The sequence below is a fragment of the Tasmannia lanceolata genome, unplaced genomic scaffold, assembly GCF_043159265.1.
Source record: "Tasmannia lanceolata isolate RefF3 unplaced genomic scaffold, GAP_Taslan_0.1 ptg000006l, whole genome shotgun sequence".
NCBI lineage: Eukaryota > Viridiplantae > Streptophyta > Magnoliopsida > Canellales > Winteraceae > Tasmannia > Tasmannia lanceolata.
The window spans coordinates 41,596,531-41,740,709 of record NW_027518683.1 but is presented as its reverse complement, the minus strand read 5'-3'; the positions used below and the strand labels follow the sequence as shown (position 1 = coordinate 41,740,709).

General features: G+C 39.1%; 3 protein-coding genes across 9 annotated transcripts; 1 reads left to right on the top strand and 2 right to left on the bottom strand.

The window, feature by feature from the left end:
- Positions 1 to 26,810: 26,810 nt before the first annotated feature.
- Positions 26,811 to 63,572, bottom strand: LOC143878609 (uncharacterized protein At2g29880-like). Of its 4 annotated transcripts, XM_077380881.1 has the most exons (9): positions 63,233 to 63,572; positions 63,060 to 63,100; positions 35,373 to 35,708; positions 34,750 to 35,279; positions 33,728 to 33,853; positions 30,263 to 30,511; positions 30,140 to 30,168; positions 29,697 to 29,922; positions 26,811 to 27,161 (listed from the first exon to the last, which is right to left on the bottom strand). In XM_077380881.1, exons 1-5 carry the CDS (start codon positions 63,291 to 63,293, stop codon positions 33,751 to 33,753), a joined length of 1,071 nt encoding a protein of 356 aa, XP_077236996.1. In that variant the 5' UTR covers positions 63,294 to 63,572; the 3' UTR covers positions 26,811 to 27,161; positions 29,697 to 29,922; positions 30,140 to 30,168; positions 30,263 to 30,511; positions 33,728 to 33,750. The 4 variants fall into 4 exon arrangements, with proteins under 4 accessions (XP_077236996.1, XP_077236995.1, XP_077236997.1 ...); XM_077380880.1 differs by having other exon boundaries at positions 29,697 to 30,168; XM_077380882.1 differs by having other exon boundaries at positions 26,811 to 27,072; positions 29,697 to 30,168.
- An 8,804-nt stretch (positions 63,573 to 72,376) lies between these two features.
- LOC143880313 (uncharacterized) lies at positions 72,377 to 113,393 on the top strand. 4 transcript variants are annotated; one of them, XM_077383191.1, is made up of 9 exons: positions 72,377 to 72,528; positions 73,376 to 73,597; positions 77,440 to 77,589; positions 77,749 to 77,883; positions 78,375 to 78,440; positions 78,530 to 78,583; positions 78,723 to 78,830; positions 84,258 to 84,324; positions 113,066 to 113,393. In XM_077383191.1, the coding sequence occupies exons 2-9, from the start codon at positions 73,400 to 73,402 to the stop codon at positions 113,257 to 113,259; spliced, it is 972 nt and encodes a 323-aa protein (XP_077239306.1). In that variant the 5' UTR covers positions 72,377 to 72,528; positions 73,376 to 73,399; the 3' UTR covers positions 113,260 to 113,393. The 4 variants fall into 4 exon arrangements, with proteins under 4 accessions (XP_077239306.1, XP_077239305.1, XP_077239304.1 ...); XM_077383190.1 differs by having other exon boundaries at positions 72,379 to 72,528; positions 73,373 to 73,597; XM_077383189.1 differs by having other exon boundaries at positions 72,407 to 72,785.
- Positions 113,394 to 115,493: 2,100 nt separating this feature from the next.
- On the bottom strand, positions 115,494 to 117,843 carry LOC143878608 (low affinity inorganic phosphate transporter 8-like). Its single transcript, XM_077380879.1, has 2 exons — positions 117,483 to 117,843; positions 115,494 to 116,949 (listed from the first exon to the last, which is right to left on the bottom strand). Exons 1-2 carry the CDS (start codon positions 117,777 to 117,779, stop codon positions 115,627 to 115,629), a joined length of 1,620 nt encoding a protein of 539 aa, XP_077236994.1. The 5' UTR covers positions 117,780 to 117,843; the 3' UTR covers positions 115,494 to 115,626.
- Between the last annotated feature and the right edge of the window lie 26,336 nt (positions 117,844 to 144,179).

Genomic DNA, 144,179 nt, shown 5'->3' with positions numbered 1-144,179 from the left:
AAGAGTCCCAAATGCTTAAGGATTTTGAGTTGCACTCAAACTCCTTGTTGGATAAGAATTGCTAAATTGTAGGATCTACAAAGCAAGCAATTTGTTTCCAACACCAATTCTTATGAGATAAGGCAACAAGGGCTGGAGAGAGAATTCATACATGTTCTTCCATATATCTTAGGTGTCCCCACATAGCCATGGATGTTTGGGAGAGTTCCAATGGCTCTAGGAGTCTCAATTCAAGTTGGTTTCTCAATTCGATAGGAATTGGGAGAGAGAAACACGGATTTATCAAACCAAAACTCTACTTTCTATAAATGAGAGAGGGATGAACAAATTTTGACGTGAGGAATACTCCAAAATTCGTTCTTCCTTGCTTTCCCCTTTGGAAAAATCGTTTTCCATCTCTCTCTCTCTCTCTCTCTCTCTCTCTCTCTCTATATATATATATATATATATATATATATATCGTCCAATTGAAAAAGTTCAAAGAGAAAGGCTTCCAATCAATTTCTCTATTCTCTACAACAAAGGTACTGATTAGATTAGCCTCAAACAGGTGAATAAGAGTTATTCACATCCACAATAGTCCGAGCAAAGAAAAAGAATCCATGGGTTCAACTTGCGGGGCTCGCGGCGTTCAGAACGATCACAACCGTTCGAGGACTAGGTCAAACAGCGCGGTTTCTTGATTTCTTCTTCAAATAGGTATTTCTTTATGGAGCTTTTATATGGTGTCCGACCATCAAGTACCGTCAATACAGTACCATCCTTGATATTTGATCCAAGAGCAGTACACTTTTTAAGATGCTGCTGTTGGATTAAATATCAAGGTTAGTATGTTTGACGTGCCACCTTGACGGGACTTCACGGTCGGCCACTATATAATTTCTCTTATTTATGTTTGATAAACATAATTAACTAATCTAGACTCTAGGATCTTGGGCAATTGTAAGATCGAAAAGAAAAATTTAAAGTTATGTGCGAATTTTTATTCCGCTGTGCATAGCGATCTTCCTGGAAGGGGACAACCTTCCTTCATCATTGATGTTCTCCGTAGGTGTATGTTGTGTTCTTAGGTTAAGAGGGTATGTATCGGTAGGAATTTCCAGCAAGGTAGACTGTCCAGACATGGTGATGGAGCTAACGCTTTTATAATTAGGTGTAAATTGCAAAGGGTTGCGCTTGGCAGACAAAGATTCAAGGAATATTATGTTAATTAATTGAATAGGTTGGGTTCGTAGTGTATTGAGTTGAAAATTTAGGCGAAGGGGAGAATTCGGGCGTGTCAAATGAAAACAAGAAAGTTTAAAATTTTAAAGTCCGAATTTAATAATCAATCACAAACAAGAGTATAGTAGAATGGTGTACTGTAATGTAAAATAAGCGTTTCAAAACCAAAGATGGAGACAAGAGGAGTAGAAGCAAACTATCTGCAATTGTGAAAAATAATCAGGAAAATACAATATGAATATGGTGATAAATTAGACTGAATGAGATAAGATGATGAAATTAGTGTAAAAGAATTAGTGTAAACAACTCTGAGAAAATCCTAGAATCAATATAAATGACCTGAACAAGATTGTGCAAGTGAATCACAAGAGTGGTGATATATCAATGCAAATAGTTCCAAAAGGGGATGATAAAATCAAAGCAAGCAAGTCTAAATAAAATCAGCATAGTGAACCATAAGCAAACAATAAATCAGTGTGAACAAATCACATATAAGATCATAAAACCAAAATGAAATCAAGGGTTAAGGACTTCCCCGTTTACAGAGACAAACGCCGAATTGTGTACTTTACAATTGGGGTCGAGAAGGGTGGGGATTTAGATTATGTTGGGATGTTTGAAGACGCTGTAAACGTCATTCAAGTTGCTGCCCCGGTGTTTAAATAACAAAATGTAGAGAATAAACGAGAGAAAATAGATGAAATTTCTTGGAGAATGAAAGAGATTGTTGCTTGTTGATTTCTCGTGTGAGAATGTTCCTTTTTTAGAGGACCCCTGTATGGGTTTTTATAGTGGAAATGGGCGAAAATAGCCATTGGGGGAGGATCCATTGAGAAGATTTTAGGGTTTTTCAAAGGAAAACAAATTTGGGTGGGTTTAGGGAAGCAAGCAAGATTGACTGAGATTTTGGGAGGAGATGGAATATGTTTGGTCAAGGATCTTCGATTTGTATTGATTCTTGCCTTTTGAAGAAGGTTTTTTAGGAGGAAAATTGGGATTAGGGGCTTCTTTGGGAAAAAATGAAAATGGAAAGAGGAAATATTCGCTTTAGGGCTCCATGGCATGCAAACGTAAATTTGAAGAGATAAAAGGGTATTTTCATACTTAAATTGGGAATGACAGGGTTTGTAAATAGGGAGAAGAATGAGGGCATTTTTGTGGCTGTATTAAAAAGAGAAAAAAAATACGAGAACTTTGTTTTGTCTTTTAAAAAAAAAGACATGCATACAATAGGAACTAATAGTGGCACTAATACTATGACCATGTTAAGGGGTTTAAAAAAATGATATTGGCATTACCATGTTTTGATGTTGGCATTACCTGTTAGCCTAATCCAGCGGAGTGGAGAGAAGATCTCGACTCATGACTGGTTTTGTGTACCTAAAATCGATCGCAGCCATTGGAAGATGGACTACGGCCTAATCTAGATACATATGAGTAGGATATCCTAATCTAGGCTCACACACGTGATGCACGCGTGTTGGTACTATATGCAAATGTGGAGTAATCTAGTGGTATGGTCAAGAGTTCCCTTAGCACGAATTCGTGTTCGATATACTCTACCGGTGTCCAGAGTAGCACTACGTGAATCAACTGATCCGTTTACGCACCATAAAGGTACTAGGCTAAGGGTGGAATGCTTCTCTAACACAGAGGCACTGGGTCATGACCTCCCAGTCAACCATACTAGATAACACTCTGGGTTCCTAAATAAGACGTGTGTGTTTGTAAGACGAAAGGGTTTGGATGCAAGTAATGTAGGTGTGTGCAATAAGTTCTCACAATCTATGATGCCTTCAGGTTTTTGTTAGATTTAGTCTGCAGTATAGTGTGATAAGAAAATAAAGCATAACATACAAACAAATCTAGCAAAGAGCAACACAAGCATATAAGATAGAGTTTTTATGAGCCAATTAAACTAAATTCAAATGAGTTATCCTTTGAAATTTTAATGAAGTTAGGTGATCCCCAGCAGAGTCGCTAATCTGTGGGACCCGATCCCGCGAGAGGGGCGTGACCCGCCTCTCTCATGGTCTCTCGTACCCACGCAAATGGCTTGTGCTTTTGATTATTTATATGAATAATCTTTTTTGTGAACTTGGGATCACTAAAGCAATCTGAATTTCACGCAAAAGTGAATGACCAGAGTCACCACCTAGGAATGGGACCTAGGACCCATAAGTGGCACTGCAATGATCTGCGATCCCAGAAGTCTAGATCCGTTACCTGATTACGAGAATATAAGGTATGATGAATACACCAATGCACCTTTCTCGCCCGGTAATCCGGTTTTCCATTTCAAAGATTAACTCACTTAAATTTCTTTTAAAATGCTCATTTAAACTCTCTTGATGTGCGAACTACGGGACATACATCCTAAATAATCTAATTCCAATGTGGTTCCTAGATATATCTTTTGATTCTCTTGATTCAGTTTGGTTCAATCTATGTAAGAGTTCTCCTAAAATCTAATTTTGAGAAAATCCTAAGTGTTTTAATCAATTTAATTAAAGGTTCAAAAAATGATAAAGAAATAAACAAAATAAAATCCTAAAACCCTACTGGAGTGTGTGTAGAGTCGACTTGAGCTTCAAATGCCATCCAAGTTGCCTATGTACCCAAGCCTAACCCTACTGGAGTGTGTGTAGAGTCGACTTAAGCTTCAAATGCAATCCAAGTTGCCTATGTACCCAAGCCTCATTGGGATCAAAGTCGACGTAGTTCGGTGGCCTAAACTAAGCTACATGCCTAACTCATCTAGGACACCGATCTAGATTGGAGAGACTTTTTCAACAGTTTTAAGAGAAATTAATTAATTCAAGTTTCATTACATTTTATTATCCTAGGACTCCATCTAAGATCCTAATGTAAGACACTCCCTAGACTAATGCAGGTGGGCCATACATCCTACGTTAACTAAGCAAGTCCTATAGGGAAAAAGGGTTAACTAGTGAATTCTAATCTATGGTTCAATTGCTAATAATAGCAACCGGCCGTGATGAGGCTAACTGGACTCTTAAATTTAAGACTCCCTAAGACCTAGAACTTGACGTGACGTAAGTGTTCCTAAAGGGGGCTCTAAAGGCTCCTACGATATGGGACCGTGATCCAACGGTTCCAGATTTGATTTTGCACATGGGTTTGACCAACCCGATTTATTAAGTTGGTAATTTTCATCTTTTAGGGGTTCCTATCACCTAGAAATCAGGGTATTCTAAGGCTCTAAGGGTAAATTCACCTAGGCTAATGTTTTGACCAATTTAGCAGGTTGTGAAAACTCTTAGTGATTTTTAACAATTTTTACTTCAGAAACTTAAGGATTATGATGTTTCTGCAATATTTTAATGTTCTGAAATTTTACATAATTTTGCGAATTTTAAGTAATTTTTAACGATATTTATAAATTTAGGCAATTTATTGGAGTTATGAAGCAACTTATATAAAAAAATACCCAATTCGATCCAAATTAATACAGAAACATGATCATAACAATAGTAAATTACAGTAGAAATTTCACATAGCTTTTATGGAATTTACTATTTTTAATGGATTTATTTATATTCTGGCCGATTCGAATAAAAATCACTAAAAATATTAAATCGTGCACAAAAATTCTGAAAAAATCATAACATGATACTAATAGACCAATCCATCTTATTCCATAATTTCAACTACCAAAGAGTTTGTTTGATAACAACGCTTTTACAAATGTAGAAAATAATTGTTTTTCATTAAGAAATCCAAGAAACATAATAAATAACCATGAAATTATTTTAAAATTTTTCTATGATCTTTAAATGTCAAAAAGCTATTGGAAATAAAATTCGTCAAATTCTGAAATGTTTTGACATGTAAACGAATTTTTATTCGCCAAATGACCCTTTTCGGAGTATTTCTTTAATGAAGTATTAAATCATCAAGATGAAAAGAATTCTATTGGAATTTTGGATTTCTAATGTTCTTTTGACTCAATTAAAACTCAGAAAATATAACCTTGGAAAGAATCTTTGGTTTTAAACTAGTTGCTTTGAAAATCGACTCAAAAACCAATTGAAACCCTAATTCATTGAACATCATTTTTTCTTCTTGTAAAGCGGCTTTTCTTCCACCAAAATCAGTAACAATGTGAATCGGCCCGTCATATATCTTATTATGTTGATGCAAAACAATATCTCATGAATTTTCTACAAAAAAAAATATGAAAAAACAAGAAAAGAACACCCCTAAACATGTTACTAGTTCTATTCGAAAAAGGGTTTGAGTACTAACCTTTGATGGCTAATCCAAGTCTCTAAGGCTTGTAATCCGAGATATTCGCTTTGTCATGCCTTTTGCTACGCGAAGAGAAAACCCAAATTGCCGAAAAGATGAACCGTTTCGAATAATAGCCATGAGAAGATGATGAAGATGGGTTTCTTTCAAAGAAATATGGCCACTTCTTCCACAAAAAAAAAGAGGGAACGAATTTTTTGGGGAGAGAATGGGCTGGACGAATTTCAAAGAGTCACAAAGGCTGTCTTGATCCATATTTGTAGAGAAAGCTAGGGCAAAAAGCAAGAGTAGCAATTTCCCATGTGAGTGTCGTCATTTTAACTTTCTTTCTAATTCTATCTATTGGCTTGCTTTTCCTTTTGTTTCCCAATTTTAATTATTTTCAAATTCCATACAAAAGGCTACCTTAATGACCAAGGCATTCTATTTTGCATTTCTAAACATTGTAGTTTCCAAAAAAAAAAAACACAAGATATCATGGTAATTCCGGTCCAAAAAGTACTGTCATTTTGACATATTTAACGGAAGAATCATGAAACGTTGTAAACTACAAAGTTGTAGCCCTTTGAAAGATCTTTCCAACGCATATTTACACTTAAAATTGGCCAATCGGTTAAAAAGTTATGATAATTTTAGTGGCCTGGAATTCCCGTCCAAATGGCACTGCCTGATTTTAAACCTCATTTTTTACTTATTTCGTTGAAGAATCTCGGAAAGTTGTAAACTAGAAAGTTACAGCCCTTCTCGAGATGGTTCCAACAAGTACAAGTACAAATTTGTTGGACAGGTGGGTAAAATGTTATGGTCGTCATTTTAGTGAGCTGAGCCTGTTAAGTCTTTCTTTATAAGTGAGGTAATTCACTTTAAACATAAAAATAGTGGTCCCTCGACCATTGTAGTCGAATTAAAGAGATGAGAGAGGGCCCACACCATGTGACCCACATGGTGGGTCCCATATACATGGCCAAACTACTCTCCCCATTAAGAAAAATCATTTTTGACCAAAATGACCATGGTTGATCAACACACATCAAAAAGTGGCCAAAATGCCCTCAAACCGGAATGCCCCTCAAGGGTAAAGTTAAAAATGGCAAGTCAGTGATGGGAATTTTCAAAAATAGAAAGTATTGAAACTCACTTAAAATGATGGATGACATCAAACAGGATCATTTGGAACTCCCTGGAAATACCCAAAATACCCTTACGACACAAAATTTTCAAAAAAAATATAGAAACCCTAAAAAATTCTAAAAATAGCAAGTTTTCCAAAATACTTGAAATCATATGATTTCTCAGAAAAACTTTCGGGATAGTCTGGGACACATCGGAAATGACCAAGCTACCCCTAAGATGAGTAAATGATAAAACTAGGAAAAACCCTGAGAAATTTCAAAAATAACAGGTTTTCACACTAGATTGGAAACACAATATATCATATCTGGAGACTAGTAGAACCCCCTGGAGACCTTCGGGATTGCGAATCAACACTAAAACACTTAATGTGATGAAATTACCCCTAAAATGCTAGAATGCTTAACTTAATGCAGAAGACTGACTTGGGATTTAACAGACCAACCAAACCTTTCGCTTTTTAAAGCGTAGCAAAATGGGGGTGTCTACAACCCGTTACAGTTCCAGCATAAAATCTTCATGGTAAACGAGCGTTACCCTTGCTTTTACCCTTGGAGGTACTTTTACCCCCACCACTCAATTCAATTCTCCGCTTGATAGAAGATGCCATCCCCTCGTAGTTTACATCAGATTTCAACCTGGCCAATTCTCTCATCATTTTCTTAGATGTTTCTTTAGCTGCCGAATCTGATTCACAGCGCAATGACATTTCTCTCTGCTCAACCTCGCAATACATTTTCTTTAACTTGCTCACTAATCCCGCATATGATAGGCCTAATTCAATACTGGTTTCCATAAAATGACTGACAAAAGATTCTATTATATCACTCTCTGATTTAATTCTCTCTGCATGTAGATCACTTACAGGTTGATGCACAATCATTTCTAATTCAGCCTGTACTATTTCTGAATCTTCAACTTGTGGGATAACTGGGGGCACGACAGAAATGGGACAAGGGGGAGTGATTTCACCTAGTGTCAAGGGAGCAGCATCCTGCAAAATAGCAAGGGGTGGACACAACCCAAAAGAAAAAGAATCAGAGGAAGGGTTAAGGGACATTGAAGGAACATTGTTCCTTAAAACTTGTTGCATGGATGGTTTGTCTCTTTGAGCATCACAATGAAAAACATGGTCCTTCGCAAAATCTCCTCGCCCAACCATCATCTCCTCCGGAGCCTCCCAGCGGGGATATCAATTATTATTTTCCGGATTTATTGCTTCCTCAATTCTGCGAAATATGAGCTCGACGGTAATTTCCGGGGACGACCTATGACTGACCTCCACCAACTGAGAGAGGTTCAAAACATCCTTAGGCACAGGATTTCCAGGTGTAACCCACAGCGACTCCGACTCTCTTTCTCCAGGAGCAAAATTGTTAGTGAGAGTTAGGATACCAGAACAACGGTTCTCAGTGGTATTACTGTTTTCCACATATTGGCAAGCCATGTTACAAGGCTGGGGGAAAGAAATGGGTGGATCAGTGAGCGAGTGGGCCTGGGTGGGTACACTATCAATTTGCTTTTGAATAGCAGACCCATTTTGGGAATTCTGGGCTTCATCAATGAGGCCCGCAAACAAGTTCAAAAAATGGCTCATCCGGTAGCACAAACCTCTTAATCCACAATCCTCTAAAGACCAGGGCCCACCAGTAGGAAAGGATAGTCCACTAGCAAGGCCCTCAATAGGGAGTTGGCGACAACTGTGTCCAACTAAATACGATACACCGGGATTATCCGGTAAACCATTTTCTACATCAGTTTCTGATACACGTGTTCGAGTGCATGACACGTTTCCCACTTGTGCTAGAGGCGGATAAGCATTCCCAGAGATAGCCATTGCGGAAGTGATACGTTCATTACAATTTTGAAAATTAAATTGACTGCTATCTTGCACATCCCCCAGATTACTATCATACGCACGCGCGACATTGCTATCGTGCGCATGCGTCTTCTCCGGCACGCTCGCTGGGAACTCCTCTGCAAGCTCAGGATCCTCCGTACTCAGATAATCCTCCTCTGATGCAGAGTCTTCATTGCAAAGCTCCTTGAATGTAGCTCGATCTTGGTTTGAAAGCTCATCAAAGACCCCCTGACATTGCCGGAAAGCCTTATCTGGCCTCCATCAGATAACTCCAATGTTGCTAGATGGAACCTCTCCATTTTGACCCATATTGTTACTCCATCAACACAGACCAGAATCGAGACCACCACGGGACAGCTACAGCTCGTTGCTAAATGGATTTTAGCAGATTTGTACCCCCTTCCTGATTTACAAGAAGCATCTGTTGTAACCACTCTCCCAATCTTACTCCCAATTTTAACAAAGTTCTCCAGACACCATGCTTGGGCCGGAATGCCTGAGATAAGCCACCAATCCACCGATACCAAATCTGAGAATTTTTCAGTCCATGGGTAAAGTTCCAGAAACGGCGAATTTGCGGCGATAGTCCAAGAATGTTGAAGGTCATTTAAACTTGACTCCAGCGGAAGAATGATCATAACCTCAAGTAAATCAATTTTGTACACCTTCAGTCTCTCCTTCGATCCACTTCTTCTACTCAGCCATTCTTCTAAAGCAGGAACATTGCCAGACCAACCTGATTTGATTTTGCCCCAAAAACTTTGTTGAGCCCTGTTGATTGAGGCTAATGGCACAATATCACTGCAGTCTGGATTGGCAAAAACAATATTCTGGGGTCTATTTGCAGTCACTGATTGAGCCTTCTCTTGAGATATCAATCTCTCGTGGGGTAGGATCGATACAACCGCATCATTCAACATATTAGTATCCATAAAAGACAAGATTTTTCTACAACACCTCCAATCCCCATAATTTGCATTTCTTCGTTTCTCCATCATGCGATTAACCCTACGATTCCGACAATTCTGCTGCATTCTCCACGACTGGTTTCTTCAGTCTTCCTCCATTCTCAGACAAACGGGTATATACGATTGCATATACAAATGAGGAGCACTTATACCTTTCAATCAAACAATTTCAAAGCCGGGTTGAATACCTGGGAACCCATACCTAACGAGTCTCTTTCAATTGACCTAGACTTTGACCAAGATAGAGACTCAAATTTAATTGTTAGAAAGTCTGCAAAGACCGTTGTTTCTGAAAGGCGTGGAGGGTGATAGGTACCTGCAAGATAAAGCGAGGAAGAAGAAAATTCGATTCGTTTGGGAAACCAATCCCTCGTACAAGTGCACGAAATTAGGTTGAAATCTTCTCTATGTTTTCCACTAAGAGATAAGAAAATATAAACGTCTACAATGATCTCAAGTTTCAACACACTATGACTCTACAACCAATTAGAATTAAGAATAACAAAAAGAAACTTAAAAGATAAATACGAAAGATAGCTTAAACCTGACAAGCCAACGTCAACAGTTGGTTATTGAAATCCCTAAAAACTGGGGACTCAAGACTCGCTTCCCCTTGAAAATTGCCTTGTCCTCAAGGCGGATTCTCTTCTTCATCTTCTTCTTCCTTGTCACTGTCAAGAACTTCAATCAACTGAAATTGGGGAAGCTTGCACTTGTGACCAAGAACAAATCGCTCGTCACAGTTATAGCACAACCCCTTAGCACGTCTCTCCTTCATCTCGCCTATCGTAAGCTCTCGAAGAACCTTTGGATCTGATGTAGAGGTGCTCACATCGGGCACAATCGTGGCCTAGCCACATTGGAATTTTTCTTCCATCATGCGTGCTAAGCCAATAGCGTCATTCAATGTCTTTGGACGGAAGACTTGAACTTTGCCCACCAATTCATCATTTAGGCCTCCCACAAAAGTCCCAACCAAGGCCTTCTCAGTCCATCCTTCAACCATGTTAGACGACCTCTCGAATTGTTTTTGATATTCTCGTACCGAAGCTGTTTGTTGCTGAAGTTTGCTGAGTGCTGAATCAAAGTCTTCAAAGTCCGTAGGGCCAAATCTAACACACAAGGCTAATTTAAACTCATTCCACACCATATTCTTATGAGTCTTCTCATACCATTGGAACCACTGAGGGCTTCTCCTTCCATATGGAATGAAGATAGTGGGATCTTCATTTCTTCATTAGTTTGATGGAATCGGAAAAATTGCTCGGCGCGATATGTCCATCCTGTCGGTTCTTCTGATCCATCGTATTTAGGGAAATCCAACCGAGGGTACGTCGTTTGGACAGATCCTCCCTTTGTTCCGGACCCTAGTGCATCGTTTCCTCCCATTTCCACGTTGGAAGAGGTAACCTTGCCATGGGAAGCCTCATCCTCGACGGATTTTTACTTTCGACTTTCCATAAATTTGTAAAACATCTCTGCCAGATTGTTCTCTGCCAGATTGTTAACGGTCTCTTCCAATTTCTCCACTCTCTCTTCCATGGCTGTATTGTTCTTGAGTTGACTCCTTTTTGTCATGCCAAGATCAACCAGCTCTGATACCAGTTGAGAGGTACCTGCAAGATAAAGCGAGGAAGAAGAAAATTCGGTTCGTTTGGGAAACCAGTCCCTCATACAAGTGCACGAAATCAAGTTGAAATCTTCTCTACGTTTTCCATTAAGAGATAAGAAAATATAAATGTCTACAATGATCTCAAGTGTTAACACACTATGACTCTACAACCAATCAGAACTAAGAATAACAAAAAGAAAACTAAAAGATAAATACGAAAGATAGCTTAAACCTAACAAGCCAACGTCAACAGATGGTTATTGAAATCCCTAAAAACTGGGGACTCAACAGAGGGAGAGAGCGAGAGACTCTAACACACAGCTTGCAAGGGAGTGGTGTTGGGACCCGGGTGCTAGCCGTAACAGGAGGGTGCCCAAGTCTTTATATGCTCATCCACATCCTTCACTTTTCTGAAGTGGGATCTTTGCCTTTACTTGAACCCCCAACAAATGGCTACTATAAATAGGCATTTTTAATCCAGCACTTTGAGTAACATTAAGGGCTTTTTCTCTTTATCAGTTTGTGTCTAAAGACTAAGCATGTCAAGAGAAACAAATGCCTCATCACAATTTTTCTCTTGTCATGAGCCTCGTCCTCCTCCTCCTCTTCTCTCCTACGAAGATTGAATCCCTTTCTTAGCATTTCGTAACCGAAGGGAAACATCAACATCCTTTCCAGTTCCTTAAGGAGTTAGAGGCATACCACAAAGGAGATAGTGTCTCTTAAATTTTTAAGAACTAAAGAACAGGGAGAAAAGTAGATCAGACCTTTTTTTGGTAGGTAATTTGGGGTTAGGCAGACCCGACCAGATTTCATTAAAAAAAGAAAGAAAAGAATTACAAACGAAGGTAGGGCTTCTCAGAAGCATCTTCATATACAACGGAGAGGAGATGGGTGGGGATAGAAAATAAAGATATGCTATCTCATTTACACGGGCAATTGGATTTAGATTTCCAAGAATGCAATATCTTCCAGCTTGTGAAGGAGCGGAGGATCAGATTAATGTTGTGAATAAGCATCAGAGATTTCCAGGGGCAAGGGGTATCGCCATTTATGATTTTCACCACCAATTGGAATCTGACTCAATCCACAGAAAGTTCACACCTGAAGAAATAGCAAGAGTAGCACCATGGAGAATAGCTTTTAGCTCCAGCTCAAGGATAGTTGCAGGTTCTACACCAACAGAGAACATAGCAACGATTTTTCTATCAGAATTTAGAACTAAACCACCAATAGAGGCTTTATCACCAATGAGTGCGGCATTTGAGTTCATTTTGAATCAGTTTTGTGGAAGGGCGGATCCGGTAGCAAAAATTTTCACTCTTTGGTTGATGAAGGATGGGGCATTGCAAAAATTTTCCGCAATTTTTTTCGAACGTGGTGTATCACTATCAAAAGGGGAGAGGTGACGAAGGCAAGAATGGACAGTGAAGAGGATTTGGCTGAGAAGAGCAAATTTGTACCTGGGATTTTTGCCATGAAGACGGTTATTTCTCTCAATCCAAATATAATATATTGAAGCCCCAAACACGAGTCTAATAGCTGTCGAGGCTTGTCCAGGTCCCTTGAAATGTTCACGAAGCCATGCTTCCTCTTTTAGGAGAGATTTGTGTGGTTTTCTGTGATAGGTGAAATGCCAAACTCCTTGAGGAACCTCACTGCTTCAAAGTAAGAAAACCTCACTGCTCTTTTTTTCATTCCATATTCACGTCAAAAGCACATTCCAATGAAGGAAAGAAGTGCCCCTTCCTTAGACATTGTCCTAAGGATTGGGGTGGGCCTTGTTTCTTTTCTTTTCTTTTATATCATCTTTCTGTAATTAATATTCTCGTAGGGGTCCGCCTAACCCCAGCTTACCAATCAAAAAAAAAGAAAAAAGAAGAATTGTTATTTAACATCCAGCCCCAAAATCCGAAATTCCTTAAAAACAAGTAACCTTGAATGACTGACCAACTATTGGATAGTAACAACTAAAAGAAACTTCACACATTTTCTAATTAGATAGACTTCTCCTCTTATAAAAAGATATTAAACTTTATCAAGATAAAAAAATGAAAAGTCTTGAAAAACACAATAGTTCACTTTCACTTAAAGTTTAAACTTTGGTGGGCCCACTAGTTTGAATTAGGATTTCTAACGTGTCCCTTAATTCAAACTATGTGGCTGTTTCTATTCCTATCATATGACGAAATTTCTTGAACTAGTCTTCTGACAAAGCTTTGGTTAAAATATCCACCACTTGATCTTCTATGTTACAATGCCTCACATGTACTTCTTCTTTTGCCATGATTTCTTTATGAATTGGTGACAGGTCTCAGTATGGTAGCTCCTTCCTTGATGAATTGGATTTTTCGTCAAAGAAATAGTGGATTTGTTGTCATAAAATATCTGCGCCCATTTTGTTAAATCATGGAAAATCCTTAGTGGGCAAATTGCTTGACAAGCCGTTGTTAGTAATACACTCTGCTTTTGTGCTTGAGGTTGATAGATCCAAGGATCCTTGACAAGGTAGTGGTGTGGAGGGTGATTCCCTCAACGTTATTAGGTGGTAGAGAGGGAGCTGCCGGCCTCCTTGGCGGATTGCTCACTGGATGGATGAGATTTTGGATTGTGTGGAAGGTTCCTCCATTTCATTTCATCATGGAGGTTCGCAAATAGTACTGAAGCAAATACGCTTGCAACAGAGGGTGTTCCCCGAGCACCTTTGGAATCCTTCGACTTTCTCCCCCCTTGATGAACCTTGTTGTGTGTTAAAATATGGAGGATCTCACCGTCGGATTGGATGTAGATCTCACCATTGGATCTTCTTGTGGTAGATTAGGCAAGTTGGTTAATAAGGCAACCAACTAGAATAGGCAGCTAGATTTAATTAGGAAGTAGCTTAGATTAGAATATTCCATCACTCTCTTTCCATAGTTTGCTTGATTTCTTTATATGCTTGCGTTAGTAGCATTTTTTATTTGCCCTATGCAACTTTTTTATTTCTAATTTTGTTACGGATTCATGATTTGTTTGGAGAAATGTCATGAATTCCTCTGTTTTTGGGCTTAAATTTGTTATTTATTTCAATTATTCATTATTTTTTTCAAGATATATGTCCTCCTTTGGATGGATTTCTTATGGCCTTTCTGTTGAAATTTTCTCCATATCTTACTTCTGAATGTTTCCTTTTCTTTTCTTTTTTTTAATCAAAAAATTATAAATCGTTCTTTTTTGGTCCACCCCGTGCATCGCACGGGTCTGCAACTAGTATATATATATATATATATATATATATATATATATATATATATATACACTAGTAAAAAACCTCGTGCGATGCACGGGCCGACAAAGAACTGTACAAACCACATCATAGTTGATCCAAACCGTCCATAGGCTAATCCTAGCACTCCAATCTATAGAGGTTTCCATAATATGTTGTTCCTCTTAAGGTGTCCGGAATTCGTCAATATTTTGCAAGTGTCCTGAATCCGTAATATTATGTAATATGTGAACAAAAATCCGTAGTATTATGTAACATATACACCCAATAAGTTAAGAGCAAGCAGCTGTCGGCAAAAGGTTAAAAAATGGGAAATCCAATTTCAGAGAAGGCAAAAACATAAGTAAAGATAGGAATTTAAAGAAACAATGGGAATTTGTCAAACCCTCTAATCTGCCTCATCTTGCCAATGCATCTCAGCAATTTCACTGAAGTTTGTGTATGAGAGAGTGAGAGAGAGAAGGGTACGAATAGGATAGATAACAATTAATTTTAAGTTGATTTATTATGTAGTGAGGAAGTGCGAGCGTAAGTGGGAAACAGAAGGGTTAAATATGAGTAATATCCAATATTAATGAATTCTTGGTTTCGTTTTGAGGAAAACATAAAGCCATTAAAATAGTAACGGCTTAGTAGCTTATGTTAATTATTAATGGTTGTAATTTAAGAATGACCTGTGAATGGTAAATGAATCGGTCACATGGCTGTTGAAATCTTGGGAATGGAAATGAATGGGTTTAATTATGGAAACTGAGGTGTGTGTGTGTGTGTGCGCGCGCACTCTATATAAGCACACCTTGAGATCCATTGTAAATCATCTAAGAAATAGTAAAATTCCCTACTTTTACATGGTATCAGAGCGGTGGATCCGACCCTGATTATAATTTCCGCGACTTCGATTTCTGGCAGACGGCCGATGTAGCCGTCCGTCGGGCACTAGACCCATGAATCTCCATATGGATCTAGCCATCCACCCGCAACTCTGATTCGGTTTTTTTTCCACCATTGTCCCTCTCGTTGGTCCTTTTTTTTTTCAATCCAAAATCATCTATGATGGTTTCTACCTACATACAACAACATCAGAATCTTGTCGGAGGATTTTCTTTGCAGTTCCACTGGTGTGGGACCCTCGAGGCGACAGCGGGATGAGACCCTACTACCTCGATCTCCACATTATGGCTCTCAAATGATGCCCTCACCGTATGAGTAATGGCGTGCGATGCCACTTGATTTGGGGTAAAAACCCGAAACCAAATCGTACCTAAATGATTTCCCCACACAGGTCCAAAGATCGATGGAAAATCATGACTAGAGTCGCCATCCAGGATGAAGGCCTGGAACTCATAAATGATCTCTATGATAAGCATAAAGCAAGTCCCAAAAGGAAGGGTCCCTGCCTGGTGTAGACACCCCCATTTTGCTACACTTTAAAAAGCAAAAGATTCGGTAGTCGGTCAAGTCTCGAGTCCGTATGCCACCTCGGATTAGGCATCCGTGCATTTTAGGGTAGATTTCGCCTCGTTGAAGATATTCTGAAGTTGATTCGCGATCCTAAAGGTCTCAAGGGGGTTTTCCCGCATTTTGACCCATTTTTGCACTACAGGGGTATTTTGGTCATTTCCGATGTGTCCCGTCCGACCCCCGAGTTGTGTCTGAGAAATCTTAAGCGATTCCAGGAATTTTGGAAAAGCTGCTAAAAATAGAATCTCTCAGGGGTTTGACTTGGATTGGAAATTTTACAAAACGAGGGCGTTTCAGGCATTTCCAGGGGATCCCATCCGACCCTGTTTAATTTTCCTTATCCAATGAAGCCAATTAAAGAAGTTTCTATTTTTTAGGTTTGACCACGAAGACTTTTCATATTTGACACTCTCCTTTGATGGCTACTGGATTCGGGTGCGTTCTGGTCACTTTCCAGGTGTGAATCGGTCAAAAGACCATTTTGCCCTAAAAACCACATTTCCTAAAGCGTATGGCTCGACCAATCGTCAAAGGGTGCACCATAACGGCTACATGGGTTGGGTACATTTATAAAAATGTGAATTTAAAAGAATTTTTCAGAATTTTATCGAAAAAAAACCCGAAAACCGAATGAAAAGGACCCACTGGGGCAAAACCATGGAATGGGGAGCCCATGGGGGCCCACCCATGTGGGTCGACCACCATGTTGGGCGCCCCACATGGATGGCCCCACATGGGTTGGGCGCCCATCCCTTTGGATAAGGATGACATCATATTTTTTTTTAAAAAGAAAAAAGAAAGAAAGGATAAAGAGAAGAAAAAGGAAAGTAGAGTTGTGGTTGGAAAAGGTAACTTGCAAAGGAGGTTTGGAAAGCTTCTAGAATGGCTTAACATGCAAGTAACCTTAATTAAAAAGGTAATCCAAATTTAGAAGCTGAAGAAAGGATAAGGAAAGAAAGAAACCTACCAAAGAAGGACTCCTCATATGATAAGATTCCCCTTTCCATACAAACTTGTGCTTTTCTATTTAAAACACCACACAACCCAAGAGAGGGATCCAAAAAAAAAAGGTCCAAGAGAGGGAGCCGAGAAAATTTGTCCCACTCTCTCTCCTCTCCTCCAAGAAAAGAAAAAAACCTCTCTCTCTCTAAGTTTTGATTCATCTCTCTCAAGTGATCTACACAAAAGGGTTCTTGAATTCTCCTCTTCTTCTTCAACACATCATATAATCAAGGATTATTGGAGCACTCTTTGGGTCTTCTTGAGCGTATAAAAGGGTTGGACAAAGAATATATCTCGAATTACCAACCCTAGAGACAAGGATCGCGATCAACGGTAAGGATTTCTCTTCTTTGCGAATTAGAAAAAGCATGCTAGGGTTTTACTTTTGATAGATCAAATCAATTAGTTTTCTTTTGAAATTCCACTATGTTATAGTATAGATTTTAAGTTTTCAAAATATAAAATTTCACAAAAAAATTAATTTTCCTCCATATAAATATTAATTTTCTTTCTTTTTCTTTTGATATGGATTTAAATTGAGTTTTCAAAGCAAGTATTTGAAACCATTGTCTTTTTCAAAAACCAAAATTTTTTTAAGTTAATAAAAATTTTAAAACTACTGGAAAGTTAGATCTTGGGCCATGGTTTGACCGCCTCGATTTCCGTTTTATTTTTCGAAAGATAACCCAGCAAAGGGTTATTTCTTGAAGAATAAAATAGAAAACGGGTCAAATCAAGCCCAAATTTCATGAAAATTTGTTTCCAAACCGATTTGTCGATTTCCAGTTCACCCTAAAAGTTTCGGATTTTTTTATCTTTTTTATTCCGAATTTAAACTATTTTAAATTCGGCCTATTTTTAATAAATAACAAAAGATTTTGAAAATTGATGAAACTTTTCAGAATTAAAGTTCAAATAGTAAGTGAATTTTTCATGGAAACAAATTTCGAAAAAGATATTTTCTTTACTGTTTTCTGATCGATTCTCTGTTTTACGTGCCGTTATTCTTTTTCTTATTAAATTTGTGAATTTTCGAAATTTGTCTTTACTAACCAGTAACTTAGGTTACTGGAATGTAAGAGAAAAAGTTTCAATTGATTTTACAAAGTTTTAATATGGTTTTGTAATTTATTTTAATAAACAGGTTTCAATTCCTAGGAAACAAATTCACCTTTTCTATTTACAAATCGATTTTATGTAGGAGTTTTAATTTTTAGGTTTTGAAATTTTGATAGAAAATTTTATAATCTATTATATATCTATTGGAATTTGTCTTTGATTTTAGGATACCATTAGGTTTGCCTTTTAATTAATTCTTTGATTTCATCCGATTTTTGTGCAAATTTTAATTGATGTCAAGTAGTAATAAAGATCTATGACATTTTTACAGTAGTTTCCTCTCATGATTATGTTTATACTGTAAAAGTTTGACTGATTTGAGATTCATATGCTATGAGTTGCTTTGTTAATCTACAATCTGACCGGAATTTTGGAAAATAGGAAATTGGTAGTAAACCTAAATTAAAATTCATGAAACTTTTTCAGTAAACTACAATCTTCCATACCTTGTTATGGGAAAAGTTTCAACTGGTTTGGAGTTCGGTTGCTTAGGGTTCCTGTGTAATCCTAGCAATCTGGTCTTAATGTTAATAAATCACAACTTAATAGCAAATCAACACAAAAATCAGTAAAAATCTTCAAAAAACCTTAACTTTTCATCATGAATTCAATCCCTAACTTGTTTGAAACAGAAACCTTATGATTCATAGATCTCCCATGTAAATTCGCTATGTCGCAATAGTTCAACTGCCGAGATCGCAACCATAATCGTATAGTAATTGCGATCGATCCTGCATAATTGGAGTGCGTAAATTATAGTATGTTATTGGCTCCGAGGTCTACTGTCCACGAAAATCTTGAGAAACATACCAGGCAATAAGATACTATAATTGATGTGCTAAATAATACAAGGGTTGAGAGCACGATTCCCTTCCATGGTTGCGATTCGAGGACGAAACTGGCAAACCATAGAGCCTTTGGTATCCCTTAGATGCTTAGGAATTGAAAACCTTTGAAAAATCGCAAATCAATCGATCCTGCATAATTTGAACATTTAAATTATAGTATGTTGTTGGCTCCGAGGTTCACTGTCCACAGAAATCCTGATAAACATACCAAGCAATAATATACTATAACTTACGTGTTAAATTATACAAGGGTCGAAAGTACAAGTCTGTGAAAATCTAAAAAAAATCATCAACTTCAACAAATTGAACTAACTCACTTGATGTCATTGGAACCGTTGGATTACGGCTTCCTATCGTAGGAACCCTTAGGCCCCCTTAGGAACACTTACAACTCGTTGTGTCCTAGGTTTTAGGGAGTCCTAGAGTTAGGAGTCCAGCCTCATCACGGCCGTTTGCTATGGATAGCAACCATGCCATAGATCTAGTTACACTAGTCACCCCACTCTTCCCATAGGACGAGCCTAGTTACCTAGGATGTAGGTTAACATGCATTAGTCTAAGGGACATCTTGCACTTAGCTAGGACTATATAGCATCTTCGATGAAGTCCTAGGATAATAAAATCTTCAACTTGAACTAACTAATTTCTCTTAAAACTGTTGAAACAGTCAATCCAGTCTAGATCGGTGTCCTAGATGAGTTAGGCATAAGTAGCTTAGTTTAGCTGCACCGAACTACGATCGACTCTGATTCCAGTGAGGCTGGGATACGTACGCAACTTGGATGCTTGAGTGGCATACCAAGCCCGAGTCGGCCCACCACAAATGGTGGGGGTTTTGTATACTAGTTTTTTATGAATTCTTAACTAAATTAATTAAAATGCCTAGGATTTTCCATGAAACTAGATTTTAGGAGAGCATTCACTTATATTGAATTCAAACAAATTAAGAAAATCAAGATACACATTTAGGAATTACATTGAAATTAGATTGTAAGATGCATGTCACATAGTTCGCACATTAATATAGAGTTAAATGAGCCATTTAAAAGAAATTCAAAAGAGTTAACTTTTGGAATTGAAGACCGATTATCGGGATAAGCATGTGGTCTAAGCAAAGCTATGCTAAATAGGTCGACCAGCAAATCAAAGAATCAAATGATCAATAAAATGATGAGCGGAAGAAAAGGGGTGATGCACGATAGACTAGAGAGGGCAATCATCATTACCTAACGCCTGTGTCCAATGAAATCAACTCTCATGAGAGCGTTGATCTCATAGTGCAGTCGATAAAGGGAGAACAGCCTTTTTCTTCCTTGTTATTGGTTGAAAATTATTTTTTCCTTTGGTGTTCGAAAACCATTTTATTAATTTTGAAATGCTTTTGAAAAGACTTTTTGTTTTGAATGGTTTGACTGGACTTGGGTGGACCCAAGCTGGATACTGTGCTATGTAAACAATAAGAATAAAATGTATGTAACAACAGTATCCTAAGGCCAAAATATTTGAATCAAGCAAAAGGTAATGCACTGGCATTTATGAAATCTATTCTATTGTGTTGCATAAATCAAGTAAACACATAAACATGCATTTTTTTTCATAGCCCAAAACTGAACACCACTGAACTGAATAAAATCAAAACATTGAGATTCATAAAATCTTCAACCCCATACTGTATAGATGCACCAAGAACATGTATATGTGAGCTCTTCATTACTTAAAAGCTGAACACTCAATTTAAACAAATACAAAACAATGATTTATGCAACCTTTGACCTTATATTGTGATAATATGAAAGCGTGTACATAAGGGTTTTTCCATTTTCATAAAACCAAATATAGTTGAACCAAATAAGTGCAAGTTATCAGAATCCATGAAACTTTTAAACCTGTCTATGTATCTAAGAACAATATAGGTATATGCATAAGGCATGAAAAAAAACCTTCATCCTACCATATTCAACTCCAAACAATTAAATCATATCCAAGTATAATAATCAGATTCTATCCTTTTGAATGACCTTTGAAAACTAAGTACTAAATAATTCCAACATTTTCCTTCATGAATTTTCCAAATCCACTCTATGACAGTTAATTTATTCAATTCTGATGGGCTTTTAAGATCTCCTCAAGAATTAACCATAAGAAAATTCTTTCTATTTACACCAAGGGTTTCTCAATAATTTTATGAACATGATGTCTTGAGATAACTCTTCCTACATAATTTCTAATATCAAAATCAGGAAACTGATATCTTTGATCATTAACATAAACATGCAATCTGAACACAACAACATCCACAGCATGATCATACCACAAACCAAACCAATTGCATGACTGAGGAAATGGTAAAATAGAGTCATTATCACAAGTAAAAGAATAGGCATCAGTTCTATACAATATGCCACAGAAAAAAAAAATATCTTTACCATCATATTCTAGTAATCATATTATCTTAACCTGCCTCTTATGATTTTCTAAAAGAAAACTATGCAAAGAAAGACTAAAGCTCGATAATATCCAGGACAGAGAATCATAACTAATCATCAAAGAGGTATTTTCCAAAGATCAAACAACTGAAAATAGACTTTATACAATTCATCAACTGGTAAGAATTTAATAATAAAACTTTCATACTTCAATTAAGGTAAAAACTAACTTTACTAATCTGCCCATAGATACTCTGAACCCAAAATTAGTTGAACATATATTGGACTAGAAGACATTTACTCCTAAAGAATTATCATCCCTAGCAGCATATGACTAATAAATCTTATACTAAACCACTTAATCATCAAAGTTTTCAACACTAAAATCACATTACTTCAAAAATAAAAAATGAAGATTTTAGCCTTAATTTATGGGTTTTTGCTACTCATTAAGGTGCATTGGAAATATAATTTTATCATTTCCTTTAATTTATGATGATATCCCTTAAACTTATCATTTGCCTTTAAATTGCAGACATACCAATCCAAACATGGCCTTGGGAATTGAGGACGAGTCTTATCACAATAGGTAAATATTCATTGGAATGAAAGAAGCTCCAGAAATTACAAGTTCATCGCGATAATTCACCGAAGTAGTCAACTCAACAAGACCTTTGTCCCAAACTAGTTGGGGTCGGCTAAATGAATCCTTTAGAAAAAAATTCATGAAGAAGGTGAAAGGAATCTACCCGGCTCTACTCCTAGCTCTAGTTGGGTTCTTCAACGTGGATCATTTTCTTCCATTCTATCCTATCCAAGGTCATGTTCTCTATTATGTTCCCAGCTATCAAGTCTTTCCTCACTGTTTCTACCCAAGTTGTTTTCGGTCTGCCCCTACCTCTTTTTACTCCATCAACTTGGCACGAGTCGCCTCTTCTCACTGGAGCATCCAAAGGCCTATGATGGATATGTCCAAACCATCTTAAGCGGTACTCTCTCATCTTCTCCTTAATTGGTGCCACCCCAACCTTTTTACGAATGTCTTCATTTTTAATTCTATCTAACCTTGTGTGGCTGCACATCCATCTAAGCATTCGCATCTCCGCTACACTCACCTTATGTATATGTTGCTTCTTGGTGGCCTAACATTCTGAGCCATACAGCATGGCTGGCCTCACAACTATCTTATAAAATTTTCCCTTCAACCTGGTAGGGATTTTACAGTCGCACAGAACTCCTGAGGCAAGCTTCCACTTCAACCAACCTGCTCTTATTCTAAGGTTAACATCCTCTTTAATCTCTCCTTCCTTATGTAGAATTGAACCAAGATAGAGAAAGATATCCCTCTTAGGTACATCTTATCCCGTCATAAATAAGGAAAGCATCTAAATAAGAAAATATATTTCTAACATTCCCCCGCCCTTGATTTCAACCTTGTCTCCGAGGTTGGAGATTAATCTTGTGCAAGACTTTCCAAATTTCTTCTCTCTTCTCCTTTTCATTTTTTTCCCTCCTTGACTTTTCTTTATCTTGCAATTAGTCACCACTTTGCATGTCATCATCAAGAGTTGAGGCCACTCCAATTGCAAACCGACCCCATCATGCCGTTCATGGTGAGGATCTTTTTTATGGCATAGGAAAGGTTGAGAGGCATGACAAATTTTTTGGTGTCGACGTTGTGGGACTCGAGAACGCTGATAACCATTAACCCCTTTCTTTTGTGGCTTTTTAACTTTTTCTTCGATCTAATTTCTTTCTCTCTTCTTCTTTTTTTCTATTTTGTCTTTTCTTTTTTATTGTGTAAGCCTTCTCGACGGTGCTCTAGCTGAACTCTTCACTTAGAGGCTCTTCTAACTTCACGCCAGGTGACGGTGCCATCACCTGAGGAGGATTGGGATTTTGAGGAAGAAAATCTCTAAACATCTTCATTATATTCTCTTCTAGGGATTAGATTATCGATTCGATCTTTGCCTCAACGGCTTGGATTCGTGCTTCGATCCGTCTTCGATTCGCGCATCCCTCTCATCCAACTTTGCTTTCTAAGGCTAGTTCTTCTGGGGACAACCCATTCTTGTTTCCTGTAACCATGGAATAAGCCTTCAAATCCCTGATACCAAGCTCGTTCTTTTGAAGGCGAGTAAGAGGCATCCACCAGTAAACCGCTCTGATACCAACTTGATAGAACACCATTCTATCAGAAAAGAAAACATGGAAGAAGATGGTAGAGAAAAGGGAAAGATTGAGTTAATTCGAGGAAACTCGGCCTCCAATATGCTAACTACACTAAATCTGATTATTCGTTGCTCAAAAGCCATACGGCATCTACATTATATAGAAATTAGGTTAAGCAAAATATGGAAACAGAAACCAGCAGAATAGAAAAAAGAAAATAAGGAAACCTAATATAATATGGCAATAACATAAAGAAGGAAAGCCTCCAAATAAGAAAATTTATTTCTAACAATTTATTTATGGGTGAAATTAGAGGAAACTTACTCATTTGTATGTTATTAAGGGGGAGAGGGAGAGATTTGAGGAAGAGATCGGATGGAGGGAGAGAAGATAAGTGGGAAGCAATTTAGTATGGGGAAGTTTAAAAGGAAAAAACAAAATTAGTAATCCTAATTAGTATTTGAAACGGCAATTTTTAATTTGAAACGCTAAATAAGACCGATTTGGCAATTTAGTTGCCTAAAAAGGGGAAAACCTAGGATGGCATCTCAATACCACCCAAGTCTCAAATGTAAGGTCATACTTGCAATCATTTAGTTATACCTACATTCACAAGAATTGCCCAAATCTACAGAATTCTAGAGTCCAGTCCCATAGCAATAAATTGTAGCACCTGTTCATGTAAGATGGTGATCGACTTCTTACAAAACTTGTTCATCTGGAAAATCTGCCACCTGGTTACATCGTTCACATGGCCAATGTGAATTGGTGTTTCGCATATTAAGTGTCTGCCCTAAATAGCTGATGAAGTTGTGGATCACTAGGAATGAAAAAGAGCAAAGGTGCGACCGGAGCCCATTTCCGAATCAATGCCTGCTGCAGCCAGTGCCATATGACTAGATAAGAAGCTTAACATGCTATGCAGTTGGTAGGAATATAATGGTAATATTGCAGTTAAAAGAAGGAATGAGGGAAGAGGATTGGCAATGTCCTAATTGTCGCTATCATAACTTTGGATGGCGGTTTAGTTGCAGAAGATGCTTCCAGGCTAGAGTGACTTCCTCCCCTCTTCCTTTTTGGGGTGAGGAAGGAGTCACTCGAGGGGTACCCAAAAAGGTCCAAGATAAAAGATTTGGGGCATGGTTTTGCTCTTCTTGTCAATACCTAAACTATTAATGGCGAGTTGAGTGTCGATGGTGTCATTCGACCAGAGCATCATTAAAATGGGTTCATCGATCTCCTAAGGCGCAATCTAAGGATGATGAAGATAGTCTGTGGCCTGATTCGGGTAAAATTTATCGCAGTAGAAACTCCGTGATTCCAATTTTATCTATCTCAGGGCAGGAAATAGATGTGCGATTAAGTTCTCTCAGATCTTGCTTGGTCGGAAAAAAGAAAAACCATAAAGGTCCTTACAGGAGTTGTGGAAATGGGCACAAGTGTCCTGGGAACTCCCATCTTTACATTGCCCTTCTTTACTTGCAAAGGATGAAGTTCTATTCATGTTTGAATCAGAATCTCAGGCTTCACAGATCAATTTTAAGGGACCTGTGGCCTTGGATAACCATCTGCTCTCCCTCTCACCATGGACAAAGGAATTTATTCAAGGAGAAGAGGAGCTTTGGATTCGTTTTTATGGCATCCTTTTGCATGCCTGGGCTATTTCCATGGTGGAGGCTTTAAGGGGGCCTCTTTGACAAGGTTGGAGAAACCAAGATGGAGGGCGACCATCAGAATTGTATGAGCTTCGTCTCGGCTAAGATTCTAGCCCCTCGATGGCTCTTCCCTAACTCTGGTGTAAAGCTCAAAATCTTTGACCAGATCTATCCCATTGGGGTTGAGATCTTGAAGGAATCCTCTGAATCTACCGTCCAAGAATTATGTTCCTCCTTAGCGGCGGACCGGCTTCCGGCAACCTCAAGGCCACTACTTAGGGAACCGTTGGAACCCCACTAGGCATTCAAATTCAAATTCAAAGTTCTTTGATAGGAGGCCTGAGATGGAACCGTTAGCCATTCCAGAAAAATGCATGATGGGATTTGATCAGAGGCATGAAGATTTTCTGGGAGGGTTGGTAAACCCCAAGAAACCTACCCCTCACATCAGACGGAAGTTTGTTCCACACGTCAGGAAGAACTTCGTCAATCGCGTCCCTGGCGGTTTCCCAACTTTGCCAGTCAGGGGTTTAAGTTCCCAAGATCAATTAATTATGAATAAGATAAGCTCTATCTTGAACTTAAAACCGAGTGTAGAGAAAAAACTTAGCAGATTGTTTAGACTCTTAAAGTTCTATTCTAAATCTCCTACATTTCCTCCTAGATTTGGCCCTACCTATAGCTAAACCTATAGCTGGGGTTCCCGGGGTTACAAGAGACTTGACAATTAAAAGTAGCCGGATGTTCTATTTTTTGTACTTATTGGTTGCTAGGGAGGCGTATTGTCAGACTTATAGCCCTCCTCCCTAGGAGTGGAGGTTTTAAGGATCTATACTCGCTTTGCTATTAAAAGTCCCTCTTCACTAGTTTCGAATACAGGATCCTTAACAAAGTAGGAATGGCTTTCCTTGAGGAACCGGGAATGCCAACTTCCCAAAGTCGTCAGCTCTCCCTCTCTATTTTATTCAGGGACTTCACCGAGAACTTGGGGATCGGATTTTGTATTGGAATGAGACAAAAACGGCTCCATATCAAGGCAGTGGGCTGCCACATGGTGGAGGAAGTTTTGGCAATCAGCGACCCTTTGGAAATCCTGATCCCATTTTATTTGGGTTCTGCTAGAGACCCAGACTAAGCATAGAGTCTCTTTGGGCTTTGATGGCTTGCATAGATCACCAAACTCAATGACTATCTAAATGGTGATGACAAGTCTGTTTCGAGAAAAGCCTTGCATGAGAGGCCCCAATTTTGGCACCTTTCGGTGGATTCGGACGGATGGAGGCCTTGGGGTAGTGCTATGAAGTTTTTGGGGAGTGATGAAGACTCGGCAGGAGAACAGTGCACAGACGGCTGGTCCTCACTGTAGCGGATGAATTAGTAGATTTTCTTCTTTGGTTTTAACTGGTCTAGGAGTATGCTCCTGGCCACCCTTAATTGATTCTATGTATTGCAAGTTTGGACCGCTGGTCCCCAATGTAATTTCCATAGTATCTATAAAATTGTCTATTTTCAAAAAAAAAAAAAAAAAAAAAAAAAAAAAAAAAAGGGTAAAACCTAGTATTTGAAAAGCAATTTAGTAATCGTGCGAATTTGTTGGAAAACCTCAAATTATAGCTAAATTTAGTTGGTAGAGTCCAATTTTTTTTGGGGTACTTTTTATTTTAATGGCAAACCCGTTTTGAGAGCGTCAATTTTGTCTAGCAACACATATTCAATTTTGTAAGCGGCAAACCCAAATTAATACGGCGGAAAAACTTTTCCAAAACAAATTTCTTAGAAAAAGACGAATGACAATGGAAAAAAACATGCTTAGTATATATTATAGATAGATGTGCACATGTAAAGTAATGTTTAATGTGAGAGAGGGGAAGCATTCTTGCCTTTCAACTACCAGTTGCACCTCAACCAACTACCCCTTATGTCATCTAAGAGGCTCGAGAAATACAAAGTTGTATTCTCATCCTTCAACCAGCTACTGCTTGTCTTGCCTCTTCCAATGACAAATAGATGTGAAACCTTTTCTTATGAACTGTGAGAAGTGGTCAGTCTCCCTCTCCTAAAGAAACAAAAAAAGATGAGTATTACCATATCAATTTTGACCTCCTCGACAACAAGAACACTTCAGCACCTTTGGGCTATCAAAATCTGTATAGCAAATAAATAAGAAAAACTATATGAGGTACTAGATAGAAGTGATCTATTCAGAAGTAAATGAAAAACCACAGCAACATATTTACGGATATAATTAATATATCGAAAAAAAAAGATTGTTCCCAGAGTAGAAAATGTTTAATGGCTTCCAGATTCTTTGTGGTTGAATCTGATATGCACACACATGCTATTTTTCCTCATACAGTGGCTCTTTCAAATTTCGAAGTACACCGCCCGTTAAGCTATCCCTTTTTCATGAAACACAGAGACATCCTTCATTTCAGTTCACATACTTACATTACATAGTTTTAACTTTCCATCGAAACCAACACAAAACAAACAGAAATGTTTCTGTTTCCCTCCCCACTGAAACTGAAACCCCTACTGAAACTAAAATCATTAAGTGTATTCGTGATATAATATATCAGTATGGGTTACATATTTATATTTATATGAATTGCATGTGAAATGTAAAATATTACTACGTAAACATGTTTATATGAATTACAATTGAAATGTCGTAGCACATGTAAGTATGTAACTATATGTTTGATGTTGTTAAACTGTTATAAATGGTTGTCTTACTTATGTGATGATTTCTCGGTGCACAATTATACTTATTCTTGTATTTCTTGAGGTTTCATGTTGAAATTTTATCATTTGCATGTGTTTCCATGTATTTCTGTAATTTCATAGGATTTCTACTGAAATTTCCAACCGAAATCGAAATTTAAAAACTTACAGGTTTCATCTTGAGTATCTGTTTTTTTGGGTAGGTAAGCTGGGATAGAACCTCCGACCTCAGGGTTGAAGGCCAAATCCTTCATCTTGAGTATCTATTGTTGAAAATCCAAGGGCGGTCCCGAGTACGGCAACTTATGAGGAGGGAAGAATTAGGTTTCTAACAAGTTTTAATTCTTTTGAAAACTCAAACCCAATTTTGGAAATTAAGAGATCAGCAATAAAGTTCAAGCACGCAAGTTAAATCTAAAGTGCAAATGCAAATAAAGAGCTAGAGCAAGAGAGATTGCACCCGAGATTTAAAGTGGTTCGGTCCTCCTAAAGCGAGGCCTACTCCACTCCACCAACCAAACCCGTTGATGGCTTCACTATGTGATCCTCTTAACCTCGGCGAAGATCGGTGCCGATTACAAATTTCGATTACCTTTAACCTTGGTGGCAATCTTCACCACGGAGAGTGGGCTACGCTTCTCCGAACACTCGCCCGATACAAGGTTCTTGATAAGAAAGAAAGAACAAAAAATCCCTCACAAGGGTTTACAAGAATTGTAGAAGATGTACAAATTTAGCCTATGATCCAAATCCTAAGCTTTAGAGGATGAGAGGCATAATCAAGTTTGATTCACTCTTTGGATGTTCAAATGAAGTTTTAGAGTGTTAGGATTGATTATTTGAATGTTTGGAATGCCCATATATATATAGGAAAAACCAAATATGACCGTTCAATGGCATTGTTGTAATTCCAGGAAAAATCGCAGCGGCTAAAAATCCGACCGTTGTAGTGTTCTTGGAGTTCCGAGAATATTTCTCGGAGTTCCGAGAAAAAATCGGAGTTCCGGGAATACAAACAGAAGTTGGAAAAAAAGTCTACTGGACCATTTCTCGGAGTTCCGAGAATTTCTCTCGGAGTTCCGAGAAGCCTATTTCAGTAGATTTTCATTTCTTGTTTTTAGGCTTCCAACTTAACACCAAGTTGGGATTGCTATGAGGGTTCCAAGGTGTTGGAACACCACAAGGACAATCATTTATATATTTAGGGTGTGTGTTTATTTACTTAATTATGCCTTTCAAAATCCTAAACTAGGATTGGATCTTAATACAATCTAATATAACTTGATCTTCAATGGATTCTTCAAGTCTTCATTTGTCTTGGACTTCGATGTCTTTGGCCTTCATGATGTCGTCCAATGAGATCTTCTTGGCCTCAATCCAAGCAATGTTGTCTTAGCACCAATGTGATCTACAACTTAGACAATCAAACACATTAGTGATCATTAATCACTTGTGTATTGGAATCATCAAAATAAGATGGGAATGCCAAGGTGGAAACCATTGGGCTTACAGTTGTTTAGTCTAAAAAGAAAGTAAAGATAAACAGAATTTAATTCTTCATCTAGCGTGGCTGATTGACGATTGTAGTGGCTCATATTTTTAATGTAAGCTTTATGGTACTTGTTATGATGACCGCAAAGATCATATAATGTAGGTGTAGATCAAATTTTCATCAGGCATGCAGTATTCTTTGGAAGTAGGCCTTGGAGATCGCCGGCACCCTGCTAAGTTATATCATTGGAAATAATAAGTTTTTACAGGGCCATACTAAAGAGGTGCACCCTGTTAGGATCACACAAAAGAAATCTATAAGAAACCACCTCCTAAAACCAGTATGTTGAAATATAAATGTTTGTGATTAACATCTTGTATTTAAGATACAGGAGACCAAATTTTTTGGGTAGTTCAAGAATAAGCCAGAGACTCATCAGCAGTGGCTTGGTTAAGGGAACCTACCTGAGTTGTAGCGAAAGCAAGTCTTCATGGGGCAGTTGTCACTTCTTATGGACCCGAACTTGGGTGCTCCCATTTCAGTTGCCACCGCTACTACGGAAATCGCTTTTGCTTTCTTTTCCTCTGGCTACTAAGTTGTTTCAGTTCGCAAGGTTGTCTTTTGGCTGCCTATGGATTCAGCAGCAAGCTTATGCCTGCCCTAGTTGGGCAAATACCGGGAAGCAATTCCCTAGCTGTGGCAAATGCCTCAAAATGATTGATTAAGGATTCCAAATGCTAAGGAAAACCTAGATACTAGCATGGGAAGAACAAGGATTATCTAGAAAACATAATCTGACATGAATAAATAGTAAATGATGTAAAATGCAGAGTTGTTGCTTGGACTGGTAGGGAACAAAAGAAACAAACAAGTAGAATGTAGTGGATAGTTTCACTGGGGTGGATACCAAGCTTTAAAACTCTTGAACCTCTTCATCTGCAGACAATAAATACCTGAAGTTAGCAACAGATAAATGTTATTTACATTGATTCCTTCCAATAAAATGAACAAGTAAAAGAAAGAAATATACCTGCAGAGCAGTGGCAATTATCTTTCAGCATTATCATAAGGATAAAACACTCTTAGGAAAAAATAATTATACAAATGGGAAGCATTGGGAAGTGAGTAAAATTTAGCTTCCGAAGCGAGCTTCCCGACCAACTACGAAGCTCCCAATAACTAAGATATAAACCAATGTTCCTTGTAGGTCAGCAAGGGAAACCTCCAGGAACTAGACGAAATCAGGAATCATAATCCTTGACTCAGCCAACACATTCTCCTGTTCAAACAATTAAAATAAAAGTTGGTGAATATAGTAGTTAGCAACTATGGTAAATCTCAAAATCTCAGTATGATTAGCCACACTTATCCCCTCAATGTGACTAGCCACACTTTCAAGCAAATTCCTTTTTTCTCTTTATCAAGGTCTGAGAAGCTTTTAAAATTGTCTGGAAGCATGCATGATATCATCCATGCTGTTTAAGATACAAATAATCGCTCTATCACCTGAGAAAATTAGTTCCAGGATCATCAAATCTATTTAATTAACAAGGATCTTTTATCATTTTTTTTCAAAATTTTGTTCTCTTAGATGTAGGAGTCTTTTTCTTTTTTCCATTTATTATTTATAGGGAAATGATGTCTTACTCCCCATTTCCGATAATGACACTCTTCTATTTATTCAGCACTTTATGATTAATCATGAAAGGCCATTACAATTTCCAAAAAATTATCACCGACCTATCAGAAAACTGTTTAATTAAGTGCCACGTGCCATTACTAAAGAAGACAGTGAGAATACCATTTCCCTTTTATAACCTTATACTCTTAACGAATTTCTATTTATCTAGATATATTTTTCTAGATCTATGTTTTTCTGTTCGCAAGTGTGCATTGAAGTCAGGGATTCAATCTTTATATATTAAAAAACAAAAGTAAAAATAGTAGTGACATTTATCTTGGTGAAGATATCTTGAAACTTGAAACCAGCTCATACACTTAGAAAACAATCGGCTCATGTGCCCACACAATCAAAGCGACAGAAACCATCTTTATGTGTGTAAACCATAGAAGGTAAAGAGACTCCCACGTGAACTGGTATGTGTTTAATATCTAGATTACAAGTAAAAAAGGATTGCCATTTGACCACTCTACAACCGTGCATGAAGTTCTAGGTTTCGGTTTCAGTATGGGTTACAATCGTGATGAAAAATAGAAAGATATCGGTTTCGGATGGAAATTTTGATAGACATCCTATAAAATTACAGAAACGTATGAAACATATGCAAAGATAAGACATTTCATATAAAACTATGGCTCATGAGTGTAAACTGTAAAGACAACCTAGAAAACGTGATACGTGCAATGCTAAAAAAACAGTATGACAGAAAAGAGAAACAAGAATTTATAGTAAAAAATGAAGGAATGGCGTTTTTGCTAGAAAAATAGCGAATTCAAAAATAAGACTAAAATGGTGATGGCCTAATTTATTAATTGAAGAATATTTAAGTAGTCCTCACTGTAGTTTCCAAACTCCCCAGCAACAATGCCGACTCGCTCGAGTCAACTCCCTTTCACCTTGGCTGAGATCTGGTATGAGTCCACTTTTTTCCCTACAAAGTCAATCATAACTCCAACTCTCTCAAGTTATGACCGTGTCTTAACCAACCAAGTACCCGCCCGCATCAACCGAGCACTTGATCACGTCGCGCCGAGCCGACTAGGATTTGCTTTGGCTACATTGTGGCCCGCATCCACGTTTAGAAAGTATCCATTTTTAGAAGAATTGGGAAACAACGAAAAATGGTGGGAAATGATGGAAACAATATAGTCACACTACCACCTATCATGGTATTTTACATAATATTTAAGGATTGTAAGCCATTTCCCCCTAATAAAAGGGCGGCCCAGTGCACGAGGCTCCCGCCATTGCACGGTCTGGGGAGGGCTAGATGTACGCAGCCTTACCCCTGCTTTGCAGAGAGGCTGTTCCGTGACTCGAACCCGTGACCACCAGGTCACAATGGAGCAACCTTACCATTGCACCAAGGCTTGCCCTCTTAAGCCATTTCCCCCACTTTTAGAAAAATGTGTTTCCATAATGAGGAAACAAGAGAAAACATGCTTCCCACAACTGATAATCATTTTCCGTTGCCATTCAAAAAAAATGATAAGCATTTTCCTTGTCATTTTCCACTTGTTTCCACATCCTGTTTGTGCTATATAAAAGGTATATTGCCTGCAGTAATTTTTTATTTCTATTTGCCAAGCATGCAACTAAGGTACCCTCATGAGAATTCTACTATTACAAAGCGTGCAGGAGAAAGGGGACAGAAAATTCAGCAATGGTCGTCATCACAGGGAAAAAGTGATGGGGAATTTACTGCTAAAGGGAAATATGTACCATGTCAAAGCTAAAGAAAATAAAAGATTGTTTTTTTCCTGTCATTACCAAAAATATAAAAAAATATTGACAATAGTGGATCACTCTACGTCATGGGACCAAGGAGCGCACCTAAAACCACACCTTTAATACATGCTCTAAATAAAACAAATTCTAACAATGCAACAAATTTATAAACAATGTGGCATACCATATTCATATGGCCACACATAAACTTCACTCTAAGTACTGGGACCAAGGAGCACCAAGGTTTTAAATTTCGATTTCGGTTTCGGTTTCAGTTTTGATTGCCACAGAAACGGAAATGTTTCAATTTCAGTTGAAAATTTAAAAGGAAATCCTGTAAAATCACAAAAACCTATGGGAAAATGTCAACAAAAGGATTTTAACATAAAACTTCAGAGAATGCTAGAATAAGCACATTCATATAAATATATTTATGCAACATATATCGGTATCAGAGGCAGAGCCACATACAGCGCCCGCGCCCCCCCCCCCCCGGTGTAAATTCTTGGCTCCACCCCTGACTGGTATAATATACCACTAATGCACTTACAATTTTGGTTTCGGTATCGTTTCAGTGGGGATGGAAACAAAGTCATTTCAGTCGTTTCATGTTGGTTTCGTTGAAAATTTAACCTATGAGGAACACCCAAATCACACCTTTGAGGCTTTGATACATTCTCTTAATAAATATAATAATAACAAAACAATGCAATAATATTCTTAAGTCTGAACAGTGTAACATACCATATCCATCCATATGACTACACAAAAGATATTGAATTCTTTAGGGCACACTACTAGTCTAACCATGCTATTAATATTGAAATTCACATCCCTCTACAATCACTAATACACAAAGAGAAAATACCTTTAGAATATAGTTAGGGCATAATGGAGGGAAGACAATGGCATTGGTAGTTACAAATATTATGTTTTGGAAGATCTTAAATATAGAGTTCCATTTCAGACCATGACACAGAAGTGCATACCAAAAGAAATGAACATCTCGATCTTAAAAAGAACCATGTTTTGGAAGATCCTTAAATATAGAGTTTCATTCCAGACCATGACCAAAGAAGTGCATACCGAAGAAATGAACATCTTGATCACTAATTGATGCATTCATGCTTCTTAAAATCATAAAGATCAACTCCTTTCTCCTTCATGTCAGTAGTTTTCGCTTCTTGCTCATATCCGAAGTAGTGACGAGACCTACGACAACCAAAAAATATTCAAACAAATTGTTATAGTTTAATTGATCTACAAAGACAAAAACTGCATACCATCATCACATACAGTTATAGCCTTAGTAATCAAAAATGAACTCTACTCATTGGCTGACCAAGTTATGAACATCAACAGTTTAAAAAAAATTAACATTATTGCATTCATATTGTGGCAAAAGAGGAAATCAATAATGAAAGAAATAAGTGTCATTACACAATTGCCTAGTATCATGAAAGAGCCCAAATGTTAAGAAGTCTCATCGGTGTATCTGATTTATTTTTTTCTCTAAATGCAAGAGCACTTAATTCCATTTGTCCATAGGAGAAATAACTGTCATAAGATAATTGCCTAGTATAATGACAGCCCAAATGTTAAGAAGTCACATTGTTTTATCTGATTTATTTTTTCCCTAAATGCAAGAGCACATAATTCCATTTGTCTATAGGAGCAAAATGATGAAACACATACACAACACCACCCATTACCCCAGTATTCTCATCACCACAAACCACCCACACCATTATATCATATCTATACTATAGTGCCATACCATTTCATACATAGGCTCGTCACAACAATGCATCCTTATATTCCATCTCATCCATACATCCAAGAATAAGAGAAGAATAAGAATAAACAACAATGCTTCACTAGTCACATTAATAGGAAAAAAAAACTATCTACAAGAATCAAAGCCCGTGTAAAATGAAAAAATGAATAATCAATTGCGTATAATTCTCAAAACAGAAGCAAGATCAATCATAAGGCATCATAAAAAAGTCATACAACAAAACCCTTCTAAAAATGTACATATTGATTTAATTTTCTAACGCCAAGTTTCTGCTCATAACTACTCTCATATGCGAGCTCCAAAATCAGACCTCCATCTCAAAAACCTCCTACGAGTCTCCACATCCATTTCTATAAATTGTTCCTTGAACTCTGGCGTGTTCAAGAACTCGCCTGCCCTAAAACGCAGCTCCTCTTCGAGGTTTGGGATCTCGTTCACTGCCTTTAGCCAGTCATGATGGATGGCACTCCTCGAATTAAGGACCTTCAGTTCGACAGCTATGTCAGCAAGGGACTTAGCAATCAACTCAGTGCTCTCTGCAGCAGATCGTGGCCTTTGATGGGATGAAGTGGCCTCATCATATCTACGCTTCCGTTGCACCGGCGATGCAGTGGATTGATTGGGTGGGCCCTGTGAAGGTGCATGTGCAGCAAGCACATCCCCTCTCTCGAGTACATCCTCATCCAACATAATGTCATCTAACACGCCGGCTTTATCAACACACGCTTTTGAAATCCTCTTAGTAATATAATTGACAGCATACTTGTGCCCAACGACTACCTTCAAGTCATCAAAGTTCTCAATTGCCTTAACTTTGTAGTTCACCACCTCGGGATGGGCCTATATACAAGAAAGATTAATATTTATTACATATAAGAGTTAGCATATAATATTATATGCATAATATAATAAGCTTGAAAACTATTTTCTTACCACAAGATATGCATCCCAAACTTCCTCAGGGGCAGTAATTTTTTGGGTCAAAGGGTCCCACTCAAATCTAGAATTAGAGCTCATCAATTTGGCAATCGGCTTGTATGTCCTCTGCCACACCCTCAGCTTGCTCCTAACATGATCGTAAGTTTTATGGCATCGGAGTTTCGAATTCAAAGCTGGGAGAACTTTCTTGGTGATGAGATTCTTCGAGAAAGACCCATCAGCCTGCCTACCCCCATTTTTGGCCTCATCTACCAAGAGCTTTAACAACTCTCTGGATTCTTGTGCACTCCACTGCTCGTAGTTACCCTTGCTTTTTGCTGCCTCTGACATCTACAAACAGTTCATAACACATTCATAAACAAAATCAAAGAAATTCGCCAATGCAAAACATCAAAAGACTAAAACATACATCATTGAGAAATGAAAAGTCACGCATCCTTTTACTACGTAAGTAAAGCCTTTATCATGAACAAGAACCAAATTATAGTTACATATTACATCACTACTTCCCTTTAGGGGAGTGGTCATTGTCATAATCATATGTTCCAGCATTTATCTAACATAGTTCATCAACTTTGTTTTCCAAACCCTAGATCTATCAGAGCATTGGTTTCGTTTAACATTAACACCCCTTGAAGCTAGGGCTGCAACTCGAGCCGGGTTTTACCCGACCCGCATCGACCCGACCCGAAAATAGCCTGGGTCGGGTTCAGGTTTCATGGGTTTCGGGTCGAGCCGGGTTCAGCATTCAAAAACCCGCATGAATCTCGGGTCGAGCCGGGTTTGAAGGGGCCCGACCCGACCCGACCCGAGTTACATAAGTTATAGTATGTACATTTTTTTCTATTGTTAGTTAAAAGTTAAAGGGATAATTACATTTACACCCCCTCTAGTTTCTGACACATCCACTTCCACCCCTATAGTTTAAAACATGACAAATACACCCTTGTAGTTTCAATTTGTTTAAGGTAGGCCTCCTCAGCTGAAGGTTCGTCCATAGATTGAAGGGTTAGGATGATCTGATGGAGCTGATTTTTTGGGCACACCCTATCTATGTCAGGACCCATCAAATGAACGCTTTGGATCATCCAAACAATGTGGGCCCACATTATTTGGATGATTTTTTGGTAGTGTTTGGATTCGGGTAGGGGCCCACATTATTTGGATGATCCAAAGCGTTCATTTGATGGGTCCTGACATAGATATGGTGTGCCCAAAAAATCAGCTCCATCGGATCATCCTAACCCTTCAATCTATGGACGAACCTTCAGCTGAGGGGGCAAACCTTAAACAAATTGAAACTACATGGGTGTATTTGTCACGTTTTAAACTATAGGGGTGGAAGTGGATGTGTGAGAAACTAGAGGGGGTGTAAATGTAATTATCCCAAAGTTAAAAGTGAAAACCCACGCACCCACTGTTACTGTATGTGAGTGTAATTTCTGCTTCTATGAGTTGAGTTGATTCAAGTGTTTGATTCAGCATTGTTTGATTGTAATTACAACATTGTTTGATTACAGCATTGTTTGATTCAAGTGTGATGTGAGTGTAATTACATCATTGTTTGATTCAAGTGTAATGTGAGTGTAATTTCTGCTTCTATGAGTTGAGTTGCCTTGCCAAACAAGAATTTTCCTTAAAAATTTGCGTCAACGTGAAAAAACCTGACCCGACCCGAACCGACCCGAGATTTATCATGGGTAGGGCCGGGTTTGGGAATCGTGGGTTTTCCGAAAAAAAACCCGACCCGACCCGACCCGAGATATTTCTCGGGTAGGGTTGGGTTCTCCAAAACCCGACCCGCCCGACCCGAGTTGCAGCCCTACTTGAAGCCATACCTAAAAAGGAATATCAATTCCATTAGACAATCCAACCATCTACAATCACTTGCGAGTATGCATTCACATGTTTCCAAAATTGTGTTAAAACGATGCATGCAAAATTATCTTTGATCAGCAATCAATTTGAATTTCAAATGTCAACACTTCTCTTTGATGAAATGTTCGATTGGATGGCTTGTTTCTAATGGTCTTTCTCTCATATTTGTCGCTCTGCCAATCAAGTGGCTGATAGTCTTGCGAGAGTTGGTGTTTCTAAAGATGTGTTAGCTCTTTATGATTATCTCCCCCCTTAATCATGTATCTTTGCTTACATATCATTTTTCTTTTTTGGTTTCTATCTATGTATATAGACCATCTCGGTTGCCTATCAATAAATTGGCTATCATTTTCCAAGAAAAAAAAACATTTAAAAGGCACCCTCAGCAATTGAAACAAAAGGCGACCTCAACAACCTCTCAAGTTAGAAGCAGATACTATCAAAGAGCAGTCATCATAGCACCAATGTAATGCAGCTAAAATGTGCTCGTTCAGACAAATTACTACAAAGCCTATAGTCGCAAGGCCAAAAACAGCAACAAATGGACAAATTACTACAAAGCCTACAGTCGCAAAGGCCAAAAACAGCAACAATGGAATCTAGCTCTACCTAAGACATACTTCAAAGTTTTCCAAGACCTAAAGATGGTATTATATATTAGAAAAATGGAGAAGAAACATCAAACTAAACCAAAATTCGAAGTAGGACACTAAACCAAAATCCAAAGCCGTACACTACAGCCACAAAAGACCAAGTACCAGAATACCAAAACTTAACAGTGCAATATGGGCAGATGTGCAGAACATTCCGTGTCACATCTGGTCCCTCCAACCCCAAATCAGTGACACATCCCCTCTCCCTTACCCAAATCAATACCGCACCCTCTATCCTACGCCAACACATGTTCGAAAACCCTGTCCCCACCTTATGCTACTCCCTCGTTCTTAAAATCCTAAACCTAACCATCATTTAAATCGCCTATTTTCTATTCCTTCGCAGCTTTTTCTATTTTTCCTAGTGCCCTGTTGCACTAGATCGCCATTCTATCATCCCTTTTTCCTTTTCTCTCGTCTGCGGCTTCGTGTTTGTTCCCTATGGATGCCTTGTTGTGCTTTACTTCATGTGTCCGTTCTCTTCGGAGCTGCGTTTAGCGTGTTCTTCCTCATTTAGTCTGTCCCACTTTTCATTTATCATTGTTTTCTGAGCCACATAGTTAGGGTTGTCGTTTATCTCTTCTTGTTTGTCATTATGGACCCTGTTATTGAGAATCCATCTACCGTCGTGACCCATGGGGTCCGTGCGACACCCTCTCCTTCGGCTTCTTCTTCTTCTGTCTCTGTGGATGGTTCATTCCCACAGATGACCGCTGTCAAATTAGATGGGACAAACTACGTGACTTGGAAGGTTGCAGTCGAGACTTATCTTGTTGCTAGGGGAGAGGCCCACATCATTCATCTTGATCCTCCTCCTACTATTGATCCTACCTATGATAGGTGGGAACAGGAAGATGCCCTAGTCCATACACTACTTTGGCAGAGTATGGCCTCTCATATTGATGGTCCCTTGATTCTTCTTCCTACATCGAAGCAGGCCTGGGATCATACTACGCTTCTTTATTCTTCTTTATTCTGGTGTGGCCAACATCAGCCGTATCTGCTCCACGTACTCTAAGTGGATACGATTTCGACGTGGAGATATGTCTAATGCTGCCCACTACAGTCAGTTTGTAGCCCTCTGCCAGCAGCTTGATGATTTATGCCTCTCACCTCTGATCTTACTGTTGCTGCTCACCAGAGGGACCAGATGTGACGTTCAATACCTTGAGAGTTTGGGTCCCGAATATACACATCTTCGTCATCAGATTATTGGATCTAGATCTATTCCTTCATTTACGGGGGTCTATTCCCGTGTTCAGTAGTGCTCTCCTGGTGACTCCTCGGTAGTTGTTTCTGTTGATGGCTCAACTCTCGCAACATATTATAGCAGTAGTTGTTCGAGCCGTGGTGGTGCCTCCTTTGGTCGAGGGCGAGGCTGTGGAGACCGTGGTGGTGGTCGCCTTAGTGGCGGCTGTGGCCGCTCTTTTTGCACTCATTGTCAGCGAGAGGGCCACCATATTGATATTTGTTTTCAGCTGCATCCCAAACTTCGGCCATCTCGTTCGGCCCACATTACTGCCGCCAGTCTGCCTGATACTTATGTCCCACCTGACTAGACGCCTGCCCCTGCTACAGATTCTCTTACCATTTCACGGGCTGATTATGATGAGTTTCGGCATCTTCGGTTGAGCAACCACCCAGCCACTGCGAGTTTTGCCCAGCCAGGTAGTTCTCAGGCATCTCTACTTAGTACCTCCAGCTCCTGGATCATTGATTCCGAGGTTTCAAACCATCTCACTGGTAATTCCTCCTCTTAGTTCTTTTCGTCCATTTCCATCTGATTCCCACTCGGTAACTCTAGTCGATGGGACGTCCACCCCGATGTCGAGTATCGGTACTCTTTCACCCCAATATGGGCTTACTTTGTCCTATGTTTTATGTGTTCCTAAATCTCTTTTTAATCTTATTTCTATTAGTCAAATTACAAAACATTTAAGTTGCTCTGTCTCATTCTTTCCATCTTATTGTGTCTTTCATAGGGTTGCAACCCGGGTCGGGCGGGTCGGGTTTTGAAGAACCCTACCCTACGCGAGAAACTATCTCGGGTCGGGTCGGGTCGGGCCGGGTTTTTCCATTTTTTCGTGTTGTTTTAGCTTTATTGGAATAACGCGTGTGATAAAATGAACACAGAGAGTAAAGTACATGCTATAGTGGAAATTTGATCTTTCCATGATTTTGAAATCATGTTCTGAAATCCTTGATTTTGGCTCATGGTCCTTTGCAAGGATTACTTCCATAGTGGAATTTGGTTTTTTTCCATATGGTTTGAGTTTTTTTCCACCTTAAAACCCGAACCGACCCAAGATTCTTTCAGGTTTTTTATCTGAAACCCGACCCTACCCGAGACCCATCCTCTTAGAACCCGACCCGTGGGTTTTTCGGGTCGGGTTGATGCTTGCAACCCTAGTCTTTCAGGATCTCTCGAATGGGAGGACGATTGGCTCGGGCCGTGAGCAGGATGGACCCTACCGGTTAGACAGTAGCCCGCCTCGTCATATTTTGCATAGTTCTATTAATTACTACTTGCGGCATTGTCGCTTGGGCCTCGGGAAGCATCGATGTGTGTCTTTTCCCTCTAGAGTTGTTAGTCGTGTTCTGAGTCCTTGTGATTTAGTTCATTAAGATTTATGGGGTCCTTCACGGATTATGTCAAATTCTGGTTACAGATATTTTATGATATTTTAATGTGTTTGTGGATGACTATTCTCGTGTTACTTGGTTGTATTTGCTTAAAGATCGGTCTCAAGTTTTTCATGGTTTTAGCACCCTTTATGCTGAAATCGCTAATCAATACAAGTGTAGTATCAAATGTTTGCGGACTGGTAATGTTAGGGAATACTTCTCTACTGATTTCCAAGAATTCCTATCCAGCCATGGTATTGTGCACCAATCTTCCTGCGCTCATACCTCCCAGCAGAATGGTGTGGCTAAGCACAAACTACGATACCTTCTTGACATCACACGATCTATGCTATTCCAGATGCGAGTTCCCAAGCCTTATTGGAGTGATGTTGTACTCAATGCTTGCTTCTTGGCTAACCGCCTTCCATCCTCCGTTCTGGATTGGATCTACCCCTTTTTCCTTCCTTCATCCGACTGGTGAGCCGTTTTCTGTGAGTCTACGAGTGTTCGAATGTGTCTGCTTTGTGACTTTTGTCCATAATCTCTCTCCAGGTCCTGATAAATTAGATCTCAAGGTAGAAAAGTGTGTATTCCTGGGATACTCTCGTACCGAGAAAGGCTATCGTTGCTATAGTCCACGGTTGAGACGTATGTTTGTATCAGCCGATGTCACTTTCTTCGAGTCGAAGCCGTTGTTTCCTCCTTCTACAGGAGATACTTCTGTCATTTCTGCGCAGCCGATTCCTCTTCCTATACATGTCCTTCCAGATTATGTTGATCATCCTTGTAATCCTACAGATACACCACGTGTCCTCCACCACCTGTTACTAAGGTCTATCATCGTCAAGCGAAACAGACAACATCTGATGTTGTGCCCGAGCATATTTCTTCTCAGACAGAGATCCCAGTTGCTGCCCATCAGGTACCTATTGTTTCTAGCCCTGTTACTTCAGTTGATTCTCCTGTTGCATCTTGTACGAGATCTCGTCAAACTGCTCATCCTATTTCTTCTATTATTTCTTATGAGCACTCACCCCCTGCTTTCGCAGTTTTGTTTTTTCATCTTCTATCTCTTTGCCCAGGAATGTCCAAGAGGCACTTTGCTCACCCTGGCTGACGTACTGCTATGGATGCTGAAATGGCTGCACTTCAGATTAATCATACCTGGGATTTGGTTCCGCTTCCTTCTAGGGCTCAGGTTGTTGGTTGTCGCTGGGTATTTGCCATCAAACACTTGTCGGATGGAACCATTAAGCAACTTAAGGCACGCCTTGTCGGTAAGGGCTACACACAGACATATGGACTTGACTACACAGACATTCTCCCCAGTGGACAAAATTCCGTATGTCAGAGTTTTATCTTCCTCGCTGTCAATCGAGGTTGGCCCCTATATCAGCTAGATGTCAAGAATGGCTTCCTTCATGGACATTTGACTGAGGAGCTGTATATGGAGCAACCTCCAGGGTATGTTGCTCAGGGGGAGATGTCCTCCTCAGTTTGCAGGCTTCATAAGTCCTTGTATGGACTAAAACAATCTCCAAGAGCATGGTTTGGATGCTTTAGTGATGCGATTATGAGATTTGGTATGCGACAGTGTGTTGTAGATCACTCTGTATTCAGCTGTCGTTCAGATGCAGGCATGTCCTACTCATTGTTTATGTAGATGTTATCATCATTACAAGGAGTGATATACTACTGGCATACAGAGGTTGAAGGTGCTCCTACAAAAAGCATTTTCTATAAAGGATCTTGGACGCCTTCAATATTTCCTGGGGATTGAAGTTGCATACTCTGGTCCTAGTTTATCTCTCTCACAGAGAAAATATGTACTAGATTTGTTGGAGGAGACTGGTTCCACAGGGATGAAACCAGCTATTGTGCCTATGGACCCTAATACTAAACTATGGCAAAAGGAGTATTGATGGATGATCCTGGTAGATATCGCCGACTAGCTGAGAAGCTTATCTACCTCACTGTTACTCGCCTGGACATTTCGTATGCAGTTGGGGTCGTTAGTCAGTTAATGAGTGCACCATACACTTCTCATTGGGCAGCGGTAGTCCAGATCCTTCATTATCTAAAGGGGGCACTAGGGAAAGGTCTCATATTCAAGAAACAGCGACAATACCCGTGTGGAAGGCTTTTGTGAAGCAGATTGGGCAGGTTCTCCAGCAGACAGGAGATCCACCACAGGATATTGTACCTTTGTTTGGGGAACCTTATATCATGGCGAAGTAAAAGGCAAGAAATAGTTTCCAAGTCTAGTGCAGAAGCAGAGTATAGAGCTATGTCACACACGAGTGGAGAGCTTCTCTGGCTACGATCTCTCCTATCTGAGATTGGTTTTTCATCGTCATTTCCAGCACAGCTTTATTGTGATAATAAAGCTGTCATTTACATTACTGTTAATCCAGTATTTCATGAGAAGACTAAGCATATTGAGGTAGACTGTCATGTAATTCACCAGAGGATACAGAGGGGCGAAGTTCAGGTTGCCTTCACTCGATTTGTAGATCAACTAGCAGATGTGTTTACCAAGCCCTTAAGCAAAGCTAAACTCAATGACATTTGTAACAAGCTAGGAATGTATAATATCTACATTCCAGCTTGAGGGGGAGTGTTAGACATATGTAATAAGCCCGAGGGAAGTTTAGTCATTGTACATAATTCTAATATATAAATATGATAGAGAGGGGGAGCTAGTCTCTAACTCTTCTCATTCTCTCATTTCCACTCTAACAATGGTCAACGTACCATTTTAGGCCAAAGAGGAGAGCCTTAGCCTCAGCCTCATTCGCATCACAGATTCCGGCAGGTCCAGAATACATGATGAAGACTTTGCCATTATGATCCCGAATCACCCCTCCCAGACCCGCCCTCCCAAGATTTCCAATAGAACTGCGGTCAAAGTTGAGTTTAAACCACCCCTCTGGCGGCAGCGCCCATCTAGGATTAATGTGATGCCGGCTTTTCTTTTCAGTGATGACAATACTCTAATTTCTCAGAACAGTCCCTACGGGATAGGGAATACCCCCCTTCGCGAGTGACCAACCGATGATAGATAGTTTTATGTCTAGCGCAATGTAGTGATACACCCGCTCCTTCCCATTAAACACCCTATTATTTCTCTCTTTCCATAGATGCCATAGAATTGCATATGGGATAGATCCACATCGATTGACCGAGACACCCAAAGAACGCCCAATCCAAGATCACCTTGGTAATGCGATTTTGCAAGACCCATGACATTCCGAAAAACTTTAATATATTCATCCAGACTTGATGTGCAAATGGACAACACAGGAACAGATGATCCAAGGATTCTTCCGGTTTATAGCACAGTACACATCTACTGGCCAGGCGGAAACCACATTTTTGGACTCGATCACAGGTATCAATTCCCCAGTGTACCATGGTCCAAGAAAAGGCTATACGGCTCCATATTTTAGCGTGACTGGGTACCCGACAATTGCCATCGTTAATTCTTCTGAAGAAAGATTTGACGCAAAATTCGCCTTCCGAATCAGGCATCCATATCCACTTAACATCCACGAACTGCGATAAGTAAGTCCCAGATAAGACTTTGATAAGGGTTTGAAAGTGCTCTATCTCCGATTCCGATTCCTTCAGGTTCCTCCTCAAACGAAGATCCCAGAAGCTGCTTTTGAATTCTTCACCACGCAGGAGATAATCTGCAATCCTGCACTCCCGGTACACCGCCAATCTAAAAAGGTCCGGAAATCTGTATGCCAGATTTTTGTTTCCAATCCAAAGATCAGACCGGAAACTAACTTCGTTCCCTCGGCCCACCCTGAATCTGATGTTGGGCAGAAAGAGAACTTTAGTGGAACAGATTGACCTCCATGCACCAGATCCGGGTCTAGGCGACGGGTTTCTGCCAATCCATTCTCCCCACTCAACCCCATACTTCTCTGTGATGATGTTATGCCACAGGGATTGACCTCAAATGGTTGTGGAGATTTGCTCCCCTTCATTATATAACATTTCATCTTGATAGATTACAAGTATACCCTAGCAATATACATTGGCGGGGGTTTAGAAAAGTAACATCCTCTTACATTATATACACTTGAGTTGAGTTAAATATTCGTAAGTGTACATGTATCCTTTGCAACTTAGATACACCCTTTAATGGTGAATATCAGTTGCCTCATGTTCCACAGTTTCAGCTTGTAAAGGGTAATACGGCAAATCAAGAAAGTGATTTTTTTTTTTTTTTTTATAGGTAAGCTGGGATCGAACCTGAGACCTCAAGAAAGTGAAATTTGTTGTTGATCAAAACAAAGAAACAAAGGAGAATGATTTGAATAATGTACCACAAAGAATCATATTACATACCTCAAAATATGAGCTACAAAAATTCATAAATGCTCTAACCACTTGAATTAATATGAAATATGGGGATTTTGCATTACAAAAAGAGCATCTAAAATTATCATTAAACCCTAGAAGCACCTTGAAAACCCTATAAAATAATCAAATAATAACCTATTTAGTATTTACTCATAAACAAGAAAACACTTGTCATATAGGAACAAACTCATACTTGCAACAAAAATATCAAGCTTAAACATGAAAATGCCTCAAAACAATCCTATATGGCACTTTTATTTCATTTGATTATTACACATGGCACATTTTAACATTAAAATCTTGAACCTAGAAAGTGATTTGATTCAAAAACAATATAAGATGTTTCTAACATCATCAAATTTATTGTCAAAGGCTTTAACTTACCAAAGATATTGGAATCCTGAGTTACAATTTAAAAAAAAGCAATAAAAAAATCACAAAACCATAAAACCACCACTGAATCTGAGAAAATGATAGGAAAAAAAACAGCCTATTATTACGCACAGTCAAGAAACATATCATATAGGAATACAAAGTTAAGTGAAACTCAAACTTCTAAAAAAACATTGAACCGCAATAGGAAAATTGTCTAAAACTAACACTGCATGCCACTCTTCAAAATTTAACACTCCATCAATCAACAAAGTATTTTGATTCAAAAGCATCATAAGATATTTTTTCCAGCTCTAAATTCACCATCAAGGCTTAAATAATCAGAAATATCAAATCTAGGGTTACAACAAAAGCATCTTAAATTATCACAAAACATTAGGACCACATTAAAATTTAGATCTACAGGAGAGTTATGAAAACATTAGAAAGAAAGAGAAATAAAGTTCTGCTTCTAAAGCAAACAATTCAGCAATAGTGAGAATAAAAAAAGAGAATCCAAAAAGACATAAAATTACAACGAAAAAGGAAGTCAATGGTTACTTCAATGCAAAGGCATAAACTATAATTCGAAATTCGAAAGTCAAAAACACATATACTAAACAAGGGGAAAATAAAAAAATAAAAATAAATTTGGGACTTAAGGAAATTGATTTCAGAAATATCAGATAGAAAATGCATGAAAGAAGGAAACATAACCATGGGACAAAATTTTGGTCCAAAAATTATTGTTTCAGCCGAATTGTATCTGTTTCCATAAGAATCGAAACAAAATTGCATTGGATTCGAAAAATTATAAAAATCTCAATCAAAATTTTGACCATTTCGGTGCTGTTCAATTTTAAGTCAATCATGTCAAACAAATTGTTACATTGTAATTGTATATATTACATTATTTAGGTCGGACCATGAAAATATATTTGTTTCTATTGGAAAATTAGGTGGAAATCCTATACAATCACATAAACATACGGAAATGTATGCAAATGATGAAAATTTACAATGAAACTTCAAGAAATTCAAGAAAAATATCTGTTTTATTTAAAAATAAAATATTTAAATTAATAAATAAGATTGAAGAATTATAAAATAAGAATGAACAGGAAAATAATATAAATAAAAATGAAAAATCATTACACTTTGAAAAAAATAACAAAACCAAGTAATGTGCAGATTTAGCCATGTATAATTATAAATAAAAAATGTGATGTATTTTCTCATTATTTGCTATTGGCTGCTAATATTCCCACTACCAAGTTTCGATTATGAGACGAACTCGCCTTATCTTTTCTTTTTTTATTGGCTACTGAGAGATTTTTGTAAATTGCAATAGTTTTGACAGCTATTTAAATAAAAAAAGACAAGGTGAGTTCGTCTCATTATCAAAACTTGGTAGTGGGAAATTGGGAATATCAGTAGCCTTTTCAATTTTCTTTTAAATGTTTGAAAATAGGGAAAATTATTAAAATAATGCGAAGTTTTCGTTATATTGTGAATAAAGGGTAGTGATTTCAAATTTATAAAAAGGGGGCTGTCAGGTACGAAAATAGGCCCTTTAGGACAAATATACCCCCTTGCTTTTTTCCCACCAACTTTGTAGGCTCTAATCCCTAAGCTATTTCACCTACCACCTTTTCTTTTTCTTTCTTCTTCCCCAACCAAGTTCCAACGTGAAAAACAGCCATTGCCATACTTTGCTAGGTCATCCAACGTGAATAACAGCCATTGTATTTTGGAAAAAAAACACCATTACTTGTTTCTACTTGGGTGATAAACATAGCTCCAAGTATGTCCATTCTCCTCTACTTGAATAGGGTTTACATCTTCTTTTCATGTTTTCATGTTTTCATGTTATTTGTGATTTGTTTTCATGTTTTCATGGTCTACCAGCCTCGTTGTTTTCATGGTTTACCAGCCTCATGTTTATCTTGACCTCTCTCTCTAACTCTCTCTACCTCTATCCACTCTCTCTATCCCCTCTCTCTCTCTATCTCTCTCTCTGTGTGTATAGAGAGAAGCCTGATTGGACATCGTATGTATACTTGGACTCTTAGAACCATTACTTAGGCCTCGGAACCACAATTTAGTGGTTCCGAGGAGGTTAAATAGTAGTTCCAAGACTGTAAATTATGGTTCCCAAGTGGTTGGTACATTGTAATACTACTTTATTGGTTGTCAAAGGGATCATGACCGTATCATTGGTGTTTGGAACATATTGGAACCATTACGTAGGCCTAGGAACCACAATTTAGTGGTTCCAAGAGGTTACACAGTGGTTCCAAGACTCTAAATTGTGATTCCAAGAGTCCAACTAGTATTTGGTACATTATAACAGTATTTTAGTGGTTTTAAAAGTCATCATGGCGGTATCATTGGTGTTTTAAACCTATTGGAACCATTACATAGGCCTCGGAACCACAATTTAGTGGTTCGGAGAGGTTACATGGTGGTTCCAAGAGTCCAACTAGTGTTTGGTACATTATAACAGTATTTTAGTGGTTTTAAAAGTCATCATGGCTGTATCATTGGTGTTTAAAACCTATTGGAACCATTACTTAGGCCTCGGAACCACAATTTAGTGGTTCCGAGGAGGTTAAATAGTGGTTCCAAGACTGTAATTTATGGTTCCTAAGTGGTTGATACATTGTAATACTACTTTATTGGTTTTCAAAGGGATCATGACTGTATCATTGGTGCTTGGACAATATTGGAACCATTACGTAGGCCTCGGAACCACAATTTAGTGGTTCCAAGAGGTTACACAGTGGTTCCAAGACTCTAAATTGTGGTTCCAAGAGTCCAACTAGTGTTTGGTACATTATAACAGTATTTTAGTGGTTTTAAAAGTCATCATGGATGTATCATTGGTGTTTTAAACCTATTAGAACCATTACATAGGCCTCGTAACCACAATTTAGTGGTTCGGAGAGGTTACATGGTGGTTCCAAGACTCAAAATTGTGGTTCCAAGAGTCCAACTAGTGTTTGGTACATTATAACAGTATTTTAGTGGTTTTAAAAGTCATCATGGCTGTATCATTGGTGTTTAAAACCTATTGGAACCATTACTTAGGCCTCGGAACCACAATTTTGTGGTTCCGATGAGGTTAAATAGTGGTTCCAAGACTGTAAATTATGGTTTCCAAGTGGTTGGTACATTGTAATACTACTTTATTGGTTTTCAAAGGGATCATGACTGTATCATTGATGTTTGGAACATATTGGAACCATTACGTAGGCCTCGGAACCACAATTTAGTGGTTACAAGAGGTTACATAGTGGTTCCAAGACTCTAAATTGTGGTTCCAAGAGTTAAACTAGTGTTTGGTACATTATAACAATATTTTAGTAGTTTTAAAAGTCATCATGGATGTATCATTGGTGTTTTAAACAAGGAAGCAGGATTCGTTCCTCTAGGCGGGGAATCGCGATTACCCGGAACGCGAATCCGATTCGGGATTCGATTCGAATCCCCGAAAATTGGGAATCGGGGTTCGGATTCGTCGGAACCCCGATTCCCACTTTATAGGAACTCTGATTCCCAGGCGATTCCGTGCAAATCCCCAACGAATCCCAACTCCTCAGCGACTCTCGGCGATTCCCCGGTGAATCTCCGTCGACTCTCTGGCAAACCCACGATTCCCGCTTCCAACCATCCCCGGAACCTTTGATTCCCGCTTTCGAATCTCGAATCGAATCCCACTTTCGATTCCCGCCCTGGCAACCTTGGTTTTAAACCTATTGGAAACATTACGTAGGCCTCGGAACCACTAAATTGTGGTTCCGAGGAGGTTAAATAGTGGTTCCAAGACTGTAAATTATGGTTCCAAGTGGTTGGTTCATTGAAATACTACTTTATTAGTTGTCAAATGGATCATGACTGTATCATTAGTGTTTGGAACATATTGGAACCATTACGTAAGCCTCGGAACCACAATTTAGTGGTTCCGATGAGGTTAAATTGTGGTTCCAAGACTATAAATTATGGTACCCAGGTGGTTAGTACATTGTAATATTATTTTATTGGTTTTCGAAGTGGTCACTACAATATCATTGGTGTTCTAAACATCTTGGAACCATTATATAGGCCTCGGAACCACAATTTAGTGGTTCCGAGGAGGTTAAATAGTGGTTCCAAGAGTTTAAATTATGGTTCCAAAGTGGTTGGTACATTGTAATAGTATTTTATTGGCTATCAAAGTGGTCATGACTGTATAATTGGTGTTTTAAAAAACTTGGAACCATTACATAGGCCTTACATAGTGGTTCCAAGAGAGTAAAGTATGGTTCCAAGAGTGAATGTGGTAGTTGTATCATTGTAATAGTGATGAATAGTGTATCATCGTTGTCTTAAACATCTTGGAACCATTATGTATGCCTCGGAACCACTAAATTATGGTTCCAAGAGGGGTTAAATAGTGGTTCCGGGGTTAAGTAGTGGTTCCTACATTGTAATAGTATTGTATTGGTTGTAAAATTGATTATGATTGTATGATTGGTGTTTTAAATATCTTGGAAACATTACGTACGCCCCGGAACCATTAGGGAACCACAATGTAGTGGTTCCGAGGTATTAAGTGGTTCCAAGAGTGCAAGTTGTGGTTGGGACATTCTAATAGTATTAAATTGGTTGTACAACTGATTATTGGTGTTTTAAACATGTTGGAACCATTACGTAGGCCCCGGAACCACTAGGAAACCACAATGTAGTGGTTCGGAGTATTAAGTGGTTCTAAGAGTCTAAATTATGGTTCCAAGAGTGCAAGTTGTGGTTGGGACATTCTTATATAATAGTAGTAATTTGGTTGTACAACTGATTATTGGTGTTTTACACATGTTGGAACCATTATGTACGCCCCGGAACTACTACGAAACCACAATGTAGTGGTTTCGAGGTATTAAGTGGTTCCAAGAGTCTAAATTATGGTTCCATGAGTGCAAGTTGTGGTTGGGACATTCTAATAGTATTAAATTGGTTGTACAACTGATCATGAGTATACCATTGGTCTTTTAAACATGTTGGAGCCATTTTTTGGAACCCCTCGGAAGTCTGACACTGAGTTCGGAAGTCCGAGCCTATCTTCGGACGTCCGAATGAAAGCCAGTAGAATTGGCCATTCTACTGGTTTCCTTCGGAAGTCCAAAGATTGGTTCGGACTTCCGACTCGGAATTGCGAATGAAACTTCGGACTTCCAAAGCAAACCAGTGGAGTTGCCAATTCTACTGGCTTTCCTTCGGAAGTCCAAAGTTTGATTCGGATTTCCGACTCGGACTTCGAACCAATCTTTGAACAATGTAGGCCCCGCCCATACCACACCATAGGATAATCCAAACCGTCCATTTGATGGGCCATAAACGTAAATAGGTTGCATCCCAAAGTATCATTTCCATAGGCTGATCCTAGCCCTTCGATCTAAATAAAAACTACATCTTATGCAACCTCTATAGATTGTAGGGTTGTGATCATCCTATGGAAATGATTTTTGGGGCACAACCTATTTACATTGTGGCCCATCAAATGAATGGTTTGGATCATCCTATGGAGTTGGTCGTACAGTAACATTAAGGCCCGTCCACAACATAGGATGCTCCAAGCCGTCCATGGTTTGGATAATCCTATAGAGTTGGTCGTACAGTAACATTAAGGCCCAATCGTAGGCCCCACCGATATTTTTCAAATTGAAGCGTACTGTCCACAACATAGGATGATTCAAGCCGTCCATGGTTTGGATCATCCTATGGTGTGGTTCGTACAGTAACATTAAGGCCCAATTTAGGCCCCACTTATATTTTTGAAAATGAAGTGTACCGTCCAGACTATAGGATGATCCGAGTCGTCCATTTGATGGGCCATAACGTAAATGGCTTGTGCCCCAAAAATCATTTGCATAGGATGATCACAACCCTCCAATCTTTAGAGGTTTCCATAATAAGCAATTTCTCTTTATATCTGAGGGATAGGATCATCATATGGAAACGGTTTTTTGGGACACAACCTATTTACGGTGTGGCCTATCAAATGGACCGCTTGGATCATCCTATGGTCTGGATGGTACACTGTCATAGTGGGGGTTTGGATTTGGGCACCAAGGAGGAGAATTTTGGGGGCCCATCAATTGTTCCTGTTGTGGGGAGAGAGAGAGAGAGAGAGGGTCTAAAGGTGGGAAACGTGCACTAACATGATTCAAAGGGGTGGGGACACACTACGTCATCAACAGAGGGGGAAAGTAAAAGAAGGGTTTGAAGAGGGGTAAGAGGAAAGGGCAAAAGTGACGGCTTATTTTAATAATATAAAAGGGTAGTTTCGTCTATTCCACTCTCTGACCGTACCTGACAGCCCCTTTTTCATGAATTTGAAATGTCTACCCTTGATTCACAATTTCACTAAAACTTTGCATTTTTTTAACAATTTTCCCTTGAAAATATCAAAAATAAATAAAAATATTTTTCTCTATTTAGTATATTACTATATTATATGGTATACTATATTATACTAGTATGCGTTACATAATTATATTTATATGAATTATGTGTGAAATGCAGTGTGTATGTATTATCTATAAATATTTATATGAATTACTTGTGAAATGTGGTGAATGAATTATCAAACATGTGCGACAACTTATGACACTAGGTGTTTCATGTTGTTAAACTATTATGGATGGTTATGTTGTTTATACAATGGCTTCAGTTCGGATTGCAGGCTGCAACTCGCCTGCATGAAGCCGGAATCGCTAGTAATCGCCGGTCAGCCATACGGCGGTGAATTCGTTCCCGGGCCTAGAAATTATATGATGAATGCGCATGTAGATCAGTATTGGTGGTACGACTAAAAAACCAAGCTTGATATTTGATCCAGCAGCAGCACCTTAAAAAGTGCGCTGCTGTTGGATCAAATATCAAGGGCGGTACCCTCTGTATCAATCTACATGCGCATTCACATATAAAATCTCTCTACATCTATATGTGTGCTTATTCTAACATTTCCTAAAGTTTCATCTTAAATGTCCATAATTTGCATATATTTCTATATGTTTTCGTGATTTTACAACATTTTAATCAAAATTTTAAACCAAACTGACGGCGAGTTTTCATTTTCGTGGGGATGGAAATGCCAGAACCAAAACCTGGAATCTTAAACATAACAAGATCCAAATACTAATGACGAATCAACGTTGTACAAAGACTAAAAAGTAGCTAGCAAATTCAAACACAAAAGCAAAAGATTGATAAGAAAAAGGAAGTGTCATATCCACTAGCGACTCAAAATAAAGAGGAGCCCCATTTGCGCAGAGGGCAATTTCTTCAAGGGAGCAATATAAGTGAAAGCAAAATCAACATAAGTGGACACCAAGAAATTTTCACCATAAATCAAAGCTCAAAATCAATCAATTGCTAACAGGTTCCCAAATGGTACTCATTCGAACTATTGCAACACTGTTAGAAGGTGTATGTATTTGCCTAAGGACATTATGGTCTTTGTACTCTTTCTCTCCAACTCACTAATTTTCTCTAATTCTCTTCTCTTCTTCTCCTCTCTCAACACGGTATCAGAGCCCTAGGGTTTTGATCCCCTAGGGACCACCATTGTTCCCCTCCCTTCTCTTTCTTTTTCTTCTTTAATCTTCCACGTCTCCACTCACCACAATCCTTCTCTCCTCCACGCAAAACCCTAACGGAAAAACCCTCCAAGCCACTAACCCTCTATCCCCACCCGCCGTGACCCTCATCCCTAACCCTCATCCCTCGCACTGAATTCATCTCTCGCCTCCCTCACACACACCAACCCCCATCTTCCTCCCTCCACCCTTGTTGAAAACCCTACATTCTCTCTAATGTCTCTCTTATAATCCTCTTCATCAACCCATTGTGCCTTCAACCTATTTAAATCCCATCTCTAAAGATGTTTCTTCTTCTCATACTTTTTCCCCCTCTCCTTCATGGCCTAAATTCCGTTGATGTTCTTCTCATTCATCTCCTCGACTCCGATTTCGTCCCTTATCTATGTCTTTTTCGGAGCCGCGGTGCACGCCACGTGTTCGATGATAGTTCGCCTCATACTCTCGGATCGACCTATTCATCTTCGGCTACCATCTCTAGTTCTCCTCTTATGTAGACGCTACTTTCCCACAGATGATTTTCGTCTCGCTTGACGGGTCCTGCCCTCGTGCACCGCGCTTTATGTGGCTGCATGGGTCTAGGGCCCCTTCTATTGGCACTTCTATTCTTGACTTGTATCTTGGGGGTGATCATTATGGCTGTGGTGGGGTTGCTTTCCTAGAGGTACGGACCGTCGAGACCGTGTTCGTGGTCGTGGTTCTATAGGCGGTCATGTGACTGGTGGGCGTGGATGCCCTTACTTCCATCCCCCCTGCTCTACTCGCATCACATCTGTCAGCCTCCCTGGTGCCTCTACATTCTCCTCCGCTACCCAGTTGCATCTGATGATTGTGTTCTTGTCTCAAGGGCTGACTATGATGAGTTCTTGTGCCTACGTGCGCACCGCCGAGCCCCTACGACACCATTTGCTCAGCGCGGTAGTTCACCTACTTCTCTCCTCACTACATCCAGCTATTGGATCATTGATTCAGGGGCCTCCAACCATATGACGGGTAACTCTGCCTCCCTTCGTTCCTTTAAGCCCTTTCACTCTGCCTCTCATACGGTTACTTTAGCCGATGAGATCACTGCACCTATTTCTGGTATTGGTATTATTTATCTTCACTCTTGTCTTCCCTTGCCCTCAGTACTTTGTATTCCTCAGTCACCATTTATTTTACTTTCTATTAGCCAAATTAAAAAGAATCTTAATTGTTCCGTCTCTTTCTTCCCTTCCTATTATGTTTTTTAGGATCTATCGACTGGGAAGACAATTGGTTCAGGCCGTGTGGTGGATGGTCTTTATCGTCTTAATTGCATCCCTCCTCCTGCTGCTTTACATGCATCAGTGGATCATTATCAGTGGCACTGTCGTCTCGGTCATCCCTCACTCCAAAAGCTTGGCTTTTATCCTTTATTCTTAGTCATGTTCCTTCTATCCAGTGCAAGTCATGTGAGCTTGGAAAGCACCGTCATGTGTCCTTTCCATCTCAAGTTCTTAGTCGAGCCTCCACTCCCTTTGAGTTAGTGCATTCTGACATATGGGGTCCTTCTAGGACCACGTCCCTTTCTGGTTATCGACACTTTGTCATTTTAGTAGATGATTTCTCCTGTATGACACGGTTATTCCTACTTATAGACCGCTATGAGGTCTTTCATGCTTTCCGCGCATTTCATGCGGAGATCACAACCCAATATACTTCTACTCTTAAATGCTTGCGCACTAATAATGTTGAGGAGTACCTTCTCTTTTGTTTTTCGCAATTTTTTATCCACCCATGGCATTGTCCATCAGTCCTCTTGCGCCTACACCTCTCAGCAAAATGGTGTTGCTGAGAGGATATTACGATAACTACTTGATATACCTTGCACCCTTCTCTTTCAGATACTACTTCCTCAACTCTATTGGAGCGATGCCATCCATATGTCCTGTTTATTGGCCAATCGACTTCCTTCTTCTGTTTTAGATGGTTCCTCCCGTTTCTCGGTTTTACACCCTCAGGGTGATCCCTTTCCCCCAACTCCACGTGTCTTTGGTTGTGGTTGTTTTGTTCACAACCCTCACCAGGCCTGGATAAGTTGGCTCCTCGGGCAGAGCGGTGCATCTTTCACTCTCGCACCCAGAAAAGTTATCGTTGTTATAGTCCTCGACCACGGCGCTTATTTGTTTCCGCCGATGTCACATTCTTTGAGTATGTCTCCTACTTTACTGCTCCTGCAGAGATTAGTCTCATTGTATCCTATCCTCAGGCTCGTCTTCTCCTTCAGTCCTACCTGACCGGCTTGCGTCCTCTTCTCCACCGTCAGAGGTATCAGTGGCTCCTCTTGTGTCGAATTTTGCACCATTACCGGTCTCAGCTCCCCCTCCTCCAGCTCCTACAAGCTGGGGGGGAAGGGGAGCCGGAGTCAGCGGCGTTCGAGGCCAGATATCCATCACTCTGCACCCGAAGCACCCAAGGCATCGCCTTCTCAGCCGGAGATACCGGATTCTACCTCTCAGGTACCTTCTCTTGCCTCTCCTGATGTTGTTACAGATTCACCGATTGCATCACGTACTCGGTCACGTACGATCGCTCACCCTATTTCTTCTGTTGTTTCTTATGACCATCTCACCCTTATGTTTCGCAGCTTTGTCTCGTCCTTGTCTTCTGTTTCTTTGCCCAGGTCGGTACCCGAGTGTAAAGACCGACCCCACTAGGGTCTTTATTGTGATTAATTTTTTTTCTTTATAAATATTGTCCACAAATTTCTCTTGAACAACGGTCGAACAAGTCTAATTAAAATTCGAGCATTTAGGACCGTCGGATTTTGCACTTACAATAAATAGTAAGTCGGCGCTTACTATAAATAGTAAGTCCGCGCTTACTATAAATAGTAAGTGGGTCCCACTTTAAAAAAAAGTAAATTTGAAACTTTAAATCCTACAATTTAGGATCTTGAGAAATTGCAAAGCAATAGGATTGTGACACATAGGATAAGATAAGAGAGAAAATTGAATACAACTAGCAATCCTCACAAAAATAGGGAAGTGCTCACATTTTCCCATATTAGGGAGAAACGTGCGCACAACTCACCTTTAGGAAGAACAAAAAAAACGAGAGAAGAAGAAAAGGGAAGAAAAAGAGGGGGGAAAAAAGGAAAGAAGAGAAGAGAGAAAAAGAAGTAAAAGAGAAGAGGATTTGTGGTTTTCTACCTTCCAATTAAGTAAGAACTCTAGAATACTTTTGTTTTCTTTTATTTTATTTTATTTTTAAAAGAGAGGGGTTACGTGCATATTAGGGTTTATGTAAATAAACTTTGTAATTGCAAAACGATCTAAAGAATCCATACAATTTCGCATGAAACTATGTTCAAATCTTTAGGGTTTTTATGAAATCCATACACACACAACTAACAATAAATCTGAAATTTTCTAAAATATTTTGTTTTAATCGATTTCAGATATACTATAAATAGTAAATTTTCGTTTTTATTATAACTAGTAAATTTTCGGATTTACTATTTATAGTAATTTTCCAGTTTACTATACATAGTAAGCCTCGGATTTACTATAGATAGTAAGTTTCAAATTTACTAAAAATTGTAAATTTGGGTTTTTCAAAACCCTTTTGGGGAAATTGTGGATCCCAAATTTGGGTTCCCAAACAAATCTCTATCTTCCACTTTGATTCCTTTAGTTATGTTAAATTACTATTATTTTGATTCTATTTTCTTAGATTGACTCCCCCCAAAGTTTTGGGGATATCATCAAAAGAACCTGGGCGGGGGAGGGGGTCTCATTCTCCCTTTTAAGAAGATTGTATCAAGAAAATATGTAACAAATATATATATATATATATATATATATATATATTTGTTACATATATATGGTGAGCTAGCTTGCCCAATCACATGGGGGGCCACTTTGTTAGGATGATCCAAACCATTCATTTGAAAGTCCCTTACATAGATGGGGGGTGTACCAAAAATCAGCTCCATAGGATCATCCTAACCCCTCCATTTGTGGGGGACAAAAATGGACAGACACAAATCTGCCCCATTTTTGTCCTCCACAAATGGAGGGGTTAGGATGATCCTATGGAGCTGATTTTTGGTACACCCCCTATCTATGATAAGGCCTTGCAAATGAATGGTTTGGATCACTCCCCAAAATGTGGGACCCATGTGATTGGGCAAGCTAGCTCACCATAAGTTTGGTGAGCTTAAGCTCACCAACAGTTTCCTCATATATATATATATATATAAATGGATGATTTTCATACATTTCATATTCCCAAAAGTATATAACAATCGTATATACCTAATAAAAATAAGATTTTTCACATATGTAACCCAACAGCATACACATATGAGATAAATTATTAAATTTTATTCACACACACATATATGTGATAGTATCTGTGTGTGTTAACAGTAGTGAATACATATAAAAAAAAATTTGAATTTCATAGACATATTATCCTTAAGAACATGTAACAGTTGTATGTATAAGTAAAAATGAAATGCTCACATAGGCACCATTTCCCAAACACACGTAACAGTCGCATATATCAAATATGATACGAAAAATGATAGTTCACATAAGTATTATTCTCAAACATATGTGACAGTTGAATATGTAAATTTCACATATGTATAATTCCCAAACGTAAGTAAAAATTAAATGCATACACTAATTAATGGCTTGGTGTAAATCAAAATAAATTGGAACTTTAAGCCTTCAAAAGACAAACAATAGTCTAGGGTAAAAGGACATTAAGGTATCAACGACTTTCAAAATTTAACCTAAGAAGAAAATTAGGAACTTGGAGAAAACTTGACATATGTGATTCCTTATATTTTTTAGGTTGTTCTCATTCTTTTCTCACTTAGAGAAATTGCAAACATTCTTATAACTCAGGTTTGGATTCAAGGTAGGTGACGGTACCCTAATCTTATACCTTAAACAATGGTTGACTTGAATCTGTATGATGAAAATTCTTTAGCAAACATGAGATTTGTTTATGATAGTGATTAGGTAGAAATCATTGATTTACAGTAAGTTTATTATGCAAGTTTATTCTCATATTCCTGCTATGTCAGTAGCTTGTGATGTATGGATATTATGTTATTATGTTGGAATGAAATTTGGAAACAAGAAAATTGCTTAAACTGAAATGGGAAAAACAATGATTGGAAAAATTGGAATTTTATACCAATACACTAGTAAGACTAATAAATGCATGAGCATGAGGATTTTGGTGGTTTGGGCGGAGGAGGAGTCCAGGAATAATTAAATTCCAAGCCAGCCTTGGGTTTTAGCGCACCCCCTTGGCGGTAAATGCATTCTCTTAGACCATGATGTTAAGAGGCGGAGCGGCCAGAAGGTGCATCGTAAAAAGTCCCACATGCCCACTACTTGCAGACGAGGGAAGTGGAACGTATTGGAGGGCAAGATAACAAGCTATGAGGAGCTTGATTACCATGGGGAGTCGTCTCATATTGCATCATTCATATTATATTTATACTTCTTGATGTTATTTATTATATGCTCTATTAGAGTAGTTTTTATTCTTATTGTTGGAAATTGTTACATATCTCCTCTATTAATATTTCATGCATTTTAGAGAACTATAATCGATACATGTTCACTAATGAATTTAAGTTATACACTTTAATTCAAGAATTGTTTACTTGTATTAGTTTAGGATACCGAATGAATCTACATAGTTCTTTGAACTAACACCAAAAATCCCCCACAGGTTTTGCTACAATGGACGACATCGAGAATAAATGGAGAGCGTAGGAAGAGCGTGCCGAGTCATTGGAGTGTCTAGTCTTTTTCATTTATATTACTTATGTCAGTTTACTTTTACTAAACTCTAAGTTTGATTTAGATCAATATTACTTGAGTTCCATATTATAAATAAAAAAATTTATTCCGCATTTTTCATGACAATCACACTTGGGATTTGGTTCATCTTCCTCATGGGGCTCAGGCCGTTGGCTGTCATTGGGTCTTTGCCATCAAATATTTACTAGATGGAAACGTTGAGCGCCCTAAGGCGCACTTAGTTGCCAAGGGCTACAGTCTAACCTTCGGGGTTGACTACACAAAGACCTTCTCACCGATTGCTAAAATTCCTTCAGTCGGAGTATTTATCTCACTCGTTGTTAACTGAGGATGGCCCATCTATCAGCTTGATGTCAAGAATGCCTTTCTCCATGGCGACTTGACTGAGGAGGTTTATATGGAGCAACCTCCTAAGTATGTTGCTCAGGAGGAGATGTCCTCCTCAGCATGGTTTTAAATTTCGGATTTCGGTAGGGACCGAAACAAAATGGCACCGAAACTGAAATTCTCGAATTGTACCAAATTTCGGTCGAAATTTCAGAAATTTCAAAAATTTCGGCGAAATAATTGATAAAATAATATTATTTTAATCCTTCACCAAATTTCAACCGAAAGCCGAAATTTCAGTAATTTCGGCTTAAACAAAGGACATTTTGAGAGCTTTTACCAAATTTCAGCCGAAATTTCAGTTTCGATAAGGACCGAAATTCGCTCGAAACCGAAATTTAAAACCTTGCTCCTCGGTATGCAGACTTCACAAGTCTTTATATGGGCTCAAACAATCTCCTAGAGCATGGTTTGGGTGATTCAGTGATTCTATCATGCGATTTGGCATGAGACAATGTGCACTTGATCACTCTGTTTTTTGTCGCTGTTTCGATGCTGGGCATGTCTTTCTCATAGTCTATGTGGATGACATTATCATTACATGCAGTAACGCAGGTGGTATACAGAGATTGAAGGCCTTCTTGCAGAAAGAATTTTCCACAAAAGACCTTGGGCGTCTAAAATATTTTCTGGGGATTGAGGTAGCTTATTCTAGTAGTAGTCTCTCTCTCAGAGGAAGTATGTGCTAGATCTGTTGGATGAGACTGGTTTAATGGGGATGAAACCAGTTGTTGTTCCCATGGACCCAAATACAAAGTTACTTTTAGATGAGGGAGAATTGCTGGATGACCCTGGCAGGTACCGTCGGCTAGTTGGGAAGCTCATTTATCTCACTGTTACTCGCTAGATATCTCATACGCAGTTGGGGTAGTTAGCCAGTTTATGAGTACTCCACGTACCTCCCATTGGCAGCAGTGGTTCAGATTCTTCACTATCTGAAGGGGGCGCCGGGGAAAGGCCTCCTATTCAAGACGCATGGGCATGCAAGGTTGGAAGGATTTTGTGATGCAGATTTGGCAGGGTCTCCGGCAGATAGGAGATCCACCACGGCTATTGCACTTTTTTTGGGGGTAACTTAGTGTCATGGCGAAGTAAGAAACAGGACATAGTTTCCAAGTCAGGCGCTGAAGCTGAATATCGAGCCATGTCACATACGAGTGGAGAGCTTATCTGGTTGCGATCTCTCCTATCAGAGATTGGTTTCCCTTCACCTTCTCCAGCCCAGCTTAATTGTGACAATGAGGCTGCTATTCACATTCCTACCAATCCTGTCTTCCATGATAGAACCAAGCACATAGAAGTTGATTGTCATTTCACACGCCAAAGAATTCAAAAGGGCGAGGTACACGTCTCATAGAGGCTTATTGTCATTTCATACGCCAGATAATTCAAAAGGGCGAGGTACACGTCTCCTTCACTCGATCAGTGGATCAGCTAACTGATGTATTTACCAAGTCGTTGAGTAAAGCTAAGCTAAATGATATTTGTAACAAGCTAGGAATGTATGATATCTACATTCCAACTTGATGGGGAGTGTTAGAAGGTGTACGTATTTGCCTAAGGGCGTTATGGTCTTTGTACTCTTTCTCTTTAATATATAATACATAAGTGAGTAGCAGCATCTCTCCAACTCACTCTTTTTCTCTCATTCTCTTCTCTTCTTCTCCTCTATCAACAAACACTAATAGCCATTCCGAACACTATTGTAATCACATGTATTATATCCCCTGGCAAACAAATGGTAGCTAAACATATTTTAAGAGTCTAAAATCTAAATTTAAAGATAATAAATATTTTACTCAGAATGCTAATAAAATTAAATATTGATGGATCTTTTATTTTAGGCAGAATGCTAATAAAATTAAAGATTAATGGATCTTTTACTCATGATACTCTTTCACATCTAAATCTTGTGAACCTTGTCGAAGAATATTCAGAAAAAAATATGCACTTGAATTCTTCGTAGTTGGACTCAATCTTTTCTACATTAGGCATGTGGACAAAGTAAACACAACAAAAATTCCAGCAAGCCATCAACATCAGGTACCTTATAAGAATTTTCATAGGTGATATTAGAGAATTCTTAGTCTTCTTATCTCACTTAGATCTTTCCCAGAAAAATTGTTTATTAATTGTGTTTCACTTGGAATGGAAAACAATAAGGAAAAGAATTGGAACATATTTATCCCTCCCAATCTTTGTAGTCTTACATATTGATGGCATTCCTAGAGTTGAGAGAGAGCATTACCCTAAAATTCAGGGAGAGGTTTGGAAGGATAGAATTTTCTCAAAAATTTAATCTTAAACAGAACATAAGCACATTTTAACTTATGAATCCGTCTAAAGATCAAATAAGCTTGCTTATCTATTTAAGCCTTTTGATTGGCTGCCAAATTGCTATCATATGAATGGTTTGGCTCCTCAAAAAGAGGGAAAACATGGAAAACATATATTGGATGGGTTGAGGGGTCTAACCCCTTAACATTTTGGATTGTGCTTCTTTCTCACAGGATTTTTAAAGAGTTTGTAGAACAGGAGGGATTGTGTGATGAAGAGTGGTTCAATCTCCAAGTTTTAGTAGCTTATAAAGGCAGTTAAAATCATGAGAATGTTGTAGAAATGGCACTCAAACATAATTGATGCATGAAAAGACTAGAGATATGGATGTGTTGACCTTTCACCCTATTAATGTGATAGCAGGCATTATATATTATCATGTCATTTCCCAAAAAGGTACTTTTGGGGAAAAAGGATCTTATTCATATTTAGTGATTTGACTTTGATGAAAATTATTTTTCCTTCTCTTTTTGGGTAGGTAAGTTGGGATTGAACCTGCGACCTCAGGGTTGAGATACAAGGCCTCAACCAATTGAACTACAGGCCCAACCCCAAATCCTTCTTTCTTGTTACCATATTCTACTATTATATCATTTAGGTGGAACTATAGTGGGTGATTGGATGTGAAAGGGGGAACCGGGATGAAAGATAGATGGTTGAGCATTGTTTATAGATTTGTAGATGATGAGTGTTAGTGAGTTCCTTTCATTTATTTTTAAATGTAAGCTTTAATGAGTTATTTCGACTTCAAGATATCCTTTTACAAAGGTTAGTTGAACTGTTGAAGGATTGAAGAGCCATTTCAAACTGATTGAATTTAAAACAAAAAAAGAATCTCGTGGTTTAGAAGGTTTCCTCTTTCCAAAGTTCCAATGTCTTGGAGTCATGTGGACTGCTTTTCTGTAGATAGTATGCTTTGTGACTCAAGAGTTTCATGATTTATTAAACACCGGGTTCAAATAGTTATCATGGGTTGGTTGTTTTAAACATTATTGATCATTATAAAGGATTACCCTCAACCAGTCATCATATCCTTTGTCCAAGTTACTAAACAATCTTTACAGGATACTAGTGTCCATTCTATCCATGAACCCCATGTATGTTCATTTACTCATAGTCCTCTCTTGACATGCAGGAAAAAAAAACAGAAAGAAACTACAGATCTTGAGATGAAAAATAAATGGCCACGGCTCATATAGATGACTGATTGTAAACTGATACCAAAAACAAGCGATGGCCCGTTGTTCTGATGACAGTGATGGTTTTAGGGAAGTGGACATGGGGACGGGCTTAAAGGTTTCAGATGAGAAATGAAAGAAAACATGACTCTGAAACGCGAGCAGAAATAATAAACAAGAAACTAGGTGGGCTCTTTAGACACAATTCTGATTAAAAAAAAAAACCTACCCCAAGTAATTTAGTTTTAAAGCTAGGGGATAAGCATTCCAAAATCATTATCACTGGAAAAATGATAAAATAAAATAAAATAAAAACTAAAAAGGTTAGTATAACTGCATAAGTGCATAACCAACATATAAAGCAGAAAAACAAACACAACCAAAATACAAAAACAGGTCAAAATGAAAATAAAAAAATAAACCTTACATTGTACTTTGCAACCTCTTTGCTCACTTCCTTCAGATCACCTGTCCTGAAAATCAATCAATCAATCTCACATTTCAATTTTCTAAAAAAAAAATTAAAAATATAGAATAAATCCCATCTACTTTAATGAATTCAGAGGACATGAGTATAGAGAGAAGAGCCATTTAACATACTAAGAGTGGGGGAATGTGATTGAGATAGGTTTTGTTTAATGTTTTCAGGGGCATGGAGCATGATATATCACTTCATCATACTATTCAAAGGGATGGAATCTCCTCTTAGCTCCTTTCTCATATGACGTGAACGTGCACCTAATTCAAAGCCGACACCAGAGTTCCCTACTGTGCCAGCAGAAAACCCTAGGTTATATGGTGGAGGGGATCTTAGAGAGCGAGATGGAAAGAACAGAGAGGTAGAGAGCATAAAACCCTAGGGTTTCTTGCTGATTGGCCCAGAGAGAGAGAGAGAGAGAGCAGGCTCCAAAATGGGCGTAAATCCCCTTGGGACTTTCTGGAGTGCAAGTCACTCTAGGAAAGTATAGCGTATTGTGGGTCACTCTTGCTCTGTTCTCTTACGCTGGTTTCCGCATAAACCAGCCTTATTTTCCAGGGAAACTAAAAATTAACGTGTTCTATTGACTTTCTTCGGAAACTTTTTTCAAACGTGGAAAATAAAAATAATTACGTGGAAAATGGGTTCCCTCGACTTTTCTTCTCCTGAGTTTCCGATATAAACTATCGGAAACCCTAGCTTTCCCTACCCTTTCCGCGAGAAGAAGAAGAAACGGCCGGATCGTCGCCTCCATCGTCTCTCCACATCTTCCATTTTCAGCCATTCCCACTAGGTACTCTCTCTCTCTCTCTCTCTCTCTCTCTCTCTCTCTCTCTCTCTGCAAAATGGTAACCTTGAATGCCTTTATCCTCTCAATTTTACTAGATCTACTTTGATTTCTGTTATTTTTCTTCACTCAGAGCTTCGTCTTTTACTTTAATGGCCTTTTATCACTTTATCTTTTTCCCCTATTTTGGTGCAGGCGCCTAAGAAGGAAAAAGCTCCGCCTCCATCTTCCAAGCCTGCTAAATTTGGCGGAGGGAAACAGAAAAAGAAGGTATATATTACTGTTTGATCATTCATTATTCATGTAGGGTTTCATCATTCATGTAGATTTTACTGTTTGATTTTTCTGATTATTATTCGTCTCTCATCCTTTTATTTTCTTTATAATAATCGATTTTTTTCCCATTTTCAATTGTTGTTAAATCTGAGATGAGTTTGGGTATTTAAGAAGCTGAGCTCACCTGGTTTTGCTACACAAGAAAATCTAGTTTATGCTCGTATTTTGTAGATCTATACCCAAGGTAATGCTGATCCTAAATTCTCATCGTCTTCTTTTCTTTTTCTTGTTTTTTGTAATGTGAATTGTTCATGTTGGTTTTTGTTGATTTTGATTTTTTGTACTCTGTTCGTCATGGTTTTCTTATTTTGATTGACTTCAGAGGGTTAGACACACTTATTTTAGACTAGATTCTATGTTGGCATCATTCTGCATATCAGTTTGTCACAGTTTCTATTTAACAGGTTTCTATTGAGTTTCCCTGCAACGAAACGCATATTTCTGTAGTTTATGTGAGTTTCTGGCAGGTTTCTGTGCAACGAAACACTCATCTGACAGGTTTCTTTTCCTTCACTTTCCTTTCTGCCACATCAGTTTCCTTCCCTTCACTTCCCTTTCCTTTCCTTTCCCGACGAGAGAACAGAGCATCTGGGAATAAAAAGGGAGACTCTTGCCCTAGTTGGATTGCAAGAAAAAAATTCCTGCCAGAAAAAAAATTCTTGGGATAATTATTTCTCTCCACAATTTAGAAGGAAAAGGTATTATTATAGTTAATTTAGATGGATATTATCATAGGTATCTAGTTAGCACCATGGCTTTCAACCTAAATGGTTTCAATTTCAACCAATCTGTAGTTGATAGTCAAGGTCGTGTTATTAACACTTGAGGACGTGATTTTGCTCGTGAAGGTGATCAAATTCTCCTTGAAGCTTGCAAATGCAGACCTGAATTAGCTGCTGCTTGTGAGGTATGGAAAGAGATCAAATTCGAATTCAAAGCAGTGGATACCTTGGATAGCTTATAATCCAGTAATTGAAGGTCCCTCTACGTAAAAATTGAATAGATTTGGTTCAAGTTATCTTATTTCATGTGTAAAAAAGGTTGGAGTATTTTAGACTTTTTTCCCAGTTTTAAGAATTTTTCTGTTTTTATTTTCTTTTTTATTCGTCCATTAGATAAGGATATTTAGGGTATTTTTGTGAGAATAGGGCATTTTGGATCATTTTCCATAAAATATGGGTATTTTAGTAATTTTTTCTTTTCTATAATTGGTCTTCTTTTTCCATTTTTCTTATTTTCCATGGGATAAGGACATTGTGGCTACTTTGTATTAGATAATGGCATTTTGGTCATTTTCCATGATATATATATATATATAGGTATTTCATGATTTTTAGAAAAGTTCCCAATTTTTCCAATTTTGTCATTTTCAACGGGTTAAGGGTATTTTGGTCATTTTGCAAAAGAACCTTTTAGTATTGTTTCCATTTTTAGTAGTTTCTATTTTTTTTACAAATTTTTATCTTTTTCCATGGTTAAGGGTATTGTGATAATTTTCCATGAGTATTGAAAAGACTGTGGCCCGGACAAGAGGGGGTAAATTAGGTTTTAAAACTATTTTGCACTTTTTAAAAATTTATTATAAAATTAAACCAAAGAACAAATTCACAATTAAAAACTAGAAGATAAAAACCAAGTGCAAAAAATACACACACGCAGAGAGAGACGTGGCATCGAGGTTTTATAGTGGTTCGGTCCAAACCCCGACCTACAGTCATTCCACTGATATCCCTTCGGTGGCTACATTAACTAGACCCCTTACGGGCATAGTCCAAGCTGTTTACAAGCTTACACCAAACTTCTTCCCGAGGTGGCTCCTCGCCTCACACACTCGCCAAGCTCCTCCCGAGGTTGCCATGTACTAGTGCACTCGCTAAACTTCTCCTGAGGTGGCTACGCACCTCGTATACTCGCCAAACTTACTTCAAGGGTCTTTCGAGTGCCCTCCACCGTTTACGATGATTGAAGTAATAAAGAAAACCTTCAACAAGGCAAATACAACAACAATACTCTCAAGAATACAAAAAAAAAAAAAAAAAAAAGATATACAAATTGGTTTCCTATATCTAATCCCGCTAAAATGATCCAAGAGAGGTGCAAGGGTTTGAAAACACTTAATAATGTATTCAAATAGAGTGTGGGAGTGAGTGAAATAGGTATACGGGGGTGGAACCCTATTATACAGAGAAACTAGGCTAAAACGAGCTGTTTCTCATCTCTAACAGCCAGTAAAAACACTAGCCGATACAATTAATAACAAAGCTCTGATACTGGGTTTGGTCGACCGAGCTTCATGTTCTGGATTTTTTTTATTTTGCTGCTCAATGGCCTTCGGTCGACTGAGCTTCAGTCAATTTGCTTCTTTTTATTTTTCTTTCTCATTTGACTTGTGGGAGTTGGTCTACTTGATTTCCTTCGTATGTTTAACTTCATTTGGATTATTTTAAGTGCCTCTTAATGCGTCTAATGAGATCTAAGAGAGAGATTAAGATTTTACAATCTAACTCGGAACAAACTTTACTTTTGATCTTCCATTTGGACTTCAACTTCAAGTCTTCGCATCTTCATGGATCCTCTTTTTCTTCCTTTGGCTTCCATGATCTTCAAGCTAGCATCAATGGCTTCGGATCCAATTTCCTTTGACTTTAAAATTTGCAACTTAAGCAACAAACACGTTAGTACAACTATATTACATTTTGTTATATATGTGTCCTTCAAAATCATTTTTGTTTTTGTTGGCCATTTTCTATTTGATCTTATCTTAACCACTTCTCTTTTTCCACTTTGGCTATGACTCTAACTTGGTAAGAACAAACAACAATAAAAGGGATTTTATGTGTATCTCCACACTAAATCTCTAATGGGAGAGATCTAACGTTAACCAAAGTTATAAAAGGGGGATCACACCTTGGCTTTTGGCATAGTGAACGGTCATGATCTGCTTATTAGATTTGCCATCTTAGCCAAGGTGTTCTACCTCCTCAACGTGAGTTTATTTAATATCTTTTTTTTAATAAAGAAAATTCAACAAATTGTATCGGAGCACTCTTGTTGAATTTTCTTTTGATTTTAACCTACTTGAGCACGATAACAGTAGATTAAAATCAAAACCAATACACGGCTTGAGTGTGGCCTTGGTTGCGGCTTTTTGCCGCTATGAATACCCCTTCGTTGGGTTCCCCCCTTGTGGATTCGCCACCATTGTCGCTTCGCTGTCAACCGGCCAGACTTCCGTCAGACACCATTGGCGCCATGAACGTGGGTCATTTTATCCTTTTTTTTTTGTTGATGTGGTGATTTATTGCAATTATATTTTGAGTTGTCAGAATGTACATGTGTCACCTTTGCTCTTTTCTTGCTATTGTTTTGGAGGATTTTGTGTTTCTTCATTTTATCTTTTTGCGTGGTGTGGTTCCATGTGGATAGTCAATTAGAACTTTTGGGCGATTACTGGTTAGGTAAGGCAACCTATCTCTATCTATGATACGGATAGAGATAAAGGTCGACGCAACCAAATAAGTAGCAAATCTCAGCCATCTTCCCATGCTTGACTATGCCCTCGTGGTCTTCAATCAGTTCCCACACCAAATGCCCAACTTAATCGAATCTTGAGGGAAGCCTCAACCAATCCCATGAACATTTTATCCAGAGATTGTTATCCCCATGCCGAACAACCCCATTGTGGTTGATTATCACTTTATCCAAGTGAAGATCATGCGACTGCATTACATCTTCTTTGGTCATAATTGGCACCATCATGAGAGGGACTTGTCCTTTACGAGAGCAATCTCACCCAATGTTTCTAAATGCGGATGTAGGCCAATACTTGATTCAACCCGTGCCAAGTCGACTCGAGCAAGTTGATGATGATGACCCGAGGAGTTGTAAACTATGATCTCACCTATTGCTCTTACTAATTCACTTCAAGGGTCTAACAACGTCGAGTGGATTTATTGGATCTGATTAGAAAACGATTAATGTGGGGCTCTTGGGTCGTGTTGATGTCAAAGACAAATTATACAATTATTGGCCCTCCTCTGCATATTCATTTTTTTGGGGACTCTTATTCCACGCCTCTTATATTAGAAGGCAACTCACTGAGTATTAGGAGGTTATTGAGACCTACCTGTAGACTTGAAGACTCGATCATGTTAATCTGGATGTCCAAGAGCTGGCTAACCACCTCTTTGAAAAAGTAGTTAATACCTTGTTAATGACACCCTAAGTTGATAGTGACACCCAGTCTAAAACAAGACAGTACGTACTCGTGTGATTTCAACAAAATTCAACATAGACTCAGTTGAATCTAAGCTCAGTTGAATCCCAAAGAACAACTTGTTCTTTCCTTCTTTCTAGAAAGTGAGTACTTTGATGCTGATGGGATACGGATAAGAAAAATGTGTGTGTGTTTTTTAAGAAGCCTAATCTTGAGATTAGACAATTGCATGCACCAAGATGACATTGCTATAATGTTTTACCTTCTTCACGTAATAAAGTAATAGAGACTGGTACTAGAAAATGCAAGTCGAGGAAGTAGTTTCCATATATCTGTAGATATTTGTTTAAAAAAATCCACCCACTAGAGGAAGTCTTCCTGAAAATGAAGTCTCATGATCCATGGAAACTTTGATTTATGAAATAGTTTACCTTTCTTTTATTTCAACTTCTTTTATTGCAACTCCATTTAGTGCTATCTCATTTTGCAATTGACAACCTTACTTAATTAACCAAGATATGTTCTATAGGCTTAGTATAGTAATTTCGATCTAAAGAAGGCTAAAGGACAATCTTTGCATATTTAAAACTGAGATTAATTGTGGAACAATGAAATCTTAGAGACGATATGTTTGGCAGTTTTTGATTAAAATTATCATGGCTAAACTGATATGGTTGTTTCTGTAAATAATAAATCTAATAATTATTATGATTGCCCAAAGACAATTAATATTGGAATATGTATTGACACCAAGATTGAATTTAGTAAGTTGATACCACCAAAGTGGGTCAGCCAAGAATGAATGAATTTAGTAAGTTGATACCACCAAAGTGGGTCAACCAAGAATGAATTTAATAAACTGATTACACTAAAGTTGGTCAATCAAGAATGAATTTAGTAAGTTGATTCCTCCAAAGTGGGTCAACTAGAGAGGAAAAGCATTTATTTTGAAGGCACCAAATCTAAATTGGAAATGTTAGGTAATTTGTTAAGAAATTTCATACCTAAAGGTAAACCTTTCTTGTTTTTTTTTTTTTTTTTCTGCAACAAAAGTTTGCAGATTGACATAAATTTGACCTTGAAATTCCACACTGTTGTCATCCAGTTTGGTTTCTCTCATAATCCTGATGAACATTGTTTGTATGCCAAGTTCAGTGGAGACACTTTATTCTTATGGTGCTACATGTCGATGATTTACTTACAGCAAAAATTCATATGTGTTTTGACTAAATAGCGTGACATGGGTTCACCTAAATAGGATAAGAGTTCATGTAATATGTGAAACGAGTTCACATTAAATGGGGTGGCAAGAGTTCACCATAATAAGATATGAGCGCTCATAAGAAAGATGACGAGAGTTCATCAAAGTGGCAAGAGTCCACAAATTATGGCAGGCGTTCACAATATGAAATGTGACATGAGTTCACAATAAGAACTGTGGCAGGAATTCACAATATTTGTGGCAGGTGTTCACAATATGAATTGTGAAAGGATTTCACAGTAAGAACTGTGGCAGGAGTTCACAGTATTCGTGGCAGGAATTCACAATATAAACTGTGGCAGGAGTTCACAATATGTGTGGTAGGAGTTCATAGAATAAGTTGATCCTAATAATAATCCCTGATAATTGTTTTATGAAAATCTAATTTCATGAGTACTATGATACATGGAACAGGCGATCAAAATAACTGGGTCTACCTGTCTATATTGGGTATGAGTGAGTTTTGATTCAGAAAGATTTTAAAGGCCAAGTAGGTGATTGTTAGATACGTGTCCTTCAAAATCATTTTTGTTTTTACTGGCTAATTTCTATTCGATCTTATCTTAACCACTTCTCCTTTTCCACTTTGGCAACGACTCTAACTTGATAAGAACAAACAACAATAAAAGGGATTTTATGTGTATCTTCACACTAAATCTCTAATGGGAGAGATTTAACGTGAACCAAAGTTACAAAAGGGGGATCACACCTTGGCTTTTGGCATAGTGAATACTCACGATCTGCCTATTAGATTCGCCAACTTAGCCAAGGTGTTCTAGCTCCTCAAGGTGAGTTTATTTATTTATTTAATATATTTTATTTTAAATAAAGAAAATGCAACACATTCATAGTCAACTAGTGTTTGAACCATTGGGCTTACAAATATTTTATGATTTTTTTTCTTGTTAGAAAGTTTTCCATTTTTCTCCTTTCCTCATTTTTACGAGAAAAGGGTATATTGGTCATTTCTAATGAAAGGGGAAAGAATTGCCCGATTAGAACTTTGAAGTTCTAGAAAGATTCTCTAGTGAGCATTTTAACAAGAGAATGAGATTTTGGTGGTGTTGTTGGGCTAAATCCCGAGGTCCCAACTAACTTGAGTTTTCAAAGTGGAAGCTAAAAGTCATGTGGGACTAACACGTTACTCCTCAAATCCCCTTGAGTTTTCCAAAGTCCAGTGCGATTGTTCCGATGAAATTTACTCTTGTTGCTTCGTAAATCATAGATCTAACCAGAACCGCCATTTTCCTTGGGCCTGTCTCGTTGCTTTCAATTGGAGGTGAAGTGAAGGAGGCCCTACATGAAGTGGACGTGGAGGGGAGAGAAGTAAATTGACATGGGTGTTTGGTTGTCTCCCATGTAAGGAAAGTTAAGTGGGTGTCATAATCAGTATGGGGTTCAATGGATGCTACCATCAAAATAAGGCAAGTTTTAGACATTTCACCTCGAATATCGCATTTAATGCTCTTGCAATGGAGAAAATTCAAATAGTAATAATTGGTGTCGTGTTGGCCAACAAGGAATCAACACGAAAACTTGCTAAGTTTGAGATTGCACTTTTTATCCAACCAAATGTATGCTGAGAAAACTATTTTTTGAATGCTTTCATTGAGGTTTCCACAATAAAAAAGCAACCATAAAATGGCCTTATTATTTAATCTTCAATTTTCTCTCCCACAATTTTATTTCTCGTTCAATTCATGGATTTTAAGTCTAGAAATAATACTTAACGCTATGCTTGGATGCCACACGCAAGGCATCGTCAGGCAATTTTCCAAGCAAAAATATCATTCTTCTTCAACTTTATAGTGCTTGGTTGCCAATGTATCATCGAAATTCTCTTCTGGGTTTTGATGCATAACTTGAAATATGTGTTGGACTTTTGGGAACTCCGGGAAATTTGAGGAGTAACGTGTTTGACGTACTTGACTGTTAGCTTCCATTCCGAAAACCTGACTCCACCAAAATTTAGTCAAGACTCCACCAAAATCCCATTCTCTTGTTAAAATGCTCACAAAAAAGAATCATTCTCAAACGGGTAGAACCTCAAAGTTCTAATTGGGAACTCTTTCCCTCGCATGAAAATGATCAATACACCCTTATCTCATAAGAAAAATGAAAATAAAAAAATAAAAAATTTTCCAAAAAGAAAAAAAATCACAAAAATACAAATAAAAAATGACCACAATACCCTAATCTCAGCGAGAAATGGTAAGAGACAGGAAAAATCCCTAAAAAAGGAAGGGAGATGATATTTTCACCCCTCTGTAGTATGCATTCGCCCCTTTTAAGGTGATTTGACGTCAAAAAGCATTAAAGTTGCCAACTGTTCACATTATAAGGAGGCAAATGCATGCAGAGGGGTGAAAATATCATCTCCCAAAAGGAAAATTCTGAACTACTCTTATATCATAGAAAATTACCAAAATCCCCTTACAACATTGAAAATAACAAAAATAAAAAAATTAGAAGAGGAATGCTAGAATGAAGGGAACCCTTGCAAAAATGAGATGAAAGGGTTCTTCCATTGGCTGCACATCACCAAAGCCCATTTAACACTCCTTGACTTTTACAATTTAGAGTTACCTGCAGCCATTGGGATAGCCCTTTCATCTCATTTTAGCAAGGGCTCCCTTCAGTCTAACATTCCCTAAATTAGAAAAAATTCAATTTCCTGAAAAATCCTAAAATACTAACTTAAAAAATTGTTTTTCTTCTCTCGCTAGGTTTTCTACGGAGCTATACCACCTCTTGAATACCCTACAACATTTCTCTCGATTCAAGTGCATTCTTGCAATTCTCGAGCTCAAATCCATCCGTACGTTCCTCTTTCTTTCTATCTTCCATAGTTTTTGGTTCTTTAATTTCCACAAGCTTCGAGTAATCTATTAGGGTTCGAAACCTCCCTCTCTCGCACGTTCCTGTTCTCCTCAAACGCACTCCTGAGATTCAGATCGATCGGACCGCAGTTCTGTAGATCCGAAAGCATTACAGTCAGTCTGTGTATTTTTTTCAGAACAATTTCAACTTATCTGCGCACAGTATCTTTGAAAAATCTTCGCAGAACAATTCTAGGTATGTTTTTGTGTATGCCAAAGGTAGAGATAATGTCATTTGATTTATCTGTAATGAATAGCACTTAGAAGTTTTCTTCATCTTTTGTTTTGTTCTCTCTACTAAACAACTATAGGATTGTTCCCCCTCCCCTCAACCTATTGTATATTTTTCCCCATGATTTTTATCCTACAATGCCTCAATTTCTTCTCCAAATCGTCAAATCCATTTTCCCAATAATGTTTTTTTTTTTTTTTTTCCTTTGCCCCCATTCCTTTTAGGCTTGCGTGCCGCTTCAATAGCTTTTCTTCCCAATTGCCAGTTTCCAAAAGACTAGTTTCTCTGTTTCTCCTAAAATTCTGCTTAATCCAATCAATTTCAACTACAATTTGTTTCTAAAATTTCTCAAGTGATTTTGATATTCTATAAGCAATGAGTGAAACATTTGAATTACTGAGAACCATCTTAACAATCACATAACTTCTGAAATTATCGTAAAGGGTGTTTTTCCTTTATTAGGATTTTTTCCTGCATTCACCTCTCTGTTTTTTTTAGTTTGGAAAGTTTGAATGGAAGTATTCGATTAATTTGTATGTTTGTTTCTTCAGCAGACATTTTGGTTTTGAAGAGCAAAGATGGGAGAGAGGAAAGTCTTGAACAAGTACTACCCTCCAGACTTCGATCCTTCGAAAATTCCTCGGCGTCGACAGCCGAAGAACCAGCAGATTAAGGTCCGGATGATGTTGCCCATGAGTATCCGCTGCAATACATGTGGGAACTACATATACAAGGGAACCAAGTTCAATTCCCGGAAAGAAGACGTAATTGGCGAGGTTGGTCTCTCTCTCTCTCTATCTCTCTAGGGAATCATCTGTTCTATTTCTATTTCTTTGGAAAAAAAATCATTTATTTCGCCATTTCAGAAAAAAATAAATTCATTTATTTCATGTCCTAAATCAAATTCATGCCTTTATCAATTGGGCTTGTTATGTATTTGCAAAAATTGGCATTTCTGTTTAGACTTTAGAGTAGACTCAATAGATTAGCTCTGAACATCATACATAATCTGGAAACATTTAGAGATACATGCATTCATTATTTATTTTCTTTTATGGTTTAATGGAGTTTGGGAAGTTGTTATCATTGTACTAAGCATGAAGCTACTCACTCCCCTTAGCTTGTCTCCCAAATTTTTAATGATTTTTTATTATCAATTTCACCTGAAGTCGGTTTATATTGTGTAAGGGTACAAGATTGTATGATAGGTAACCAGTTGTTAAGTAATCCATTTTGAGCAATCTAGGAATCTAAGTTTTGTTGTTTTAGCTGAGTGGTGTTGTTTTACAGCATGTCTAAGTCAATTTTGTTGTACTTTCTAGACTTTAGGTTTTGTAACACACATGCCCGGTCTTCTGTTTGAGTTGTTGAATTCCTAGTTTTCATTCAGTTGCCTTCCCAACTTCCAAGACAAAGGCGATAGGTTTGCTGCTTCTGTCTATAATCTTATATTCTTGATTGTAACCACTGTGATTTGTTATCACTTTACTATTCCTAGAAAACTTTATGACAACCGTGGTGTACTTATGCATATTTATAATTTTGGTTATGATAAGCACTATGATTATGGTGTGGCACTTCTAGTTACTGGGCAATTCTTTAGACGAAGATGTTTCTGCTGATAGGAGACTTGTTGACCCTTCTGAACCAGGTTTTGCTTGTTCCTTTAAAGAAGGAGCCAATGAGAAATATCAAGCTTTCTTTTAAATCTAAATTTGGTAAGATGATCCAGAACTTCTAGGTATGGAGACCTAAAAATTGTCCTTGGGATTGCTAGGTCTGGTTTGCTGCAGAAATGCAGTTTGGTTCTTTTTAACTTGAACATTTTTTCATACAGTTTTTTTTTTTTGAACGATTTTTTCGTACAGGTTTTTGTTCTGCAACAATCATTTGATGCATATCCTGTAGGACTTTATCAGGCAATATGATTATGGATTCATTTACGTGGAAGTGAAGAAGATTGCTATTACACACATCTCTTTCTAAATTTCACTAATAAATAAAACCAAAGCCCCACATCTTATCTTTAGGGATCATACGTCATTGATCTACTGTTTTGGTAATTTAGCTGTGGGCTTAGATTATATACTATACTCAATGATTTTTTTTCTAGATTTTTAATGCTTTTAGGATGCATTTAAGGTGTTTTTTTTTTATCAATGGATTATGGCTAGAAACGTTGAATCCGAATGCCTATGGAAGATGAAATATTTTATTCATTATTCAACATGGGTGAGGATTTCATGTATAACTGAGATCATAGTGCTATTCTGATTTGATTACTTGTACTTAATCCACGCATGAATATTGTGCATATTCTAGTGCATCACATGATGTCCTGCTATTGCCTCCATTTTTCTGCATCTTTAACTTTCATCTCACTTTGCCTAAATTACTTTTTGTTTTTCCCTGTATATCAATCTAGGAGGAGAGAGTTGTGTTTTCCAGTGAAACTGGTTTTTTTTTTTTGAAGTGAATCAGTGAAAAGTTTATGCATTACATTCTGAATTGAAGATTCACCTGGAGCTGTAGGATGCATGGATGAGACATTTGGAATGAAACTCACTCCCATGATCCTCTTTGTATTTCACAAACTTTTTCGTTATATTTAAATCATTATGATGGTGGTTGATTTTTCGGACTTCATTTTTGAAAAGCCTTGCATTCAGAAATCAGTTGATTGGTTTGGCCCTTGAATTTTACTAAAATAGCCTTATGATCAAAGGAGCCACCAAGTAGAGCTAGCAAAGTATCAAGTAGACCGTTCAACTCCTCCTTGTGTTTGGAGGCAGCTACGAAACTAAAATCTTTTGAGTTTTGAGCACATTTCTTTCACCGCTCCTTATAGCTTTTCCACCTCGTCTGTATTTGTAATGGATGGCTGAGAAACAGAAGGTAGAGTTTATGAAGAACGGATTCACGAAGAATTGGAATCATTTTATTCGCAAGGCCAAGTGGCAAGAATCCCCTGATTTTCTGAGGATTGGTCAAAATTCCAACATCCACTTCGACAATTGTTCCCTTACCGTTGAATTTGCTTGCCTGAGATTCAGGAACCGAATCCTGAATGAACAACCTCTCCAAAACTGGCGCCTTATTATGAATGGGAGAGGTCAGATAAGAAGTGAAGGGAGTTTTCAAAGTGCGTTGAGGCGAGGAACCAGAAGGTTTCTCATCAGAAGACAGCGAGTCTATAAAACACTGTGCTATCCATCGAGAGACTTCCTTGGCCTTCTCCGCTATCCTCCTTGTCCTCCACAGAGATGGGAGAAAATCGGCCAGGTTGAAGGAAATTGGTGAGGGGATATTAGAGATCAGGAACGCAGCGGAAGGCCGTATTAGAAATTTTCTAACCCCTATCATTCCATCCTAAGTGGTGAAAATCGTCCAAGCTATCTTGGACGATTTTCCTCCCTTGGAATTTTGTTTTCAAAAAAAATTAATTGAATAAAGAATGGATTCTGTTCGCTATTTGGTTCGGGAATATGGATTCTGGTTCCCCTGTTTTGCTGCCTTATCCTCTGCTTTGGGAGTGGAACTCCCACTTTAGGGTGAGCTGGATCTGAGTCAGACAACCCGAATTCTGTTTGCTGGGCATTTTTGGAGTCCATTGGGGTGACCGACTTCAATGAGGTGGAAATCCTTTACTTTGAAGACCGGTATTCTTCTAATTGAGCCTACTACTGTGGGTCCTGGATTGTTGAGCGTGGTTCTGTCAATGTTATCTGGTGGGTGAAAGATGAGAAATGATAGTTTTGGAAAATTTGAGATGCGTTGCAGGAGGTTCTTGATGATATCCAGAGGCAGAATGTTTCCAACATATCTGTAGATCAGCTAATAGACATGTGTACTCCTTAGCCAAGGGTGCTGTGACTGAGGAGGCATTGTCCATTCATTCTTGACCACTTTCCTTTTGAGGACCATGATTAAGCTTTTGCCTATTATCCTTATTTTCGTTGCTTTGCTTGATCATCTCGGTTGAGGTGTTTCTCCTGCTCTTTTAATAAAGCGCTTGATTATCGTTAATCCGGATAGCAACATTCCTTAATGATTTAGAGAACAGTCGTTTTCTTGACTTTGGTAATGCTTCTAGTTGTGCCATAATTAGGATTGAAAAGTCAGATATGCTTCGAAGTGTTGGTCTATGCTGGTAATTTTTATACTAAGCACTAGAAATTGGTTTTTGGAATAATTTCCACCTTTATGAATGGAAGGTAGGAGTTAGTTATAGTTCTTTGGACAAGTCAGATATTATGACAATGTTTATCAGCTAAATGCTCCATTATGTACAATATGAATGATTTCTTTTCTCATGCATATAAATTATGTAATCATTATGATGTACTTCCAGTGAAACTCATGAAAGTTCTAGTTCTAGAATTTGGCAATTTAAAAGTTCACACCTTATGCAAAGTAACGGTGTTATGCTATTGTCAATGACAAACATTTCTATTGGGTGTTTTTTGTGTTTGGGAATCAGTGATATTCACATTTAGTAAATCTATTTCATTTTTATCCCTAATTTTTCTTTTATCGCAATCATGCTTCTTTGTCCGAATATGTAACCGAATCTTTGCTGTTTACTAAACTGATTTTTCTTGTTGATTAACATTTGCAGACGTATTTGGGAATTCAAATATTCAGGTTCTACTTCAAATGCACCAAGTGCTCGGCTGAACTAACGATGAAAACTGATCCTCAAAATTCAGATTACGTTGCTGAATCGGGTGCTACCCGCAATTTTGAGCCTTGGCGGGCAGAGGATGAGGTGAGCAGTTACAATCATGCTGGAGGATAATTTTTTTTTCCCTTTTCCTGTTATATCTAAAGCTGGGTACTTTGTTTCTGTATTACATTATTGGGTTGCTGTAATTTGCTATGATGTTGAAGATTTTATTGTAAATTAACATATCTTTTCTTTTTTCAGGAAGCAGACAAGGAACAGAGAAAGAGGGATGCGGAAGAGATGGGGGATGCCATGAAATCCTTAGAGAATAGAACTTTGGATTCAAAAAGAGAGATGGATATACTTGCTGCACTAGATGAAATGAAGTCTATGAGGGTACGTTCTAGTTAAACATTGTTGATGTAATGAAGACCCTTTCGATGGTACAATCATGTTGTTTAGTGGTTCTCATGACAAACCACTTATCTTCCATTTACTTATTGGCCAAATCACTGTCTAAAAACTCCCCAAGTCAATCATCGACTTGCCTAAGTCCGCTTTTTTTTTTTTTTACTTCGATCGAGTTGTCCTCTAAGTCCATGTTTTGCCTTACCAAGCCAATAAAAAACGCCTGTGACTTGCCCGGGTAATGAAAAATTTGCCTCGTCAATCCTTGACTTGCGAGTTGAATCCATTTTTTTTTACCTTGGTCGAGTTCTCTTCCCAGTCCGAGTTTTTTAAACACTGGCCAAATCCTTTTTAAATTAGATGATTATCAATATGCATGAAGACTCTTTCTTGCATATAGTCTTAGTTGCTTCAACTTCTAATTCAGAAACTCTTGTCCATGTTATGTCTACTAAAGCGTGTTACTTTCTGTGGTTCAGTCAAGACATGCAACTGTGAGCGCAGATGAAATGCTCGAGGCCTTGCAACGCGCGAATGAAGAGAAGGTATGATGCTTTCATTCATTGATGTGAATGTTAGGTGTAACCTGCTTGAAAGCATCTGACTGCGTTAGGCGGCTTTTTGTCCTTGACAGGAAAAGAAATTAGAAGAAGAGGACGAAGCACTTATAAAATCAATTGTTTTCCAAGTTAGTAAATCAGCATCTGTGGTGATGCTAGCTCTCTCTCTCTCTCTCTCTCTCTCTCTCTCTCTCTCTCTCTATACAGTGAAGTGTCATCTGAAAAAGTTTACTGAATAAGTTGCTTATAAATAAATCTATAATGCAGGGATCGCAAGATTTTGTTCGGCGGATTGAAGATGATGACGATGATTCATATGAAGAGATATATCTGCCACCTTCCTCTAGGGACGGACCATCTGACTATGTGGCTAAAGTATGTTTTCACTTTGGTTGTTATTTCAGCTGCGGGGAATTCCTTTACTCCATTTATGTCAATAATCGTCAAGTTCATGAATTTATCAACAGAAATCAGAAAATAGAGAATCTTGTAGAAAAAATTAAAAAAAAGCAGAAGAAGAATGAAAGATAAAAAAATATAGAATAAATAAATAACCCAAGGGCCTTCTTATAATCTCAAAGATAAATAACATAGAATAAAGAAAATAACCGAAAGGCCTGCTTATAGGTCAGATAAGATTTTGAAAAGTAAAAAATGCGGAATTTATCTAGGAACCTGGGCTGGCACCTTAAAATTTATTGATTGTATAAAAGAAATTCACGAGTGGACATTCCTAGCTTTACCTTTGGACCCAAAAATGGAACTCAATTACCTCCAACGTATTCTTGGGATACCCACATCACATCTGTTAGAAATGGAGTTAGGGTTAGAAGAGAGGAAGAAGAAGAGGAGTAGAGAGATGGAGAGTCTCCACTAGGGAGCTCCTCATGCATATGATGTATATATAGTCCCATCGAGGGCCAAGGTTTTAAATTTCGGTTTTGGTGTCGATTTTGGCCACCACCGAAAGCGAAACGTTTTCAGTTTCGGGCCAAAATTTCGGCCGAAATCATGTAAAAATGTGATTATGATTTCGTTTATTTTTTTAATTTCGACTGAAATGTCTAAAATTTCGGTGGAAATTTTGTTAAAAAGTCCAATCGAAAACTTCGGCAAAATATTGTAAAGAAACGACTGTATGTGAATTTCGTTTTGGTTTGTGCCGAAATGAAACGTTTTGGCCTAAATTCCAGGGCAACAATGGTACAACGGCTATAATACCCCTAATACTACAAGTAATGACTAGACTACCCTACAACATTATTCAACACTCCCCCTCAAGCTGGAGTGCATATACTATGGAACTCCAACTTGCCACAAAGAAACTACAACAAACAATTAAAAATAACAAAAAGTACAATGATCTCACACACACACATCCAGCTTGGTATAACACTCTTCAAGTTGGTGTGGTGAATACATAATGAAAAGCGTAATAATAAAAGACAAAGGCCACCATAAGAGTACAATCATCGAGATCAGCGGCCATACAAAAGGAACAGCTCCCCCCTGAAGCAGCAGTACATCGAGAGCGATCAGAATATGGCCTCCCCCTGAATGAGAGCCCGATGAATAAATCTGCAACCCACGAAGGATTGAACGGAGGCACCTCGACAGAGAAATAACAACGATCTATCGAGCAAAAAAGAGCACACCAAAGGTGCGCACATGAACAACGACGAAGCACGACGAGCGGGAACACCAACTAAGCAGTACAACGCCAATAGAAGAAGATAACCATCGATGTGGAAACCATCAGAGACAAGGTCGACAGGGAAACCGTCGCCTGGGGAGAACCGACCAACGATGGCCAAACCATCGTCTGGAGACAAGGTCGACGGCATGAACATCGTCGCCTGAAGATAAGAAGATGAAGAAGAAGATAACCAACCAACGATGGGGACACTATCATTTGGAGACACGGTCGATGGCATGGACATCGTTGCCTGAAGATAACCAACCAACGATGGGGAATCTATCGTTTGGTAATAAGGTTGACGGCATGAACAATGTCGCCTGAAGATAAGAAGAAGATAACCAACCAACGATGGAGAAACCATCGTTTGGTGACAAGGTCGAAGGCATGAACATCGTCGCCCGAAGAGAAAACCGACCAACGACGGTGGAAAGCACGTCGTCAGGGGCAGACAAGGCATACAACGACGGTAAGATGAATGCGTAAAACTACGCAAGGAACAATACGAAGGACGAGAAGAAGAACCAATGAAGAATATGAAGGACACGAAGAAGAACCAACGAAGAAGAGACCAACCGACCAACCAACTCACCACAAGAAGGATGGACATAAATAGAAACATCAACAAGACTCCCCCTCAACAAGGAAGACAATATGAAGAACTCACAAAGGACAACATGACAACACTCCCCCTCAAGTTGAAGGCCGAATACCTTCAACTTGCAAAGAAAAGAAGACTATCAAGGCACAAAACCCCTCTTAGACATTTTATCAAACACTAATAAGAAGGACAAACATAAACAGAACCGTCAACAACACTCCCCCTCGGGCGAGATTACATGAGCCCGGAGACAACAACAAGAAAAGAAAAGACAACATGGAAGACAACACTAACACTCCCCTTCAAGACAAGACAATAGAAGAACTACATGACAACATGACAGCCAAATGCGTTCAACTTGCAAAGAAACGAAGGCACAAAATCCCTGTGAGACATGTTAGAAATGGAGTTAGGGTTAGAAGAGAGGAAGAAGAAGAGGAGTAGAGAGATGGAGAGTCTCCACTAGGGAGCTCCTCATGTATATGATGTATATATATATGCCCATCTAAGGCAACAATGATACAAAGACTATAATACCCGTAAAACTACAAGTAATGACTAGACTACCATACAACATTATTCAACAACATCCAATCGCTCCCCTTGCTCTAATGGGCATCCCATACTATTACCTAAAAACTTTATCACATCTTTTATATCATTGGAGTAGTCATCCAAAGAGTTGGCAACTTGATTAGCTTATCTATATGTTTGAGACAACCGAGGCTTCAACTTCGCAGTCAAAGATTTAGTTCCTGCCAATAAAATTTGGGAACTGATACCCCCCTCCTCTCTCTTAAATGGATAAAATCCCCACCTTTAACGGATTCTGTGAGAATGGTTCACTGCTTGAGGATAAATTTACCCCCTTTAACATTTTTCTTTGCCTACTAAGGTGTTAGAGATCAGTTTGGCTTCATGCCCGGACGATCGACTATGGAAGTTATCTTCTTGATTAGGCGGTTAATGGAGAGATTTGAGAAAATAAAAATGGACCTTCATATGGTTTTCATTGATTTGGAGAAACGGTATGATAGGGTTCCCAGAAGTGTTATGTGGTGGGTCATTGAAAGGAAAAAAAGTGCCTACTAAATATGTTGATGTGATTAAGGATATGTACGATGGAGCAGTAACTAGAGTCAGAACCACGGATGGCACGTCTAGTGAGTTTCCAATTACAATAGGACTGCATCAAGGATCAAGCTCCAAGCCCTATCTTTTTACGGTAGTTATGGATGAGCTTACGGAGGGTATCCAGTATGAGGTGCCGTGGTGTATGTTATTTGCAAATGACATAGTATTAATCGACGAAACCAAAGCAGGAGTAAATGCTAAGTTAGAGTTATGGAGACTACTTTGGAATCCAAAGGTTTTAGACTGAGTAGGACTATGACAGAGTGTATGGAGTGTAACTTTAGTAATGTAAGGAGGCGGGACGAGGATGTAGTAAATCTGACTGGACAGGAGGTAGCTAAGAGGGATATCTCTTGGTTCAATTCTACGTAAGGAAGGAGAGATTGAAGAGGATGTTAACCATAGAATAAGAGCAGGTTGGTTGAAGTGGAAGCTTGCCTCAGGAGTTCTGTGCGACCATAACATCTCTACCAAGTTCAAGGGAAAGTTCCATAAGACAGCTGTGAGGCCAGCCATGCTGTACGGCTCAGAATGTTGGGCCACTAAGAAGCAGCATGTGCATAAGATGAGTGTAGCGGAGATGCGAATACTTAAATGGATGTGCGGCCACACAAGGTTAGATATAATTAAAAATGAAGACATTCGTAAAAAGGTGGGGGTGGCACCAATTGAGGAGAAGATGAGAGAGCACCGCTTAAGATGGTTTGGACATATCCAACGTAGGCCTTTGGATGCTCTAGTGAGAAGAGGCGACTTGTGCCAAGCTGATGGAATAAAAAGAGGTAGGGGCAGACCGAAAACAACTTGGGTAGAAACAGTGAGGAAAGACTTGATAGCTAGGAACATAACAGAGAACAAGACCTTGGATAGGATCGAATGGAAGAAAATGATCCACGTAAACGAACCCAACTAGAGCTAGGATTAGAGCCGGGTAGATTCCTTTCACCTTCATGAAATTTTTCTAAAGGATTCATTTAGTCCACCCCAACTAGTTTGGGACAAAGGCTTTGTTGAGTTGAGTTGAGTTGAGAACGGTTTTCTTTGCCTTTAAAACTTAACGAATAACGTTAAAGGGGGGCTTTTATCCGTGTCAGAGAGGGGGGGGGGGATATCATTTCCCTAAAATTTGATGGATCATGGCGGTTTTTTATTGTCATTTAGTAAATCAATTAATACTTTTCTGTCAGATTCAATCCAAATCTTGTTGAGACCAAGAGCTTTGCAATATCTAAGGGCTGTCATCTAGTAAATCAATTAATACCTTGCTGTCAGATTCAATCCAAATCTTGACGAGACCAAGAGGTTTGCTCCAAGTTTCTGCCTGCATGTTAGTACCCGTATTATAAAATTGAGAATAATAGGTAAAATGCAGATCCGATAAGCTTGTCAGCGTAGAAAAGCTAGAAAACGTAGATCCTTTTCCCTGCATATGATCAGTGTCAATAAAGATTTTTTTTTCTGTGACCTTTAGGGGAAATGCTTAGACTTTTTCCACCCACTTCTACTTTTGCATGAAGGTCAGTAACTTGCCTGAAATTAGAGACAAAAGAGCTTCAACTGAATTTCTAGATTCAATGAAGCAATAAACATGCGAAGAATGAAAATACATTCAGAGATGAGTGAACTCGGTCACCTTAGCATGCGTCTCTGCCTCTCTGGCAATTCTCACATTAGTTCTTCAACAATAGAATGCTGTATATAGAGATGAGTAGCCAAAAGGAAATCTAATGTTGAAAACTTAATCTACATGCAGAAACTGTGGTCTTTCTCTGCATTTCTCGTTTTTATATTTCTCGTACTGTTATGCAGTTGTTAGAAGACATAAGGGTACACAAAATTGCAAAATTTTCTTTTCTTGCCTCTATACAGTGCTCTATCTGCAAAAAATAATGGGACAATTGCCTTCAACTCTTGTTGATATGTCCAAGTTGACTTATCTGTCGTTGGATTTTCGTTCTTTGAGAGTTTATGATCGTTTCTTGGACAAGATACAGGAGTTCTTATAGAATTGGATGCTCATATGCTTCTTCTCTTGGAATTTCTCGGAAGAAAAGAAAAACTCACAACTTTGTTGTTATTGACTTCTTTGTTTATATATTACAGGCATAAGCAGGGATGCTCTTCCTTTTGGCATCCCTGCTTTGACAAACTTATCTGATCTGCAAGCATATTTTTTTATTTTATATTTATATGCATAGAAATATAAACAAGCATTTTACTATTCATAGAAAGGATATATCTGGTAATTATTGTCGACACCTTCATGATCTTGAGGGGGATTAGTGACATAAATGAAAGAGGTATTCTGCATAGTTCTGTGACGATGTTATGTGCACGGAGCCTTATAAGTTGATGATTTTGTTTGGCACAGAGGCAAAAAAAATGTGAGGAACTTCCAAGCAAAGTAGCCAGCGTAACAGACTCCTTGACAAAAGCTCGTAAGTTAATTCATTCAGCAATAAAAGTTCCATAGCTTTAGATGAATTTCTTTAGTTCAACTTCCAAAATTTGAGGAATGGTTTAGTTCTATGTTATATACTTCCCTTTGCCAAGTGAGGCCATTATTCTTGGAAGAAAGTTCTTCCCATTTTTCTGGGCAGGTTTGATTTTGTTGTTATGCAGCAAATTTTTTCTTTTATGATTTGCTATGCATCTTCTCGAATCTCTGAATGCTCAAAGGGTCAGAATCAGGTAGGCAAACAAACTTAAGGCTCTGTCCAATCAGTTTCAGTTTTTTCTTGTTTTAAGTCCGTAAGCTGGGGTTTGGCAGGACCCCTCTCTGAAAAATCAATTTCAGTGATAATTGATTTATTTCATGTCGTAGCTTTTGGATGAAAAGGTCAGTACATGAGGGTTGACCTGCCCAAAATTGCATGTTTGTGCTATTCAGACAGCAAAAAAAAAAAAAAAATAAATAAAAAAAATTGGAAAAGAAATAAGTGCAAAAAACTATAGTGGAAAGAGTAAAAGCCTCCCTCTACCAAAAAAGCTTTAGAAGAAAACTGGACGAAGCAATGCTAATCGACACATTCCGTGTGGTTCATTGATGCAAACGTTGAGCTCCTAAACCTTAAGGGCTTATGTTTTGAATAAGGAGGGAAGATAAAAAAATGGAGCCAGGGGTTGGAGTAATTTTTATGTTAGCAACACGCTAGGCTGACATCTGCAAGTGGTACCATCATGATCCAAAACAGACATAGTTTGGGAATCTGATATTTTTTTATCCTTGATGTTTAAGAGCAATATTTTCTGGATTTTTTGGGGTTTTATTGGATTTCTAGAAAACCCAAACTTTCTAGAAATTTCCGGGGCTTAATTTTAATAGCTAAGATTGATCTACCAATGATAGAAGGTATCAACTAGAGAAGGTTGGGATTTCTCATTAATTTTAACTTGTAAATTGGGTTCCTAAAAGTTATATTCAGAAGATTCTAGTTGATTTAAGTCCAAGTTTAGAAGGTAGACTTTTAGTTGCAGTCCAGAAACTATGATAACTTGCAGCTTTTAACAATAGGGGGTTTAAAATTTTTGAAGTTAGATATTTTTTTATTATTTTTTATTTTTTTTTCCTTTTCAAATTTTTTTTTTTTTTTGAAGTTAGAGCTGTTGGAGGAAAGGAAGACATGTGTGGGATTGCTGGTAATAGGAAATTGGAGTTGGGGACATGGTTTCATGGTTAGGTTTTGGGATGTGTTTCGGTTGTGATGAAAATGAACATGTTGGTTTCAGATGGAAATTTCAGTGGAAATAGTGTAAAATTATGGAAATGTATGGAAATTTATGCAAATAATGGACATTTAACATGAAACTTTAGGAAGTGCTAGAATAAACACAAATACACAATAGGAAACCATCGCATAAGTAAAACAAACAATCCATAATGGTTTGAAAACATCGTACACGTAGGGACATCCTTTGTCGCACGTCTGATAATTCATTTTACACCACAATTCACATGTAATTCATGTACATATTCATACATTATACATATACCATATTTTGCATGCAATTCATATAATATAATTATGTAACACATACTAGTATAATATACCATAGCATATTTTGCATGCAATTCATATAATATAATTATGCAACACATACTAGTATAATATACCATTAATACACTTACGATTTATTTTCATCATGCCTTTTGTTTTCTGTAAGTGTTTTTTTGGGGATGGAAATGAAATCATTTTTGTCATTTCGTATTGGTTGCAGTGGATATTTAAAACTATGTTTGGAAAAGGAATCACTCTTTGTTTTGTGGGGACTGATTATAAGTCCATGTAGTCGTGATTAAGGCATATTCCATGCGTCATAAGTTCTTTTATGGTGTTTCCGTAGCTGCTTGATTTTTTAGCTTTTTATTTTGTTATTCGATGTCTATTCTCTCTAGCATTGTGTTGTAACCTTTGTGGAGTTCTCATTAGTGCTATTCAATTTCATCCTTGAGGACCATTTGAATATCTAGATCTAGTTCCAATTCTGGTTGCTTGATACCTTGATGTGACTAAGTCTTAGATTCAGGATTAGTTTATTAATGGACATGATTATTTACATTTTAGTAGGGTTGTTTTTTTAGTTTTTTGATATTTTTTCGACCTAAAGCTTGCTAAACCCAATTTACTTAAATTCTTAAAATCTCATTAGTTGCTCCCATGGCCTACCACTCGAATCCCCACAACTTGATTAAACCTTAAAACTTCATTGATTGCTCCCATGGCCCATCATTTAACCCTTTTAAAATACATTTAAGCATTTTAAAACCACCCATTCTTTTATCCTATTTACCAAAGCCTATGGCCTACCACTTGCCATAAACCCTCCATATAAAACCTAACCCCTCCTCTCTAAACTTTAGTTTTTGAGATCGAAAAAGACACCCCCTCTTGCATGGAGCAAGCTCCCCTCTCCTCTTTTCTTTTCCCCTTGTTTTTACCCCTTATGGCTAGGTGAGCTGCCCCCTTTCTTCCTTCATCTCCTCTTCTCTTCTTTCACTTCTTTCGTCCCTTCATTCCCATCTTTCTTTTTCCTCTCGTCTTCTTCTTCTTCTCCTCTCCTTCCTCTGACCCTCACGTGTCGGTTTATAAACCGCCCCCTTTTACTCCATTCTTCCCCACCTCTCTCTCTCTCTCTCTGTTGACCTTGTTACTCCACTCGCATCTTTACTCTTGTGGCTGAGATTTGTCCCTTATTCGTCTCTCTCTCTCTCTCTCTCTCTCTCTCTCTCTCTTCTTGGGTACCTAGTGCATCACGATGACCAAGGCATGGAGCTCGGCACACTGCCCCATGTACTTATCCTTTTTTTTTTCCTGGAATAGTGAAAGCTTTCATTAAGAAGAGAAGACCATACAAAGACAAAGGGGTTTGCCAGGACCCTGGTAGAACTCACCCTTCCTAGCCGTTAAGGGGAGGGTGCCCAAGCCCTTACAACCCATCCACATCTCTCACTTTACCGATGTAGGATCTTTGCTTTTTCGTGGAACCCCAACAATCTCCCCCATCCACGTGGTTCTATGTTAACACCAAATTGGTAATGATTCAGCTGCCCAAGAGAATTCAACACAAAATCTCTCAACGGATCTGAATATCTGCGTATGGCGATTGCAACTGGAGCGAATCTAGTGGCTCTTGGAGGTGTTGGATGCTCTAATAGGGGGGGATCCAGATGGGAGATGACGGCCTTAAATCAAGGGTACCCTACTTCAGGGAGGAGTGGAATAGGTTAAACAAGAGTGAAAGGATTGGAAGTAGGGTATCAGACGGTAGGAATCGTACTCAGTGGTGGAACGGTCGGAAGGATTGGAGCTGTAACAGCTGTGGATATCTTAATTTCAGTTGGAGGGGAAAATGTTGATGATGTGCGAATCCCCACCTGAAGAATAAACCTACAATGCCGGTATCAACAAACAAAGAGGTTCGGGCTCTTGAAGGAGATGGGTGGCTGGACTCAGGCGAAATTTCAACTATCTTGGAGAATGGACTACCTCTTCTTGACATTTCGGGGAAGGAAATAGACGACATGCGACATCTCTTGAAGGCCTGTTTGATAGGAAGAACAATGGAGAAGGAAGGGAGTGCTGAGGAGCTTCGGATCTGGGCTAGGAAGTATTGGGACATTCCGTACCTAACTAGACCCAGTATCCTGGCTAAAAATGAATTCCTTTTTATGTTTGACTGTGAGGAACTAGCTCTGAAAGTTCTTAAAATGGGAGATGAAGCTTGTGGTGGTCACCTCTCTCTTAAAAAATGGGATCTTGATTATCAACAAGGAGAGGAGTTCTGGGTCAAATTTTATGGCATCCCCCTTCATGTCTGGGCAACTTCCACGTTGAAGCTTTGGGAAGGTGTCTCGGATCGGTGCTGGAAATAAGAATGGAACAAAACAACGGATAATGCATGAGTTATGCTTTGGTAAGAATTCTCACCCCAAAATGGAGGTTATCAGTCCCCTTTTTACGCCTCCGAATTCAAAACTCTATCTTTATGGTGGGTTTGGAGATTCAGAATCCGTCTCTATCGTCACAGGGAGGGCTTCAAGGGCAGATAGGGGCTTTCCTGGTGACGACGACTGCTGTCCGCCGGGGAGAGACTCAGGTTTGGTGAAAGGTAGGTCCAATGGTCAATTTTCCTCCTACAGCGGTCAGTGAGGAACCTTGCGTTGGAATGTGCGAAAGTAAAAATCGACATCATGTCAGGGACATGGGGCCTTCTACAGTTCATGACGTGGGGTTCTCAAACTTCAAATTCAAAATTCCAATCCAGTTAAGTGAGCAGATCAGATGACAGCTGGAGAAAGAAATAATTGGTGTAAAAAACATAATATCAAGACACCTATGTTTTCTCTTGGATTAGAAGCTAAAGTCAAGCGGGCCCTGGGTATTCTCAAGAGCAGTACGGGTAGGCCTATTTTCAAAAAAAGGATTTTGGAAAAAAGAAATAGTATCAGGCGTGAATGGAGACAAAAATGTGAGTTCTTCGCTTCTGAAAATCCAAATAAAAAGGTGGAAAGATAGGTACTAAGAATCTTTGGAAAAGGGTTTCTCATCCTCAACCTTTGATTGATAATTCCTCGCCCTAGTCTTTAGAAGAGGTTGGTTCTCAGAACCCTCTTTCAAGGGTAGTGGTCTTCTCCTAAACAAAAAAACTCCCGCTCGTTGGGAGTTTAATCCTTGCTCCCAATGAGGATGGGGTTTTGGAACATAAAAGGATTGGGGGAAGATATTAAGATACGATTAATCAAAGACTTTGTTTTCCAGCGGAAATTAGATCTGGTGGTCATCACTGAATCAAAAGTAATGGGAGTCACATATCAACTTATTAACAAGATGTGGGTGGGGGAATCATCGGGAATGGGTCGCATTGTCGTCAGTTGGAACAGCTGGGGGAATTATTGTAATATGGAAGGAAGGGAAATTTGCTAACAAAGGAATTAGCGTTGGGAGGTATTCGGTCACAGTTCTATTCAATTCAGTAGAATGGGATGAGAAGTGGATATTTACGGCGGTATATGGTCCAGTAAGAGCGAGAGAGAGGAAGGAATTGTGGAAAGAATTACGCCTGATTCGTGACACATATCGGGGTGAATGGATCATAGGGGAAGACTTCAATACTATTCGATTCCCCTCGGAAAAGAATTCCCAAACCAGGATAACCACAAGTATGAGGAGATGTTCGAATTTCATACAAGAAATGGAGTTAATTGATCTGCCATTAGAAGGGGCGCGCTATACTTGGTCAAATAATCAGGTGCGACTAGTGATGTGTAGGCTGGATCGGGTTCTTTTAACCTCAAAATGGGAAGATCGATTCCCTTTGATACCCCAGAGGGCCTTTCCTAAGTTTCTTTCAGACCATAATTCTATTGTTCTAGAAGTCTCTGACTTCTCTAGTGGTCCAAGACCCTTCGGATTTAATCTAGATCTTCTTGAAATTCCGGGAATAGATGAAAATACTAAGCAATGGTGGGATGAGATTTCTATTCAAGGCTGGAAGGGATACATTCCCTGTAAAAAGCTCAAGACTATTAAGCAGAAGATAAAAGAATGGCAGAAAACGGTGGATGATGAAACTAGATGCAATAAGGCAGAGACAGTGACAACTTTGGAATCTCTAGAAGAAAAAGAAGGGTCGTCTCTCTCTCGACCGCTGAACTAGAGCTCCTGGAAAAATACGAGGAGATTCTGCGTAGAGAAGAGATCAGGTGGCGTCAAAAATCAAAGGCTACATCAGCTAGCGCTCAATCCGTTGCTTGTAGGCTTTCGAGCCGGAGCGTAATGGTACCTCGCAATTCAAAAGTGTCTCTACGGCTGAAGAATGAGCGTGTTCTTGGGCCATCGTAGAAACATAGATAGGGTCGACGACGCTGAGCCCACTCTGGCTCAGCCGCACCACCCGGGGTGCGCGCCCTATTACAGAAGGGAATCGTATGGCTTAAAGAAGGAGACCGGAATAGAAAGTTCTTTCACAAAATTGCAAATTCGCGACGACGAATTAATACTATCTCGAGCCTTGAGGGGAGTTCACTAATTGAAGATATTGGTCTAATCATACAGCAAATTTTTGATTTCTATCAAGCTTTATATTTGAAAGCAGTGGAATGGCGGCCTAAAATAGAAGGGATTCAATTTAAATCTATTAGTTTGGGACAACGAATTTCTTTGGATCGAGACTTCACAGAAGAAGAAGTGGAAAGAGCTATCTTCTCCATGGCAAGAGACAAGGCTCCGGGACCGGATGGTTTTCCAATGGCTTTCTTCCAGAAGTATTGGGGCATCATGAAGGAAGATATTATGGCATTTTTTCTTGAATTTCAGGAACGAGGCATACTTAGCGAAGCGGCTAGAGCAACCTTTATAGCGCTAATTCCGAAAAAGGAAGGGGTAATAGGGGTAAAAGATTTTAGGCCAATTAGCCTGATCCACATCGTTCCGAAGATTGTCTCCAAATTGCTGGCTCAAAGGGTGAAGAGACATATGGGGAATATAATCTCTCAATTTCAAGGGGTCTTTGTGGATTCTAGGCAAATTCTGGATGGGGTCCTTATAGCTAATGAAATCATAGATTCGGTCAAGCGAAGAGGAAGTTCTGGTCTAATCTTCAAGATCGATTTAGAGAAGGCATATGACCATATTGACTTGACCCTCTAGGTCCTTTTCTATTCATCATGGTGGTGGAAACCGTCTGTCTTATGTTAACCAAAGGCGGGGGAACTGGTCTGTTCCATGGATTATCGGCTGGGCCAAGCACTGATAAGATTACACATTTACAGTTTGCAGATGACACTCTGGTATTCTTGCAGCCCACCTCTCAGGCCATTCCTAATGTCATCAGAATTTTTAAATGGTTCGAGGCTATCTCGGGGCTAAAAATCAACTTAGCAAAAAGTATGTTACTGGGCATCAATATGGAGCAGCAGCAAGTACAGAACCTGGCAGCATCTGTGGGATGTATTGCAGGGGTCTTTCCGGTATCATATTTAGGATTACCACTGGGTTTTGGTATTCCATCGGCGTCGCAGTGGGATCCGGTAATTGAAAGGGTGGAACGGACACTTGCCACCTGGAAGAAAAGATACATCTCTCTAGGGGGCAGAATAACCTTGATAAAAGCTGCTCTAGCCAACATGCCAGTATATTTCATGTCGCTCTTTAAAATCCCGGTGAAGGTGGCGCTGCGAATAGAAAAATTACAAAGAGACTTCCTTTGGGATGACAGTGGAGAGTCTAAAAAATTAGGTCACCTGATCAATTGGGACACTGTCATCAAATCAAAAAGAGATGGTGGACTGGGCATAGGAAAGTAATGTCTGCGAAACAAATCACTGTTAGGGAAATGGCTATGGCGATATGGTAAATAAAAGAAGGCTGTTTGGCGGACTGTGGGTTGACGCAAATATGGCATGAAAAATGAAGACTGGACCGTTAAAAGTTTGGCTCCTGGAAAGGGATCGGGCTCTTGGAAGTCGATTTGCTTGGTCAGGGAAGATTTCATTCAGAGAATTAGATATAAAGTGGGTCAAGGAAAAGAGGTCAGATTTTGGAAGGATCTCTGGTGTGATAAAACGCTACTCTCTATTGATTACCCAAGGTAATATTAAGTTGCAGTTAACCAAGAAGCTTTGGGGAGGATTATCTCAAGCGAGAGGGAGACTTTGGGAGGGGTTTTTGGGACATGCGTTTAAGAAGGGACCTTAAAGATGAGGAGATTCCGGATTTTGAGCGGCTTCTACTACAGCTACACTCGGTGTATTGCTCCATATCTGCAGATGACGATATCTTGTGGGCCCCGGAATCAAATGGTGTATTTACAGTGAGATCATTCTTCACAGAACTGAGATCAGGACAAAAGTCGGACAAGAGGCGTATCTGGCGGTCTTTGGCCCCACCAAGAGTGGTTGCTTTTGGATGGACTCTGGTACATAGAAAGATAAACACTTGTGACCAACTGAAAAAGACATTTTTGTCTTGCAAGCATCTGTGTGCTATGTTACCAAAATGAGGAAACGCTTGATCATCTGATGTTGCATTGTCCTTTCTCATACCAACTTTGGATAAGAGCAATTGGAGCGTTTGGTATGTGCTGGGTCTGTCCTGAATCCATTAGCTCGCTTCTTATTTATTGGAGGGGAGGTCCTTTTGGAGAGGTAGGAAAACTTCCCTGTGCCACCTTTCCCTACGCCATCGTATGGAATATTTGGAAGGAGCAGAATAGGCCTATCTTTCAAGGTCAGAGTAGAACCTTGGGCCATGTGGCGACTGATATTAAAGTGAAATTGATTACATGGGCTAAGGATAAAAAGAAATTACTGTATGGAGTGGGGGATCTGATCGAGAATTGGTGGGCAATCATCTGTAATAAAGCGATCCGAACCAAACTAAACCCAAATGGTTGGCCCCGCCAAACGGGTGGCTTAAATTAAATTTTGATGGGAGCTCGGTAGGAAACCCGGGACGGGCAGGGATTGCAGGTCTAATCAGGAATGCCCAACAATCGATCATCATGTCTTTCTCGGGTCCAGTAGGAATTTGTGATGCTAAAGAGGCCGAAATTAAGGCATTGCTCTTTGGACTACGATGGGCTTATCAAAACAATTTGCGATCTTTAATAGTGGAAGGGGACTACGAATGCAGTGGGCTGGGCTTCGGGTACTTCAACAGGGCCCTGGCGCCTACAAAATGTTATAGCAGAAATCCTTGACCTCATAAGGGTGCTACAACCTAGAATTGAACGTCGGAGAAGATCGGCGAATGAAGAGGCAGACTTTTTAGCCAAAGCAGGAGTGCTAAAAGAGGAAGTCACGGTTTCTACATCTCTGTAATTTTTTTAGAAATGTAATTGGACTTTGTCCCACTTTTGTATAATGGCGGGGACATCTTGTCCCAACCACTATTCAATAAAATGTCAACTTTCAAAAAAAAAGAAAGAGGAGAAGCTCGAGAAGGTCTAAAGTCCAAAATACAAAAGATCAAATACAAGATACAGAAAAAAATGGAAAACAATTTTGGAGGAAGGAAATCAAATATTTCCAAACTCGCTCGTCCGACTCCCGGACGAGCAAGGCTATCCGCCACCCATGTACGTATTCTATCACCTCTATTTTCTACAACCTTTTCCATAATCATTCCCCTTGCAATCTTTCCCTCCAACCTTTATCCTTTCTTTTAATGATTCCCAACCTTGTCACTTTATTACCCTACTTGACCTAGAGATTCCCCAACATTTTCTTATCGCGTTGGTATTGTTTGGGCAATAGTCAGGTATTTTCTTTATGGATCTGATTTTGGACAGATTTGACTAAAAAAAGTCCTTGTAAACTCCAGGTTTGCTTCAAGTTGGTATCAAAGCTCAGAAGGTAGATCTCTTATACCCTTCAATTAAAGCTACATAGGTATTTGGTAATATGACTGATAGTCTTCCTCAGTTGTTTGCCTTAGTAGTTTGTCTAGCACTCTCCATGTGTTCGACGGAGAAGAGTGAAGGGAAGCAGCATAAAAGTGTGAAATAATTGAAAAAATGAAATTTTTTTTAAAACAAGTAAATTCAAGTTTCTAACCAACGTAAGCAATTTGAATCTAACCATCATAAATTACATGCAACATGTAGGTAAAGGAAGCAAACCCCAACTAGTTTGGGACAAAGGCTTTGTTGAGTTGAGTTGATGTTGGTAAAGGAAAACCACTGCCAGCTGAAGTGCCTGTGTTGACCAGTGTCTGACTAGATGAAATTTTTTTTTACAGACCTAATTATTAAAATTTTTACTAGACTTTTGGGATTTAATAATATTTGGACATGATAGAATTTATGCACTTTAAAATTGGCAAAATACCTTATCGTTAGTGTCTTCTTTCTCTTTGCTGCAGTATGTGGCCGAGGCTCTCATTCATTTTGGATGGCGTGCTGCCGTGGATCTTGTGATGGGTGCTCTACACACGAATTATACTTGGGATTTGGTTTCCCTTCCCTCGGGTGCTCGCCCTGTGGGATGTCGCTGGGTTTTCTCTATCAAATATTTGTCGGATGGGACAGTTGAGCGCCTGAAGGCACGCTTAGTTGCGAAGGGGTATACTCAGACTTTTGGGGTCGATTACACAAACCTTTTCTCCTGTCGCTATGATCCCATCTGCTCGTATGTTACTTTTGTTAAAGTATAAAAGATAAATAACGCCTCTCTCCAACAGCTTAAGCTTTTGGAGAAGTTGGTAAGTTAACATGGTATCAGAGCCAAAGGTCTCGAGTTCAAACCTCCCGGATAACAAAAATCCACATGCGATGGTGGCCTTAAGTGGGACCACATGTGCCACGTGTTTGCCAAGTGGGCCACACGTGCGAGGGAGTGTTAAAGTATAAAAGATAAATAACGCCTCTCTCCAACAGCTTAAGCTTTTGGAGAAGTTGGTAAGTTAACAACTTTGGCTGGCCGTTAATCATGGTTGGCCCCTCTATCAGCTAGATGTGAACAATGCTTTTCTACATGGTAACCTCACTGAGGAGGTGTACATGGAGCAACCATCACTGAGGAGGTGTACATGGAGCAACCTCGCTCTGCCCATGGACGCTAATGTGATACTCCTTCCAGAAGAAGGCGACCTGTTAGATGACCCTGTTAGATATAGGCGGTTGGTTGGAACTCATATATCTCACAGTCACTCGCCTAGACATCTCATATGCTGTAGGGGTTGCAGTCAATATATGAGCTTACCTCATACCTCTCACTGACCTCGATACTTATTCTTAGGTACTTGAAAGGCATCCCAGGGACAAGCCTATTGTTTAAGAGGCAGGTCATACGAAGATAGAAGGGTTCTTTGATGCAGATTGGGCAGGATCTCCAACAGATAGGAGATCAACCACTAGATATTGCACCTTTTATAGGAGGTAACTTGGTGTCATGGCGAAGCAAGAAACAAGATGCCATAGCAAAATCCAGTGCAGAAGCCGAATACAGGACCATGACACACATGAGTACAAAACTCATCTGGCTATGCTCTCTTTTGTCAGAGATTGGTATCACTCCTTCTCCTTCTCGGTTGTATTGTGATAATAAGACTGCGATTCATATTGCTACGAATCCTGTCTTCCATGAGCGGACTTACATTGAGGTGGATTGCCATTTCATCCGTCAAAGAATTCAGAAGGGCGAGATATGCACAGTTTTTACTAGATCAGTGGATCAGCTGGCTGTTATGTTTACAAAATCCTTAAGTAAGGCTAGGATGAGCGATATTTGTAACAAGCTAGGAATGTATGATATATACTTTCCAGCTTGAGGGGAGTGTTATAACATATATATTACCCTAAGGGCATAGTTGTCATTTTACTCTTTCACCTGATATACATACGTAAGTGAGGGGGATCATGTCTCCCAACTCATTCTTTTCGTCACTTTCTTTTCTCTTCTCCTCTCTCAACACAAACAAAGTTTGGTTTGACAAGAATCATCAATGCTCTTGAATGTAGTTGAGACTCAGGAATAAAGGATGATTGTTTGCCAACAGAGGATTTCCTGGCTGTGATGGGAGCCCATCCTTGGTGTACAAGAGGTCTTTTTTTTTAGCGTGTCACATTCTATGATTGTTTGCTAACAGAGGATTTCCTGGCTGTGATGGGCGCCCATCCTTGGTGTAAAAGCGGTCTTTCTTTTTTTAGTGTATCATTTAAATCTTTTATGTTATAGGGTGGTCTAGAGACTTTTTCCCACCTAAACCACTTGAGTTCCTTAAGTTATCAGCCTTTTAATTGGGTCCCACATATGTATTACGAAAATATAAAGTTGCAAGGACAATTTAATCATCGTATAGTTATTTCACTAAAGTTATAAACTGACCACATGTGCCAACGTGACATCACATGACATCATGTCACTTATGAGACCATGATGGCCCAGTGCCCACATTGCAACAAAAGGAGGCCTAGTATTGTTTAATTTCAATAATCCTAGTAGTAAGGTGTTAAAGAGTCCTTATTTTGATCCGATAAGAGTCCGTAAGTTAGTCCAAGCTTAGCCTAGTCTAAGTGGCAACATATGGGTTTTATGAATTAAATTCAAACTACAAGTGGACTTCTTGCTTCTGCCCACAATTTATTGGTAAGGCCTATTGCCCTTTACGTAATGATTGAATGAGTGAGAATCTATGAAGCACGGGTACGGGGTGCGGGTACGACACGACACGGGTACGTGATTTGCCAAAAAAACCGGGTGCGGGTACGTTCGGGTACGCCGAATATAATAATATATTTTAATATTTTATTATATATTTATAAAAATTAAAAAAATAAAATTGTAGAGCAATCAAATAACAATAACATCACCAAAATGGAAAATTCTAATATTACTCTTCACTTCGTAAGTGATTAAGTTCCATATTTCATAACATGAGGCATCAATACATCATTCATTAGAAAAAAAAGTCTGTCACCAGTGTGTTGACCAGTGTGTTGGCCAGTGCCTGACAAGATGAATAATTTTTAGAGACCAAATTATGAGATTTTTTTTTACCGGACTTTTGGGATTTAATACTGTTTGGACAAAATAGATTTTATGAATTTTTAAAATTTGAAAAATACCCCACCGTTTGGAAGTTACGAAAGTTAAAATTTAGACTCGACCCTTTTTCTTTGAATTTTGTACTAGAACTGGAGAGTTGACTTTTTTTCCTTTTAGATTTGGGTGTTGAAACTATTTTTAATAAATCCAAAAGGGGGGTATTCCGTTATTTAGATGTAAATCTTAAGTAAATGGACAATAAAATAGTAAAGACATTCATGTAAATACCGAGTACAGGAAAGTAGAGAAAAGTACAGGAGAGGAAAGAGAAGCAGCAGGAAGAAGCAGGACGTGTCGGGTACGCGTGGTGCGCACCCGACACGCACCCAACCACCAAAACTAGTTTTTTTTTTTTTTAAAAAAAAAAAAAAAAATGGGGTACGTACCTTAAAATGGGGTACGTACCTCGGACGTACCTGGGGCGTACCCAGACGTACCCGCACCCCATACGTGTCGGGTGCGGGTGCGGGAGCCCCTGGAGAGTACCCGTGCTTCCTAGGTGAGAATTGGACTGTCCAAGCTGCTTGCTTCGGTGTAATGCTCTTTCCCAAGGTGTGACGCTTTAGACTCCTTGGTGTGATGCCTAGGTGGGCCTTAAAGTGATTCTAGGTCAACTATTTTCCTATTCTTCTTATTTCTCCTCTACTCTCTCTCTCTCTCTCTCTCTCTCACACACACACACACACACACACACACACACACACACACACACAGTTTATTCTAGATTTCTCTTACCTGTTCTCTTATAAACTTCCATATTTGAACTTTAATCCATCACCCAACATCCAACCCTAAGCTTTACCAAGTACCAACAACCTTTAAACCCTAGTCGCCAACCCTTTTCCGATAACAGCTTTAATCTAAACGTAAAGCCTTACCTTCAAACAGATTAAGAAAACTATAAGCTGCCGAATTGTCTGTAGATATTCCTTTTCCCTTGCAATCTGTGACCCAGATCTCCACATATCCTTTTCCCTTTAGCGTATTGATTCCCTAGAAACCTTGAACTGCCTTGAAATTGGGCCAATTCGCAGATTAGAGGATCAGACCAAGTAGCCTTCTGACGGTTTAAAACCCATTAAAACCATCAGTTTCAGACCTTATTTACCCCTTTTACACTTATTGAATATCTGTTGGTAACCTGCAGTTAATGGTTCCTACAGATCAATCCATTACCAATAGAGTTGCAGGCCTAAACTTAAAAAAAACCTTTTCTTAAACCAAATTAGCTGAGCAGTTAGTTTATAAACCTGTAACCTAATCGTGAATTTACAATCCACTCTTTAGGACTCCACGACATATAAACTGTTAAGACCATCCCAATACCCTTCTAAACCATATTATACTCTTACCTATACCTTAAATCACCTCTCGTACCTGTTCCTATTGACTATTAAAACCCACTTCCCAAAACCTGTAACAGTCAACCTAACTTCCAACAATCCCCCCATAACATACCTATGACCTGCCCTAGTACCCATACCAACTGCTTTTTAACCTAAAACTTTGATCCTAAGCGTACCAGTCATTACCTGACCAGATCTGTTATAAGTTCCAATAATTACCATATCTGTAACAGTTTCCAGGTAAAAAAAAACCATATCAGTAATTCTCAAAAAAAAAAACCCATATCTGTAACAGTCCACTTATACCCCTGTTTTACTACCTCAAAGCCTTCATAACCTATTCCCTTTAGCCCATCTTTAATTACATACCCTATTGACTAAGAACTGAGTCAATCCTTACCCTAGATATAACCTTCCTTTGATTGCCCTGCATCAATTTGGTATTAGAGCTGCAATTCCTAGTATCTTCTATTACCATCCTGTGTCAATTTGATATCAGAGCTACATATTTAGTTGTCTATCTTTTTGGTTCTGCATTAGTTTGGTATCAGAGCCTAGGTTAGGATGTCTACTTGAATTAGTGGGAATTACAGGGGAAGGTTAATTGTCTATACAAGATACAAAATTAGGATGTCACACTGCAACAAGATTTATAAGGGAAATCGAACTGCCAATCATGACTTGTTAATAGACATAACTGAACAGCTTAGGATCTTGGAAACCCAGGGTAGGAAGGCTTGAGAAGAAAAAGAATAGTCTACAATGGTGTAGGAAGTGGCAGAATAATTTACCATCTGGGACGACTCCCAACATCTATGACAACTCTCAAGGTTGCCAATGTCAGACAAGGTCTACAATAGACTCCGACAAGCAAGCTGTTTTGGTCATGTGAGATCCCACAAAGATATCAACAAAGTGAAGGGGTACACTGTGGAACTTTATGACCACGTGCAGAGAGAAGATGTCTGTTTGGAAATACAAAAGAATTTGTGGATGTCTCTTGCCAAGAAAGCTTACAAGAGGTTCCTTGCTTCAGATGTTATTATTCAATCTTGTGTACATAGGATTACCATCCATAAAGTCTTTAATCTTCAGCGATAGACCAGAGCAACAATAGTCATCCAAGGTTACCTTCGCCAATACTTGGACCACACACATTACTTATGGATTAGGAATGCGACCATAGCTATCCAATGTGCATGGAAAAGAGTAGTTGCTAGGAGGCTGCAGAAACTTTAGATGACGGCAAAGAAAGCCAATGCTCTACAAGTTGTTAGGAATAGGAATAAACTGGAAAGGCAAGTTCAAGAACTTGCATAGGTACATGTACGGGGAGGAGAACTTGCCCCATTAACTTAGTGCATGGTGTGCAAAATTTTGGCTAGTCGTAGCTAGAGGAATAACGGAAGTGGTGGAAGAAGTGATATCTCAGTACAAATGAGCATTTAAATTCTCGATAAGGTTCTTATTGCAAACGAATTTCTTGATTCAAGAAAGGAGGAGGAAATATCAATGATAGTGTGCAAAATTGATATCGAGAAAGCTTATGATCATGTGGAATGTGAGTTTATGGATTTTATTCAAGATAAAATGGGGTTTGGAGAGAAATGGAGAAAATGGGTAAAGGCTTCTATGTCATCAGCAAAAATTTTAATCATGTTAAATGGGTGACCAATGGTGTTTTGTTTTGTCAAGGAGATCCATTATCACTATATTTATTTATAATGGTTTTAGAAGCCTTTAGTCTGCTAATTTCAAGAGCTCTAGTGGATAGAGGCTTTATTGAGGGGTTGAAAGGAAAGTAGGAATGCCCCTACAATCTTTCATCTCCAATTTGCGGATGATATTCTTATCTTCTTGAACAGGGAGGAATCAGACCGAAGTCAATAACCTAAGAAATAATATTTAGATGGCTTGAAGTAGTTTCATGGTTGAAAATTAATTTTGGAAAAAGCTTGTTGGTGGGCATCCGCAAGCAACAAGAGGAAGTAAATTCTCTAGCAAACATCACATGTTGTAGGAAAGAAGAGATGCCGATCACCTACCTTGGGCTTCGCCTAGAATTTGGTATTCCATCGCCTTGTATTTAGGATGCGATTATTGATTAAATGGAAAGAAAATTAACCTGGGAAAAGCTAACTCTCTTTTGGTTGAGGGATTATCCTTTCAAATCGGCTTTGGCTAGTCTACTAGTGTACTTTATGTCTCTCTTCAAGATACCCACCAAAGGGACTTTCTTTGGGAAGGCAGAGAGTATTAAAAAATAAAGCATCTCATGAAATGGACAGAGTGTAAATCTAAAAAGATAAGGGAAATTTTTTGATAAAGGTGACTTTATTAAAACTTAACTGAAAACAACTAAAAACAACTAAAGTAGTTCGTTATAGGATACAAGATGTCTCCCGATTCGAATACAATCCCTAAGCCCACAAAAGTGGCTTGTACACCTTTTCAACCACTGCTAAATTATGATGAAGTCGCATTCATTTCTGATTTACCCACTCCAGCTTTGGCGAGCTCGTATGCTTCTCCATTTGCCGACCGAAGCATGTGTGAGAGGTGAGGGTTGATGATCTTACAACAATCACAAATTTCTGCAATTATGCTTGAAAGCTTCCAATTTCCCTTCTAAAAAGATAAGGGAAACTGGCTTTGGAAAATAAGATTGAGACATAAGGTAATCCTTAGAAAATGGTTGTGGAGATATGGTGTGGAGCAATCCAAAGAGAACACACAAATTTACTTGGTTTGGCACAATGGCCTACATCCACAGACGAGATCACTTTCTTCCATCATTCTTGAACGAAGTTGGGTGATTACAGCATATTTACAACTATAATCAAGAATCGGAACCAAGCCCTTCAAGTCTCCTTAGATGGAACGGAGGCGTGTTCTAGGTGACAGAAACCCATCATCCGAATGGAGGAATCGGAACCATGACTGGAATGATAGAAAGGCACTCAGCATCCGAGGAAGACACCCGCTATACAAGTTCTTCCTGGAGATTGGACTTGCAATAGTTGTGGATACCATAATTTCCGAAGAAGAGAGAGGTGCAGACAATGTAATCGGAACAAAACATTTGGCCACCTCAAAAAGGTGGTTGGTAGAGACACTGATCTTGGAAACACGATATGGCCAGAAGGAGGGTCCATCAAAGTATGTGATGAGTTCCCAAAGTATTAATCACCGGAAAGGAGGTCGACAAAAGAAAGGAATTACTAAAGACATGTCTCATTGGGAAGATAAAAATGGAGAAGTGGGCAGTTAATGAAGTATGGGAGTGGGCTAAATGGTCTTGGAATATCCCATCTCTACCGGAACGATATATATTAAATGCTCTTGAAATTTTTTTCGGTTTTGAATCTGAAACTCAAGCGACACATGTATTCAGTAGAGGCGCCTTGGCCTTTGGAAGCAACCTCCTCTCCTTGCGTCCTTGGAATCCGGCGTCCGAGACGGGGGCTAAAGCTATTTGGGTGCGTTTCTACGGGATTCCATTGCACACATGGGCCTCATCTATCGTTCAAACCCTTGGAGGAATTTTCGGCACTGTTTTAGAAATCAAAACTGAAGGGAAAAACTCTCAATGCATGGAGTACATGTCCGCAAAGATATTTACTACTGAATGGAGATTTCTTCGCTCTTATGTACGGCTAAAGGTAGAAAACCGCTGGTATACAATCGGTGTGATGGGGGAACATGAGAATAACTTACTGATGGGAGCCTGGCCGGCGAACACCAAGGTCAACCACTATCCTTTTCAGGGCGACGGAGAAATGAACGAAATGAAAAAATCAGTCACAAAGGAGTCTGACTCTGGGGTCAGTCATAACCGGAAAAGGGTTGGCGAATCGGATGATGGAGCAATCGGCGGTCGGTCACTATTTGATGTCACTAGGAGGAAGATGAACAGTGAAACGTTAATCAATACGGGATCAAAATCGGACGGAGGAAACAACGGGTGTGCGTACGATTGGAGGGCTGAACGTAAAAGAAAAGGAAAAAATATCGTAACCGTTGATCGGGAGATGAGGGGTGACCTTCCACATCCAGCCACACATTCAAATTTTGAAAAAAATACCGATTTGGCGGAAACTTCGAGGGCGGGCTACTTTCGTCTGTTGGAGAGGACGCCTGTTGAAGACCGAATGGATGAACCCGTTCGTAGGGATGATAATGGCTGCAATAGAAGGCTCTTATCTGGGACACGTGTCGTTAACCAAGTGGTTGGACAGGAGGTGCCTTCACACCGAAGTAAGGATAAGAAAATGATGCCACGCGTTTCATCGCATGCGAATCAGACACACGTCCAGGATCATGAGAATCGTTCTATGGCTGCGATATCTTCTAGCAGTACCAATCCGGTGGAGTGGGGTACACGTCGGCTTGTCGATAAGCCCAAGCTGAATACTAAAAATGTCTTTAGAATTAATGGGACACGTGGCGGTAGACATCAATCGGATAAAAACAGACGTTCATCACATGGCAATGGATTCTCGCATGTGGGACAGATGGAATACATGCAGCCCGGGTACTGGAAACCGGCTAGAAACAGTAATTTTAATAATGATACTGGATATAGCTGGTCCCATAAACTGTTTAGTATGAAGCGAGCCGGTCGAAATATCATAAGCGTCGAAAATCTGATGATCTCCCATCACGGGAGGAGATTGTTCGCGAGTACTTAAAGCTGCGGTAAAAAAGATCTGGGGCGAATGTTGGAAATCCTATCCCTTCAGGGGATCCGAAATCTGTACAGTTGGAGGATAATGGGGATCCGAATCTTGCCATCCAGGCTGAAGTGGAATCTGTTAGGCCCAATCAGGATAATGCTCTACTTCAGACAGAGGATGTAGAAGTTTCTGTACTCAAGGAAAAGATGTCTGATCTTGGTGACAACACTAATGGCAAGGGTCCCGATAATGTGGAGAATGAATTTATTCATGAAACCATTCAGGACCCCTCGATGGTGGGAATTCATCTAAATTTATCGAAGGCCTTGACCATCAGAGCTGAGGTCTCGTCTGATGAGATATCATCACATGAGATTTGGATAATGAGATGAATGAAGCTGTTGTTGAAACCAATCAGGATTCTTTGGAGGTGGGGCTTCATCTGAATATAACGAAGGATCTATCAAGAGCAAATATCGCCGATTGCTCAACTGATGAGGCATCTTCAAAAGAGAGATGTAGAATGGCGACTCTGGGCTTGGATCTGGGCAGATCATACAAAGAAAATGAAGAGGCAACGTGGAACAATCTTGATGATTTTGATGATCGGGACGCTCCAAGGAGATCTAGCGGGAAGCAGCCGAAAAGGGGACACCGGGAGACATTGTACAGAAATTTGGATGGACCGATGGAGGCGCATATTCCAATCGAATCGTCGGGGGGTAACAAAGCTGAAGATAGTATGCAACAAACCAATGAAGTTGCAACTAAGGGGAACTTGGATGAACTGTTACTGCCTTCGGCGGTGTGCCAGGATCAATCAAAGGAAGTCGACTCATTGGAAATCGAACTACGGAATAAAGTCAAAGACTGCTTGCGTGATGATGACGGCGACTCCTCTGAAAATTCTTGTCATAAGGATGAATTCGGGGCTTTGTCGGACATGTGGAGGGATTACGGGATCCTCTTTGAGGAGAATGTTCCCTTGACAAAGATGATGGCAGATGAACTAGATAAACGGGAAGGGAAGAGTAAAGCGTCAGCTAGTAAGGGTAGGAAGGGACAGAGGGAGCTGAGGCGGTTACGCTGAGGCGATGGGAAAGGGTTTTACTGAAATTTAAGGTTAGAAATGAAGGTTATATTTTGAAATATCAGAGGACTGGGATCGGAGAGGAAAAAGCTGGCGGTAAAGGATCTTTGCTCTTTCAGAAATCCAGATATATTGGCAATTGTAGAGTCAAAGGTATCCAGGGTCTCTGAACATCTCATTGACAAAATTTGGGGATGATCAAATAGAAGGTGGGAAGCTATGGAGGCAAGGGGATCTGCTGGGGGAATCATCGTCATTTGGCGAGACAATTTATTTGATAGATTGGATAGTGTTGCAAATGAATACTCGATCTCAATCTGCTTTAAGTCTCGGACTAATGACACCCAATGGCTAATGACGGCTGTATACTGGACCATCAAGAGCACGGGAAAGAAGATTCTTTTGGCCTGAACTCAAAAACATCCGAGATCAGTGGAATGGTCCATGGCTCATAGGAGGTGATTTTAATACCGTAAGATATCCATTCAAGACAGCGAGTTGGTGGATCTTCCATTGGAGGGGAGCTACTTTCACTTGGACAAATAATCAAGAGCAGCTAGTGCTAAGCAGACTGGACAGGATCCTAATCTCTGAGGAGTGGGAGGAGGCTTTTCAACTGATCTGTCAATGTGCATTACCAAGGCCAATCTCAGACCACAACCCTGTGATGCTCCTGATGTCTGACTTCAACGGTGGTCCAAAACCTTTCAGGTACGACTTGGGTTTGTGTTATGTGGAGGAACTCAACTCTCAAATACAAGGATGGCGGAATTCTGAAACGGTGGTGGGATGGAAAGGATTTGTGATATGTAAGAAATTGAAGACCATAAAACTGAATGTTAGAGAATGGGCAAAGCAAGCAAAGGCGGCTAAAGAATTTAGAAAGGAGGATGTCCTGGTGAAGTTGGGATTGCTGGAAAACAAAGAGGCGGAAGCAAATTTGGTTGAAGCGGATAGGCAATTGAGGGTGGAGCTACTTGCGGAGTATGAGGAAATGATCCGGAAAGAGGAGATCAGTTGGAGGCAAAAGTCTCGTGTATCTTGGCTGAAAGAGGGGGATATGAACACAAGATTTTTTCATCGTATGGCTAGCTCACGACGGAGGATCAATGCAATTAATTGTCTATCGGTGGATGGAAACTTAGTGGAGGAGAGGGAGGCCATCCGGAATCATATACTAAGTTACTATGAGAAGCTATATACTGCCCAACACAATTGGCGCCCAAAATTTCCCGGCCTTCGATTTAAAAAAATATCTGTAAGTCGAGAAAAATGGCTGGAAAGGCCTTTCTCTTTGGAGGAAATAGAGGCGGCTATCAAATCCCTAAGGAAGGACATAGCACCTGGCCCAGACGGCTTCCCGGTGGCATTCTATGAGCAACATTGGGATACCCTCAAAGCCGACATTTATGCTTTCTTCCATGAGTTTCACGAACGGGGAATTCTCAACAGAGCCATCAACTCAACGTTTATCTCTCTAACTCCGAAGAAAAATGGTGCTGCGGAGATCAAAGACTATAGGCCGATTAGTCTTGTGCACGGGGTTTACAAGATCCTTGCAAAAGTCCTAGCAGGTAGACTCAAGACGGTTATGGGCGAGGTAATCTCTAAATTCCAAGGGGCCTTTGTTAATAATAGACAAATTCTGGATGGGGTTCTCATTGCAAATGAAATTTTAGACTCTACTAAAAGAGGTGGGGGAAGTGGGATCATCATTAAGGTGGACATTGAGAAGGCATAGATCATGTTGAATGGAAAGTGCTTGACTATATCATGGATCGAATGGGCTTTGGAACCAAGTGGAGAAGTTGGATGATGGCTTGCGTCTCCTCGGCTTCATTTTCGATTCTCATTAATGGAGATCACCTGAAGGTTTCTTTGGATCATCGAGGAGAATTCGGCAAGGGGACCCTCTATCACCGTATCTATTTATTATGGTTGCTGAAGTCCTCAGTAGTATGTTCTCTAAAGCGGAGGAGTTGGGGTACATCGAGGGGCTGAGGGTATCTGAGAATTCACCGGCAGTCACCCACCGTCAGTTTGCCGACGATATGCTCGTATTCCTAAAGAATAGTGCGAAGCAGGTATATAATCTCAAGATTCTTTTCAAATGGTTTGAAATTTCTACTGGCGTCAAAATAAATATGTACAAAAGTGTGATTGCGGGGATCAACATTGACAATGAAAGACTCTCGAGTCACGCTGATGTAATGGGATGTTTGGCATCTTCCCTTCCCATTTCATATCTAGGGCTCCCTCTGGGGTTTGGGGTCCCCTCGGCAACTCAGTGGGATCCGATTGTGGAAAGGATTGAAAGGAAGTTGGCTGCATGGAAGAAAAAATACCTATCTTTCGGAGGAAGAATTACTTTAATTAAGGCGGCAATGGCCAACATGCCAGTTTATTTCATGTCGTTATTCAAAATACCGGCAACTGTGGCGAAGCGGATAGAGAAGCTGCAAAGAGACTTCTTATGGGAAGGTCAGGAGGAGGGCAAAAAGCTGAAACACCTGCTTAAATGGGAGAAAGTATGTAGGTCAAAAAAGAATGGTGGGATTGGGATAGGGTTGTTGAAGCTTCGAAATATGTCACTTTTGGGGAAATGGTTGTGGAGGTTCGGATCTGAGAAGAATGCTTTGTGGCAGGAGATAATAGGGGGGAAATTCGGGAGATGTTGGGGAGACTGGGTATGCCGGGATCCACCCCGTGGTAAGGGGTCGGGGGACCTGGAAATCTGTAAGCTCTGTGCGTGATTCGTTTTAGACAATGATCAGATTCAAGGTTGGGAAGGGACTGAATGTCCGATTTTGGCTAGATATGTGGCTTGGGACTCAAACTCTCAAGGAGAGATTTCCGGACCTATTTTGTTTGGCATGTAACCAACAAGCATCGGTGGCGGAGAACATTCACCAAAGGACAGGAGCAGGGAAGATGGTATGGGATATCCAAATGCGCAGACATTTAAAAGATGATGAAATTACCAACTACGCTGCCCTCCTTCGAGTTCTGGATGATTGCTATTTATCACCTCAAGCTGAGGATACCATCCTGTGGCAAGCAGAGTCGGATGGAGAATTTACGGTTAGATCATTTTTTCAGGCTCTGTGCAATGATGAGGGGGCTGACTCCCGTTGGGCTAATATATGTAGACAACCTATTCCACCAAGGATTAAGGCTTTCATTTGGGCAGTATCACATAGGTGTATCGACACTCTCGATCGCCTAAAACAGCGGTGCTTTCAGCTCGCTAATCGGTGCTCTCTGTGCCTCGAAGCGGAGGAGACCATTGATCATTTATTTATACATTGCTCGTATACCAACAGTATATGGAATGCGTTACTTCGATCTTTTGGGATTCAGTGGGTTATGCAGGGGGAGATATCGGAGGTTCTCCTCAGTTGGAATGGTGCTTTTCATGGCTGCCTGGGCGAAGCTTTATGGAAACCTCTACTCTCTGCGATTATTTGGCACATCGGTGTTTCGGCCGTTTCGTTCGAAAGTTTCCGTTCCGCTCCGGCGAGGGGAATTTTACAAAAAAAAAAAGTTAAAAATATGAAAAAAAATTCAGTGGGTATGGTGAATTTTTTGAAATTTTTGTTCCATTCCGACGAGGGGAATTTTTGGGAATTTTTTGAATCTTTTTTGAATTTTTTGCAAAAAGACGAAAATAGCCCTCCAAACAGCACCCCCACGGTCATAAAACGAGGGTAAATATGTAAAATACACTCCCCAACAGCCATACGGGCATTTCTGTAATTTTTTGGATTTGTTTTGAATTTTTTTAATTTTTTCCAACTTTCCAACCCCATTCCGGCCGGAATAGGGGGTTTCGCCCATTCCGGCCGGAATGACCGGAACGGAAAATATAGGCATTCCGTTCCGGAATCCGGACCGGAACCGGAATTCCGGTGCGTTCCGGCCGGAACGGAACGGAATTGATAACTAAGCTCTGGACATAAAGCTATCATTAATCACTTGGGGCAAAAGGGAACCTGCTGTACTCCACCGGGGTAGCATTGCGTAAGTGGAATGTGGTGCTGCGAGAAAGAAGGTATCGATCTTCCATTACACCGCAATGGAGAGCTCCGACAGAAGGTTGGGTAAAACTTAACTTCGATGGCAGTTCACTTGGTAATCCGGGACCGGCTGGTTTTGGCGGATTGATCCGTGATCATTCTGGTAGAACTTTATGTTGTATTCCGGATCGGCGGGAACATGTGACGCAAATGAAGCAGAGGCGAAGGGAATGCTGTTTGGTTTAAGGTGGTTTTCTGCTAATAATTTAGGTCCCCTAATAGTGGAGGGGGACTCATCAAATGTTATAACTTGGGCAAGTAATCAAGGCGGCGGGCCATGGAGATTACATAATATCCTTGATGAAATTCGAGACCTGGTAAGGTGCCTTCATCCACAGCTTATTCATAGCAGGAGAACTGCTAACACTTGTGCGGATATTCTGGCTAAAGAAGGGGGGTAGCCATTGAGGGAACGATTGTTAATTGTAATGATATTACAGGGTCTCTTTAGGCACTGCTCTGCCTGATTCCCCATATTGTTTTATGTACTGGGACACCTTGTCCCTCTTTTACTTAATAAAATTCCTTGTTAATTCTCAAAAAAAAAAAGAAAAGAAAAAAAAAGAGAGGTATTATGTCAAAAATTATTAGAGACAAATATGGGAAGGTTTGAGAGGGATTGGGAGAGTAGGAACCCACAATTAGGTAAGAGTTACGGTGCATTGCGGGTTATTTGTGATCGTAGATTGTTGCTTGAGTCTAGATTTAGGTGGTAGGGTGGGAGGGGAGCATTAGGTTTTGCGAGGATCTATTGGAATGTGAGTCCAATTTTTGCCATGCATTCCCAAATCTACATCTTGTAGCGATTGATATTGTGGTGAGAGTTTGTGACAATATTGAGAGAAGGGGAGATGGGGCAATCATCTGGGATATTAGACTTAAGAGGGACCTCAACGATAGAGAAATTGATAGCTTCTCTTCTCTGCTTGATTAGCAATTTCTATTGTTCTAGTTATAAACCCAGATTCAAAGATTTGGATTCCAGATTCCAATTGGAGTTTTATTTTTTTTCTCTCGTATCCTTTTTCCTTAACTTGCTGAAATCGGAATGGGGAAAATCTCCCCCTGCTAGAGTTTGGAAAGCTTTTGCTCCACTACTAGTGGGAGCTTTCTTTTGGATTGTGGCAGCCCAAAAAAACAAACTAACAAATCAACACGTTCGATAGTCTCGCGTATATCCTTTGCAAAGAAGTGAAGGTAGATTCTATGTCAAAAAAAGAAGGGTAGGGAGATTTAGATCATCTAATGGTCCATTGCTCCCTCCACTGTGCAAAATTGGGAAGCCCCCCTGTCGGCTTGTTCAAACTTAACTTCGATGGGTCAAGTTTGGGGAATCCCGGGCCGGCTGGAAGCGTATTAAGAGGGGCTACCAAAGAGGTCATTTGGCCTCGATTGGTGTGACTGATCCTAGTGAAGCGGAAGTTAGACTTAGAGCTGCCTATCAAGGCATCGAACATTTAAGCAGCGAGCTACTGGATAAAACGATAGTGGAAGGTGATTCTTCAAATGTTATTAGATGGTTAAAAGCGTCCACTGTTCCTCCCTGGTGGTTTGCGCAATATTTTGATGAAATCCAAGACAAGATTGGAGTCTCTTCATTGGTATTCAAGCATGTTAGGAGATCGGTGAACAGTGAGGCTGATTGTCTTGCTCGCCAAGGTGTAGGGAGGGAGAGATTGGAGATGTTTGATTTCCTTCCCCCTTGAGTGATGTATTATTTTTTTTATTTTTTCTATGTTTGCAGCTCCTGTTTGATGGTTGTATGACCTTCTCGGTCTTCTTCCTCTTTATCAATGAAAGCAGTTACTATTCAAAAAAATAAAAATAAAAATAAAAATAAAAATGGTCCATTGCTCATTCTCTTGTTATCTTTTGTGTGCCATTATTAAAATTTTTGGGGTGTCATGACCCATGGGTTCTTCCATTGTCAATCAATGAACTATTCTTAATTGGAGCAAGAATTCTTTTGGAAGTACTAGAAAGCTTCTTTGGAGTCTTGTTCCTTTGGAAATGGCTTGCCAAATTTCAGAGGAGAGGAACAATTGAATTCTCATGGAAAGGAGTAGGATGTTTTTAAGAATGATAATGGATATAAAAGTTGAGCTTATCCTCTGGTGGATCAAATTCGATTTCGATGGTAGCTTGAAGGGTAAACTAGGTCGAGTTGACGTGGGATGAGTTTTTCTGGGACTCAAATGGGGAATGTCCTTCAGGTGTTTTTCCAAGGCCAGCTGGTGTTTGTGATTCCAACAAAGTGGAAGCAAGGGCTTTACTTTGTGGGTTAAAGTTCTATATCTCATCTTTAAGTGGACAACTCATCATTGAAGGATATTCAACAAATGTGATTGGATGTGTGAGCAAAAGTTCAATGGGTCCATGGAGATTACCTAGAATCATCACGCAGATTCTGGACACGGGCTTGAAAATTAATCCTTTACTTCAGCATAGGCCTAGATTGGCGAATGAGATGGCTGACAAATTTGCAAAGGATGGTGTAGACCAGGAAGAGTTGGTAATCAGTTATTTGTTTCCACCATAAAAGCATTCCTTCATAGATTTTGGTGGACTGTTCTGGATTGATTCAGTAAATTGGGATATGTAATGGTATTTCAGATGCAGTGAGCATTTGGGACATCTTGTCCCTTAAGTTTGTTTCTTGTGTTTTGTTGTTGTATTTCTTCTGTAACTACATTTGACATCTATAATTCTGCCGAAATCTAAAACTATTTGTTGCCGTTTCCGAAATAAAAGGTAGAAATAAGAGCAAACTGAGAAGAGCCCATGGGTTTCCTATTGAGCATCCAGCAAGGGGAGGTTTCCATCTCACACCTATTTTCTTCCTAGGGATGTTCCATCCAATGTTAATTTTCCAGTTTCCTGGGTTCTCTCTCTCTCTCTCTTTCTCGTTAAGCTTTCCCTTCTATATTAGTAATGACACCCCCTACTGCTCCCTTATTTTGGTAATGATACTCCGTACCAGGAAACTACTTTAGTTGACAACCAAACACTACTTTCCACTACTCTACGAGCAGACTCCTTGGTTTGTCTCTTCCCTGTTGACAACCTAAGTTTTAATTCACAACCACTCTTATGAGGTAACTACGTGCAACCAAACTGACTCTCAAGAGATCCATCACAGAAGTGCCCCAATAATTCTTGTTTCGTCGGTGCCTGTGTGGGGAGCATTCTCTGTTAGGAGAATTCAATCTGGAAACTGATTCTCCATCATCCAGTGGTCGGTTATTGATGCGGGGTCTTCTCTGAGCAATAGATCTGTTTGGAGGGGCCGCAATATATCTATGGAATATGTTAGAGATCTGAGTTTTCTGGGTTTTGGGGGAGCATTTAGTTGTTGTACACATGCAGTGGAATGGCGTAGCTATAGTTGTGCATAGGTGGGATGCTGTGTCCCCGTTGACGTATTTCGGTTAGCGCCATATAGTAAAATTTTGTTATCTTTAAAAAAATTTCTTGCTGCATCAGACCTGGTGTATTGTCATCAGTTTATCTTCATTAGTAGTCAGGACACTTGAGCTCTTTTCTCCTCAAAGATTCTACGTTTTCTTTTGTTCCATATGGTTCAAATCATCGCAAACAGATTAGCATCCATTATATTTTACCAAAAGTACCCATTCCTTTTAATATCCATTCCTCGCAAGTCTTTTAGTTTTCCTGGAAACACCCATGATACCCCAAAACACTTCTGAACTTCGATCCCAACATGCTTTGCGAGCTGACGGTGAATCAATGTGTGGTAGAGCGTCTCCTCCGCGCAATAACAAAGATGGCATCTTGTCGCTAATCTAAATCTCCTCCTTTTAAATCTTATCTTGAGTGTTGATCTTCTCAAGTATGGCTGTCTACGGAAAAGCTTTTACCCCAAGGTGGGCTGGGGCTTCTCCACAGATTTTGCCCCCTGGATTTCGAATAGGCATGAGTAATTTTATCAAGTCACCTAGATGGGAGTCTTACACAATAGCCAGGTTCGCAAAGTATGATCTGCACTAACATGTCTGGATCATTGCTCCTATAGGTGGTCTCTTGAGTTAGATTTTGACAGATCATGTGCAGACCTATGATTATGAGGTCTACAGTCCTATATGATCATATGCAGTCCGGGTCAAGTATAGACAATCCTGGGCCTGCAGGAGTAGGAGTCCGAAGAGACGGGCATGGGATTACGAGGTGGGTTTTATCAGGCCCAATTGGGATATTTTACTCTATTGGGGCGGAGGTACGAGCAGTGCTCCTAGGGATCAGATCTATATTGAGAGACCTTCCTTTGATCACCTAATAGTAATGTGAGAAAGTCACATGCGAACCCTAGGTTTGCATTAATTGGTATCAGAGCCTAGGGTTTGCATTATAGAGGGAGACCAATGTTATAAGGTGTCCGAAGGGACCCATTCCCATCCATGGAGATTTGCTCATTGGTTTGATGAGATCTAGGAGCGAGTAGGAGACACCGGGATTTCTTACTCTCATGTCAGAATATCGGCCAATAGTGAAGTGGACATGGTGGCTAGGTATGGAGTAGCCAAGGAAAGGATAGAATTTTTTGACTTCCTCCTTGGGGGCAATTCCCCCTGTTTATTTCTCTGTTTATCTTTATTTGCCTGTTTTTCTATCTATTTGTAGTGGACCATCTCGGTCTCGAGGGGTTTCTCCATCATCTTCTTCTTATGAGACATTGGAGCCCACACATCTGTATCCGCGCTCCAGCTTCATCCTCTTTAAGCCAACATTATTACATCAAGGCAATGAAAGTCCAAACCTTAAAATTAGGGAATGGTGATTGTTTATCTGTAAACATCTTGGACATGGACTGGCATATATACACATAATTGGTTAAATTTTTACTGACATGATTTAAGTATAATATTCAGAACATTTTGTGTCTATGCTATCATTTTGTTTACTGAGACCTATTTATTATTTGTAACAGAAGCTCCCAACATCTCAGAGGCTCGTAAGCCAAAGCCTACGTTCATTGTAAAAGCCGTTAAGAAGCCTCAGCCTACTTCAACAGAAAGCAAGCAAGCTCTAGTAGAAAAGAAACAAGAGGAGCCAAAAACCAGTGAGATGAACATTGGACTTCAATCCCTCCTCCAAAATTACCAAAGCGATGAAAGTGACTGAGATTGTTTTTTTTTTTCCCATATTTTGAATGGTGCGACTAAGATCCTCTTGTACCACATTTCTCATTATCCATCATATATCTTAGTTGAATCTATTTATTTTTCTCTAATATAATGCTCTGGGATTTTCATTAACAGCAATCTAACTTGCAGCATATTAAAAGGCCATAAATTTCTGTAAGAAAATGAACTGTGGTGTGCTTAGGGGCTGTTTGTTTGCAGAATAGGCTTTCATGAATAAGATCTTATATTCTAGAATAGGTTGTTTTGGGTAGAATTTCTTTGAAAATTCCTACCAAATAAACTCTTGAATGTGAAGGTCACGTGATTTTCATTCCTGAAATGTACTATCTTAGAAAAATCACAATAAGCAGAATTCCACTTTTTTGTAGGAATTACATCTATCCTTGTTCTTTAAGATAAAGTGCTTTTTTGAAATAGAATTTATTCTAGATACTCGTGACAAACAATAGATAACTCGTATCTTGGTATGTATCTTATCCTGGTAAATCAATATGGCAATCAAACGGTGACTAAAGAGTCAAGCCTGTCTCGCATGCAACCATGGTTGAAGATCTATGATGTAGTCCAAGCCATAATAATGCGAATGTTTTTTGTTGGATGCTTGGATGATGGGACCATAGTTCAAGATCTATGATGAAGTCCCACCATTGTTTTCTTGAAACAATGTCGTTTCTTAGCCTAATGGAAAATAGTTTTGTATAATCATCTTCTATAAATTTCTATAGGAAAAAGTTAGTCGAAACCCTACAGCAGTTGTAGGAGTAGGCTCCAGCTTGTGTTGAAACTTGAGAGATCTCTAATCTCTCATAATAGGATCAAACTCAATTGGCAGCCTAAGTTGCCTAATGCTAAGATAATATGCAAGAAACACAAACACACAAAGCAAGAATAACAAGATTTACATGATTAGACAATGTATGGGAGAAGAGATTCATTATTCTATTTAGGGAAAAATACACTTAGATTCCCTGTGGTTTCTGACACATTCAACTTAACCCGTAATGTAAGTTACAAGTAAACCCCCTGTGGTTTCAATTTGTGTAAGGTAGACGCCCTTAGTTGACGGTTCGTCCACAGATTGAAGGGTTAGGATGATCTTATGGAGCTGATTTTTTGGGCACACCCTATCTCTGTTAGGGCCCATCAAATGAACTCTTTGGATCATCCAAACAATGTGGGCCCATTGTATTTTTGGTAGTGTTTGGATTCGGGTATGGGATTTGGAGGGGTGTATGGGGTCTTCATTAGCATTGGTAGTGTTTCAAAAGAGGGGGCCTACCTTATACAAATTGAAACCACAGGGGGTCTACTTGTAACTTTTTAAACATTAGGGGTTAAGTTGAATGTCTCAGAAACCACAGGGGGTCTTGGTGTATTTTTCCCTTCTATTTAAGGTTACAAACTATCATTTCATCATTTTTTTTTTCTCAGCAAATAAAACGTCCAAAGAGCTCACCCACTCATAAGCGCCACGTCCAAAAAGCTCACAACACTAGCACAACACTAGGAGTGAAAATTGAGGTTATTGTTCATTCGTTGTTTGGTTGAGCTGGGAAAGCAGGAATGAGGGATACAGTTCACCCCATTCTCCTGACTATTCACGAAATTTGAGTGAGCTTGTGTGAGACTTGGCCACTTTTATGGGGGTGACCCGCGAACATTCTAGAACAGTATGTCCAGATCAGTTTGCAATCCGGTTTGCAATAATTTGCTAAAACTAACGAATTGTGAATATGCACAACAGCTAAGGTCCTGTTTGTTTTGGATTTTTGAGAACAGATTGTGAGGCCAAAACTGATTATTGGACTCAAATTTACGTTTAATTTTGAGTCAGATAATCAGTTTTGGACTCACTATCGGTTCCAAAAATCCAAAACAAACAGAGCCTAATCAATTCAACACCCAATTTTGACCTTCTTTCAATACTAAGCTCAACTAAGTAGAGATTATTAATAAGTTCGTCTGATTAGCTTATTGTTTCAGCACCTGTTTGATTCTATTGATCCTTTTTGTTTAGCACTGACATAACAGATAATCACTTCAACATGTAGTTGTGATTCCTCTGAATTGATTTCATTCCTTGCCATTGCTTCTTTTCACTTTCACTTGTTCTCTCATGAATCCTGATAACAGAGCTTGTTGAAGTTCTTGTTCTGATATGAAGTTCATACAGCAAATCTGTTCAAAAAACACACATCTAATAACAATCTGTTGAAAAAAACACCCCATCTAAGGATATATCATAGACAGTTTTTCACGCCACAAGCATACAGGATAGTAATATACCTATTAATGTGTTAAACATCTTATTACAATCACAAATTCAACTGAACAAATGCTTCAACTAAACCATCTCATTAGGAAATATTTCTTTCTCCTCCTTTCCTTTACGGAAACCCTTGTCCTCACCAGAAATTTCTTCGAGCGACCGCCCTTTAGTTTCTGGGACTAGGAAAGTAAACAAGAACCCAAGAAAATTCACTGCCGCAAGGCTTATGATCACCCTCTTGATCTTGTTTTCCCCTGCCTTTCCGTCTGTGTTCAGAGTATAAGTCTGAACAACGAAAGCACTGATAATAGCACCTGCTTTCCCAGCCGCTGCCGACATCCCATGACATGTTGACCGAAATCTAGCCGGAAAAAGCTCTGCCGGCACAATAAAGGTAGTACTATTTGGTCCGAAATTGGCGAAAAAGAAAGTGAGTCCATAGAGAACTATGAATTCCCCAGTCTTTCCATTGCAGTATCCAGACGAGGTTTCATCCCCACACTGCTCCCCCCTGAGTTTTCCATACCGAATTCCGACTATCAACATGAAAACCGACATTAGAAGAAACCCGCCAAGCTGGATTACAAATCGGCCAATCCGATCGATCAAAAAGACAGTAAACCAGTATCCTGGGACAGTTGCGAAGAGTGCGACTAAGAACATAGACTTGGAAATATTGAAAACCTCCTCAACTGCGTTCATATTTTTGGCCTTTGGAAGCCATCCGATCGCTGGATAAATGTCCTTTTGGGTTAGGTTCAGGCTGTAGAATGCAATGTCTAGTAGAAACCAAGTGGTGGAAGTACCAATCAGATGCATTCCATGCCTAGTCATGAATTCCTTAGATAAAAGACTGTAAGAGTTAGCAACGGTCGGAAAATTTGAATCCTCAACAGCTATTTCATCAGTGTCTAGGACTTTCGCCATGTCCGCCGCGGCTTTCTTTTGGTCTCCTTCCACTAACGCCGTGAACCTCGCAGTCTCCGGCATCTTCATCCGCCAGTAGTACGTAAGGATGGCCGGAATGGCGCCAAACATTAGAACAATTCTCCATACGAAATCTCCCTCCGGTTGAGTCGAAAAAACGGGGTTTTGTACATAATTGGGGGCCGGGTAGGCCTTCAAGAAGGCCTTCGAGACCGCCATGGCGACGCCACCTGCGACCAAAATTCCGATCCCTTGCATTGCAAAGACAGCGGCGATGAACGCACCGCGGGTCTTTTGGTTGGCGTACTCCGACATGATCGTGGCGGAGAGCGGGTAATCCCCGCCGATGCCGAACCCGAGCCAAAATCGGAAGAAACAAAGGGAGGTTACTACACTTTTGGGGGTTGAACCGAGCGAGAAGCCTGAAGCTATGGCGCAACCAACCATGGTTATAAGTGTAATTCCATATACCTGAAAATTTTAGTGGATTCCTGTTAATCTTATGTAATTACAATCAACCCTAGTCAGGGCCTATATAAAGCAGTTAAGAGATAAATGTAGACACACTTTCACCACTAAACTATACCCGCTACAATATTATAATTGTATATGAATGGACCATTTGTCAAACAAAACAACGGATTTCAAAAAAACAAAGATTTTGTAGATGCAAGTAGTCTCCTACCTTCTCTAGTGTTTTTCAACATGTATTTTACAAAAGGGTAAAATAGTATTATTGAAATAATAAAAAAATTATTTCCACTATTGACATTTTTTGATAGTAGAAATAGTTTTTATGTAAGATCATGATAAACATGGAAACAAATAATTAGAATCTACATTTTCAAAAAAAAAAAAAAAACAATTAAGTAGAATCTAATATATTATCCTAATATATCTAAGTTACCTCATCTAACCGACTTGCCTGATCTACCTCCAAGATAATCCAACGATGAGAACGCAACCTAATCCAACGGTGAATATTTTACATATTCTAACAATACCTTTTTCCTCCCGAGCTTGTCACCGAGCCACCCGAAGAAAAGCTGGCCGGCGAGGGTCCCGCAAAGGGCGACACCGGTGATGGCGTTATTGACATTGACGGGAAGAGTCCCGGGTTTTGGGCTCCCGGGCTTGAAGTAGTAGAGCCGTCCGATTAGTTTTGAGACAGCTGTGATGCAGAAGAGATCGTAGGCATCGGTGAAGAATCCCATTCCGGCGATGACAATCGCCGTAAAATGGTATAGTTGGGTTTTCGCATTATCGAGGGCCGAGAAGACGGCGAGTGTTCCCTGTGTCATGTTTGGAACTGTCCTTGTGGAAGTCCGGGGAGTGAGTGGTGAATTTTGTATGGGTGAAGGGGGTGTTTATATCAGAGAATAGTGTGTGTGATTGAATAGCTGGAGGGATATTTTTGTAGCTTTGGTTTGATACAACAAGAAATTTCCTTTGTTTGTAACGACTTTTTTGAAAAGTCGTTACTAACGATGAAGGGAATTTGATTGTATATACTTACAGCCAAAGTTTGGAGGAACAGAAGAGATTTTTGTGGCTGGTTTGATAATGACACCTACGTCTATGAGCGAAAATGATCAAAAAGCTTCCATGATGCGAAGATTTCAAAGTTATATCATGTCCATAACCGGGACCTTATATAGTACTACCTACCTTTACAGAGTTGGGCCAGAATGGCCCATATTGTAATCCTAAGGCCATTATAGTTTAATGGGATTGAATTCTAGATATAAGTAGAACCCTACTAATAAGAGTGTCAGTGGATCCAAACAGTCTGATGGATCCAAAAGATCAATAGATGGAATTTTTCGGGAACAGAAATTGGATCCGAACCGTATCCACTGCATCCATATCTTTCAGATTGTGACCTAGACATAGGCATAAAATCCTGTTAGAGTGTCCTAGATCCGAATGGAGGGTTTCAATGTACGAAAATAACCTTAATATTTTTGTTCATGTAAGTCTAATCATGAGGGATATTTTCGTAATATTTAAAAATCTTACTCAAAATGACAATTAACATTTAATCTCAACCCTGAGTCATAACAATATATGACATAAGTAGGACCTAGGATATACTAATGGACTGTCCAATTTGAAATGGATTGTGATCCAAACAGCTAGATAACTAATCGGGGCCAAGATTGTAGGCCCGCCAAGCAGATCAGACCCAACCAGTTGGTGGGCTCAAGGTTTTGTGCTTCAAAATCGTTGCCTTGATCCTAATTTAGGGACCAAAAAATAGAAAAGAAGGTGATTGGAGGTGAGAGATGGGCAGGGCTTGGGCTTGGGCTTTAGTTCACTAAAGAGATGAATGTGCCCGAGCCCGCCTGACCGCTTGATGTTCTTTCCTCTACATGCCAACAATCCTGTGTAGACAATATGCATTGGGATTCTCAGTTTCCTTTTTCTAATAAATCTCCATAAAAAAATTCATCTCAGACAAAATAAAAATAAAAATCCAAGCTGGGACAATTAGTTCTTATAATTGTCTTTTGTATGATTAGTTTTTTCAAATTTATCTGCTTAATACTCTTTATTTTATTTTAATTTTTCTTTGTTTTCTCAGAATGGGTTTTGAAATATACTCAGCATATACTGAAAGTGAATGAGCTTCCATGTTTCACAGCTCCTTCTTTTCTGTTTCTTACTGTCCTTTTGAATGATATTTATTAAGCTGAGGTTATATCCAAGTCTTAGAAAAACTCAGTTGAGAAGAACTGCTAAATTTGAGGTGCTTTCTTTATAGAAATGGAAGGGAGAAGGACCTTTGTAGGAAGAGATGGGTTTCTTTGGAGCTTTTTGTTGATTTTTCTACTGTTTTGCTGCACCCATGCTCAAGGTCTGTTTTTTTTTTAAATATTTCTCATGCTATGTTTAAATTAGTGAATATTATTTTCGAGGGATGATCAGATGCCAAGTATCCATATTATGATGTGTGGTGAATGTATTTGCATGGATTGGCCTGGGGCCCACACTTTGTATTCCCTAACTAAAAAATGCTCTGGTTGGATGATCCTAACCGTCTATTGTAAAAAGAAATTGATCAGACGGTTATAATTGTCCAATTTTAGGGTTTTTTTGTTGTTGGAGGAGGGTAATTCAATGTGTGGTACGTCTGGTAGGAGTGGATCCATTATAGGTTGGGCCCTCTCATCCAACAAAACTAAAAATCAGGATATTCTCAAGAGTGAAAATTATACTAAAAATCAATTCATAAAATCAGAAATGATAATTTCTTGTCATTTTATTAGAAATTTGGATAAATTTGCTTCTATATTTTTAAGGTATTTCAGAACTACTTCTTTTCCTCTTGAGAATAACCTGATTTAGTATTGGCTAACATATAAATTTGAGAAATGGGTTCTTAATAAAAAATGATATTGCCACTCTCTTATTTCAATAATAACACTCCACTCTTTAAGTTTTTTCTATTGGTTTTTGAGACTTAAAGCATTGGATCTATGGAAAAATTTTTGGAAAAAATCCACAGGTTAATTTTCTATAAAAAAAATTCCAGGGTCTAGCTGGTTTGCAATTTCCCTTGAAACAGGAAAAGTTTCAATTTTAGAAAACAATTCATGGGTGTGGTAATATCATTTCCATGGATTTTTTTCTTACTTCCAAACAGCCCCTCAAAGCTAATTAGAAAAGTATAAAGTAGAGGAAGTAGTTTCATTATTGAATCAAGGGTGTGGGAATATAATTTCCCTTCTTAATTAGAATTTTAAAAAACTACAAAATCAAAATCGCCTTAATTTGTTTCCTTAAATATAAATTTTTATTCCCATTTATTAATGCTAATTTTTAGCCCAGCTGAAATTTCTAATATCATATTTATTGAACAGATGACATGATGGTTCCTGAAATTACTTGGCCAACAAGAAATGTGAATTTGAGCCCGTTTCAGCAGTGGATAAGCGCTTGGGAATGCTTGAACGTAATATTTTTTTTTTTTAAAAAATTCCAATTCCTCTGAGATTTCTTTTAATGTTTATCTAAATTCCAAATTTTAAAAAAGATTTCATATGATGTGTACCCGTCAAAATCCAGTATTTTAAAAAAAGTACAGTGGAGCCCACTTCATAACATGATCAAAACTAGGGGTGGACATGGTTCGGTTCGCCCAGAACCGAACCATATGCAATCTGTTCCTAGAATTTGGAACCAGAACCAAACCATATATCTTTGGAACTGAACCGAACACCAGAACCGAACTTGATCGGTTCGGTTCGGTTCTGGGTTTACCCAACCTTTATTTTATAATTTTTTCCCACATAACGATTGAGATTTTATTCTTTTTGTCACCGAAAGTGTATTGGGGGAGGGTGATTTTATCCGATTGGGGGGCGGGGGATATGATCCTACTCGGTTCTCGTTTCCAAGATTCCAAACCCAGAACCGAACCGCATTCTCACGGTTCTAGGGACCCAAAACCGGAACCGAACCACCAAATCCTAGAACCGAACCGAACCGGCCTATTTGGTTCGGTTCGGTTCTTCGGGTTGGACCGGTGCCATGTCCACCCCTAATCAAAACTGTTCATTTGTTGATATAGAAACCTCTAGAGATATGAGATCATCCCATGGAGATGATTTATTGTGGTCCAACAAATGAGTGATTTGGATGATACTATAAAGTTGGCCCCACTGTACTTTTTTTTAAAATACTAAGACTTCATGGGCTCACACCTATAAAATCATCTTTTAAAAATACATTTATTGGCTACCCATGGCACACATATATGGTGATCGAGACCGTTGATTTTTGCTTGGCCTGCAAACCATTTAGATGGGGGCCATTTAGAAGATCTCCCATATCCAATGGGCCCAATTCCATGAGAAAAATTCCACAAAATCCTATAGGGCTACTAGCGGGCCAGGCTGTAAGGTATCCGGGCTTGAATTATCTTGTAATCGAGCCTTTAAGCAGGCAAACTCAATTGCCTTCTACTTATTCTTCTTTTGGCCAAAGGATAAACAGCTCGGATTTGTCAAACAGTCGAAATTTTTCAGCCAATGGCCCATTTCTAGCGGGACCCATTGAGCAAAAGGGCTTTTATCGGTCTGTTGGGCTTTTATAAAAGCCCATGTTTTGAGCATTTGGTTTTATTCCTTGTAGACAACCACAAACTGCCCCGACAGATACAAGCTAAAACTATCAGGGTGGATGAACGTAACACGAAACGACACTGCCGAGTTCTGTAAGAGCGGGGGATGCGCGGATTGGACACGCGCGTTGCTAGAATGCGTGTATCTCGTGAAGCATGACATAGTGTTCGGCAGCACAGCCACCATCGACGACATTAACAGCACTATAACACATGGATGCGCTTCTGGTATGAAACAATGTGTTCTTATCATGGATTTAATAAAATAAAAAGTATTAATTTATTATTTTGGTAATTTCGGCTGAAATTTTGAAAAAAAAATTCAATATGTCGAAATTTTGGATTTCAGAAAATGTCAGTTTCGGTCCAAATCCAAATCCAAAATTTCGGCCGAAATTTAAAACTATGCTTCTTATATGAGGTAAGCCCGTATAGTCTAGTATTTTTAAAAAAGTATTGTATGGCTTACACCATAAGAGGATCTAAACAGCCCATTTGATGGGTCACAACGTTAATAGGCTGTGCCCAAAGAGCCTCCATCGTATATATGGAAATGATTTGTGGGGCACAAACTATTTACGTTGCGGATCATGAAATGGATGGTTTGGATCATCCTATGGTGTGGGCCGTCCAGACATTTTGAAAAATACTAGACTTTACGGGCTTACACCATATAAAATCTCATATGTACACAAGATTTTCTACGGTGCAAGGTATAAGGTTTTTTAATATTTCGTGGACCTATATTCTAGTATTTTTCAAAAAAGTACTATATGGGCCACTCCATATGATGATCCAAACCGTCCATCTATTGGACCACAACGTAAATAGTTTGTGCCCCAAAAATCATTTATGTAGGATGAAGCTAGCCCTTCGATCTATAGAGGTTTTCATAATATGCAATCCCTTTATACATTGGAGGGTTAGGATCATCTTGTGGAAATGGTTTTTTTTTATGTTGTGGTCCGATAAATGAACGGTTTGGATCATCCTATGGAGTGGGCTGTACAGTAAAAATATTGGACTATCAGCCACACACCATATTGATTTTGCACTCACAATCAGTCGTCATAATCTTAAACAAAGAGAGCTTTAATTTTGAGTCCAATAATCCGTTTGGAGCTCAGAATTGGTTACCCCGCTAGTGAAGGTGCCCAAGTGGGCACCTTTATAATTTCTAGTGTAGGCGACCTCGTTGTAATTCAATGAGGCTTGGCGGGTCAAAACTATCTCTAGTCTTCAAACTAAACGGCTAAAAGTATACATTATTGGATGTTAGGAATGCATAATTGGCTTGATTTTTGAACCGTACGAGAGCCAAAGTAAGAACTAACAGATGAACTCAAATTTAAATGCAATTTTGAGTTCAATGATCAGTTATGGACCCAAAACAATTCTCAAAACCCGAAACAAACGGGGCATAAATTTGAGCCAAGTAATTGGTTTTGGACTCACATTCAGTTCTCAAAATCCAAAACAAATATGACATAAATTTGAGTCCAAGAATCAGTTTTGGACTCCCAATAGGTTCTCAAATCCAAAACACAACCAGTTCTCAAGATCCAAAACAAAGAAGGCCTAACAGTTTGTTTTGGGCACCACATATGCAGGCTTTGATGGAGTTACCAGAATCACCAGCAATGCTAGAAAGATCTACAACAAGAAGTTCATCACGGTGGTTTCAGCCTTAGCAGTTTGGTTTTTCATGGCCTTCATAAACATGTAATTTCATGAGAGAGAGAGGGATGTATCTATTAAGTTGTCTTTATTTGCATAAATAAAAAGCCCAAGGATAGTACTGTAGACAACTTACTATAATTCACCAACTCATTTCCTTCAGAGAAATGAGATTGGCATGTCCATATAGACTTGTCTTCTCAACTTTTTGTACAAGCTACTTTATCATAATCACTATAAAAAATTGAGATTAATCTTCGATTATTGCTTCTCGGCGCCAGTAAAACTCTCATCCTTAATTGTCAAAACCGTTTTATTCGTGGATTTTTTTCTCGGTTAGTGGAACAATGTGTTTCTGTTTCATCCATTCCATTGTTGTTTCGTCCCGAAAAATATGTTAAGACCGGAGAGTAGAGATGAGTAAAAGGAACTGTGAAAACTAGCGTGTAAAAGAAGTGAAAAAAAATGGGAGCTTAGGTGGGTTTATATAAGATTTTCTTTTTAGGGGAGACAAAAAGACAAAAAACACACGTATATAAAATGGTAAAAATTAGACATATCATAAAGATAAAGTAATAAAAAAGTAAAAAATAGCCGTTGAAGGACATAACTATAAATTTTCAAAAAAAAAAAAGTTCGTTTCGAACTATCAAGGACGTTTCTTCCTGTTTTCTCAATATTAGGGTGGTAGTGGCAAAACTAACTGGAATGCACTGGATCGATAAGAAATCTTGACTAGTACGCTTCTTTGTTCCATTTTTCAAACGAAACAAAACGATTTTTCCATTTATGCTTCTATTTGTTGCTTCCATGGTTTATGGTGTTAATGTTTGTTGGAAATTTTAAAGAATTTAAAAAATCAAAAGTGCTTTTGCATTGTCTTTAAAATTTAGAGGGAAAGATTCAAAATTTGATTTCCCTTTTATTTCAAAAGCTAGTGACTTTTGAGTGCTTTTTTGGGTTTAAACAAAAAAAATAAAAATCTTTTTAATGCCCAAAATGGTTTCCATTTTACCCCATTAATTGCTAAATTTTTGTTTTCTTAATGCCACCCCAAACGGTTATGATAATAACACCTATTAAAGTTGCAAAACCGTTTCATCTCTAACGGTCACAGATATGAATGTTGGAAGAGAAACGTTCAAGGATTTTAATGGTGGCTTTTTTCAACATTAATACCCATTATTGGTGGCTCTTTCCAATAGACACTTTGTGGTCTATAAAAAGGAGAAGAGAATACGGTTTGGGTAAGGCTAAAGAGTTTTTGGGGTCTACGTTTGGGGTGGCATTTGCCAATAGAAAAAGAAAGAGGTTTACACAGAAAAAGGGTTAAGTTTTCTGGTTTTACTTCATTTCCTTCTGTTCCTTCCGTGTCTGAGAACAGTTCTAAGGTAGTTCTGGGTGGACCAGTCAGCGAGTGCACGTGGACTGGACCCAACTTTAGCTGTTTTATCTTGGAGCATCGGTTCGAGGATCCCGGTTGCACCGGTAGGGGGCGGATACGATTCTTAAGGAGGGTGACCAGTGGCACAACTCAGCCTTCTTCTTCTTAATCGGGTTTCCTAGAAACGTTTTTCCATCAAAAGAGATAAGTGCAATCTGTTTTCCATGTTTTATTTCAATTATGGTTTAATTTACAATACATGGATTTTTGGCTTCGACTTGCACTGTTTTGAGGTCGAGTAATATGTTTTCGTTTCAAGTAACGTGTTTTGGGTTCAACTAAGCCATATATTATTCTTTCATTATTTGTAGAAATCTGATCCTTCTATTTTATCCAACAGTCTTAAGAATCATATTTGGATTTCTTAAGATATGGATTTTACCAACAAACTTAAGAATCGTAGTATTTCAGATTTACTACTTCTCTTATAAGGGTCAAAATTGTTACTTATCTATGATCTATGGCTTTCTAAAAAAAACCCAATTTTGGTGCAAACAAAGTCAAATGATATGTTCAGATTTCTCAAAAGAAAATAGAACATTTTAATGATTTTTAGCCTCATGTTATGATGTTGATTGTTGATCTATTTATGCTTGCTCTTTAAAACATGAATAGTTCCATAATTTATTTCAATTACAATTTTGGAATTTTACATGCTTGGTTGAAATTCATATGATGTTTTTTTCATCATTTAGTTAAAACTCTTTTGATGTTTGGAACTAAATGGATCACATGGATGGGGTTTAGGAAACACCTTGTTTTTAAATTGGTGTAAAAACCCATCTCTTATTTGGTTTGGCAAATTAAAAGGTTGAGTACCTTAGGACTCAATATTGTTATTGGCACCTAAACTAGTAGATTATATTTGTTTGGCTTTGGTGATGAATTTCCTTATTATATCTTTATAAAATTGTCTCAACATGTTAAATTTCTGTTTTTAAGAAATTTTGATGGTTTGTTAATAAAAAAGAAGAAGGAAATTCATGGTTGATCATCATAGGGGCTTGATATTTGGACCGTTTGTGGTGGCTTGTAAAATCAGTAGCCTATGTTTTGATATCAACACTCATTTATCTAGTTAAATATTTTGACACTCATTTGTTTTGATAATGGTACATGGTTAAAAAATGATGCTTGTCAAGTGTTTGCTAAAATGCCTTTAAGAGATAAGCATGTCTTGTTGAATGCTTGTAAATGAATCTAATGGCAATATAAGTAATGATTTATTTTCAATGAGAAAAAATCTGCATTACTTGAATGTGAATGCTATACAGTTCATATACTATCAAAGTTTAAAGTTCTTGTTCTTATTAAGGAACTTGGTCTATTGCCATCATGAATTAGAAATGATGTTTTATATGTACTACGGCATGGGAACTCTAAGAGCCAAATTGGGTTTGGCATTACCCTAACTAGTTCATTCCATCTAAAGAAGAATTGATGAAATTCATGAATATAATGCAAGTTAAAATGTCAGTCTAATTTTTGGTATTTTTTTTGGAAAATAAGTAGATTTGGCATATTGGAACACAATCTGAATATTACATGCATTATGTACCTATTACATACATATTCTGCATATTGCAGAATGTAAGTCTATAAAAATCCTTATATAGAGATTGGACAGTTGAATGTAATTGCGTATGCGTATTGTATGGACATGACTCTAAATTCTTGATTGGGAGGCTAACTATAATTTTTGGAGTATGGCGGCTTAAAATGTAAATGCCATGTACTCATTTATGGTTTGTTGCTCGAAAGGTACATGTGTACATTAAATTGGGTCTGGTAGCTCAGAATTAAGAGCTAATTGTTCAAATTGTGGGGGTCCTGCTGTTCAAGAAGGCTAGGTTGTGCTAATTGGATCTTTAATTGAGAGAATCAAGGTATACCAATGGGTACTTATTCACCTTGAGTGGTGGAGCGATTTCATGAGAATCGGTTAAACAAATGTATTGTAAAGACCCACTATGACAGCAAGATTATAGCCTTATCCCTAGCACGAGGTGGAGCCAAATGGCTCAAGTTATGTTTTTATGGCAAATGGGCTGTTATGGCCAAGACTGGTTCCCTCGGTAATTTTATATAGTGACTGCCAAAAAATGCTTTAGCCAAGGCCAAATGTAAGACCTTAAATGGCAAAATGAGGATGATTGCCTCAGGCATAAGTTGGTAAAGCAGATGAGGGACAATAACAATCGACTTTGTAAAGGCGGAGATGAGTCTGCAGATCTTCTGGTAAAGCCACATAAAGTGGTATATAAGGCATCGGAAAGGAATGGGGTTAAAGCCCGAGGCATTAACCATTAGTGATGGACACCCAACCTATGTGAAAGGAGATCCCTGGAATTAGGTTCAATGGGTACTAACAAGTCACCGGATGGTTCGTTAACACTATCATCTCCTACTCCTATATGTAAAATGTTAAAGGATAGTGTTCACTACAAATGCGGTAGGATGAGTTTGAGACTCTTAATCAGTTCATAACCTGAATTGGGTGGTGTGTTACTTGCAGTGCACACTTGATGACTGACCTAAGTGAATGTGGAGGTGAGGTCGCTTTCTATGAGAATTTAACGGGTAATTCTCTAGAACATTCATGAGAACCAAGAGGGGAACAAGGCCAAAATGTTCCAATACTGTGAATGAATCACCAAGGAATCGAAGGTAGGGTATGGGTAACAGGTTAGCCAGTTACACCTACGAGAAAAGGTTGAAGGAGTCTAACTCTACCCGTACTCGGTAACGTAATCTGTTTATCCTAAATATCGGTTGAAGTCCAAAAGACACCGGTATGAATTCACTCTATTTTTCTAATGTGCTCAGATGCTTTTGTTTTTAAACTCTAACTGTATTTTGAATCTTGTGGGGGATTGTTGGAAATTTTAAAGAATTTGAAAAATCAAAAGTGCTTTTGCCTTGTCTTTAAAATTTAGAGGGAAAGATTCAAAATTTGATTTCCCTTTTATTTCAAAAGCTTGTGACTTTTGAGTGCTTTTTTGGGTTTAAATGAAAAAAAGATCTTTTTAATGCCCAAAACGGTTTTCATTTTACCCCATTAATTGCTAAACATTTGTTTTTTTAATGGCACCCCAAACTGTTATGATAATAACACCTATTAAAGTTGCAAAACCGTTTCATCTCTAACGGTCACAGATATGAATGTTGGAAGAGAAACGTTCAAGGCTTTTAATGGTGGCTTTTCTTAACATTAATACCCATTATTGGTGGCTCTTTCCAATAGACACTTTGTGGTCTATAAAAAGGAGAAGAGAATACGGTTTGGGTAAGGCTAAGAGTTTTTGGGGTCTATGTTTGGGGTGGCTTTTGCCAACAGAAAAAGAAAGAGGTTTACACAGAAAAAGGGTTATGTTTTCTGGTTTTGCTTCATCTCCTTCTGTTCCTTCCGTGTCTGAGCACAGTTCTAAGGTAGTTCTGAGTGGACCAGTCAGCGAGTGCACGTGGACTGGAGCTAACTTTGGCTGTTTTATCTTGGAGCATCGGTTCGCGGATCCCGGTTGCACCGGTAGGGGGCGGATACGATTCTTAAGGAGAGTGACCAGTGGCACGACTCAGCCGTCTTCTTCTTAATCGGGTTTCCTAGAAACGTTTTTCCATCAAAAGAGATAAGTGCAATCTGTTTTTCATGTTTTATTTCAATTATGTTTAATTTACAATACATGGATTTTTGGCTTCGACTTGCACTGTTTTGAGGTCGAGTAACATGTTTTCGTTTCAAGTAACGTGTTTTGGGTTCAACTAAGCCATATATCATTCTTTCATTATTTGTAGAAATCTGATCCTTCTATTTTATCCAACAGTCTTAAGAATCATATTTGGGTTTCTTAAGATATGGATTTTACCAACAATGTTCAATCACTTTAGATAATCGTTTCGGATTGTGGTGATCCAACTTTGAAGAAAATCAAGATTTAACATCTTTCTTTAGTTTTAAATAAAATTAGACAAAACCACATACCAGAGGCCATTGAATCTTATCGAATAGTTTTCAGAGATCGTCTATGGTGCTAGAAAATTCTTCCTTTGCCTCTCCTCACTTCACAAACAGAAACGGTGATGGGACCCGGAGTTTCTCTTTGACGTGAATTGCAAAAGAAACCGAAAGCTTCAGGTGTTACTAGTGCGTGAGCAGGGCTCTGGAAATAGCTTATTTATAGATCTTGGGAGAGGGATGAGAGACTCCCAATCATGTCTCTCTCCATCCTAATCTCTCCCTTAATTTTCAGAAACATTCCTTTTCAAAACTGAATTTGGTTTTATGAAAGACGTAGGTATTTTGGTTGTTATCAACAACCTCAAGATTCTATCATCAAAGAGGGCCCACATGATCCTAACCATTGATATTTGCAATGGCTGCTTACACTTAGATTTCTCCTAACATTCTCCCACTTTCCCTGCAAAGATCTTGCGGCCTTCCTTAGGGTGTGTTTCGTTGCACAAAATCCCAACGACCATCAAGATTTTCGTTGGATTTGGGATGCCATTCTTCGTTTGGTTGCCAATATTGCATTAAACTCCCAAGCGAGTTCTTGTGATGTCTCTTAGGTAATTATTACATGTCTCTTGAGGTAGGATGTCTCTTAGGTAATTAAACTCCCAAGCGACTTCCTGTAGACACCCCCATTTTGCTTCACTTTAACTTCCAATATTTCACAAATGATTTGTAGGATTTCACTAATTTTCAAACTCCCAAGGTAAAAAATGTACGATAGGATTTGCCCGATAAGAGGTAATTGGCCCAAAAAATTGGAAAAATGCCTTGTTTGATGGCTTGAGTGTATTAAATGTTGTGAGAGTCCCTCTCTGTTGAATTCATATACTTAAAGTTGTCGAAACCCTAATCCAACTCTACGGATCATCAATCAGGGTGAGATTAGGTAGGGTCACTTCACAATCCGAGCCCTAGTTCCATTCCGAGATCTAATTTTTCTTAAATCATCAAATCGAGAGCTGAGATTAATTTGTGTGTTTTTCCAATAAATTAGGGTGATTTGGTCAAAATGAAATCAATCAGGGCCGGCTCCAATCTCGATCGAACATTGAGTAGCTCAATTGAGCTTAAAACCTTCGAAAAACCCATGGATCAAGTCGAACAAATGAGAGCCGTCGAAATCATCCAATCCTATGGTCAACAACAGATTTTAAACTCATCAATCGGTGGTTTGAAGGCTTGGATCATCAATCCAAAATTGATCAAGTTGGTCGGTCCAATCGGATCGTCAATTTGATCAACGGTTGGAAAAATGATCTGCCGTTAAAAACCGACGGCTCTCATTGGATGAAAAAATTAATTGTGGAATTTATATGGCAATATTGGGCTTAAAATAAAGAGAAAAAATCAGGGATTCATAATTCGTAAATATCACGGAAAACTAGTGACAAAATATCACAAAATCTCAAAATTTCCAATTCCCACACTTTCTCTCTCCTCTCTTTCTCTTTCTATCCCCTTTGAATATCACACGTTTTCTCCTCCATGGGAAAACGTGTGACTGCATTTTTCCAGCCCCCATTGTTCCCCAAGTCACCCCTTCGGTTTACTCTCCAAGAAAAAAAGTCCAAAACTTTCCTAGAATTAAGAGAGATATGTGTTGCCTTATTTTAAATATTTTTAAAATAAAATAAAAGCTATTGTCCACAGCAAATAACATCTTTTTAAGAAGGAAAATGTTAAAGTATAAAAGATTAAAAACACCTTTCTCCAACAGCTTAAGCTTTTGGAGTAACTGGTAGTTTCATATGGTATCAGAGCAAATGCCTGGGTTCAAACCTCCTTGATAGCAAAAATTCATATGCAATGGCCAAACCCAAAAGAGGGGTCACATGTGCCACGTGTAGGCCAACCCAACAAAGATGGGCCACACGTGAGAGGGAGTGTTAAAGTATGAAAGATTAAAAACGCCTTTCTCCAATAGTATTGCTTTTAAGCTTTTGGAGTAACTGGTAGTTTCATATGATTTTGGTTTGGGTACAACATGTATATTCTACACCCACTATCCAAGCACAAACCTGCATCCCACACCCGGAACTGCACTCTACCAACCCAACCCCTTAACCCATTCCCTCTTTAGACCCTTCTTCTTTCTCACAACCTTCCCCTAACCATATTCCTATATCCCCACCCACCAATCCACAACCCACAAGTCCACATCGCAGATCCTCTAGGCCTCATAAAACACCTGCTCACCTCCAAGACTACTACTGCTCTCTCACCTAGCCTTCCACTTGCACTCAATCCACATTGGCCTCTTCGGCGACATGTACTGTAAGTACTGCCTTTCCTCTTTCTAATTACCTGAGTTTTCATAATTTCTCACCTTCCTATCGAGCATTCCTTGCAGCTATCCAGACCATAGCCGAACCTTCCAATTTTACCCAAGTTGTGAAAATCCCAGAATGGTGAGAGGCGATGGCTAGGGAGATTAAGGCACTTGAAGATAATCACACTTGGACCCTTACCGCTTTACCTCATAAAAAATAGGTGATTGGATGTAAGTGGATATATAAAGTCAAGTACGGTGCTGATGGTAGTGTTGAGCGGTATAAAGCCCGCCTAGTAGCTAAAGGCTACACCCAAATGGAGGGTCTTGATTACCATGAGACATGTGCACCAGTTGCTAAATTGGTTATTGTCCGGTGTTTACTAGCACTTGCAGTCATAAAGGATTGGCGTATTGAACAGCTTGATGTCAATAATGCTTTTCTCCATGGAGATCTTGCTGAAGAAGTTTACATGAAAATTCCTCTGGGTTTTTCTAAACCGGGGGAGAATAAAGTTTGTCGGTTGAATAAATCATTATATGGACTTAAGCAAGCCTCTCGAAATTGGTTTGCCAAATTCTCTTCAGCATTACTCACCATTGGCTTTTAGCAATCCAAGGCCGACTACTCACTTTTCACAAAAATTAGGGGCTCACTCTCTATATTTATCCTTGTGTATGTAGATGATATCCTAATCGTAGGCAACGATGCTGATTCTATTACAACAATCAAGAGATATCTACATAGCAAGTTCCATATCAAAGAACTCGGTCCCTTAAAATACTTCTTAAGTATTGAAGTAGCCCGGTCATATAAAGGCATCTATCTCTCTCAAAGAAAATACACACGGGATATGCTTGACACCATAGGCCTCTTTGGAGCTCGCACAACCGATCTACCAATGAAACAACATTTGAAACTTGATGACTCAACATGTGCTTTTGTAGACACCCCATTTTGACCGTGCCCTAAACCTTTCAATTTTGTACAAAATCCCATCAAATCAATGAATTAGGGTCCCAAACTTCACCCTAAGCTAGGTTATGGTCTCATCTAGGTCCCTGCAAAATTTCATCAAATTCCGAGAGCATTTGCCTAGCGAACGAGATGAGAGAGTGTCCGTAGTGTAAACCAGAAAAGGGGGTGAATTTATCCTGAAGGGGGTAGAATCAAGTTGGAATAAGACATGATTCGGTTGTACGTTTATCAAAAATTCGCGCAAAAACCGCGTGCCCATCAAGTAGTTGTGCAAATATCATTTTCCCCTTTTGCCTATAAAAATGAAAAAAAATTTCGTTTAAAAAAAGGAGCTCATTTTTCAGATCTGAAAAAAAATGAAAGATAGAGAGAGCAGAGGAGAAAATCCCTAAACCCTACCCTTCTTCTCCGACGATATTTCGCCCAAATCCGGCCGTTCCGCCGAAGATCCGACTGCCGGAGTTTCACCATTATCATCTCCTCCACCTCCTCTTTACCTCTATATTTCTCAAAACCCTAACCTCCCTTCGCTCTTTATCTGTTTCATCTTCTTTCTAGTGGCCTGATCGATGATAGATTCAGCTCTGAGAAGTTCGTAGCTTCAAAGATCTTCGTTTTATGAGGTACGGCTCTTTGATCGGCAAAACAGAAGCTGTTTTTACATTTTCAGAAGCATTTCCTTCAGTTTCTCCCTCTATTTTTGTCTTTTTCCAATCGGATCTCAACAAAACCCTTGTTTTCGATCAACTCTCATCTTCTCTAACCGGATTTTCATCGGATTCCGGCCATTTTCTGTCGGATTTTCCTTCTATTCTCCATTTTCATTTCAGTCGTTTCATTTTCCCCTATGGTAAAGCCTAGATCCAGTCATTGTGATCCAAAATCCGGTGGACTCCATTGATTCTGGCCAAGTCTTCTTTGAATAACTTCATCATTTTTCCCTTTAAGCTCTAGATCGAATTGATTTTTTTTTAGCTGGAAAAGCTTCGGATCTACTCTGTTTCTGGTTAAAACCTTAAATCAGACCCTAAACCTTTGGTTTGCCATTTTCTTAGCCCTAAAAGTCAGATCTGACCTTATGCTATGGAGTTCGAACCCTAATTTCACTGAAATTTGATTGCTCCCTATCTCTGCAATCACAATCGTACGCAGCGTTCTTTGCAACTTCTAATCGCGATTCCAAGAAGGATCTTGCCGAAATCCGGTTATCTCGCCGGAGATCCGATTACTGATTGTCTTTCCTAGCCGCGCTCAAATCAATTTCCTTGCAATTGCCTTTGTGAGACATCTTTGTTGCTAATTCCATCTTCTCTGGCAATAAAAAGAAAAAGGTAGCTCCGATTCCCTTGTTTTCAGGTATTTTTCTTAACTCTCATGTTCTTCCATGGATCATGAGATTGTTTTCCTTTATTTTAGTCTCTTCTCTAATCGGATGGTGTTTGGTCCACTCGATTGTACGTTTTCTAGTTTTGATGCCTGAATCATATTGTACTAGTTGATTTTAAATCTCAATTTTGATCTTGATTTCAGTTTGTGTGATATGATTACAATTTTTTTTTGCTTAAACAATCCATGGATGATAGCTATTTTGTGATTACTAATTGATTTTGTAATATTTTTTTTATAGTTCAATAAGTCCAGTGAATACATTTCTCCTTTATTTTGACAATGACTTCTCATTGAATGTTTGAAACCTCTTTGGATAAGAATGTCTGCTCTCGCGCTCTCGCTACTGCTTCTAGCTAATGATAACTGGATTTGAGGATATGTTGAAGTTTTGATAAAATTGGGATAATTTTCTTTAAGTTCAGCTTGAATGTGATGTGATTCATTCATATTAATAATAGCACCGACATGTTTCAAAGATGGTATTTCTCAATGCTGCATTCTTCAAAAGTTAGTCTTTGAGTTTATTTTGCATATATGCGTATGATGCTATTAACAAAATGTAATGATACAGATACTTTTTATAAGTTTGAAGGTTATGAGTGTACTTATGTGTTTATATGAATGCTAGTGGTGGAGGTCTTGTACTCATATTTATATTATGTTATATACAAGTAAAGATCCAGGCAAGAAATATTTTAGCCTTAAAGCAATTTTTTTTTTATGAATGTTATTGGAAAAGCATTAGATTCCCTTCTCATTGCAGGGGCGATGAAGGCGTTAGCCCAAGCCCAGTCTTAGAGGAATTTACCTGATGTGGTAGTACCCTCTGCTCTTATCTCCCTTTCTTTAGGTACAGAGTTTGTAATCTTTTAGATGCCCTTATACTTTAGGTAATCCATTCATCGCAAGGGCAATGAAGGCGCTAGCCCAAGCCCATCCTTAGGGGACTCACTTAGTCCAAGTAGCACTCCCCTCTTTCATTTAAAAGACTTGCCCAATCTTTTAGATGTATATATATCCCTTAAGACCTTAGGTTCCCCTCTTCATTGCACGAGCGATGAAAGAGATATCTAGAACCCTTTTAGGGAGACAAGCTATGTCTCAGTAAAAAAATCAAATCATTTGGAGACAGGCTTTGTCTCATTAGCACCTCCTTCTTAGAATTACTAGTTTCATGAGTCAGTCCTATCATCATAGGGGTTAGGATTCTGTCCAACCTTTCATCAAATCATGTGATTTTTATCCACTCTTGCAAGGTATAGGATGCTGTTCAACCCTTGCAGAGATGTGATTCTGTCCAATTCCCCCGCAAAGCATAGGATGCTGTCCAACCTTTGCGGGATATCAGGAGTCCGTCCTGCCTTTATAATGATAGGATTCTGTCATCTTGAGTCAAAAACATAAAAAACACTTGAAAAACATCTGAAAAATCAAAAATCTCAAAAATCTTGAGTCATTAGAAGTAGTTAGGAAATTCTTTCTGAACTACGTTGGCTTGATCCCTTTCAACAGGGTACGTAGTGCAGCTTGTGATTCATATCCCAAGTCCAACCAAACCTTTAAAAATAAACATTTCAAACATTCTCAAAAATACAAAAATCTTCAAAACCTTTTCAAAAAGATCTTCCCCTAGAGTTAGGAGCCTGTCCTAGCCGTTTGGGGTGTTTTAGAGTTAGAAGTCTGTCTTGTTTGTATTGATATGGTGTGTCCTGTCGTGTGAGTGTCCTTAGAGTTAGGATGCCTCAAGTTGATCGGTTAGACATTTAGTCGAACTGATGGCTAGACTAGGAAGCATATAGTCAGCCCATGATTTTCATTAGGTTGCACAGCCTAGATACACATAGGGTATGAGGCCCACCTGCATTAGCTTAAGGCTAACCAACTTGCATTAGTTAGGGCATATAGAAAGTCCTAAAAATTAGAATTCACATGAACTTAAGCAATTGTACAGAAAGCTTTAAAAATCAGTCGAGTCTAGTGGATCGAGTCTAGGATAGCGGTTCTAGATGGTTAGGCATCGTAGTTAGAATAGGTCATCGAACTACGTCGACTCTGATTCTTCCCGAGGCCGGGATACGTAGAGCAGCTGGGATGGACGGCCATCTTGGTCCGAGTCAAGTCTTGCATTAGAGTTTTAGGATTCGTCTTGTCCAGTCGTGTATAGAGTTGAATTATGTTGTATTTTTTGTTGTGTTTTCTTACTTTCATGTACAGATCCTATACAGCATGCATGTGTTTGCACACCAGAACTTAGACACCAATTAGGTATGACATTCATAACCTAGTTATTCTAAGGTGACACTTCTTTCATTTCTTTTATGTGTGCTTATTAATCATCTCTGAGACATGCATGATTAGATAGACGTCTTCTCGGAGATATTCGTTCCCATTTCATATGACTTTCGCCCAAAACTCTTCAAAATCAGTAAGTAAATGGCATAAGAGACCAGGTGTTTGCACTTGGGCGGATGAGGTGCTCTTCGGACCTTCCAAATTCGTAACCAGGCACGAACCTTCTTTTATATATCTCTGGTTATCCATTGCAACAGAGCATAGTATGGGATCCAGGGCCCACTGCCTTGGATGGCGACTCTTCTTTGTTTAAGGTACGCCTCGAATCCGGGCTATTTCCCGAATCGAGAGGTATCTCCCTTTGTGTCGCCACTCATGCTGTGAGGGGCACTTCTTTTGAGAGTTCCTTGGTAGAGCTCTCCATTCACGTGGATGATCCTGAGACTCGTCGTGGGGGCTCGTCCCCCCGCCTCTCTCGGATCGGGGTCCACAGCTTTACTTGAAGATCCATCTCCATATCGTCGACTTGTTGGCAAGCTCATCTATCTAACGATTACCAGGCGAGATATTGTCTATTCAGTTCACATTTTGAGCAAATTTATGCAACAACCACGCAAGCCACACATGGATGCTGCCCTAAGGTTACTTCGTTATCTCAAAGGGAGCCCAGGCCAAGGTATATTATTGTCTTCGTCGAGCTCACTCCACGTGACAACTTATTGTGACTCCGATTGGGCAAGTTGCCCCATGACCCGTAAATTTACTTCAGGCTACTGTACTTTCCTTGGAAATTCTCCAATTTCTTGGAAAACCAAGAAACAAAGTACTACTTCTCTATTATCTACAGAAGCAGAGTATAGATCCATGGCGTTGGTTTCTTGTGAGAATGGCTCAAATTTTTACTTCGAGACCTCGGTGTCCTTCATCCGGAGCCCATCACTCTTCATTGTGATAATCAAGCCACACTCCATATCGCCGCCAATCCGGTGTTTCACGAGCACACAAAGCATATAGAATTGGATTGCCATATTGTACAGGAAAAGCTTCAACGAGGGCTTATTCAACCATCTTTTGTTCGTTCTTCACATCAGCTAGCTGATATTTTCACTAAGGCACTCGGACGAGAGAATTTTTGCTTCATTCTAGCCAAGTTGGGCGTCAAGAATCTTCACGCTCCAACTTGAGGGAGAGTATTGGAAATATTCCTAAATTAGCAAAGTGTATATATGGAGGTTGATCAAAATCTATGGAAGTCTCTAGAACATTGGCTTACAATCTTGGAGATTTGTAGAAATCTCTGGAACATGGCAGATTTGTAGAATAATCCATAGAATTCTCTAGAACAGGAATTCTTTAGAACAATTCAATTGTATATAAATATACATGTTGTACCAAACCAAAATCATAGTGGTGGAAAGATTCAATACAAAAATTGTTCTCTTTGTCTTAATAGAAAATGCTGGAAAAATTTTATTTCTAAAAATTAAAGATCCATTTGCTTCTTTAAAAGTTGTTATTTTCCAAGGAGCTTGATTATTAAGGCAAGATTGAGATATTAGGAGATCCTTTTAATATGTGGCAACGATCTAACCATCTAAAGTGTTGCTAAATATGTAAAAATGATCTCAACCACACACATGTCTCTCTTTATTTTAAGCAAATTTGGGCTCCCAACACCTATAAATACCCATGCTCTCTACATAATTGGACAATTCAGGAAGACTGAAGGAGAGCCACTAGAAAATTCGTCCAACGCTCCCCCATTCCTAGAAATTTCATCCAAACTCTTGTCTCATTCAAGCGTGCTTCAACAACTTTCAGAAAAAAGCTCCAAGGAGAAGAAGTGAAGAGAGGATCGACACCAACCGTTGAAAGATGTAGGATCTTGTTTGTTCGTTTGATTAAAATTCAATTAATGATCATAGTTCATGCATCTTCATACTAGTTTGTCATTCTTTTTTCATTTCTTTTGTTTATTTTAGGGTCCATGATTAGATTAGAATCATATTTAGATTCATGATAAATTTTAATTCATCCATTTCTTGTCTCCTCTCCCACTATTCATAAGTTTCTAAACCAAATGAGCCTACCCCAACCAATTAGATATCCTTTTCTGCAATTCCCCAAAAGCCCAATATACCCAAGCCAACTACTCATGCCTTACACCCATGGCCTAGTGCGTGCACTTAGACTCCACCAAACCAGTGCCTAACCCATGCCCCACCTTAGCCTAGAGTTGCCTATCTAGTGCCTAACATATGCCCCACCATAGCCCAGAATTGCCTGTCCAGTGCCTGAGGACACCCACCCAAAGTTACCTATCCGGTGCCTAACACATGCCCCACCATAGCCCATAATTGCCTATCCAGTGCCTGAGGACACCCACCAGTGCCTAAGGCCAGTACCCATAATTGTCTATCCAGTGTCTAAGGCCAGTATCTAGAATTACCTATCCAGTGCCTGAGGACGCCCACCAGTGCCTAAGGTCACTACCCATAATTGCTACCTGTAGACACCCCATTTTGACCGTACCTTGAGCCTCCCGTGTTTGAGCAAAAATCCAACCAAATCAATCAGCTAGGATCCCAAACTCCGCCCTTAGCTAGGTTAAGGTCCCAGCTAGGTCCCTGTAAATTTTCATCGAAATCCGAGCGCATTTGCCTGGTAAACGAGCCGAGGGAATGCCTTAGTATAAACCGGAAGAGGGGGGGGGGTGAATTATCCTAGATGGGGCTGTCCAAAGTAATGGGGGAGGTGCGAATTTAGCATTCTCTTATATAAAGCCTTTTTATTCGTTACAAAGGGGAAGACTTCATTTTTGCTAAAAAAAAAAAATCTTTCGCAGACGAGAGGGAGAAGTAGATCTGAGATATCAAAACCCATTTCATGCTTATTCTTCTTCTCCGGTAGTATTTTCCGATCAATTGTCTGCAAAACTCCGGTCACCTTCTTCGGCGACTTTCTCCTCCACCATCGCTCAGCCGCATCCGATCCACCTCCTCTCCGGTCATCTCTGCAAGTCCGGCCGACTCCATTCCTTCGTCTCCGACAATCACAATCTCCGGCAACGATCTTTCTCCGGCCAATCGATCCTCCTCCGGTCTATCTCCGAGAAAATCAAAGAGAGATCTGCAGATCGAGCAAGCGAAGGAGAGAAGCAAGAGAGATTTCCTCCCCCAGATCTCGCCAGATCCAGCACCTTCTCCATCTTCTTCGACTAGTTGCCGACGAGATTCCGGCAAATCCGGTCATTTTTCCGACATACTTCTCTTCACTCAAGCCTCAATAAACCTCACTTTCTGTTGATTGAATCTGTCTAAATTCTAAATTCAAGTTAGAAACCCTAACCTCTTTCCCCATTTTTGCCGATCGTTTGTCATAGCTTCAGGCAACCTCCCTTTTCTTTATTTTTTGTTTTCAAACCCTAGGTTTGTTTAGAAACCATAAATTTTAGTTGGAAACCCTAAATAACCTTCCAAATTATAGATCCGTTCTTCTTCTTCAGTTTTCTTCGGTGAAAATCGTCATTTCAGGCTACTCACCTTTGGATTCTCTTCTTTCTTTAGCTGTTGTGCCAGTTTTCTTTGTTATTCTCTAATTGAAACCTTAGTTCAAGCTCATAGAAACCTTAGATTCATCGTTCTTATCATCTGAACATGATGTTTGTTGCTGAGATCTGAAAGGCTTGGGCAATTTCTATCACTTTCGATCAGTTCGAGATTTAAATTCAGGTAAGTAAGATGCTTTAATAAAATATATTGAATGCCTGCTCAGATTTGTTAAATATATAGAAATTGGTTAAGAATAAGCTCAGGAACTTCTTCGGTCACTTTTTCTTTCTTCTTTTCCTGTTTGTATTGAGATATTATATAGATTACCTCAATTAAAGTCATTGCAAGGCTTTAAAAGATAATCTGCTTGTAAAATGTGTGTGGTAGAGTTGAAATTTGTTTGTTTTTTATAAGAATCAGGTGTGATTTAATTCTCTTGATTTATGTAAACTCACAGTTTTGTGTAATTCTTCACCAATTTGTAGGAAATTGATTTTTTATATATATATAGCTTTAGTAGTTGTGAACAGCTAATTAACGATTCAGTGGTATGTGTGGAGATTGTTTGAGTCTGACCGCCATGAATTTGGAGTTTAGACAGAATTGCATAGTAGCTGCTGTCCTTTAATTTCTTACATTCTCTAGTTATGATCCCTCTGTGTTTAGAAGCATATATTTAACATCATGTGGGTTTCTACACTCCAGTTTTGTTTTTATTTTTTATTTTTATTGGAAGTATATAACTACTGCCTTTGTATATTTCTATGCTTTCCAGTTATAGTTTATTTTGTTTGAGGGTATATGGTTTCTGATTTTGTAGACTTTAAACGCTTTCTAGTTATGATTTATGTTTGGGGTTATAAAATTACAATTTTTATAGATTTCTATATGTCTCAATCGCTATTCATATATGTTTAGAAGTACATAGCGATGTCCTTGTAGAATATTACGCTCTTTGGTTATAATTTGTGCTTGTGTAGAGGAATACTCATATCAGTAGAACAATGACAGGGAATATATTCAGAGTTCTGCTTTGATTACAATTTTATCTAGATAATTTGGTGTCATATATGTGTTGAGATAAATAGAGAGCTTGGTAAAACAGTAGGCATAGCATTCCTTTAGTGACAGAATGGTGTGATTTAATCTTGATAGTTATTTTTTAAAATCATTTGTTCTATGGTTATGAGATCCAATCACCATATTGAATTGTCAATTTCTGATTTCATTTGTTTTGATCTCATGGTTATTTGGACTAGCCATTTATCTTCACATGGACAACCCTCATGCCTCATTTAATATGCACAACCCCCACCTTGGTGTAACGAACCAGCCTTGTTTTGCGCACAGTTTTTGACAAAATCTGTCCACAAGTTATGCACCAGTCTTTGCATAAATTCTGTCCATATTCAGCCCATATTTCAGCTCACAGTTTTGACAAAATCTACCCACTGTTCTGTTTTAGTTCAATATTCACATTTGCCCAATGTTATGATTTCAGTTCAACATTGAAATTTGCACATATATTGGCCCTTGGTTTGACACAAAATTTGCATATATGTTAGTCTTTTTATATACACAGATTTGTTCACATTTCACCCTCACTGTTTAGCACATAATCTGTCTCTATTTTGCTTCCTCCTTGCAAGGCACTAAAATTTGTACAAATTAGAAATATCATTTAATATATTTAACCTGCTGAATATTTAATACTTGTATTTTATACTAAGCTTTGAGTTAGGGTTTGAAGACGGTAATCAATAGATTGTTCAGGTAAGAATATCTTGAGGCTTATAATACTTGTTTATTTATTTATTTAAATAAATTGTTAATAGGAAGAAGGAGATCAGATGACTACTCTGTTCGATATTATCGACATGAGTACTGTCTGATCTCAAGGCGGGATTAGAAATATTATCATGTGTATTTGATATCAGATGATTACTTTGGCATCATCTGATTTCATTGGAGTCCCCGTATTGGGGTTTGTGGATGGTTTTGAAGTGTTTGATGTTGTTTTTACTTTATTAGGCTATCCAGCGGCTGGTCTGGACTAATTAATGTTATTTATCATTTTATGATTGCTATTAGATTGTATATTTTTCTTTGCTTGGCAATTAATTTATTTTTAGAATAAAATTTGCGATTATCTGATAGCATTTTCTTCTCTTTTTGATAGACTAACACAGTCTTATAGATTTCTGTTAAGATTCTTTAGATATTAGAATTCCCTCTCGTTGCAAGGGCGATGAAGGCGCTAGCCCAAGCCCATCCTTAGGGGACTTGCTCAGTCCAAGTTGCATACCTCTCCTTTGTATATAGGAGACTTGCCTAGTCTCATTCTCTTACTAACCCTCCTCTTTGTGCGTCGTTTGGTTTTGGGAGAACACCCTACTCGGCTTGGCTTCATACCCCTATCCTATATGGGTATCTGGTTGCACATTTGTTGCACCCTAGGGCTAGGTAGCTGTCCGGCCCGGCTGGGTGTTTTACCTTTGCCAAATATGCACAAAGTCTTTTTTTTTCCTTGTTAATATTTTTCTCTATCCTACCTCTGTGTCTAAGAGACTTACCTAGTCTCATTTTCTTGCTAAACCTCCTCTTTGTGTATCATTTGGTTTTGGGAGAACATCCTACTCGGCTTGGCATCATACCCCTTACCCTTATGGGTATTGGGTTGCACATTTGTTGCACCCTAGGGCTAGGTAGCTGTCCGGCCCGGCTAGATGTTTTACCTTTGCTAAATATGCACAAGGTCTTCCCTTATTACTTGTGAGTTTTATCTCAGCTTGATAGTCTCACTAGCACCCTTCTTTATCTCTTTTTCTTTTAGGAGACAGGCTTTGTCTCATTAGCACCTCCTTCTTAAGAATCCTATTTTCAGAGTCAGTCCTTAGCCTAGGAGTCTGTCCTTAGCTAGAGAGTCTGTTTTTCTTTCAGGAGTCAGTCCTATCATCATAGGGGTTAGGATTTTATCCAACCTCTCATCAAATCTTGTGTTTTTTCTATCCGCTCTTGTAAGGTATAGGATGCTGTCCAACCCTTGCAGAGTTGTTATTCTGTTCATTTTCCCTCCGCAAAGCATAGGATGCTGTCCAACCTTTGCGGGATATCAGGAGTCTGTCTTCCCCTTATGATGATAGGATTTGTCTCCCTTGAGTCAAAAACACTTAAAAACAACAAAAACATCTGAAAAACCAAAAATCTCAAAAATCTTGAGTCATTAGGAGTAGTTAGGAAATCTGTTTCGAACTACGTTGGCTTGATCCTCTTCCACGAGGTACGTAGTGCAGCTTGAGATTCTTATCTCAGGTCCAGCCAAACCTTTGTAAATAAATCATTTACCCATTTTAGAAAAAAATACCAAAAATCTTCAAAACCTTGTTTTTCAACAAGATCTTCCTCTAGAGTTAGGAGTTTGTCCTAGATAAAGAGTTTTAGAGTTTTGAGTTTGTCTTTGATGTGTTGTGTGGTTTGTTTGTGTTTGTGTTAGAGTTAGGAGTTTGTCCTAGAGTTATAGGAGCGCCTCCGTCCGGTCAGTTGGCGATTCATATCGCCGACTGATGATTAAGTCTTGGATACGCTAGTGATCCCATTGTTTCCCTTAGGGCGTACAGCCTAGCTACACTTAGATTATAGGAATCACCTGCATTAGCTTAGGACTAACCTGCATTTAGTTAGGGCATATAGGGTGTCCTAAAATCTACAATCCATTGGAATTTAAATAATCACACAAGAAGCTTTAAGAACTAGTCCGGTCTTTTAGATCGAGTCTAGGATAGAGGTCTAGATGTCTTAGGCATCATAGCTTAGAATAGGTACGAAGAACTACGTTGCCTTGATTCTCGTGGAGGCGGGGATACGTAGGCTTCTTTGGATGAACATCAGATCATCTAAAGACTCGGGCCTAGGTATAGATTAGAGTTTTAGGGTTGTATGGTATCGAGTCATTTTCTATGTTTTGCAGTGTTTTCTTACTTTATTGCGCAGACCTTATACTTTTTTGGTGTGTCATGCATGTGTTTGTTCATCAGAACTTAGACACCCATTAGGCATGTCACTTATAACCTAGCTATGCTTAGGTGATACATGTTTCTTTTATTTTATCTTGTGTGCCTTTGATTTCATCTCCGAGACATGCATGATTAGATAGACGTCTTCTCGGAGATATTCATTCCCATTTCATATGATTTTCCCCCAAAGCTCTTCAAAATTATTAAGTAAATGGCATAAGAGACCAGGTGTTTGCACTTGGGCGGATGAGGTGCTCTTTAGACCTTCCGAATTCGTAACCAGGCACGAACCTTATTTTATATCTCTGGTTATCCGTTGCAACAGAGCATAGTATGGGATCCAAGGCCCATTTGCCTTTTTCCTTGGATGGCGACTCTTCTTTGTTTAAGGTACGCCTCGAATCTGGGCTAGTCCCCGAATCGAGAGGTATCTCACCTTTTGTATCGCCACTCATGTTGTGAGGGGCACTTCTTTCGAGAGTTCCTTGGTAGAGCTCTCCATTCACGTGGATGATCCTGAGACTTAGTGTGGGGCCCGTTCCCCGCCTCTCTCTCGGATCGGGGTCCACAGGCTGGCGACTCTGCTGGGGAGTTCTTGGAACATTGCCTAACTCTGTTAAAATGTCATTTGTTATTAATTTTGAAGAATTTTGAGCTAAAATCATTATAAATGGGAATTTAAATCGCTTAGAATCCAGGGGCACCAGATAGGTGTTTAAAACAAGGGATTCACACACTGCACAGCTTACATCATTTTGTTCTTTATTTTCTTTTATTGATTTTATTATTATTGGCTCCACGGGATAGATATAATGCGTGCCTCATGGGATATCACTATCCAGATGGTGCTGTTGTATCTATTTCCAAGCTATGCGCCAGTGCTGCAGTCGTAAACACTCGGTGTACTTGTGTTTACAGCAGCCGGTGAGCAATGAAGCATACTGTATATA

Bases quoted from the DNA above. Each gene is read 5' to 3' on its own strand.
- LOC143878609 (XM_077380880.1), bottom strand. From the start codon at position 63,293: ATGCTCCATGCCCCTGAAAACATTAAACAAAACCTATCTCAATCACAT. The intron at 35,280-35,372 runs GTAAGAAAATAG...TCTTGTATATAG, and splicing joins TTTGGGATGCATATCTTGTG to GCCCATCCCGAGGTGGTGAA. The intron at 33,854-34,749 runs GTCTGATTTTGG...TGGTTGTCGTAG, and splicing joins AGGAGGTTTTTGAGATGGAG to GTCTCGTCACTACTTCGGAT.
- LOC143880313 (XM_077383191.1), top strand. From the start codon at position 73,400: ATGGGAGAGAGGAAAGTCTTGAACAAGTACTACCCTCCAGACTTCGAT. The intron at 78,441-78,529 runs GTATGATGCTTT...TGTCCTTGACAG, and splicing joins AACGCGCGAATGAAGAGAAG to GAAAAGAAATTAGAAGAAGA. The intron at 78,584-78,722 runs GTTAGTAAATCA...TCTATAATGCAG, and splicing joins TAAAATCAATTGTTTTCCAA to GGATCGCAAGATTTTGTTCG.
- LOC143878608 (XM_077380879.1), bottom strand. From the start codon at position 117,779: ATGACACAGGGAACACTCGCCGTCTTCTCGGCCCTCGATAATGCGAAA. The intron at 116,950-117,482 runs GTATTGTTAGAA...TAAAATTTTCAG, and splicing joins ACAAGCTCGGGAGGAAAAAG to GTATATGGAATTACACTTAT.